The sequence below is a fragment of the Magnolia sinica genome, chromosome 5 (assembly GCF_029962835.1).
Source record: "Magnolia sinica isolate HGM2019 chromosome 5, MsV1, whole genome shotgun sequence".
Classification (NCBI taxonomy): domain Eukaryota; kingdom Viridiplantae; phylum Streptophyta; class Magnoliopsida; order Magnoliales; family Magnoliaceae; genus Magnolia; species Magnolia sinica.
Genome location: NC_080577.1, coordinates 16,597,902 through 16,742,080, shown reverse-complemented (window position 1 = coordinate 16,742,080; position 144,179 = coordinate 16,597,902). Strand labels below are relative to the sequence as shown.

General features: G+C 39.0%; 6 protein-coding genes across 8 annotated transcripts; 3 read left to right on the top strand and 3 right to left on the bottom strand.

Annotated features, from left to right (window-relative positions):
- Positions 1-17,066: 17,066 nt before the first annotated feature.
- Positions 17,067-22,105, top strand: LOC131247237 (uncharacterized). The gene is made up of 3 exons (XM_058247648.1): positions 17,067-17,122; positions 18,065-18,220; positions 21,820-22,105. Exons 1-3 carry the CDS (start codon positions 17,117-17,119, stop codon positions 22,093-22,095), a joined length of 438 nt encoding a protein of 145 aa, XP_058103631.1. The 5' UTR covers positions 17,067-17,116; the 3' UTR covers positions 22,096-22,105.
- An 8,237-nt stretch (positions 22,106-30,342) lies between these two features.
- LOC131245576 (large ribosomal subunit protein eL20) lies at positions 30,343-57,759 on the top strand. 2 transcript variants are annotated; one of them, XM_058245132.1, is made up of 6 exons: positions 30,343-30,668; positions 32,520-32,598; positions 36,928-37,042; positions 50,270-50,385; positions 50,660-50,723; positions 57,226-57,759. In XM_058245132.1, exons 1-6 carry the CDS (start codon positions 30,479-30,481, stop codon positions 57,565-57,567), a joined length of 906 nt encoding a protein of 301 aa, XP_058101115.1. In that variant the 5' UTR covers positions 30,343-30,478; the 3' UTR covers positions 57,568-57,759. The 2 variants fall into 2 exon arrangements, with proteins under 2 accessions (XP_058101115.1, XP_058101114.1); XM_058245131.1 differs by lacking the exons at positions 30,343-30,668; positions 32,520-32,598; positions 36,928-37,042 and adding an exon at positions 49,905-50,055.
- A 5,951-nt stretch (positions 57,760-63,710) lies between these two features.
- On the bottom strand, positions 63,711-87,614 carry LOC131245575 (protein VACUOLELESS1). The gene is made up of 15 exons (XM_058245130.1): positions 86,643-87,614; positions 85,514-85,804; positions 83,169-83,308; positions 81,662-81,767; positions 81,475-81,567; positions 73,544-73,633; positions 73,283-73,396; positions 72,993-73,100; positions 72,650-72,726; positions 72,420-72,474; positions 65,928-66,109; positions 64,905-65,034; positions 64,718-64,820; positions 64,174-64,271; positions 63,711-63,990 (listed from the first exon to the last, which is right to left on the bottom strand). Exons 1-15 carry the CDS (start codon positions 87,417-87,419, stop codon positions 63,826-63,828), a joined length of 2,529 nt encoding a protein of 842 aa, XP_058101113.1. The 5' UTR covers positions 87,420-87,614; the 3' UTR covers positions 63,711-63,825.
- A 17,235-nt stretch (positions 87,615-104,849) lies between these two features.
- LOC131247236 (uncharacterized protein At2g29880-like) lies at positions 104,850-107,402 on the bottom strand. Of its 2 annotated transcripts, none has more exons than XM_058247646.1 (2): positions 106,471-107,402; positions 104,850-105,261 (listed from the first exon to the last, which is right to left on the bottom strand). In XM_058247646.1, the coding sequence occupies exons 1-2, from the start codon at positions 106,513-106,515 to the stop codon at positions 104,872-104,874; spliced, it is 435 nt and encodes a 144-aa protein (XP_058103629.1). In that variant the 5' UTR covers positions 106,516-107,402; the 3' UTR covers positions 104,850-104,871. The 2 variants fall into 2 exon arrangements, with proteins under 2 accessions (XP_058103629.1, XP_058103630.1); XM_058247647.1 differs by lacking the exon at positions 104,850-105,261 and adding an exon at positions 105,621-106,387 and having other exon boundaries at positions 106,471-107,396.
- An 11,254-nt stretch (positions 107,403-118,656) lies between these two features.
- Positions 118,657-121,404, top strand: LOC131245574 (aspartic proteinase nepenthesin-2-like). Its single transcript, XM_058245129.1, has one exon. It carries the CDS (start codon positions 119,317-119,319, stop codon positions 120,946-120,948), a length of 1,632 nt encoding a protein of 543 aa, XP_058101112.1. The 5' UTR covers positions 118,657-119,316; the 3' UTR covers positions 120,949-121,404.
- A 1,823-nt stretch (positions 121,405-123,227) lies between these two features.
- LOC131245573 (persulfide dioxygenase ETHE1 homolog, mitochondrial-like) lies at positions 123,228-140,616 on the bottom strand. The gene is made up of 9 exons (XM_058245128.1): positions 140,222-140,616; positions 135,509-135,637; positions 129,131-129,238; positions 128,109-128,243; positions 124,583-124,624; positions 124,409-124,468; positions 124,281-124,334; positions 123,652-123,676; positions 123,228-123,544 (listed from the first exon to the last, which is right to left on the bottom strand). Exons 1-9 carry the CDS (start codon positions 140,459-140,461, stop codon positions 123,459-123,461), a joined length of 879 nt encoding a protein of 292 aa, XP_058101111.1. The 5' UTR covers positions 140,462-140,616; the 3' UTR covers positions 123,228-123,458.
- Between the last annotated feature and the right edge of the window lie 3,563 nt (positions 140,617-144,179).

The window sequence follows — 144,179 nt, the reverse complement described above, 5'->3', positions numbered from 1 at the left end:
TGGGACCTATTGAACAGATGTTTCAAAAATGATAAATTCGTTTATTTTATTCCCTCCTCGATTTTGACAGTCTATTTCATGCCACTTAGATCAGCATTTTTTTAAAAAAAATTTTAATCATGGGTTGTCCCTTATATAAATGAAGGGTGTAGATCTCGGCCACGTCACGTCACTTAGCATTCTCGCGCGGAAGCGGATTGCGTACTGAGTAGCTCAGTACCATTAGCGCACTGAGTAAACCCTGTGGGGTCCACCGTTATTTTTTTATTTTATCCGCTCTGTTACTAAATTTTAACAGATAATTTTAAGCCTTGACCCCAAAATGGAAGGATATAAAAATCTCAAGTGGACCACACCACGGGAAAAAGTGAGTTTGAACCTCTACCATTGAAAAATTCACAGAGGCCACAAAAGTTTTGTATCAAGCTGATGTTTGTGTTTTCTCTTCATCCATGTCTTTTTTATATTAAGAACTGGTTGGATGATTGATAAACATCACTGTGAGTCCTATGAAGGTTTCAATGGTGGAAATCATTATTCCATATTGTTTGTGTGGTATGGTCCTCTCAAGCTTTGGATTGACTTAAAATTTTGGATCAACCCCTAAAATTAGTGGGGAAAAATGGATGGACAATGTGGATAAACCACATACATTCATGGTGGGCCCAACTAAGTTTACTTACTACAATAAAAGCGTACTCAATAACTCAATAGGCACACCTACGAGCCATGAGTTATCTAATACTATGGCGGAGTATCATGGTTGATATGCACATGTGTTATGGTTGATATGCACATGTGTTAACTGAGGGGAGACCAAAAATAACATTTTAATGGTTAAATATAGGGCTGAAAGTTTGGCGGGTTCAACCCGACGGACCCGTGACCGACCTAACATTAAGTTAGGCTTGGGCAAGATGTATCGGGTTTGGTCTTAGGCTTGGGTCATACAAACGCCGACCTGATAAAACTTGGGTTGGGCTCAGGTTGAGGTCTCGGGTTGCCCAATCTAACCCGAACCTAATCAATATATAAGTTCCTTATAAATTAATTATATTTGAGTGCAGATCATTTGTGTTAAACGCACGGGAAATTCCAATACTATCGGGTTTCATTGGTCCGGGTCATTTTCGATGACTCAAGCTAATAAGACACACCGGATTTCTCTCTTCCAAATAGATTGCTTGATACACAATACGACTTTTAAAGGAATAGTTATCGTATATTTTAGCTTGTTTGTTTAGAAAAAATGTTCTTTACAATAAATAACTACATATATAATTAATAAAATTATAGGTATCAAAAATAAAACTTATATTGAAAATATAATAGACTAATGTAATAATGAAAATATTAGCATATATCTACTTGACCAACCCATCCAACCTGACCGGAACCGCTTGGGTTGGGCTTGGGTTGAGAATTCCTAACCTAAGGTTGAGTTGGGTTGAGTTATGGTCGAGGTACAGGAACCTTGGGTTGGGCACCAACCCAACCCGCCCGACTTTCAGCCCTAGTTATATAGCTCCGGTACATCGGGAAATGGATCAGCTACTCACCCTACCACTAGGCAATGGCTAGTGGTCGGTGCTCTATGGGCCTCACCATGTTGTATTTGTTTCATCCATGCCATCCACCCATTCTTCTAGATCATTTTATGTTATTATGCCAAAAATGAGATTGATCCAAATCTCAAGTGGACCGCACAGTGTTGATTGAATACTCACTATTAAAACTTCTTGGGGCCAAAAAATTTTTGGACGAAGCTTATATATATATCCTCCAGGTCTTCATGACCTAATTAATTAGATGTCGTATAACCATTACACTGGGCCGAGGAGATTTATAATGGTGGTCATTCACTCACTACTGTTTTCCCATGGCGTGGTCCGGGTGATATTTAGATCAACCTAATTTTTGGGATCAAGCACTAAAATTATCTTTCAAAATGGATGGACGGCGTGGATAAAACACATACATCTTGGTAGTGTCCTCATAGCACCGACCACTAGCAACATGGTTAGTGGCAGCGCCACTAGCCAAACCGCGTCCAGTACATCATATCAATAACCACGCACAGAACCACTGTACGCATGGCATGCAGATTATTCACTCACAAAATCCACGTCATAAACAACTGATGAGGCAAAAAGCTCATCCATCAAGAATCCTCACTGTCCATCGAGGATGGGCCATGTAGTAAACAAGCTCATGGCTGTTGAATCCTCACCGTCCGTAAAGGGACAGGATTTGGAAATCTGTTTCACGTGGTTATGACGCGAATACGGAATATGATCCACCCTACACTGGCAGACAAAGGGTAAAGTGGTGTCGGCTTCGATACGTCTACATCGAACAGCTGAGATTTCGCATATTGTTTAAAAAGCAAACTGGTGAGTGATTTTATTGCAATGTGGCCCACCGGAAGAGTGAACTTTTCCAATTCCTTTTGCTGCTTCCAGACAGTGTCATTATCATCCGATCAACAGTCCATATTGCTGATCAGTGGGCCCCACATACAAAAGTAAATAAGCCACTCAATGGTTCGTATAAAATCTTATGTGCATTGTGTTGGTCAACAGCTCTATCGGACACAATGGATTTCAGTATCCATCATCACGTATCATTGTCCATTGAGGCAAAATCAAACTAATCAGTTGATCCCGATTACCACTATGCCAAATGACACAGATTAGATAATCCTAACCATCAATTTGGTTACCCATGAAATAGATGGTCAAGATCAATTAATAATTACAAACATGAACTATCAACTAGGATCGTCCATCCAATGGCCCATACATTCGATTGTTTGCGTTATATTTCCTGTGTCTCTCAAAAGTAGGGGTGTACATCGAGTCAAACCGAGTCGAGCCGGCCTATGCTCGAGTCGAACCGAATCGAGCTGGCCTCTGCTTGGCTCGATCCTCGAGCCTGACTGGCCAGCTCAGCTTGGTTCGATCAATAGCTCGGGTTGGCTCAAGCTGAGTTCGAGCCGAGTTCGCCATTGAGGCATTTCCACAAATACTTGGACTATCACCTTTAAAACCCATCTGTATGTGAAACAGAAGCAATAATTTTACAGGTATTTTATCAAACACTTTCTAAGCAACATAAAAACCAAGCAAAAAAAAGGAATTTGTTTCAAGTACATACCTTCCTTGCCACCGGCCACACTTCGTTGAGTCATTTTATCAAATACTTGGTGAGCAACATCAATGGCAAAGTAACCGAGTCACCGAACTGGTACGATCCGAGTTCTATTCAAGCTGAATTTGAGCTGGATTCGATTTGAGTCAAATCGAGCTCGACTCGAACTCATTTTCGAGCTCAAAAAATCAACTTGAACTTAGCTTCAAACCGAGTTGGGGCCTGCTCGAACTCATTTTCGAGCTTAAAAAATCAACTCGACTCGGCTCGAACTCAGCTTCAACCAAGTTGAATCAAGCTATTTTGAGTCTTGTCGAGCAAGCTAACCGAGCTAGCTTGGTTTGTGTACACCCCTACTCAAAAGGATGCTCTAGATGATAGAAACATAGTTCTCTTTCAATTTATGAAGGGGAATGAATTAGCTTTCTTTCAAACGCGCTAAAAGGTTTATTACTAATCGAGCCATCACTTTCATAGGGCCAAGCTCGCTGGGAGTTGCAGGGTGGGAGTGCTCCCTTACTTCGAGCCCAAAGGGCAATTTCATTATTTTATATGGAATTTTGACTTAAATCTTAGTTTGTTCAGGTAATATATATTATGTCGTGAGAGAATGAGAGTTGTTATTGTATTGAGAGTTGTTTCTTTGTTTTTTTGACTTTGAGAATAATGGATTAATGTGAATCTGTGGACGTACCAAAAGGGAACTACGTTAACCTCTATATTGTAGTTTGCCTTTTTTCTATTTTCTTTTGATTCTGATATTATCATGTATGTGGTCGATAAGGAATCTTTCTCTTAACGTGGATGTTGGATCCATAAGGGCAGCGGTTTGCACTCATGTGAGTGAGCCTTTTGAGGTTTTTGTTGGTGTAATTAAGAAGGGTGTTATATCTAACCAGAGTCACTATTAGTTAACTAATTTCATCCTACAATCGACTAGACGCTGTAGAAACTTTAGGATAGAGAATCCGAAAGTTCTCTGCCATAAAACGATTCATTAATATGCGATTGAAGATTTTGAGTAAGAGACCACAGTTACAAAGAGAGAAGGGTTAGGCACCTACTCTGACCACACAGGATCAAACGAACTTATGAAGGATCAGGGTTAGTTCTCGCGTATTAATATGCAAAGTGTGTGTTATGCCCTATTAGATGTAGTGCCTGTGAGAAGTTATAGCCTAGACTAGATAAATGTGCATTAACTCTCTCACTTGCCAAAGCGATAGCCAACTGGTTAAAGTTTCTGATGTACAAGATCAATTAACTCGACAAGCCATAAGGCATATGTTTAAACAGGTTGGGTGTTGAGTGCTATGTATGCAAAACTGAGTATATGATGTTATGTCTTCAATGATAAGTGCGTGTAATGCAATGTTAGATATAATGCCTACAACAAGCTGTAGCCTAGGCTGAATAAATTTGTGTTAACTCTCCCACTTGTTAAAGCAATAACCAACTAGTCCAAGTTTTTTATAGTAAATTTTGATTAACTCAGCAAGCTACAAAACATATATTTGAACTAATTGGGTGTGCAGTGTTATGAATGTGATGCTATGATAGGATAAGTAAGAGGTTTAAGAAGGGAATAAGTGTTCCATGATGCTTATGCAGAGATGGATATAGCTTATTAAAAGTTAGATGGTAGGATGAACAGTAGTATTGTAAGGATTAGGTCAAGTGGCTTGGATTAGGTCTTGGGCGGCTCAAGATGCTAGGGATCTGGCCGGGTTGGGCTAGACTTAGGTTGGACTCTTTCCCGCTACTCTCACTCTCCTTGGGGGAGGGATGTGATGGTTTAGGGGAGGGGGGTTCCTTCTTAAATGGAGGGGTTTTAGAAATGAGGTGTGTTGAAATAAGAAAGGAATGGGCCATTTATAGTTGTCAAACCCGATTTTCTTATAATTCTTGATAAGTTCAGGGTTTGAAGAGGGTTGTATGGCTTGGTTTTGAGGTTGTCACATGCTAAGACCCCAATGATTGGATTGGGTGGCATAGATCATAATTTTGGTGTAACGGAGGGGTATCAGAGTCTTTTCAGCTTTTCATATGATCAAACCTTGCACTAGAGAACCTCATATGCATTGCACCTCTCCCTGTCAAGGTAGGAGAGCTACCGGGAGAACCTTATATGCCTCTCCCTATCAAGGTAGCTAGGAGAGCCACCAAGAGAACCTTATATGTGTTGTACCCCTACATGTGTGGATGCTCTGCTTTCTATGGTGTTGGGTTGCTGGTGCTCTGAATTTTGAATCGGCTTTGGGTATATGGGCTTGGTTTTGGGTAGGTTTTGGATTTGATTTGACTGGTGAGTTGATTAGTATTGTCATGTAGTTGGGTCTTGACTCGATTATAAGGTTTTGGTTTAGGTTTGGTTAGGGTTAATTGGGTTGGCTAGATTGAGTTTAGCTGGGATTTAGTGTTAGGCTTGGGTTAGGTGGAGTTGACTGGATTGAGTTTAGCTGGGATTTAGGGTTACATTTAGGTTTTAGTGAAGTTGACTCAGTCCAACTTAATTAGCTTATCGGCTTAAGGCGGGGTGTCCACACCAACACATGGTTCAAATTGCGTAGACTCAAATCAATTTTCAACTAAGCCGGGTCAACTCAACTCAACTCATCGTATCAACTAGGTTGGGTCAATAAGGCAGCTTTACTGGATATTTAATAGGGAATTTTACAAAAAAAAAAAAAAAAAAAACCCACCAAATTAACATGAAATTTACATTCCGGTACCTTTTTAAAAATGTTTTAAAAAAACTACCACATCAATTAATATAATTATCATTCCAAGACCTTCCATTACATTTACTTAACAGCCCATTGACTGAGCATAAGAGCAAACAGGTTAGGTACTTGGATGGGTCCCACCGCTGTATTTATGTATAATCACCCTTAAATCACCCCCACGGTATGGAGGTGGTTAAATATCTTGAGATTTCAAGACATCTTGGAAAACAGAATGCACCGTGAAAAATAAATAAATTATATTGTATAATTGGATAAATGGATAAATATAAAACAATAAACACCGAAGGTATGGAGCTACTTAAAATGATTAATTCTTTTGGTGGAGGTTACCTGTTCAACTGCCACTTACCTCCTTTTATATTTTATTCATAAAATAGCACTCGATCTGCTAAGTGCCAAACATATCATAACATTTATTTAAAGGAGTTGAGAAAATATTAGTATTGTGCTCAACCAATTTACAGTCTACTATTTGCTCAACTACATTGAAAGTTTGTGATCTTATCTAAAACTTGTATCCAAATTAATTCAATCCTTTTATCAATTATTTATGGCCATCCGCCCTTGTTTCAATTTCCATACTAACCAAGCGACGGACCATAAGATCTCAATGGTCAGAATTATCATCAAGTGCAATTAAAATATTTTAATAGTTATAACAAATGCCTGACTATTGAAAACATTTGTAAAACTATTTAAAACCTTTTTTTATTGTCAAGGCTAGCAAGCAAATCAAGTGGTCTAATACAGCAGATCTCAACTATAAGAATATCCCTTGATAACTTATAGATCCCTTGTTGGATTAAATAAACGTCAATTGTATTCTTATGCATATACCTAACTATACTCATATGTACTGCAAGTGATTCTACACGACAAGCCAAAGCACATTACACTAGGAGCATGAACTTCCCATATGTCCCTAGGTCTAAAGATTTATCAAAGTTAGTACATATACAAGTTGATTTGGACCAAGTATATAGATCTCTCAATTTAGAGACTTGGAGTAATCCTCTAATACAAGTATTCAACAGGTCTGATAGTAATATCTCATATTTATGGACTACTCACATTCTAGCATGTAGTAAAGTAATAAAATTGACCCATCGTCGAGCCTAATAGTAAAGACCTTCCATCCTCACTTATTATCAGCCTTCTCATACAAGATAACTATACAAGCATAATCACATGTTAGTGGCCATGGACTAACAAAATATTGAGATTTATGGAGCACAAATCTTTTTTGACTAATGGTCATTGTGCCTAAACTCAAGGTCGCCCAAAGACAATAGAAGAGATTACTTCCTTTTAACTCATGTTTTCAAATATGTTTAAAATAAATCCACAAATTAATTATGGCAACAATAACATGTCCACGCAGAACCCATGGTAAATTATCGATGGTCAAGATATATGTGTGTGTGTGTGTGTGTGTGTGTGTGTGTATAGAGAGAGAGAGAGAGTCATGCTCCCCTGCGCACCTTTGCACACGTGTCATGGGTGTCTAATCGAACGGTCCATGTGATGCGGAATCCCATGAAACCCCATGTGAAAAATTTTCACCCTGATCTAAAATTTTGGTGGGCCATAGCAAAGAGAAATGCAAATCAAGGGAGGAAACTGTTTTCATTTTTCATGGGCCATCAAAGTTTTAGATCAAAGTAAAACTTGGGCCCGGGGGGTTTCATGAGATGCTGCTTCACATGAACAATTCAGATTTTGGATCCACATCACGTAGGATGGGTTCTCAAAAAAGTTCGTACATAGTACGTACGAACCAGTTTGCAAATAAGTGTTTCCATATATATATATATATATATATATATATATAGGAAAAGGTACTATACACTCGACCGCTGGCAGCACATTATTAGTCGGATGGTAAAAATTTTAAACAACGGGAGATTTTATAGGGAAACTGGAGAAACAAAACTAGTGTTATGTGGACCCCACCATAATGTATATTTTCTATCCATGCCGTCCATCCATTTTGAAATATAATTTAAGGGATTTATACCAAAAATAAGTTATATCTGAATCTCAGATGGACCACATCATGATAAAACAATTGTTGAATTTCTACCGTTACAAACTCTTAGGGCACACTGTAATGGTTATGTAGGGAAAAATAAGTTTTTATTGAATTTTTACCATCCAACCTATTCATAAGGTCATGTAGACGTGGATAAAGTGAAAACACAAATATCAGCTTGATCTGAAACTTCTCCAGCTCGTAAGAAGCTTTTAATGGTGGACGTTCAATCCCCACCTTGTGGTCCACTTATGCCTTAGACCTGTCTCATTTTTTAGTTCATATATTAAAATGATCTGAGAAAATCGTTGAACGGCATGGATATAAAACACTTACATCACGTTGGGCCCCACAGAGCCCTGCCCAGACGAATTACCGTCCAGGAGGTGGTAGGACGCAATCCGCGTTCTAATGGAAGCAGATTGGGATTGGCTAGTGTACCTCACACCAGCCATATAACTGCTGTAGGTACGTGTCGTGCGAGATAAGCACTGACGCTCCTCCAGCTCCGAGTTGTACGAACGGTTTAAAGGAGATCAAAGTTACATGGGCCCACACTAATGTATTTATTATATCTACACAGTTCATCTATTTTTAAAGATCATTTTAGAGCATTATTCAAAAAACGAATCATATCCAAAGATCATTTGGACCACACCACAAATAGCAACGGAGATAATGATTTTCACCGTTGAAAAATTTGTAGGGCCTACCATAACGTTTGTTTTCTATCCAATCTGTTCATAAGGTCAAAAGGACTGAAATGAAGATGAAAAAATATATTTCATATTGATCCAAAACTTCTGTGACCCAAAAAGGGTTTCAATGGTAGATGTACGGTTTGATATATATATATATATATATATATATATATATATATATATATAACACATACCTCATGATTAGACCAAAAAAACTTGCTAACGTCAATACAGCTGTATAATGAGGTACACCAGCCAATCTGTTTCCCCTTTTAATCTGGAAGTACATGTACGCACAATTGAGTAGCGAGTCGGCTATTGAAGCTACATCACCAAGTTCTATGAGCCCCACTATGATGTATGTGTTGTATCCACACTGTCCATCCATTTTGAAATATCATTTCAGGGCATGAGTCAAAGAATGAGGCAGATAAAAAGTGGACCCACCACAGAAAACAGTGGGGAGAGTGATTCCCACCATTGAAACTATCCCAAGGCCCACTATAATGGTTATTTGAAATTCAACCTGTTCAAAAGTTAAAAAAGACATGAAATAAGAGAAAACACAAATATCAGCTTGATCTAAAACTTTCGTGGCCTTTAGAAGTTTTCAATGGTGGGCCTCACTATCCCCACTATTTTCTATGTTGGGTACACTAGAGCTTTGGATTTAACTCATTCTTTGCATATTGCCCTAAAATGATCTCTCCAAATGGATGGAAGGTGTGGGTATAAAACATACATCATGGTGGGGCCCACGAAACTTGGTGAGGTCACTACAATAACATTTCTAGCTATTTTAGTATCTAATCCACGCTGTGTTTATTCAGTTTCCTATAAAATCTCCCCGAGCACTCGACCTTCTGGAAGGTATAATACGGCGGAGCGTATAGTCCCCCCCCCCCTCTCTCTCTCTCTCTCTCTCTCTCTCTCTCTCTCTCTCTCTCTCTCTCTATATATATATATATATATATATATATATATATGGGCAAGGTTTATGTTAGCTTCCCAGGGCCTATGACCTAAACACCAAGTCACTCTCAAAACCAAGTTTACCATTGATTCTACTAAATCGAGTTAATTAACTTGTTGAGTTTTAGTCCAAGTCGAGTTGACTGAGTCGCCAAGCAAATCAACGCATCTTTTTTAGTCCATACCAATTGCCATGACCGAGTTTCCCATTGATTCTAATGAGTCCGGTTAATAGATGATTTTCAGTTGATTTAGCAGGTTTTATAACTATGAGGAGAAATGACGAAAATCAACAAAATGGGAGATATGCAAAAGTTGAAATCACATGATAGATGAATGGGGTTTATAAGCGTAGTTGTTTTCTTTTTTATTTTTATTTTATTTTTATTATATATATATTTATTAGACCCATACACACCACAATGGGTATTGGAACTCATGACCTCAGTGTTGAAACTCTTGTGAGTCTGCCACTTTCCTTGTGAGTTGAGAGTTCAACAAAAAGAAAAAAAGAAAAATATTGTTCCATAAGTTGCATTAATCAAAACATAAAACATCTTCTAATTCTGTTAAAGATCATGAATTTGAGTAAATGGATCAACGTTGTCAACACCATCCTCAGATGGACCTGCCTGATCATTTTTGGCCTCATACCTTAAAATGATATGAGAAAAAGATTTACGGGTGGATAAATAGATATATCTTGGTGGTCCCACAAAGATCTGCTGTTCATGGCCTGAGACGGGCATCTGCTTCCATTAATAAAGGAGAGAGGGAATTGACGGAAGAGAAAATGAAATATTTGGAGAAGTTGTACACGTGTGATATATTTCAACTATGTACACCACATGTGTAAAAAATTCAGTCTATCAATTAGGTAGAGTATGATATAAAATATTATTTTTCTGTAATATAATCATAGATGTCCAAGTAAGGTCATGTAAAATGCTGCGGTGAGACTGTTTTAAATCTTACCTTCCACAGGTACATGGGCAGTGAATCAGGACCTTAACACCTAGTGCTTATCATGGATAAACTAAGGTTAAAGCTTTTCCCTAAAGCTGTGATATGAAGGTTTTATTGGTGTGGTTTCAGAGCCGTGGACCATTAAAAGCTAGGACACTAGATTCACAGTCCTGAATCACCATCTACCCGTCTATATTGACGCTAGGTAGTGTCGTGTCTATCATATCATTTACTATCTCATTTTAATAAACCCATCAAATTAAACTGTCCAAATTTTGGTGACCAGGCATTTATTGGACGATTAAAAATGAAAAATGTCCACTGATCCTTTTTCAAGAAACAACATGAATCAGAGGCGACTCAAAGAAGGGTGTAAAGAGGAACATCACCTTCCAATAATTGCCAGACTTTCTGAGTACATCATTTATAAGAAAAGGGAAAAAATCTAATTAAGCATCCTAATTCAACTAAATTAGAATTTACCCATAAATTTTACTAATTCAACTAAGTTAGAATTTACCGTCCAAATTAAAACTTATTAAAAATAGGAAGTTTTTTTTTTACTACAATTTTGAATTGAAAGAAAATATTTAACGATACTCGGATCAAAAGTTATGGTCAGCTCACACTTCAAACGATAATTTCTTCCTATCCAAATTGAATTTCTTTAAACCATACGTTACATCAGGACTTATATAGGATTGGACCAGATTTGACAATCTTTTAACAAGTGTAGATCTTCCTTGGCACGCTCCACATCAAGAGGTTAGGTAATTGCAACCAATCTAATCTTGAGAGTTAGTTTGTTTGAGTTAATATATGCCACGTGTTCAATTTCTTATTTCCAGCGTATCAAGCGTGATAGTTACACAGCCAGAGAATCATGTAACTCATGATCTGCAATGGGCCAAGCTCAGGCAAAATCAAGATTTTGAATCGGCCCAGCCCATAACTCCTGGCCCAAACAGTTTAAAATAAGCCAACCCAAGCCGGTCGTTGACAGCCCTCCTCTTCAAGATTTACAAGCAAGTGATGAGTGAGACATGCTAGAATACAATCTGCAATAGCATACATAGAGACTAAATTGGATCTCTCATCATCTTAACAGATTAAAAGATGAGCCTTACCATCTATAAAGGATACTTGACAATGAAATCTCTGCTTGGAATAGTTTTACACTTTAATTATTCGAACTTTTATATTGATTATGGAATGCATACTTGATAATTGCTTTATAGGCCACTAATTTCGAGGTCTTTGATTTTCTAATTTTGAAGATTTTTGAGGCAGTAACCTTTGACATTGTATTTTGTAGGCTCGACAGTTTAAATCAATCCACGACTGTCAGATTTATTATTGTTGCTTGAAACAACTTGGCCCCAACTACAAGCAGTGGGCTGATTAAGCGCACACCCAGCCTCACCCAAGACGATGAGGCCTTTAACTTAACGTGGGGCCTACCATGATATATTTATTCTATATGATAACGTCATCCATCAATTTTATTGGATCATTTTAGGGCATTAGGCGGGGAATGAAGCATATCCAAATCTCAGGTAGACCATACTATAGGAACTGTGGTGATTGAATGCCTCAAATTAAAAATTACGCAACCTTAATGTTTTCGTTATGTTTATTTTCCATCCAATTGATAAGGTCAGTTAAACCTGATTGAAGGTGAAAAACGAATATCAGCTTGATACAAAACTTGTGTGCTCCATAATATGTTTTTAATTGCCAATAACCACGGTTTCCTATGGTACAGTCCACCTGAGTATTGGATTTGCTTCATTTTTGGGCCAATGCCTTGTAATGATCTTAAGAAACAAATGGATGGCATGGTTATGGAATACATGCATCAAAGTGGCCCAACAATGCAACTAGTTGGAAAATGCTTCCCCATAGTAGGTATCTACATGGGTTATGTTGTACTCTAATCATTTCTGGAATAGTCAATCAGAGAATGACATGTTATTACATTGGTGCTGAGTTAGATGATACATATCATCTAATGACGATACACAACTAAGAAGTTCAAGATTCAGAAAGTGGTCAAGTAGAAAAGAACTGTCAGAGGGATGTGTGTCAAGGAGAGACGAAAGAAACCAAACGTCACAACAATTTAGCTAACATAATCGTTGAAATAAAGAAAGAAACATTTGGAGAGCGTGAAAGAATTTATAAATAGTAAAAAGATCAATAAAGTAAGATATCTCATACCAATCTAACAAACCAATCAAATTATCTTTATCTTTCCTTATAATAAGTACTTTATTTTTTGTTCAATTGCACTGGTATATGAAAGTCTTTTCATATGAAAGGCAGGAAGCAACCCATTATCAAAGTAAGAACCAAGCACTTTAAATATCGCCTAATCATCTTACAATTCCATTATGAGTGGCTGAATAGGCGACCAAAAGTTTTAGATTGTGTTAAAGCGGTGACAAAAGTTTTGGATTATGTTAATGTTTTTATAATTACAGTTCATCCTAGCAGGAATGACCTCATGAACCATATGAATGACATATATACTTCATGGTGGACCCAAGAAATTTTCAACCACAGGAATTCCCCCACTTACTGTTTATGGCCGTACGGCTCACATGAGTTTTAGATCTGCCTCCTTCTTGGGCCTACATTTTCAGATGACATGAAAAAAATAATAGACAAAGTGGATTTCTCACAAATACCATGATGTGCCCCACGTAGCTTGAAGTTCATGCGGATGGCTTTGCCGCATTCGGAAACGGAAGCGGGTTGGCTTCTGAACTAGACTGATGATACCTCACCACGTTCTTTGGGCCCCTCCATGATGTATGTGTTGTATCCACACCATCCATCCATTTGGAGAGATCATTTTTAAGGAGTGAGCAAAAGAACTAGGCAGATCCAAAGTTCAAGTGGACCCCACCACAGAAAACAGTGGGAGGTGACGGTCACCGTTGAAACCTTTCTCGGGCCGACCATGATGTTTATTTGAGATCCAACCTTTTTATAAATTAAAAAATTCATGGAGTAAGGTAAAACATAAATATTAGCTTGATCAAAAGCTTCTGTGGCCTAAAGAGGTTTTAATGGTAGGCGTTCAATCTTCATTGTTTTCTACGGTGGAGTGCACTTGAAATTTGGATCTTTCTCATTCTTTGGATTATGCCCTAAAATGATATCACGAAATGGATGGATGATGTGGATACAATACATACATCATTGTGGCGCCCATGGAAAATGGTGACGTCACTTGCAAGGGGAGCAAAGAAAACAAATGACTTGAAAATAACGTATACACTTATTTGGTGGAGTGCGTGCACTGGCAAACGGCGAGAGACGTCCGACGGAACTCGAGGAAAAGAGCGTTAATAGCAAGGGAACGTGCTCGAAATCGGACTGTGCACGGAGGTACTCAGTACACTCTTATCACACTGAGTAAACTCTGTTGGGCCCACCGTTAATGTATGTGATCTATCCACACCATCCAACCGTTTTCCCATCTTATTTTAGCAGTTGAGCCCAAAATTTAATCATACCCAAAGATCAGGTGGACCACACCATAGGAAACAGTTGAAATAATGATTTCCACTGTTAGGGCCCACAGTGATGTTTATTTCTCATCAAACCTGTTCATATGATCACACAGACACTGATGAAGAGAAAAAAAACCAAATACAAGCTTGATCCAACACTTCTTTGGCCCCCAAGAAATTTTCAACGGTAGATATTCAATTCACACTGTTTCCTGTGGTGTGGTCTACTTGAGGTTTATATATACTTCATTTTTGTGCTCAAGCCCTAAAATTATCTAGTAAAATGGAAGGATGGAGTGGATAAAATACATAAATCACGATAGACCCCACAGAATTTACTCATATGCTTAGGGCCCGTTTGGGAGCGTGGATTTGGAACCCTCTAGATTCGGAACCCCCGGGATTGGAAACCCTTGGATTTGCAATGCTCACGGTGTGTTTGGCACCATGGAGTGTGAATCAACTTTAATCCAAAAATACCTGTGCACGGAGGGTATCAATTTAATTACTAAATCAACTTTAATATCTCTAATTAGTGAGTCATGTAATTTTTGACACAATGGTTGTGATAAGCTCGCTGAAATATATGTTTTGCCCCAAAATAATGAAATTCCAAGTTGCAGATGGGCGACAAGCACAAGATCATATCTGACTGACTAACCAGTGATTTTTAACCATTGATTAATATAGACAATGTTTGGATGGTTCTGGACAATGTTTGAACATAACTGATTTACATGGGTTAGTGCGCAAGGATTCTGGGTAGTGCCAGTGCAATGTTTGTGAGAAATCCAACCCATCTATCCATTTTGCTAGATCATTTTAGTAAAATCGATCAAAAATAAGGTGGATCCAAAACTCAAATAGTCCACGCGAGAGGAAACAGTAGGAATTTAGTAACTACCGTTGAAACATTTACATGGCCACAAAAGTTTATTATCGGTCTAATTTTTTTGATGTTTTCACTTCATATAAGTGAAAATGACTTTATAAACGGTTTGGATGTCATATAAACATCAACGTGGAGCCAAGGAAGGTTTCAACAGTAGGAATTCCTTTCCCCACTGTTTCATCTCCCATGGCCCACTTGAGTCTTGGATCCTCCTAATTAATTTTCAGATGTCTTAAAATGAGTTCAAAAAACGGATGGACGGGTTGGATTTCTCACAAACATTTCAGTGGGCCCCACCCATAACCCTGCGCAGGAACCTCCTGCGAACGCTTTCACGGGAAATCCGCGTCCGACCAAAACTTGGAAATCCTGCGAACGTTTTCACAGGAAATCCGCGTAGCGTAACATACAGCATCTACCTCGGTCCTCGGTACCGTTCTGCGTTTGGAAAGTTCTGTGGGCCATACACTCTTTATCCATGCCATCCATCCATTTTACCAGCTCATTTTATCGCTTGATCAAAAGAATTAGGCCGATCAAATCTCAAGTGGACCCCACCATAGGAAAAAGTGGTGATAGAATGCTTACCATTAAAAATTCATAGGGCCCACGAAAGTTTTGTATCAAGCTGATATTTGTGTTTTCCCTTAAGTCAGTTCTGTTTGATAGTGTACGTTCAATCACCACTGTTTCCTTTAGTGTGGTCCACCTGAGATCTAGCTCTGCCTCCTTTTTAACCCAACTCTTAAAATGATCCGGAAAAAATGGATGAATGGCGTGAATAAGACACATACATTACAGTGGGCCCACTTTCCAACACTTTCCAACCCCGGCCAATAGTGTTGTGTATCCGGATCCCAAAACTGACCGGATTCTTCTACAATTCCTGTCTTACGCAGTGTTAGCTATGTGGTGAATTACGTTTAATATGAAAAATCCACTCCGTCCATCAAGTGGGAACATTTTATTTAGACCGTATCTACAGAAGTTAAAAGCGATTAACGGTTTTGATGAAAGATATACACATGGTAGCCCCACACAAAAGCAGCATCCCGTCCAAAATGGTGGAGCCACAGACCTTTTGTGTCTTAGGCAACAAAGTAGAAAGTTAAAAAAGAAACAGAACAACCAACTATTTATATTCAATAGAAGAGATGGAAACCATACAGAGAGAGATGGAAAGCAAAGAAAGAGCTATTCTCAGCTCTTTGCCAGACGACGTTCTCTCCTCCATAATCTCCAATCTACCTCCCAAAGAAGCAGTGAGAACAAGCATCTTATCCCGAAGATGGACACATAGATGGTGGGTTTCCATCACTTCACTCAGCATCGATCGAGACATTTCTGCGACATCTGACTCTAAGTGGATTGAAAATATGAATAAATGGATGGACATTATCGAAAAAATCCTCAGATGCTGTCAAGGATCGATCCGAGACTGCCAGATTGAATGTTGTCTGCCGAGGCATGTAGTCCCCAACTATGAGCAATGGCCTCTGATCGGTGATGTGATGGAAAGGTTGGTATTCAGCTATGAGCGGTGGGCTGAGATTCTGACACGTGGTGGGATCGAAAGGTTGGTGTTTCGGGGTAATGGACGAGATAAGGTGCCTTCTAGCATTCTCAAGTGCGATTCCATGAGATTCTTGCAACTGGGCCACTGCTAGTTAGAGCCCAAATTCTCATTTGATGGTTGTAGATATTTAAAGGTTTTGATGCTTGTGAGTATAAATCTTTCAGGCCATCCAATCCACCATGCCATCTCGAGATGTGTGCACTTGGAGAAGTTGCATTTGGTACATTGCTATGGTATAGAAGATCTCACCATCCATGCACAAAATCTCAAGTATTTATACATATGGCTGGGCTCGGCCGATAAGGTGACCATAGACATCGATGGTCCAAATCTCACTGCCATGGTTCTGCAGGCGGAGGGGGAGGTGAAGCGCTTTTGTGTCCGAGCTCCCAATCTACAGTCCTCTTATGTCAACATGTCCAGGACTTGGACTGATGAAATGCTAATGATAGCAGATCGGATTTCGTTAATAGCATACTCCGTTCAAGAAAAGATGAATATATTAATTGAATTGTGCATCCCATCAAACGTAAATATTCTTGCATTGCGAGGCAATTCGATGGAGGTACATATAATAGATTAGTGCATTCACCATTCAACCATACACATACACACACACACACACACAATCTATGCATCTTTGTAATCCTAATCACACGTCCTGTAAAACTCTATAAATTTCAATTTCTAGTGTATTTGTGCTAATCTCTGTTTTCTTGTTAGTCTACAACTTCTATTGTGTCACTGCATTCCCCTTGTTCATTTGTTAATATTTAAAATCCAAATAAACTATTTAAAATCGGCAATCAAAAAGAAAATAAAAGATAGAGTTGAGTCTAGGCGTGACATGAATCATTTAGGCTTGAAATTGAATTTGCTCCCCTTGATATCATCCCAAGTGCAATAAGTCTTAAGATCAATTGACCTCGAGGATACAACAACTATAATCCGGTCCCAAAACTTTGTAAAGCATAAAAGGAATAGAGATTTTTGTTCATGGCCGCGAGTACCGATATACAAAACCGTGCGGGTACACCCACAGCCTAACCTGTCGTGCATGCACTCAAACTAACTCGGTTTGGTGCCCGCGCATGTGTGACCAATGGCATATATTATAGCTATTAACATAGCCCCCACAGGACCAAATTCATATGCCCCTTGAATAGGACTCAAGCCCCAATGTAAAAGGCCTATCTTTTATATATATATATATATATATATATATATATATATATATATATATATATATATATATATTCTTAGTCAAATCCAATGTGAGACTGAACCCACATCTCAAAAGCAACAAAATTTTCAAATTTGAAGATAAACCGAAATATTTAAAGTTCTTTATTTTTTAATATAAATTTTGAAACAAAATATAACATTTTACTAACCTCTGTTCTTTTCTATTATGTTACTTTATTCCTCTTGTTCATTTGTTAATATTTAGAATCCAATCATGTGAATTTAATCTCTCTTAACCATGTTTTTTTTTGTTTTCCCATAGGTTTTGGCAGCAAATAATTTGTCACGGTCCCTTCCAACTCCATTCAATATGCTAAGAAAATTAGCCATCCAAGTAAATTTGAAATATCAAAGGCAAGCCTACGTTGTCATGCTACTACTCAAAAGATGCCCTTACCTGCAGGAATTGTATGTCGCGGTGAGTCCATTTCATGTGTAGTTGCTTTTGAAGAAAGCTAATTAGTGCAAGCTCTCAATTCTATTTTTGAAGTTGAGCCAATAGACACGAGCTAACCCATATAACAAAAATATTATAATGTGGCTGATAATGAAGTAACTTTCTTGATAAAATAAAATCGGACTTTTAGCTAAACGTTGTTCTTCCTTTTCTCTATTACAATATGTTTGGATAAGCTTAGATTAGTTCTTATAGACATACACACAACTACATGGTATAAGAGGCTGGAGGATATGTATCCATAGTTGTATGCATATCTACAAGATATTAATCTAAGCTTTTAATACTCTATTCTAACTAAATTGGCCCTTAAAGAAAGGGTAAATTGCCAAAATCCCATTTTACACAAGATTGCTAGATTGATTTTAAGGTAGGGTACATTCACCCATGGACTGATGTTATTTTAAGCTAGGATGCAGCTCCCACAAATGCATTTATTTCTAATTCTAACCTTTCTCCTCTTGCCACTAATCGATCTCAACATCCTCATTACTAGAGCTGGGCATCGGACGAAGTCGAATCGGATTGGGTCCAACTCGACCATGTCCATGTTTTACATGAACTGACCCGAACTCGGATAGATCCGGGACCGAGTCTGGGCCATCTTACCCGATCCGACCCTATCACATGCTTCCCTAGACCGATCCGAGTCCGACTCAGTCAGGAAAACCTAGTCGGATCGGATTAGGCAAGGTTCGGATCTTTCATTTCCTTCAACGGTGTAGAAATCATTATTATCAGTGTTTCGTATGGTGTGATCTACTTGATTATTAAATTTCCTTAAAATTTAGTATCAACCTCTAAAATGATATGAAAAACTGATGAACGGTGCGGATAAACCAAAAAAATTCAAGATGGACCCACATAATTTACTCAGCAGGATAAAAACGTAAAGGTATACAGCGGAAGCGGATTGCATACTGAGTAACTCAATACCCTTAGCGTACTGAGTAAACTCTTTGGGGTCCACAATTATTTATTTATTTTATCAACTCCGTTCATCCATGTTAACAGATAAATCTAGGGTTTGAGACCAAAAATTAAGTATATCCAAAGCTCAAGTGGACCACACCACATGAAACAATTTTATTGAACCTCTACCATTGAAAAATTCTTAGAGGCCACGAAAGTTTTGGATCAAGCTGATGTTTGTGTTTTATCTTCATGTATGTCTTTGTGATCATATTAACAGCTTTGATGAAAAATAAACATTACTATGGGCCCTAGGAAGGTTCAACGGTGGAAATCATTATTCCACACTCTTTCCTGTGGCATGGTCCACTTGAGTTTTGGATTTACTTCAATTTTGGGATCAACGCCTGAAATTATCCGAAAAAATGGATGGACGGTGTGGATAAACCACATACATTCACAGTGGTCCCAACTGAGTTTACTCAGTACGATAAAAGCGTTACTCAGTACGCAATCCGATTTCGTATGTAGCTTCTTAGATAAGTTTTACACCAAATATGTAGCTTCTTGAAGAAGTTTTACAGGTCTTTAGCTAGCACCATAGCTAACCTATATAGCTGCCTTAGCACGTGTCATGCGAGACAGCACTGATGCTCCTCGATCTTTGAGTTGTGAGAACGGTTCAAAGGAGATCAAAGTTACATCTTACATGGGCCCATAGTAATGTTTTTATTATATTTACACTGTTCATCTAATTTTAGAGATCATTTTAGAGCATTATGCAAAAAAAAGAAAAAATCATATCCAAAGATCATCTGGACCACACTATAAATAGAAGTAGAGATATTGATTTTCACCATTAAAAAAATTTGTAGAACCTACTATATCGTTTATTTTACATCCAATCTATTTATAAGGTCACAAGTAACTGTATGAATAGGAAAAATAAATTTCAAGAGGAAAAACAAATTTCATATTGATCCAAAACCTCTATGACCCTAAAAAGGGTTTCAATGGTAGACGTTCAATCTCCCACTAGTTTTTGAAGTGTGGTCCAGTTGATGGTTAGATCTGTCTTATTTTTTGTTTCAAGCTTTAAAATGAGCTCGCCAAATGGATGGATGGTTTGGATATAACACTTACCTCGTGATCAGACCCGCTACACCAGCCGACCCGCTTCGTACACCGGCAATCTGCTTCCTTCAACTTGACAACAACCTGTAAACAGTTGCACGCCGACTATTCTTCAGCCGCGACTCTCTCTCTTTCCCTCTCTCTTTCGTACACACCTATACCTCATTTCTCAGATTTATTTCTCTCCAACAGACATTTCCAAAGTGATCGTGTCCTCATGACTCCGTTCGTTTCGAGGCCGTGAACAGGTGATCAGAAGCATCTCCAGAGTGATCGGAGCTGTTGGACAGATGGCCACAATCCATTAATGATGGGCACTCGTAAATATTCCAGCATCTGTGGCATCCAATCTGGATCGTTGCTGTATTCTGGACTCACCATGGTTGTAGACTACGTATCAAAAGGGTTACAAGAATCTTCTGTCTGGAGAAATTTTTTGGAGCATTCCCTATCCGCGAGGGTTACCATTGGATCAACGATCGGATCATCTAAGTCCATACAAATGCCGCTGATGGATACATCACAGTACATCTAGCTAGCCTTCTTCTTGCCTTCTTCTTCAACGGAAATAGAGAGACAGATATATATATCTATATATATATATATATATATATATATATATATAGAGAGAGAGAGAGAGAGAGAGAGATAGAAGATATAATTGAGAGATAGAGAGAAATAGAGATATAGAGTTGGGCGGGATTTTTTGGCGCTGAACGAAAAGACTAGGCGGCGAATGAGCGAAACTTGTAGTTAGAAATATATTTACATCTCGGGTCCGGTCGGGTCGGGTCCGGTCGGTTCGGACCATTTCGGTTCGAGTTTTCGGATCGGTTCTATCCGGATACACCTCTGCCTGAACCTGATCCGAAAAACGATCGGATCTGTAAGGACAGACTCGATCAAGCCTGATCTAGGCCGTCGGTTCTGTTCGAAACGGGTCGGATTCGCCGGATTGGGTCAGATCTGCCCACCTCTACTCATTACAACTATCTCATCCTATGAGCAAGTTGTTATTTAACTATCCAACATTCACTCTATGTAAAGCACACATGGTTTATAGTTATCATCATTGTCATCATCTAAGCCTTATCTCAACTAATTGGGTCAGCTACATGAACCTTTTATGCCTTTCTCCTTTATTAAGGACATCAAATCTTATAGCTTTTTTATAATAAAAAATCTTTTAAGTTGAGTGGTACATAACAATGTCATTTTATTCATATTCATGACAAATGTTATGACATAAGTTGGATACCGATTGCAAACTTAATGCAATCCTCTTTTACCTGAGCTTCGAACCGACAATGAGAGCACAAGACTCTCATAGGTGCAATGTAATATTAAACTATTGCATAAGTTGATTACCATCAAGCGTTATCTAATAGTCTAGCACATATGTTGACCACAATCAACAACGATCATGATATGTTTTTATTGAAGCTATTAAATAAGTTAATAATATGTAGGTTTTATAACCTGTTACTCATAATGTTCTTCTTGCTTCTCCTTAGCTCCATGGCATGGATACACATTATTTGGAAGAACCCTATCCTGAATATTCGGACATTGACGAGCCCTTTTGCTGTCTAGACGCATGCTTGGAGGAAGTATGGTTGAGCAATTTCATGGGTTTTGATTGCGAGGTGGAGTTTGCAAAATTTATCATAGCAAATGCTGGAGTGCTCAAGAGAATAACTATTCTAGGGAATGTCCGTGACGATCTCAAAGCTGCCTTAGAATCAATACAAAAGGCTTCTTCATATGCATGTATAAATTTTAAATTTTGACATTTGGAAAGTAGTAGATTTGAATTACAAAACCATGGGCCATTAATATGAATGAGGAAGGGGTGTATTACAAAATTCCCACTTTGCTACACAAGCACCTTCTTTTATCAGTATATATTAGGGATGAAAGTCGGGCTGGTTGGGTTGGGTCAGGTCGGGTCAGGTTGGTGCTCAACCCTAGCCCAACCCAAGGTTCCTATACCTCAACCCTAACCCAACCCAACCCAACCTCGGGTTGGGAATTCTCAACCTAAGCCCAACCCAAGCAGGCTCAGTTGGGTTGGCCGGGTTGGTCCGGTAGATATATGCTAATATTTTCATTATTACATTAGTCTATTATATTTTCAATACATGTCTTATTTTTTATACCTATAATTTTATTAATTATATATATAGTTATTTTTTGTAAAGAAGTTCATTTTTCCGAAGCAAACAAGCTAAAATATAGGAAATTAATCCTTTAAAAGTCGTATTGTGTATCAAGCAATCTATTTGGTAGAGAGAAATCTGGCTAGCTTGAGTCATCGGAAATGATGTAGACCAATGAAACCCGACGACATTGGAATTTCCTATGCCTTCAACACAGATGATCCACGCTCAATTATAATTAATTTATAAGGAACTTATATTTTGATCGGGTTCGGGTTGGGTCGGGCAACCCGAGACCTTAACACGAGTCAAACCCAAGTTTTATCGGGTTGGTGTTTGTATGGCCCAAGCCTAAGACCAAACCTGATACATCCTGCCCAAGCCCAACCCAATGTCGGGTCAATCACGGGTTAGTCAAGTTAAGCCCGCCCAACTTTCAGCCCGCGTGTGTGTGTGTGTGTGTGTGTGTGTGTGTGTATGTATCCATGTTTCCAATTCTGATAATCTTGACTATCAGACGAGTGGTCTATAGGCCCTTTCTTTTCAGAACAGAAAAGGCGTGAATACCGTACTTCAACACATGATAGTATCGTTGATAGATGTCTTAAATCTGTAAAATCAACAGTCTATCTATAAGATTACTATCCTAAATCCGTCCATGTGCTTCCAAAGTCCCCCAACACATACAAGTTCGGTGTAAATTCCATGACGGTGGCCCACAGAGGATCATGATGACCATAAAAGAGTCCATCTTGGACTGCAGTTGACCTAGATCTAAGAACTTGTAAAATGGAGTGGTGGGACTATTTTCATTCTTACCGTCCACGTGGTAGATAGACAGGGAGTCATGACCCTACATCTAGTCGTTATCACGGATGAACTAAGGTTAAAACTTTTCCCTGAAGCTGGAACAGAATGGTTTCATTGGTGTGGTTTTAGAAATGTGACCATCTAAAGCTGGGACACTAGTTTGACGGTCCTGATTCATTGTCAACCCTCCCCCGTTGACAGGGTAGCGAGGATTCTATCGTATCATTTCCTATCTCCATTTCAATAAACCCCAAGATTTCTATATTGAGAAAAAAATGGATAATATGCAGACACTTAGAAATTACTTTAGAGATTAACCAAGTGAGATACAATTAGTGAAATTAAACCATCCAAATTTTGGAAATTTCCAGAAACAACACCAATCAGATGTTAGGAACTTGCAACCAATTTGATGTTGGGATTGTACTTAGATACAGTGGGATTCACTATCTAATCGGTTTATTTGAGTTAGTATATGCCACGTGTTCAATTTGCTAGCTCTAGCATATCAAGTGTGATAAACAACCAGAGAATCATATGACTCAGGCTATCAATGGTCAGGATTGGGCCTGGCAAAATCAAGATTTTGAATAGGCCTAACATGTTCTGAACAGTTTAAAATCCTGTCCAAGCCAAGGCCCGGTCCATTGACAGTCCTGATATTAACTCCTCTTTGAGATTTACAAGCAACTGATGTGGGATGCGTGCCAATAGCATAGGGATGGACTAAAGCTATTGGATTTCTGATCATATTTGGATAAAAACCATTTAAAAGATGGGCCACGTCCTCAATAGGGGATACTAATTAACAATGAAACTCTTCGCTTGGAATAGTTTAGCACTTTAATTATCCAAACTTTTATATAGATTATGGACCCTTCCCTTGACGGTTGCTTTATAGCCATTGTTTTCAAGGTCTTTGATTTTCTAATTTTAAGATTTTTTAGTCAATCTATTCATGCGATGGATTTGATGGAAGCTAGTTGATGGAAGCAACTATTATTTAGCACATAACAGAAAAGCTCTACAGTTTTTCATTTGAAATTGTGCGATTTTCCTTATGATTAGATGGTATGATTGTGGATGAATTGTGGAGAGATAAATTAAAGATAAAAGCTACGGCTCATGCTAATGAGTGATGAGGAACTAAGATGAAATACAATAAAAATATAAGTGTCTAGGAGAGATGGAGATAAGCAGCAGCTTGATACTAGATTTTTCTTGTTTTGACAAGAGAAGCCCTGAACTCTTCATTTCTTCTCTTATTTATAAACTTTATAGATGGTTACTGGAGAGTTGATTGTGTAACAATTTCTCCACGTCTTTATTCTGGTACGGTGCAAATTCCACTGCAGTGGCCCACAGAGGATCATGTTGAACCACAGAAGGGTCTATCATGAACTGCGATTGACCCAGATCAAACAATCATAGATGCCACTTATTAAGAGCCTGTAAAATGGAGTGGTAAGACTGTTTTCAATCTTACCGTCCATGTAGCACATAAACAGTGAGTCAGGACCGTATGTCTACTACTTATCATGGATGGACCAAGGTTAAAAATTTTCCCTAAAAACGGTTCCAAATGGGTGTGGATTAGGTGAGGCAGGGTAGCAGCTTAGTGGGTGAGGCCCTGACCATGGGACCCACCTCGATGCATATGTTGCACATCCATGCCATCCCTCCCTTTTGGCCCTTTTGGCATGTCATTTGAATTAATATGTTTCTTTTTCAATTTCTCAGCACCTGCATATGAGGCGTGCTACACAATCAAAATCATGTAACTCAGCTATCAATGGGCTTGACTTGGACCAAGCAAAATCAACATTTGATTAGGCCCACATTACCTGAATAATTTAAAATTCCTAGCCAAAGCCAACTAGGGCCTAGCCCTGGCCCTTTGGATCAAGTTAATATCTGTGTTTTCCTTTTATATTATAACACCACCTATCCCTGGAATGATATAGATTAGTTTGATAGGTGTATGGGAAGATATTTACTGGCTCACAGCGCCCTTTCAGAATTTTCTATTCATTTTGGTAGGATTGGAATGGTGGAAGCCGAAACTTAAAAGGATCCAATCTGCAATGAATGTTGATATCCTTTTTATTCTATATTTGGGTATGACACACAGGTTTTTAAAAAAAATGCATTTTTTCGTGTTCTAGTCTCATTATGCCTCATGTCCTTCTCGAAGGAGTATAAAAATTGAGAAGGAAGCCTCCCATGGCAAGGGCATTACTCTTTCGGAGGTCTTTTCTTTTCTTTGTGCACAGAAAGAAACAGAACAACAGTCACAAGGTCTAATGCAGGTTGAATGAGATTAGCATAGGTGAGTTTTCAGCCGTGGTTGTCATTATCTCTCTTATTTTGTGTTGTGTAGTTTACTTAAATATTTTGGGCTCATGACCTAAATTAAGTTAAAATAAGCTGGCAAGGCAGATCCACAACGTGCATAAAACACATGTATGGTAGGCCCCATAAAAATGGTGCCACCGGGAACATCCCCAGCAGTGAGTGCTGCAGGCAATCCATCACCCATGAAGAAAGCTAATTGCAGGTTCCAAGGTACAATCGTTCCATAAAATCTCTATTGCATCGATCCATGATCGATATCATTGAAGGTTCAATTGAACATTCATCGATGCATCAGAAAAAGTGCCCAGATAGGTTAGGGACCAACAGGAGAAAATCCAGAAAATCTCGATGGGATTGAGCGCTATTCGATGCCATCGAATGTGAGATCAAACCGACTGTCGATGGCATCGACAGGCCCTGTATCTGACTTGATTGAAGACATCAAATACAACATTAAACTAGCTTTTTTATTTTGTAGATGCCTTGATATAAGTTTAAGCTCTTCACCTAATATCATCACTTGTACTTGCCTCTGCAATCACATATTTACCCATCAAGGCAGCAACAGGACCAAGCACCCATCAATGAATTTCTATCCATCAGCCCATCTCAAATCAAAGATCTGTGAACCCAACCTGAATGGAATTCAAGAGACTGCCCACTGCCCTTAAATTTTCAGTAAATGGATCAGAATCATTTAACTATGATCAATGGGCCACCAGACTAACCAATAGTCGGATTAGTTCTTGTCCCCTAATTTTAAACTGAAGTAGCCACTTCCGTTCCTAGCATGTGAATAGATGAACAGCAGATATTGAATTTTTTAGTTGGTTTGGTCCATCAATGCTACATTCTGGTTCCGCCTTTGGTAATGTATGCCTTTCACCTAGTAGGCTTTGTAATAGGTAAAATGAAGCTAAATAAATGTATGATATAGATGAGCCAAGTAACCAGACTTGATGACTATTCGTTGTTGCTATGTAACAAGGTATAAAAAATATCATGATTCTATTATGCTTATTGTAAGTCAATAAGCTTGACTTAATCATAGAAGGATCGCCGGCCTTAATCGATGCCTCCGGTGCATTCTCTTGTTCTCCATTAATTGCAGTTATTCAGCAACTCACAAGAGATGAAGCAGGATTGACCAGATTTTTGTATTAGCAAGCCTCATTTTGATATAGAGCATACCCTGGTGTACAACGTATGGCATAGTCAAGTCGTTGCTTCTAAATGGACAATATCATCTAATGGCCGACATCTTACGAGAGCCCATCAGACTGTTTGGACCCTTTGATCTCTGGGGCATCTCTCATCACCTAAAATTAGTTACAATATGCATACATAACATACAAGTAATTTAAATGAAACTGTCGAACTCTTTGGTACCCTTTTAGATGTATCATAAGTCAAGGAAAAATATTGAACTTATTATTTCATTATCTCAATATCACATCTGGGGCATTTTCATGAGCCGACCAATATTTGAACTTATTCAATTATCCGACAATCGTGCCAGGGGCATTTATTAGGTTATTAAAATTGAAAACTACCCAAGACCTTATTTCAACGAACAAGTGTCCGGGATATGATTATGTGATAGCAATAACTCAGTGACAGTGGTTTCCACAATTTAGCCGGCTTAATTCAAGTTAATGCATGCCACATGTACCACTACTAAGTGCCTGCGTATCAACAGTCACACAAAGCCAGAGTATCAATACTCCCGGCGGTAAGTATGGGATTAGGAAAATTTTCTCCCGGGGACTGAAGGCGATCTACGGGCTGTGCGATATAAATGCGAAGGCTATACACGAGCTCACATGCGGTATGGATTCTTGGGTTCATCAGGCGCACCCCCTTCATTTGAGATGGTCGGTGTAAGAGGTCGGCAGGTGGGCCATGTGTATTATGAGTAAAATTGCCAAAATAAACCAGGCTGCCACCCCGTTGTAGGACCTGCTCGATATTTGGATGATGGCACTTGCACCGGGAGACACGTTTGGTGGACGTCCCTGATTTCTTAGAGGTGTGCCATTCAACAAGTTTCCTTGGCGCGGTTTGGGTGGACCACCAGATCCACCAAGGTCGGTGGATCCCTAACTGTGAGGCCTACTGTGATGTATGTGCCTTACATGTACACCGTCCATCCATTTTGACAGCTCATTTTATGTATTGATCCCAAAAATGCAGCAATCCAAATCTTAAGTGGATCGTACCACAGGAAACAGTTGTGATTGAATCCCCACCATTAAAAAATTTATGAGGGACACTGGAATGTATATTTGCCATCATTACCACTGTTTCCTTTATTATGGTCCTCATGAGATTTGGATATGCTTCAGTTTTTTTGCATAATGCTCTAAAATTAGTTTTAAAAAAGGATGTACAGCGTGGATAAAAAACACATACATCAAGGTGGCCCCACAGTCAGGGATCCCACCCACCTGGGGTGGATCTACTGAAGCCGCGCCCAAGTTTCCTGGCCCGAATATTAGGGGTGCACATCGAACCTGTAGAACCATGGAACCGGACCAGAACTGACCAAATGGTCCAGTTTCGTGTAGTTTTAGAGTGTATCGGTTCCAATTCCAAAAATCAAAGAACCGATTCTATCGGTTCGGTTCTTAGTTTGGGGGTATGTAGAACTGAATTGAACCATGAGCCCATCCGTAGAACCGAACTGTGGAAATGAACCTGGAACCGAACTTGGAAACAAACCAAGAACCCTTTGATTGTTTCCATATTTGACTCGTGATTGATTTATGGTTTACAATACACCATTTTATTGTTTCCATAAATGTATTTTTACACACCTTATACAATATCTAAACCATTCATCAAAATGGATCACAGCACGAATGAACATGGGCTAGATTATAAAATAAAACATACAATTGGGCTAAATTATAAAGAGCCTAGAACTACGGAACTGAATTGGAATCGAACTAATTTTCTAGGGTGTTAATGGTCCAGTTCCGGTTCCGGTTCCAAATATTCTAAACTCGTTAGGAACCGTTCAGTTCCGGTTTTACCCTAGAACCAGACTAAACCGACCCGTGTGCACCCGTACCAAATATCAAATCGGCCCACAAAGAAGTGGTTCTGCTTGCTTGAGTAAATGGAATTCAAAAGGACCAAAGGCCTATATGAAGATTGGATTGGCCTGATTCTTAAATCAATGTACTTCACCTGGGCTCAACTGAAAGCTCCCCATCTTTAGAAATTAAATTGCATGCCGAGTAACTCAGTAAGCTTTTATCGTATTAAGTAAACTCAGTTGGGACCATCGTGAATGTATGTGGTTTATCCATGCCATCCATCCGTTTTTGCAGCTTATATTTTAAAGGTTAAGCTAAATTTTGAAGCATATCCAAAGCTCAAGTGGATCACACATGAAACATTTGAAATGATGATTTCCACCATTGAAACTTCCTAGGGCTGACAATGATGTTTATTTTTCATTTAACTTGTTCATAAGATTATAAAGACATGGATTAAAGGAAGACACAAATAGTAGCTTGATTGAAACTTTTTTAGCCCCGATAAGCTTTCAATGGTGGACATTCAATTGACGCTGTTTTTTAGTAAGCTTTGTTTTTGGGCTCAAGCCCAAAAATTATCTAGTAAATTCGAGGGACAGAGTAGATAAAATGAAATCGGATTGCCTACCAAGTTACATAAGTACACTTTTGCTGAATAAAATTAGTAAGGCTTATTCTAAATGCACGTGGGTTATTCACGCAGTCCATTCGTTTTTTCAGCTCATTTTAGTGGTTCGGTTGGAAATTGAATCATGGCCAAAGCTCTAACCCGACCATACCGAAGGAGTGGGAATAATGACTACCACGGTTGAAACCCTTGCTAGGGCCATATTGAAGTTTATTTGTCATCGAACCTGTTCATAAGATCCGACAAGCATGCGTGAAGGGAAAACACAAATAATATCTTGATACAAAACTTACGTATCCCCAGAGAAATTTTCAACACTAGAGATGGAATGAGTGGATAAACTGTGTAAATCACGGTGGACCCCACAGTTTACTCCGAAAGCGCAATCCGGTTCCGGATAAAATACGTAAATAACGGTGGGCCCCACAGAGTAACTCAGTACGAAAACACCGGGAATGGATTGGCTACTCCCCCTGACGCCAGCCCCGTGGCTGATGGTCGGTGATCTGTGGGCCCCACCATGATGTATGTATTTCATCTATTCTGTTCATCCATTTTTAAAGATTATTTTAGGGGTTAATCCCAAAAATGAGAGGGATATAAATCTCAGGTGGACCACACCACAGGAAAACAATAGTGATTGGATATCCATCATTTAAATCCTACTAAGGTCCACTGTACTGTTTATTTTACATCCAATCTGTTTATTAGGTCATAAAGACCTAGATTAAGGGAAAAAACAAAGATCAGATTCATTCAATACTTTTATGGGCCCCAAAAAGTTTTTAAAAGTTTTTAATGGTTGAAGTTCATTCAAAACTGTTTCCTATAATGTGGTCCACTTGAGATTGGAATATAAGTCATTTTTTTTATAAGACCATAAAATGATCTATAAAAATAGATGGACAGAATTGATGAAACACATACATCATGTTGGGGCCCACAGAGCACCGACCATCAGCCATTGGCTGGTGGCAGGGGGAGTAGCCAATCCGTTTCCGAAAACACCCTGCGAGTTGGTCTACCGACTACCATCCCCAATTAATAAATAAATCGCAGAGCTGAGAGTCAAAGCGCTAGTCTTAAAAACGTCGACGAGAGAGACGATCGCATAATAGATCGCCGTAGAAAATCCTAGCGAAAGAAGGAAAAAAAAACCCATCGATCTCGGAAAAAGATGAGTGAGGAAGAAGGGAAAAGCCGAGGAATCGGCAGCGATCCTCAGCACCACCACTACGGAACGTTTCAAGGCCCGCCGCCAAGCTATCCTCAGCCAGCGATCGGATTCCCTCAGCCGATTCCTCCGCCCGGAGCTGTCGCATCCGCTCCTCCTTACCATTATCATCAAGGATATCAAGCTGTTCCAGGTATCGAATATTTCTTTGCTTCAATCTCCACCGTTCGTTGATGGAACCTCTCTCCGAATGCTTCGTTTCGTTTTTTGAATCGAATCTCGACTCAATTGAGTCGCCTCGGATTAGTAACTTGGGCGAGTCAGGTCACGTGTTCGTGAAGAGGGAAAACGCGGAAAAAGTTTCCATGATCGATTATAGTTTTCTGAATTTTTCCAATTGACAGAAATTCCCCTCTATGTAAGACCATCATCTGCAGGGAACTTACGATTTATGGGGGCAGTTTAGTAAATTCGGAAAAGTTGAGGGGTGTGTGTGTGGCGATCTATAGAAAAGAAAGGAGGCTAGGGCATTTGGGCCAGTACAGGAAATTCAGTTTGCTTTCACTAATGTGATGAAATTGTATTGTGATCAGGACTGTTGATTCGGTGGCCCACCATGTGTATGGTTCATATGTAGAAATTGCAGTGATCAGATAAATCAGACCATCAGTTGTTGTGAGTTTTGCCTGCTGGATGTGGACTGCTGTGCTGTTTCATACGAACCATCGTTTTTTTTTTTCAGGTCACTGATCAATTCAGATGACTACCACAGTCGCATCCCTTTGATTCTTAGCATATGGTCTGTCGACATGGTGTACCACTAAATCAATGTCCCTGATCACGACATGGTTGTGCCATATGTACGATAGAGATGTTCTAGTAAATTCATCATGGAACTCTATGATGTGTGTGCGGCGAAGCAGCATTCCACTTCAACAATCTGTAAAAAGGAAACGAAAGGCACTTGAGGAATGTTAATTGCACATGTTTTTGCAGACAGTTCCTGTGGGAACACATGGAAATGTGTACAGAATCCTGACCACTCATCCAATTGACCTTGCATGTGGGCCGTGGCCCAAAAATAGGTCTGTTTGGTGATATCAAGTAGTTTTAGTTTTCTGTTATCATAGTTCCCATGGGGATACAGAATTCGAACCACTCATTCAGTGGACCTCATATATGGGCTGTGGCCCAGAAATAGGCCTGTTGGGTTATATCAAGTTGTTGTTGTTGTTGTTCTTTCTCCCCATCTATGTATTTACAGAAACCTTTAAGAAAACATATTGTGTGGAAAAGATTGAAATACCTGAAAAGGTATGATTCTCTTCTTTTCTTAGTTAGGCAAAGATCAAAGCACGGTTATTTCCACTTTTTCTTTTTCTTTTTTGTGAAATGGGTGAAGAGGTAGATTTGAATCTCCCTGAATCGGTACACATTTTTAAGTAGAAAATTGGAAAACCATCAGTGAGTCAGTGACATATTAAGAACAAGGGCTAGACTTTTATGGTTGGTTTCACAACATTTAAAATGCTGGTGCCTCTTCAACCGTACAAATGGCAAATCCAGACCATCCAAATTGCTGGCCCAACTGTGAATGGAGCACACCCCAAGAATTATACTAAGAAGATGATGGTAACCATCTAATTTTTCCCTTCCAATTTGGACAACTCACTATTTTTCTTTTAATCATGCATTTGATTGCTGGGAATTATATGGTTAGGATTTTTTGAACGGTGTGATTTTAGAGATATGCTCCATCCACAATATGACCCACAGTTTGGATGGTCTAGATGGCTGCATTGGTATGACGGTACCACATGTGAGGAGGATGAGTCACCACCATTTCAAAAATTGCGGTGAACTATCATAGGAGTCTAGCCCTGAGAACATTGGTCCTGTTTTCTCATGTTGACAAATCCATGGGTCCTTCAATTGTTTAATTGATATGAAGGGTTGCTTTGTTAGATGTATGTTGTTAGTTTCACTACAATTGTGTATTGTCTTTAAAAAAAATGTGTATTTTATCACTCTGATGGTGTCCTAGGTTATGCGGCAGTTGCTGAAGGAAGACCTGTAAGAGAGCGTCGCCTTCCCTGCTGTGGTATTGGTCTTGGCTGGTTTCTGTAAGTTTACTGTATCTTATTCATAATATATCACACAGTGCTTGGCCAAGAGTCCCTTTGGTTCCCTCGGGTTTTTCAGTTTGTCAAAGTGGGAGTTTGGTTCAATAACCCAAATCACTAATGCAATTGGACTCGGGATGTTCCATGCACCTAAAGTGTCCATGGTTCAATAACCCAAATCACTAATGTGATTGGACTCGGGATGTTCCACGCACCTAAAGTGTCCAAAATGGGGAATTCGACTGTGGCTGCACTTGTACAAACTGGAAACTCAAGCTTACTACATGAGCTCTTGGGCTGAGCATCTCTAATTTCTATTTATTTCGTTCTTGCCCTAACTGTTCACTTATGCTATATTTATGAGCTCTTGGGCCTAGCATCATCTACTTTATCTCTATTTCATTCTTGCTCTAAATGTTCACTCATGCTATATTAACCTTTTTAATTTTCAGTCACATTTTATTGATTTTACATGTACTTTTACAGGATTCTCTCTCTTTTCGGATGTTAATTACAAGTTCATTTTAAAAGGACTCTCTTTCTCTTTTTAGATGTTAATTACGGGTTCATTTTTGAACTGTAAGAGTAGAAAACAACTGCTGCACATTTTTATTATGTTTAAGATTTTGGTCAAAACCAGTAAATATATAGCTTTATATTTTGAATGCCAATTATCTGTACAATTCATCATCATCATCATCATCTAAGCGTTATCCCAACTGATTGGGGTTGGCCACATGATTCATTTTCTGCCATTCCACCACAAGGGCCGTAACTTCAATTAGGTCATAGGTCACCAAGTCTTTTCTTACTATGACCACCCATGTCTTTTTAGGTGTTTCCCTTGCCCTTTTAGAGCCGCCAATTGCTACCAACTCACTCTTAACTAGTGTAGTTCTTGGTCTCTGTTACACTTGATCAAACTATCTAGGGTTCCAGTCCTTGCCCGAGTGGTAGACTCTGAGGAGTTTCAACATGAGGTCTTGGGTTGGAAACCCATAGGTGGTGAAATCCCACTACGGCGTGCGTGGGTGTGTGGTGGGTGCGTGTGTAGAGAGAGAGAGAGAGAGAGAGAGAGAGAGAGAACTATCTAAGTCTATTTTCCCTCATCTTATTGCTTATTGGTTCTATTCCCAAATTCACTTGAATGCATGCATTTATAATTCTATCCTTCCTCGTCTTGCCTCTCATTCAGCTCAACATGCTCATTTTGACTACACTCATCCTATGAACATGCTACTCCTTAATTGCCCAACATTTTGCCCCATCAAGCATAGCTAGCCTTGTTGCCATTCTATAAAATTTTCCTTTCAATTTGTGTGGTACACAACAATCACATAAAACTCCAGAGGCACATCTCCATTTTTTCCACCCTGCTTGAATTCTATGCACAACATCGTTCTCAATCTCTCCACTCATGAATAATCAACCCAATATATCAAAATTCAAAATGGTCATTTTCCAGAACTTCTTGGTCAACTATCTTAACTAATTCCTCATTATCACTCCTATTATTACTATAATTGTACTCCTCTATTTTAGTCCTACTAATTTTAAATCCTTTAGATTATAAAACAACGTCAATAAATCTAGCTTTGTGTTTACACTATCACTCATCTTATCAATCAAACCATGTCATCTGCAAACAACATGCATCATGGGATCTCTTCCTGTAAATACCTCGTTAACTCATCCATAACCAATGCTAAAAGGTATGAGCTTAATGCCAACCCTTGGTGCAAGCCTATGCTAATTAGGAACTCACTTCTCTTTTCACTATTGGTCCTCACATTTCTTACTGCTACCTCGTACATATCCTAAATAATGTTAATATATGATCTGGAAACTCCTTTCTTTCCCAGCAACTAGTGGATTAACTCTATAAAGACCCAATAGTAGGCTTTCTCTAAGTCAATAAAAACCATTTGAAGATCAATTATCATAAGCTTCCTCCTCTCCTTATATTTCTCTATCAATTATCTAAGTAGGAAAATAGCTTCATTGGTAGAACTCCCTGGCATGCCAAACTGACTTTCTAATACATTCATTTCATGCCTTAGTCTTTGCTCAATCACTCTTTACCAAAGTTTTTCATAGGTTTAATCCCACGATAGTTAGCACAACTATCTCCTTTATTCTTATAAATTGGTACCACGGTATTTTTCCTCCATTCGTCTGCCATTTTCTTCGATGTTATAATGTTGTAGGACAACTTCGTCAGCCAAAATAACGCAGTATCTCCCATATACTTCCAAACCTCCCTTGGTATACCATCTTGTTGAGGGCCTTTCTTGTTTTCATCTTTCTTTAAACTTCTTTCACGTCAAATATCCTATTCCTATGAAAGTACATATGGATTTTGATGTCATTTGAGTTTATGGTTTTTTCTATCCTTATACTCTTAGAGTCAAGTTCTGAAATAGCTTCTCCACCTTTCATTGGTCTCATTGTCCTTGACTAGTACCCTTTGGTCATTGCTCCTAATGCATTGAACATGATCTGGGTCCCTACTCTTCTTCTTTTTCATTTTTGTAAATTCTTCACACCTTCTCCTGTCCCTAATGTACCATAAAGATCATCATAAGCCTTAAGTTTAGCCTCACTAAGTACTTTTTTATTAATCTTTTTGGCATTTCTATATTGTTTAATATTTTCATTGTTTCTAGTCCCTTGCTAGGCTTTGAAATATGAATGTTTCTCATTAATTGCTTTTTGTACATTAGCATTCTACCACTAAGTTTCCTTGTATGATTGGCTTTTCCCTCTAAGTACTTCTAAAAAATCTTTTGCCACTTTCATATGCACTTAGCCATTTCGTTTGACATAATGTTTACTTCTTCCTCGATATTCCACTTTCCTTTTTCCATTAATTTATTTCTGAACACGATGCCTTCTGTCCTTTTAAATTCCATCCCCTAGTTTTTAGACAGCCATTAATTTCATTCCCTTTCTTCTATCGCCTAATGTAAACATCCATAACCATTAAACTTTATTGCGTGGTCAAACCCTCTCCAAGTATCACCTTGCAATCCTTAACAACACTAAGGTCATGGGTTCAAGTGCCCATGTGGGGTGTGTGTGTGTGTGTGTGTGTGTGTGAGGAAAAAATACTTTTAAAAATAAAGAAATGTATTTGGCTTGTATATGGTCCACTTTTGAAAGTGTTATTATATGTTTCTCTCTTTTTATAGTATGTATTTGCTAGAGGTAGATTTTCTGCACTAGTGAAATCAATGATAGCTTCCCTAACGCCATTTCTTCTTCCAAAATCATATCCTCCATATACCGTCTCATATCCTCTACCTTCTTTTCCTGCATGACCATTTAAGTCTCCTCCTACAAATATCCTCCTCTCCATTCGTAATTTCTTGCATTAGTCCATCGATTTCCTCCACTATCTCTTGATTCTATCCTCTAACCCTACCTATGTCGTATATGGACTTAACATTGATTATATCCTCTCCTAACACAAGTTTTGTTAATAAAATCCTATCACTTGCTCTCTTAACATCTACAACTTTATCCTCTAAATCTTTAGCTACCGTTGTCCCCACCCATTTATATTATTGTTCTTTGTTATATGCTAAAGCTTATATCCATCAGTTTCTCTAGTTTTGGCCCATTTCCACAGGGTATCCTGAACACAAGCTATGTTAACTCTCCTTCATATCCACCAACTCGATATTTTTACTTGTCAATGTTCCTGTATTCCATGTGGCAAGACGAAACATATTCTCCTGGACTTAGCTTCTTTACCCACATGCATCCAGAATGGTGTGGGAACCCTTGCCTACTTCTCACAACAATCAGGTGATATTGTGGCACATTGCTTCCGGGAGACGCCCTAGCCAAACCTTGCCCATTTCTCACTTGTCGATGGTAATCAACCTATGTATAACACTTGATCATAATCACTCTATGTAATAGTCTACCACATTGCGCCTGTGGGAGTTCTATGCTCTCATTGCCAGTCCCTAGCCCAAATAAAGGAGGGTTGCGTTAGTTGGCAGCCAGCATCAAGCTGATGCTGTAACTTCCAGCATGAATCTAAACAATATGACATCCGGACAATTCAGATACAAATTAAATGGTTTGAAATGTAACATATAACAAAGATGAATACCCTTACTGCTCTTCATTTTCTCAATCAATCTTGTCTATGTTTCTTCTTTTTCCTTTTCTATTTTTGATTCTGTATGTTCTTTATAAATATATATATATATATATATATATATATATATATATATATATATATATATATATATATATATATATATATATATATCAAGTTGAATGGCTGGTAATAACATATTGGTTTTGTTTTGTAAGGTTCATCATTGGTTTCTTTCTTGCTGCTATACCGTGGTATGTCGGAGCTTTAATTATCCTTTGCTCCAGAGTAGATTACCGAGAGAAACCAGGGTTTGTTGCATGCACAATCGCTGTAAGTATTCATACCTCCTCTGCAATTCTGTGCAAACTTGCTGAAACATGTGTTTGTATTATCTTTGTTTGTTTGGCTTTCCAGTTTTCCGAGTCAGGTGCAATCAATCACAGCCACCTGCCTGCAGTTGTAACTTTTGAATTGCAGACCTGGTTATACCATTTCGTATGGCCTTGGGCAATTCATTCAGCTCCTCGATCTTTTATGCCTGTGTTTTCAAAGCAGACACGTATGTTCCATGCATTTGTTCGTCTCATGGAAACTTAATCACTTTGACTACATTCATTGCTTCTACATTATTCCATACTAGGTCTGGACTGCCGACAACCCTCACTAGCTTTCACTGAAGAGTGGAGCTCTAGATTGAGATTGCGATCTCTCTCTTGAGAACTGCTGATTCTTCAAGCTGTTAGGACATTGGTCTCCATCCTCTTGCTTCCGTTGCTTGAGATCCTGTAGGCCCATAAAAGTTCCCCAGCACTATTTTTGACTCTCGAGTGATTCTCTGGATACTAATGTTTAATTTTCACTACAACAATATACCGTTTGTTATTGATAAAAGAAGCAATAAGTTATTTCTAGGTACAAGGATCTTACCATGGCAGTTCTGAAAAACCCAATGCGTCATAGAGTACTTTAGGTCTGCATTTGAGTGAACATGTGAATTGAATTGGAAGCATTAATTTCAATCTAGAAAAGGTCTAGATTAATAGGTTTCCTAATGAGTATGTAGTCATCAAATTGCAATTATGTTCCTTTCAAGTCTGATTTGAAGGTAATGTTATTGTAAGGAAGGAAATTATAATTTGGTTATGTCCACTTTATATAATCATTGCAATTCAGTTTAAATTGTGCATCCAAATGCACCCTAAGTGAGGACTCATAAAACAAAACATTCTTAATGGTTAGTGGAGACCAACTTTCTAATGAAGGATTTCTCGAATGGTCCTGGCTCCACATTTGAAGATGTCCCCTCGTATTTTCATTCATTTTGTGGCCATAGTTTACTTCTCCCTGCTTGCCTGTTGCACAATTGGGCTGAAGAGAGAGGATGTAAGGGTAATCAGACTAGATGACTGATGCATTAGGAGTAACCCAAGTCGACATGGTCTTAGGGCATTCATTGAGAATGCTCACTTTTCTACGGTTTACGTCCTCCATGCTAATATTGGAAGTTCATTCTCCATAGATATCCATATCGTAGCTGTTAGAATTGCCAAGAATTGCAGTTTGGCAAAGAAGCAGGGACAATAACAAAAAGTATAAAATAAAATAGAAACTTTTCTCTGCTCAGCATAGGTAGGAAATAAGCTATTGCAAAATGTCAGGGAACCACAAGACTGCAAGCAATAGAAGCTCCCAACTGTATGACGTAAGCTTGTAAATATAATCTTTACCTACTTCTGATGCTTGGGAACAAGGGCTTCCTGGTAGGTTTTTGGGAACGACCATGCTGTATGCCTGTCTCCATGTTCTTAAAAGAACTCTGTTCTTAAGATGCAGTTAGATATGGATGGCAGTAATTTGGTGGTATATATCCCTTTCTTCATATCAGTTCCCTAGTAGGGGGGTTCGAGCCCATACCTCAACAGTAGATGGGGTGTGTTTCAGCAGTGAGTTCTTGGGTTCGAGCCCAGCTTACCTACAAAAGAAAAAGTTCCCTGGAGGGTAATCAGTGGATTTCCATTGGAGAGGAAAATGGACCATATGAGCAGAAACCTACTGATATAATTGTAGTTGGATTGGACAATGAAATGCCAATGGGTGGAGAATTTCATGAAAATCTGTCAAGGGTGATGCAGTTGAGAAAGAGCTTGCTTCAGACAGCCTGACAAATTGAGAAACGAGACCCCTCTCAAAAAGAAAGAAAAATGACACGGGGAAGGGCGTGAAAGAAACAGACGGACACGGCCTGCTACGGGGTCAGTTGACCCTGGATCAAAAGTTACGGCTGATTTACAGTCCACACTCTGAACAGCAATTTCTCCGTATCCGGAATGAACTTCAATCCAAACATGCCTAGGCCCAATTATGTCATGCCCTACGTAGGACTGGGTCCGGATCGGACGGACTGCTTCCACTTCCATTCGGGTTTCTTTTGGTCCAGCTATACCAAGAATGCGTCTACAGCCCGCTCTACATCAAAAACAAAAAAATAAATAAAAATAAAAACACACAAAAACAACCTGAGAAACCAGGTGAGCTACAGGGTGGGAGAGGATGGAAAGGTTCCAAATACTGTTACTTGCAGTTCTCAGAAAAGCTTTCACTTACAACTGCATTTTAGTCTCAGAAAATACATCATTTAGAGGGTGGAACCCAATCAGCCTAAAATGTGTCACGTTCCAATCAATGGACTGTGTGATCTACCTAGTGGGCCCTGCATTTAAAAGTGTTATTTAGGCCTTATGTTTTGTCACTAGAACAGTTTTTGTTGTCCAAAAGCCTGTTTCTAATACACATTGAGGGCCGAAACCATGTTTCTGCCTCTTCTATAGGAAAAATAATATTTAGGACATACTTTATAGCATCATGGCTATATACAATAGAATTCGCAATTGGCATCTCTTGAAAATATCACCAATTTCTTAGGGGGCAGATACATTTTATATAAAGAATCCTACTTATGGTTGAATCCTCATGTAAATGTGTTAATAGGATGATCCTAAGGTCTCATGTAAAATATTGTGTTGCCAGCTCTTTTGTATGAAACGAATCCTTCTTATGGTTGGTTTTGTATATGAAAGGTTAACCACATGCTATTTCCACGCAAGAGATGTACGGGGCTGTCTTTGTAGCTTACCAACCCACCTAGTTCTTATCAATGATTGAAGAAATGAAGGGGATCCATATCCCAAGTCTTAAATGAAATGAATGGATTGGAGTCAGCAGAGAAAAGAAGAAAAGAAAAGAAAAGAAAAAAGACTAACTAAAGCACAAGTGAGGAATCATCGAAATTCTAAAAAATGTCTTAGCAACAATACCTATGGCCTCCCTGACAACTTTTAAACATTGTTGCGACCACTCGGTAGACCACAGTCCACCAATTGGAATGCACAGCTATTTCAGAATTGCACTGTCTGAAAAGGAGTTAATTCACTCTTCTGCCCTCGTTACCATAGGAAAACTTACTTATGCAGTTGGCACCTCCCCAACACCTTCCATAACATGTAGATTTGGTGAAGGTTGTCTTGAGTGCCTTGGACAAATGTACTTGTGCAAACCATGAGATCCACAATGCTTGTTGGTTTTAGTTTGATCCATTACTAATAACTTCTTTGTTCCGTACTTGTTATATTCTAGTCCCTTTTCCCCTTCTATTATTTTTCCTTCTATATATTATAACAGTAGGTGATGTTATCAATGCTTCATCAACCGCTTCGGTAGTAGGAAATTGTGAATTTTCATATTCTATGTCCCAGCTTTGATACAATCTCACTTATAAAATGAACAAAGAAAATCACTTATTGGTCCTGGCATCTTCAAATAACCTCAAGCTTTTTTTCCTTTTTTTTTTAAAAAAAAAAAACACGTAATGATAATGTTGCCGGTTTTGGTATGTTGAAGCATCTACATGAAATAAACAGGCACCTAAGATAAAGTTTCCGAGATTTCCATGTTGCTGAGTTTCTCATTAAGTGCCAATTTTAGCACTATCAATGGGTACCCAGATCCGTGCATAAAAGTATCCAACCAGTTTAACCAGATCTTGATAAGAATTTCATGCCGGATTAATAATTGGGTTGGATTCGGGTCCACAGACTTAAGTTCTGATTAGAAATCAGGGTCAATGTCGGGTATGAGAATATATAATTTTTTTTCACTTTTATCTTTTATTTAATTATATTATTAGATAATAACATATGGAAGACATGTTTCTGGTGTGGATCTAAATCCCAATCCATGCCCAAACCTGTCCAATGATAGACCCGGTTCCATATCTAAAACCCTATTTCAGATCTTAGTTCTTGCTTAAAATTAGATCCAGCGGCACTAGACGAGATACACTAACCTGATCATACTTAGATCTGGTACTTCATATATGGTACCTATATCTGATGCAGGACAATTAACCACTTACTCTAAAAGCTTGAATTGATAGAGCATGGCGAATCAATCCCTTTATCTCGTAGCCCAGGCCCCACATCCCATGGGTTAGGTGACGCAGGGATGAACGTGATGAGGTCGATCACCGTCTTCCTCAAGGATAACTACTCCGAATCCACGGAACTTCTCTGGACTCCTCACAGAGACTTCTCGAATCCACGAGGAAAAGAAATAGAAATAATTTTAAGATATATGAAAAGAAACTTCTTGATTGATTGATAGCTGAAATAAATAAACCTACAGCCCTCTAATAGGGATACCAAGACTTCGAATAAGTTTAGGAATTAAACTATAACTAAAACTCCTTAAAATTTGTTTACTATTTATAGTAAGTGTACTATGTGGCTTAACCACGTTATTCTCCTAATTTTTCTAAACACTTTCCATGTTGGACACAACTCCTAAAGCCCAACAGATGAAGAGTTATAATCAAACTAAAACTTACTGAAAGTAGTAAAAACAGAAATAAACATGGATTTTGACCATTGATAGGATGAAATCTTACAAATTTGGTGTGGGAAACCCGGCATAGCCAAGTTGGTTGGCTAAAGTAGCTCGTCCTACCCCAAAATCATATATGATACGTCGAGTAACTGATTCCGGTTTGCGAGATATGCCTGTTTTAAGGTTCTGACGGTCTTAATGATTTTTGCCTTTGATTGGGCCTTCTCTGATCCATCTTGGACATGAAAGTGTCCGCGGCCCGCTCTACATCATTAGGACCTCAGCCGAATCCCTCTCGTGGGCCCTACTTCACATGGGTTACACTTCACACGAGCCGTCTACCCCAAGTGTGCCCCTGCATCCCACAAGCAGCGCCACTCGAGCCCAGTGTGAAAATGCCCCTGCATTAATATATGTAACTGATAGGACCCAATCTGATTCCCTTAAAACTAGTATCCACCTGACCCTGACCCATTTACACTCAAATGAGTTATCCTCCCTTTCCATGTTGAATTCCCTCATGAAGCTCATTGAAATGCAGCGATAATAATGCATGGTGAATTCTGCTCTGTATGGAATGTATTAATTTAATCAATTATTGTTTGGATTGCATAAATTTATTTGGGTTCTTTCTTCTTCCATTTGCTATAGTCTTTGAATGATTCCAATGCCATATTGTTTGCCCATGAGCAGGCTGTTCTTGTTGCCGTTGCAATCATTCTTGGGGTGACAAAGGGGGCTCACGAATGGTGATTGGAAGCAGCAGGTTACAGAGATTGCTGAAAGGGATGTAAATTCAATACTTGAATTCTGAAAATAATTGGGGTATTTATTCAAATTCTGAACTGGTGGCTTGTATTTGTTTGGACTATCTTGTGTAATTTGTTAAAGTGATATGGGAATTCTTCTTCTTTTCTTCGTTTTTTGGAAGATAACGAGATTCATTAGAAACTAAGGGGCTGTTTGGGTGAGGAATTTGGGGCAAGAATTTTTTAAATCCATGGATTTCAAATCTCCGCTGTTTGTTTTTGTTGGGGATGTGCCAAATCCACTGATTTCCCAAAGCCTCACCTCCATAAATCCTTGTAATTGGGGCGAATGCAAATCTTCACAAGAACTAAAGACGTGCAGCTGATACACTTTTTAAAAGCAAAAATAGTAATATATTTGTAATAAATGCTCTGCCATTACAATAAAAGCTTCTTAAAAATCAATTGATTTGTATTTTGTAGTTTGATTCCTAGATTTCGAAGTTGGGAATTTGCCAAATCTAAACCCAATGCAAATCGTTGAATTTGACAAGTTAATGGATTTACCAAATTCACATTCACATTTCCTTGATCTCGAACAGGCTAAGCAAAAGGGGAAAGAGTTCAAGGTACAAAGATGGGACATGAAAACCCGGGAGATGCCAAACAGAGCATTAGTTGATTAGAATAGCTGGTTGAAGGGGTAAATGAAATGTTTAATCCTCCTGCTAAAACTAAAGTTTAGACTCTAGGGATGACCATTAGCCCCAGTGACTATCAGCTAACAGATCTGTCAATCACCTACATGACAGACTGGTGTCTGAGCTAACACCCTATTTGGCACCTTGGAATTGGGTGTAATAGGAGGTAAGTGAAGGTGAATGCACCAAAATGATATATTTGGTGCTGTGGATTTGGAAGTAAATGAAAACACTTTAGTGTGTTTTGATATCCCTTTATATTGCCATAAATTGGAGGTAAGTGGTGTGAAATGACTTTTTTCCTGCCCTTTTTAAAGATAGGAGAGTCTCATGAGTAATAAAGGCATCATTAGGCTATTAATCTGTTGTACACTTCGTATATTGATTATACCCCCAAAACAATCCAATTATCAGATGCATAACCCAAAAAAAAAAATGTAGGTAAGTTGCTAATTTGTGCTCCTTATGTTTGTGGCCGACCCACGGCTCAGAATTTTTTCATTTTTAGTGAGAGTTTAGATTTCAATAGGCTTGCTACAATTATTCTACCAAATATCATATATCTACATCAATTTGAAATATTATGGCTGATTTCATTAATCAAGTTCAAGTTATTGTGAATATATTGAAGAATTCCATTGCATTCAAACCTGAGGCATTCGACATAATTTTTACTCCCCAAATGCCAACTACTGTTTAGACTACCTATGGATTTGCACGTTCTTTTTGGATTTTTGATCCATCTTCGTTTGAGCAGTGCCCAGAAAGTGCACTCGCCTCACACACGTGGAAATGAGCGCCCAGAAAGTGCACTCGCCTCGCACACGTGGAAATGAGCGCCCAGAAAGTGCACTCGCGTCACACACGTGGAAATGAGGAACACCCGTGCAAGATTAGAGGAGCTTATCAGGCAATAGCAATCAGATTGACATGGTCATCAGGTGGGCCGGACAGAATGCTTAAGAGAAGTTGATTAACAGTTCGAATTCTGCTTGCACACAGCCCTGCAGATGGTCAGATTGGCTGTGGGAACCTCCTGATGAGCGGGACTGTCTTCCTTGGCTGGTGCATTTCAATGTGACCCTCAAGCGACTACTTTCTTTCTTTTCCCTTTTTGATTTATTTCACTCCGTCTGCAATTGTGAGGGGTCCTACCTAATGGGGGCAAATACAGCCGAGATTATTGAAAATCTCGCCAGAAATAGATGTAACGATATTGATACATTATTACGAGATTTTTTTAAATACGGGCGGCAGATTCTAAAGTACCACATTTTTATCGCGATATTTACTCAAAAATAGTAAAGCCTTGAAGAATTGTTATATAGATGCATTTCTAAATTTTAAATTTATCTATCAATTTAAGAGAATTATTTTTATTTTTTTATTTTTCAGCTAGATTTTTTAACTAACATCCTGGGAAAACCCTTAAATTTCGAAGACATCCAGAGAAATTTCAAGACCGCGAAATTGCCGGGAACCAGATATTAGGTATGTCACTATGATCCCACCGGACCAACTTCTGTGCCTTTTGCAATGTGGTCTGATCACCGTGTGGTCCATCTTTGAAAGGTTCCATTTTAAGGTGTGGAGATCTGGGCAAAATAAACATTTAAATGGAGTAGCAATGCACTGAATTATTCTTCTAGCCGATATGGATGGAATGCATACCTTCTTCCTTGCACCAATGTTCAGCACCTTGATGAGGACTAATGAGAGCCGTCCTGGGTTAATACTAAGGAGTTAGTATTGGTAAAAATCGTACTCACACTTGCAAGTATTCTCGACCGATCTTCCTTCAATGATATGCATTCGGTTGTTACATGGAGGCATAGACCCTTACGCAAGTCTTTAGAAGAGCAAATTAATAAATGACACATGTCCATGACTAAACATACTAATTAATGATGTGATGTTCCCAGCATGTTAATAAAAGATCCACCGAGAGAACGTTGTTTATCACACATTTGGTTATGATATACTTGGCAAGACTGTTTCTTACTATCCTTGTAAAATTTGAGATCTTTTCATAAACGTTCACAGAGTCTATAATATTCACGAATATTGATCCAAATATTTGAAATTTGGACTAATATCCAAGCAAATTTGACTATGGTTTAGACCCAAATCAAAAGAAAATAAACATCGGTCAAATCAGGTCTCAAGCTGTACAATAATTGGAATCAATATAATAGGAAAGCTTGATGACCCAATCTTATGGTCATGCTTCGATTTGGATCAAGAGTTTGGGAGATCAAGATCCGGTGAGTCATGTCCATCTATCGTCGCCCGCACTTCAAACTATCTAAGACCAAATATTCAAGTGCAAGAAGTGAGCCAGTGGATGAGTGGCCATGATTGATTTCGAGTTTGGGATCAGCCTTTGAGGTTCCTCGGATAGATTCCAAATCTAACTAGTGGGCCACAAAGATCTCTATAAAATGATCATCTATGAGAATAAAATCCTAGAAGCTAGCAATTTTAGATCAATCTAAGAGATTTTTATTTGGAATACATGTAGATAATGATTTAGGATCAACAAAGAAACTGACAAGGGTCTTGTCACATCGACAAGTTATCAAAGTTGCACGTGAAAAAAGCTCAATGCCTTATGCCAAACACATTAATCTACTTTTCAAATTATTGTTCTTTTACCTTAGCATAGTTTAGCTTAGTTCTAGCATAAATATCTACAACCTAGCAGCTCCCATTACAGTATCATGGAATGTATGTGAGAAATCCATTCCATCCATCCATTTTTCGAGCTCATTTTAGGACGTTCAACCAAAAATGAGGTGGATTAAAAACTCAAATGGGTCACACGAGGGAAAATAAGGAAAAGAAGTTCATATTGTTGAAACCTTCTTAGGCTCCACCTTGATGTTTATATGCTATTCAAACCGTTTATAAGGTCATTCCCAATTGGATGAAGTGAAAACACTTAAAATATAGTTTGATACAAAACTTTTATGGCCATAAAAATGCTTCAACGGTGCTCACTTCCTCTTGTATAGCACGCTTAAGTATTTGATAAACTTTAATTTTAGTCACATGTCCTTAAATGACCTCGCAAAAAGGATGGACAGGGTGGATTTCTCAAAAATATCTCGGTGGACTCCATCCAACATCAAAGCCTTTCGCAGGAAATCTGCATCCAGGTACTACTTATAGGGGTGTACATCGAGTCGAACCGAGTTGAGTTGGCCTCAGCTCGACTTGGCTCGGCCACTAGCTGACCTCAGCTCGAACTCGGCTCGACTCGGTCCTCGAGCCTGACTGGCCAGCTCGGCTCGATTCGGTCAACAGCTCAGCCAATTCGAGCCGAGTTCACCATTGCAACATTTTCACAAACACCTTAACTGCACTTTCAAAATCTCACTGTATTTGAGACAGCAACAATGATTTTACAGGTATTTTATCAAACACCTTATAAGCAACATAACAATCAAGAAAAAAAGGGTGTTGGTTTCATATACATACCTTCCTTGCCACCGGCCACACTTTTTTGAGTCATTTCATCAAACACTTGGTGAGCAACATCAATATCAAAGTAACCTAGTCACCGAACTGGTTCGATTCGAGTTTGGTTTGAGCTGGGTTTGATCCGAGTTAAGTCAAGCTGGGGCCAGCTTGAACTCGGCTCGAACTCATTTTTGAGCTCAAAAAATCAGCTCGACTCCACTCGAACTCAGCTTCGAACCGAGTTGAATTGAGCGAGCTAACCGAGCTATCTTGGTTCGTGTACTCCTCTAACTACTTAGACGAAAACAGATTGGCTAGTATACCACACACCCTATATAGCTAGTGTAGATACATATTGTGCGAAGAGGAGCACTGACGCTCATCGAGCTCCAAGTTGTACTAATGATTCAAAGGAGATAAAAGTTACATGGCCCCACAATAATGTATTTATTATATCCACGTTCTTCATCCATTTTTCGGTATCATTTTAGGGCATTATATAAAAATTAAATCATATACAAAGCTCAAATGGACCATGCCAAAAAAAAGCAGCACCGTTAAAAAATTCATAGGGCCTACCATAAGGTTTTTTTTCCATCTAATCTGTTAATAAGGGGTTTCAATGATAGACGTTTAATCCCTCACTGCTTTTTGTAGTGTGGTCCACTTGATCTTTAGATCTATCTTATTTTTCTGATCAAGCCTTTAAGACGAGTTCTCCCAATGGATGGACGGTTTGGATATAACACATACCTCGTGATGGCACCCACATAACTTGGTAACGTCAATACACCGGATATATTGGTACACCAGCCAATCCGCTTCCGTGCGGATTAACTACTGACAGGTTTGAGTTGAGAGATTCGCTACCGACGACCAAGTTATGTTGGCCACGATGATGTACACTGTGATGTAGGTGATTCATCTAAACCGTCCATTTTTTTGGAGATATAATTTTAGGCATAAGTTAAAGAAAGAGGCAGATCCAAATATGTAGTAGACCCCACCACAAAAAACAGTGGGGAAATTGATGCCTACCGTTGAAACCTTACTAAGGCTCACCATGATTTTTATTTGAAATCCAACCTGTTCACAAGTTAAAATAAATATGAAAGAAGTTAAAAAACAAATATCAGCTTAATCAAAAACTTTTGTGGCATATTTAAATTTTTAATTGTGGGCGTCACTCTCCTCACTGTTTTCTGTGGTGAGGTCCACTAGAGCTTTGGATTTGACTCATTCTTTGTATCTTTATCTAAAATTATCTTTCCAAATGGATGGACGGCGTGGATACAAAACATACATCATGATGGGCCCCGCAGAACTCGGTGACATCACTTCAGTGGCGAGTCTCGCTACTCAACCTGTCGGTATCCAATCTGCGTCCGGGAAACGGATTCGCTACTCGCCTGCCACCAGCCAATGGCCGGTGCTGGGTGCTATGCCGGCCTACAATGATCTATGTGTTTCATCCTGTCCATTTATGTTTCTAAATCATTTTATGGTATGAGATCAAAAATGAGTTATATACCAATCTCAAGTGGACCACATTTCAGAAAACGGTGTTGAATGAACATCGGCTATTGAAAACTTTTTGGGAGCCATAAAAGTTTTGGATCAAGCTGATCTTTCTTTTTTCCCATTCATCTTAGATTATATGACCTAATTAACAGATTGGATGTCAAATAAATAGTACTTTGGGCCTTAGGAGAATTTTAATGGTGGATATCCAATCGCTATTGTTTTCCTAAGGTGTGGTCCACTTGAGATTTATATTACTCTAATTTTTTGTATCAATACCGAAAATGATATTTAAAAATGGATGAATGGAATGGATGAAACACATACATCGTGGTGGGCTTAGAGAAGTGCCCCACATTAAAAGTTGGTGTGTGTACAATTGGGAGGGAGAAAATCTCTCCCGCAAAGGATAATTTTGGATTAAAAGGATAATAATCACATAGCGTATTCTTCCTTCCCTATAGGCTAGACTCCCATCATGGAAAAATTTTAATAAAATTTCTACATAAAGTACTCTAATAATGGAAAATTTTCAACTTGAACTGGTGGAGTGCTTTTTTTTCTTATGTGTTAACAAATGAAATATTTTCCAATATTCGTGTTAAATGCAAAAATTCAACGTTAACAAAAACATCCTAATTGAATTAGGTTTTCCTAACATATTATTCTATAAATATGTCATTTTAATTACATCTTGCTTTGCATGTGGACTGCTAGTTTCATTTTGTTCTCAAAATGTTTATCTCTTCCGGCATGTGTGACATGGACCCCAATCAGTAGTAAATGGGTTACGAACAGGAGTGGATTGAGTGGGGCCGGTCTCACTCAAGACTGTCCAACTCTTACTGTGGGGCTCACATTGATGTGTGCATTCTACAGCTACAATGTCATTCATTTTTTCATGTCATCTTAGGAGCTAGTTCAAAAATGAAATAGATCCAAATCTCAAGTACACCATATTATAGGAAACAACGGTAATGGGCCATTAGAAACTTCTTTGTGTGATCCAACAGTTTTGAATCCATCTAACATTTGTTTTTTCTATTCATCTATGTTTGTGTGATCTTGTGGACAAGTTAGATGGAAAATAAACATTATAGTAGTAGGCTGTACAAAGTTTTTAATGGTGGAGCATCCAATCACCACTATTTCCTATAGCATGGTCCACTTGAGATTTGGATCTGACTCTTTTTAGTGCTCATACTTAAAAAATAATTTGGAAAAATGGATGGACAGGGTCTATGTAGAATATATATGTCTAGGTGGGCCCACGGTAAGGGTGAGGCCAGGCTCCACCTAATCCGCTTAACATTCAAATGGGAAAATATAGATTTTATCAATTTTTGGGCCTACATGGGTAGCGCCCAAACAAACTTTGGGGCTTGTGTATATCGTGCTAGGACCATTCTAGGCAGGGGCCAGGCTCAGGCCTAGCTTAGCCCTTGACTTTCAGGCTCAGCCCAATCTGGCCCATTGGACACCCATGGCCTCAAGGCAGTTTGAGTTCATGTTACCTCAGTCCGCGACATAGGATCCAGCGTGCGTGGCCAACCACTGGGGCCCACATGCTGAGATGGCCCGGTAATTTGAACCGTCCATATTTTATTTACTACCTCAAATAAGCTTTTATCCTATGGTCACACTTCGGCGATGATTTTAGATTTTGATTTCTATGGTTGAATGCTAGCCATTGAAAATCTTGTTTTCATTGTTCTGAAATCATCTACACAGAGTGATGGTTGCAATCATATATTTTCTTATGATCGTCTAGAGAATAATTTTAATAAGATGGACGGTTCCGATCATCGGACCACACATCACGTGGACCCCATTGGGCGGCGACGTACGCTGGATTCTTAGTCGCGACAAAGGCGAAACAAAGTCATGCATTTTTAGGGTTTTGGTTTTCCCGCATCCACGCCTATAAAACTCTCTCAAGCCCTTCGCCGCTCTTCCTTCCATAGGGGAAAGATTTCTAGGGTTTCTGAGATCTATCATCCTCCCAACAACAGAAATGGTGTCCTTCAGGGTCAGTTTTTCCGATTTACCACCGTATCCTTCTCTCCATTTCTAGGGTTCTCGCCCAAACCAGATATTTCAAGATCGCTTCTATTATTACCGAAATGTCGCTTCGGTTCTTGTTTTTTTTCACTCTGTCGACTTCTAGGGTTCTTAAATCTTGCAATTTCAGGGCCTTGATCTGATCTTTTCGTTGTTATTTTTGCTTTTGATGTTGTATACAGTTCCATCAGTATCAGGTGGTTGGGAGAGCTCTCCCTTCGGCGACCGATGAGCATCCGAAGATTTACCGGATGAAACTGTGGGCCACGAATGAGGTTCGCGCGAAATCCAAGTTCTGGTACGGAATTTGAAACCCCAACGTTGAATTGTGTACTTTTATGTTGATTTAGGCTGCGTTTGGTTGCAGCAAATATCATGAAATTTCATGACGTTTCATAGTTAATCAGTCTAATTTGGTGGAAAATATCATTCAAGTTAGTGATATTTCTTGCCACCAAACGCTGTCTTATATTTATCCTCTTTTTTTTTTTTTTTTCGACGCTCGGACCCAGGGATTTGTAGCTAATGCCATTTTGGTAATACGTGATGGCTTCTGTGGTTCATTTGGGTAGGTACTTTCTGAGGAAACTCAAGAAGGTTAAAAAGAGTAATGGGCAAGTGCTTGCCATCAATGAGGTATGAATTACTTCCTCTTCTTGGATTATGAAATTTGATTCTTCTCTGATATGTGTTTTTTTCTTGAAATGTGTGTGCTTTGGGCATTTGTGTATTGCTTATGGTTAACATTACAGGCTTGTTGTTAGTAGTGATGGTCGGGTTTATTTTTAAATTATTTGTTTGATGATGTACCATTTGGATGTGCCTTGGATCGCCATTGGATAGTTTACAAATTGTGGAATGATGAATATCGGTTTAGCCATGTATTGATTTTTTTTATTTTTATTTTTTGAAGAAAATGCATAATGAAAGGCTGCATTTTGACAGGTTGCATCTGTGCTACTTCATGATGCATCCATACCATACACATCTATTAAAGTAACATTCAGGCCACACAAAATGGCTGATTAATCCAACTGTCTGGATTGTCTTGGTCATATGCCGGAATCAAATGTGTGGTGACAGATCTGGATCACATTAACAATCAAGTTAGATTGTGGCCTCATGTGATGAGTTAGACATTCTACAAGCTCATGGGGTCTGTCAATTGATTAGTTGTTGGAATTAGAGTTAGTTTATGACTAGCTCATCAAGACCCCATTTGTATTTTTAGAATTTATTTTGTGGGTGTCTGCGGGCATCAAACAATGTTGGGATGACACAAAATTGCTGTCATTTGAAAGCTTGTTAGGTTATGTTTCAAATGAGCCAAAATATTATGCTATTTTGATATCATTTAAGTGGTTTCTGTCTGATCGGAAGCCATGTATGTCAGGATCAGGGGACATTTTCGTCTTTTTAAATATATTTGGAATAGATAGGATTAAAAGCGTGGATGGTTAAGATTATATATATTACGATTTCCTTGCTTTGAAAAAGTTATACAAACATGCAAAGAATCAGGTTATGTCATATGTGAGCTTACCTTTGTTTCATGTGTTGTCTAGAGTAGAAGTGTGGAGGAATGTTGGGATTATTGGCATGGCAGATTGCAGTCTGTTAGATTTCAATGAATGTCTATGCACAATCATTTATATTTACTTATGTTGCATCCGTGAATGTATTTTATGGCTTGGCCTTCAAGGAAATAAAGGTGCACCGGAATTGAGATTCTTTATTCTTGATTTGGCTGTGTCATTTTTACTCGGACCTGATTTCATATTCAATATGGTGATGCGTGCTAAATACCTTTCTTTCAAAGTATTCATCTTATATTTTCTTTGTTTCTAGCTTGCTTTTATATGTTTCCTGGAAACTTTGAACATATGCTATTGCTATGCATCTAAAAAGAATGCAGCCAGGAAGTTGATAATTTTTTTCCCTTTAACTTTATTTTTTAACGTTGTTGAGCATTCATACTTTTACTGGGGGTCATGTTCAATCCATCAACAACAATGTCCGGTTGGTTGTACCTTTTGCTAGATCCTATTATTTTTCTGTATCTCTAGCACAACTTTGGTGGTGTGACATTTGTTTAATCTGGATGTTCCATTTTGTCTATTATATTTTTTCACTCTACTTTACAGCCTTACAGCCTTGTTTCCCATTGTAATTGCTGCCTTTGATACCAAATATTTGTATGTGCTCAACCAATCTGGCACGAGACCGATACTAGTACTTGGTATTATTTAGGACATTTGCCTGATATTTTTTAATTGAATCTTATTGTATTAGTTTTGGTTTTTCCTTCTCTCTTTTTCTCTTTTGCAACATGACATTTTTCATTACATTATTGTCCCCATATATGTATGGATGTAGATGCTATATAATCAATGCATGTTTAAACATTGCGAACATTAACAGTTTGATTGATGCTAAAACACCAATAAATAATATGTTGTTCGATAAAACTATGAATCACTAGCTCAGGTGGTTTTGGTAAAAAAACAAAAATATTTCAATGTAAATAGCATTACACGTATGGGGTGCTCTTATGCACATTTCTATCCTTAACCTTTTGAGATGTGTTCCTCTTCTTGGTACACCTATCCAATGTTGTCAAAATCGTTATCTTTTAACAAATTGTAAAAGAGGTTGAGTCATATCGAATCGCAAATCATACTGTAAATTGTAAGTTTTTTCTGATTATAAAAATATACATATAAAAACAAATGATAAGTAAATTAAAAAAGATTAAAAACTCATCAATTATCCATTTCCCATCAACATGTACCGAAAAAGTAATTCCTATCATGATATTATCAATTGAGAAAATGTATATGGTATACATATCATGATATTAAAGAATTCTTTTCTTTTTTCCTTTGTTTTCTTTTGTTGTCTTTTGAAAAATTTACCTTAAAGAACATAAAAGAGTCCTGAATAATTTTATTCTTTTGTACCTTTCTTAAGTGTGCAATCATGTTAGAAAAAATGGCAATCAATTCCATTGTGAATAGTATCTTGATTTCTTTGTTTTGGGTTTTTGAATATCAAAATCCCTAAATTTTCTCTTGCCTCTCTTTCAAAAGAAAAAAAGAGAGGATATATTTAATAGTGGAGGCCTTTTTAATGTTTTATGAGCAAAATGGTACAAAGAAGAAAGAAAAAAATTGAATAAAAACTATAAAATTTGATTTTAAGTAATTTTGGGCCCATTTATGTAATCTACAATTATCGTACGATTCATATGATTCGATATGATTATCATACGATTCAATGCTATTCCTACGATTATTTGGAATTTGCGATTTGGGTGTACGATTCAAATTGTACACCCATATGATACGATATGAATTGAATGGTACAATTTTGATAACACTAACCTATCCATATGAACATCCTTATTTGGGTATTCTAGGTCTTTTGTTTTCATGAACCAACTTTCTCAAGATTTTGTTTGATATGGGAAAATTTTGATATATGCCATAGAAATTCCACATTAAGTGATACACCTCAGTTACAAAAATGATACATGCCACTGCTTGTTGGTATGCCTTGCATTTACGCATTTGATCTTAACGTTTAATGCAAGTTGAGAAAAAAAAAAAACCAGTGCCCGCAGAACATATTCCAATGGTTGAAAGGTTGGGCTCCTGGCTTGGAGATTTTTGCGACATTGCTCTTCACTTGACTGTTTGGATTGTTGAACCATGGTTCGAGAGGGGGGGTGAATAGGACAATGCCAAATAAAACTTATAACAGCGGAATTAAAAAGAATATGATAGCCAAAGTAAATCACAATGCAGGAAAGTAAAACAGCCTCAAAATTTAGATCTTGAAAGGTTGATACAAATGTTGTTCTAAGGACAACCTTACACCAAAAACCAGAGTTTATGGTAGGACAACCTTATTTCTAGAAAGATCTTTGCATCAAATCTCAAACCGAAGAGGAATACAGAAATAAATGCAAACTGAATTAAAATAAATTGTAATCACAAATGTATTGTTCTAGGGACAGCCATCATAAAAATGGCAGGGCAACCTTGCTGGAATAACTTTTAAAGGAAATTGAATATCAAGTTGATAAAGGAATAACAGAAAATAAATTCTAAACTATTACAAAATTCTCACAATGCTTGAATTAAATGATTACAACATTCACCACCATACATACATCCCACAAAAGAATAATTAAAGATCAGAAGTATAAATCATTCAACCACAACACAAGGGATTATAGTGGTTCGCCTGTGTGTTCACCAACTGTTAAACAACAGCCACACAGAATGCTACTCCACTCCTAATATCCTCACACAGGGGATATTAGCGTTCACTAACAAAATAGGTTTTCCCAGGTTCACCCAAAACCTTTACAATTGTGTCTTTGTCTGTGGGCTTACACAATTAAAAAACTCCACTTCTGAGTTTTCCTGGCTCTCCTCAGATAACCAATACAACAAGATTTTTCTGGCAAATCTTGAAAGAAACCAAAACAGAAAGGAATTTACAATTAAATGTAAAATACCTGATTATCTCCTTCGTTGTAGCAGCCCGGTAGAACCAAATCAGAGTAGATGATTGAATGTCCAAGTTCAATGTCCAGTACTCAATTACAATGGTTCTAATTCTAATAGATTTTAAATTAAACCAAATAGGGCTTGCCTTAATTGATTTTGATTCCAAAGAAAGGGAATAACAATTCCTCTTATCAAATTAGATTGGAATAGCAGAAACAAAATCAATTAAATAAAGTTAAGGAAAGAGAATATTAAATAAGCACACTTAGCTTAGATGGAGCACAGAATTATCTCTCAGAAGTTCGACGAAGATTGGCTTGAATGGATTAATTCATTGGCCAACAAATTCTTGGGATGACATACCACACTTGACATTACCAATTTATAATTTCCAGAACATTCCAATGTTGGAACAGGCTATTTATTTAACCTAGGTGAATCAGACTTCGGGAAATAGTGTAGCATTTCAAATCCCTTGGATGCATCGTGTGTCAAGTTGGCTTTAATTGTATGTGCATTAATGAACTCTATTATTTTACTCAATATCTGCACATTATCTAAAGGAATGGTGCATGCATAATCTCAAGTGTATCTTGCAATATATGTCCTTGACCTGAAACTATTTATACTTGACACTTATTTGACATGAGGCCAACTGACTCCTGAAAGCAACACCATACCTTGTATCTATGTGAAGTGAACATGTGGGGTAATCTATAATGGAGAAATGCTACATGCAATGCACTTGGGAGGAAGGAGTTGATTTGCAGATTGTGAAAGAGGGGGAAGGGGAAGCAGTTGTTAAGAGTAGGTTGTTCTTTTGGTGTGCTGGATTCTTATAATAGTCCATTTTAAAAGTAGTGGTGACTCTTGAACTGGCATTGCATGGTTGTAGGCCAATCCAAATCTTCCAGATTGCTGACCTAATCGTGGATGGAGTATATCCTAAAACCTACACCAAGAGCATGATAATTGCCATATAATTTTGCCTTGTAATTTGGACCACCTACTATTTTACTTATAACGAGTCAGTTAATAAACATCAATTGGATGGTTGTTGTTGCTAGATCAGTTGATTTTAGAGATATGCTCCATCTATAATGCACCTAGAGTTTGGGTAATTGATGCATGTATATGGTACCTTTTTTAAGTTGTGGAATAGAGGGAATGGGAAATAGTTTGAAAAAATAGCTTTCTTTGGCGGAGAGATTGGCTTGGCATGTGATGGGGACATTAGAGGATCTACTTGTGTGTACCAGAGATGGAGGCGACCACCCACACTAGCGCAACTCTCTGTAGATGGTAGATGAGTTTCAGATGGGGCCCGCGGGGCCACTTTGAAGACCCCAATGGAACTTGAGAGAAAAAAAGAAGAAAAAAAGTCCATTGAAAAGGTGTAGTTCCTATTCTTTTAAAGTTTGCGAGAAAACCCTCCATTCCAATTGAATTGTGGAAGGGTACAAGCTTGATTGGTGGTGGAGTTCTCCAAAGTGTTTTTCTTCCTCTCTCTTCTCCAACAAGTTACACCATTTCACTTTTCTTCTTCTACTTCCCTTCCAACTCTAAACGCATTAAAACCCAACCAAATCCATGTCCTTTCTCTTTCCCCCTACCCATCCACACGTGAACACGCACATACCAAAACCCTACTTAATTCCTAATTCCCCAAATCTCAATCCCAAAACCCCAAAATCCCAACGAAGATTTGATTTTTAAAAAAAATGAATCCATTCCCCAAACCTGATTTGATTGGTGTCATTGCTTTCTCACGTGGTCGTTGCACTACCCACGCTAAATTCGAAGTCCCTACTTCCAAGTGGGCCACTCTCGTAATACTTTATATCTTCGTATGTGATAGCCTAGGCCCTTTCTTTGCATTGCTAATCTGAATTTTCTGAATTTATTATGTGCATATGATTGATTTTATATGTTGAATGCTGAAATCGATGCATCCCAGGTTAGTTTTACTCATCCTGCATCAAGATGGGATTCAGCCCTTTCTTTTACCTATAAAAACCCTTCTGATGTCCTTCAATAATGTTTAGTTCTAACACTACAGAAGATTAATGCTAAGTTCTAACAGCACAGAAGGCTAACTGTGTTGAAAGTTCTGTCCATTGCTGCTCCTCTTATATATAGAAAAGATGTCATAAGAAGCTCCTAAAACAGTGGAACTACTAACATATGAAGACTGTTAATAAGAACATTGATAATGGGCTTTAGGTAAAGCTTAGTGGCTGCATGATGTCAGCATGTAGAATGACTATAGATCTTTTTTTTCCCCCCACCCCATCTCAGTCCTCAGAGTATTATGAGTTCCATTAATGTAGTTTCCTTTTCTGTTACTTCTTTGTGCTACATCTATCCTAGAAGTTTTTAGATTTTTTATGTACTACCAAATTTATTATGAATGTCAATGTCTGGCGAAATCAAATCTTGTTGTCAGTGCTTTGTAGTTTTTTTCCAGAAATCTATGATGCCGATGATTTATATACTACTGAATTTATTATGACTGTCAGTGTCTGGTGAAATCAATTCTTATTTGAGTGCTTTGTAATTTTTTTTCCAGCAATATATGATGTGGCTGATTTTTATTTATTTTTAATGAATTTGAATTGCAGATTTTTGAGAGGAATCCTACCACTGTCGAGAACTATGGAATTTGGTTGCGGTACCAGAGCAGAACTGGTTACCACAATATGTACAAGGAATACCGGGACACCACTCTTAATGGTGCCGTTGAGCAGATGTATGACGAGATGGCTTCTCGCCATAGGGTAAGGTCTCCTTGCATTCAGATCATCAAGACAGCTACCATACCTGACACGCTTTGCAAGAGAGAGAATACCAAGCAATTTCATGATTCCAAAATCAAGTTCCCGTTGGTGTTCAAGAAGGTTAGGCCACCAACTAGGAAGCTTAAGACAACATTCAAGGCATCGAGGCCTAATTTGTTCATGTAATTCTGATCAATGATGTCTACGACTTTGTGTTGCCAGATCAGATTCGTTGAAACTATTAGAAAGTTGAGATGCTTCCAAGTTATTTGGGATTTTGGTCTCTATGGCATAAGCTTTTCTTTATTGGTTTTTATATTTTAGAAATTTTAAGTGTGGTTTAAGACATGATGGTGAAGGATATTAACTTGTTTTTTATTTTTTGTCTTGCTTGTTGTTGTTGGCCTCTTCTATATGTTAGCAGTCTATGACATTTTATTAGCATACATGCATGCTACTTCAGGAATTGTTGATCAATTTGGTTCTGGAAATTGATCTTTGCATTAATGCAATAGAAATAATGTACTAATTTAAGATGGCTTAAATGCTAAAATGTTGTTGATACAACAATGGCAACTTTGCCGAGGTTACCAGATTCTTTGTTGGTTTCCCTCTTTTTCCCTGTTGCCTAAATTACGATTGTCATGTCTTAGGCGCTGCATGTTGATTGATTTTTCTATTCTATCAACGAGCATCTTGCCATGAGCCAACATTTCTGTCTGAGCTTATGCTTATTGACATCAATTTGCTTGATTTGGCATCATTCTTTTCCCATGAATATATGACCCTCAATATTGTATTAATACATTAGAGGTTCAAAATTTGCATTAAAATAATAGAAATATCGTACTGATTTGGGTTGGTTTAAATGCTAAAATGCTGTTAATACAATGCATGTTGATTGATTTTTTCCATTCTATCAACGGGCATCTTTCCATGAGCCAACATTTCTGTCTGAGCTTATGCTTATTGACATCAATTTGCTTGATTTGGCATCATTCTTTTCCCATGAATATATGGCCCTCAATATTCTATTAATACATTAGATGTTCAAAATTTGCATTAAAATAATAGAAATATCGTACTGGTTTGAGTTGGTTTAAATGCTAAAATGCTGTTAATACAATGGCAGCTTTGCCGAGGCAACCAGTTTCTTCATTGGTTTTCCTCTTTTTCCCTGTTGCCTAAATTATAATTTTCATGTCTTTGGCGCTGCATGTAGGCTGATTTTCCATTCAGTCAACGAGCATCTTGCCATGAGCCAACATTTCTGAGTTTATGCTTATTGACATTAATTTGCTTGATTTTTGCATCATCCTTTTCCCCATTATTATATGACCCTCCTACTGATGAATATCTGTTATATACTTGAACTGATAGAGCTGGACACCGAGCCAAACTGAATTGAGCTTGGCTTGGTTTGGCCAGCAACCTACCTCAGCTCTGCCTGGCTCGGTCCTCGAACCATATTGGCCAGCTCGGATTGGTTCGGTCAGCAGCTTGGGCCAGCTCTAGCCAAGTTCAAGTTGATTTCTTTTTTCTTTCCATTTCAATGATTGGGTCTTGTTGTGTGGCCTTGATTTTCCATTTTCTGAAATGGGTAAGTTTTCTTTTTCAAGCTTGTTCTTTGTTTTTGGAGCTTGTATTGATTTCAATCTCCATTTAAATGATTGGGTTTTTGCATTTCTGAAATGGATTTTTGGGTTTTTCTTGGATTAGCTTTTTTTCATTTTTTAAAAGAAATTGATGTGAATTTGTTTCTATTATGTTGAAATGGGTTTTGGGTTTTGTTTTGTTGGGTTTGATGGGATTCTTCTGGTTTGTTAGGAAGGTAGGGCTTTTAGTAATTTGCATCTTGCATTTGAATGATTTTTGGGTGTTGAATTGATTTTTTTGGTTTTCTGAAAAAACAGGTCTTTTTTTTAGTTGTTTGCATTTCCTAGAATTCTAGCAGTCTGTATTACTTTTTTGGATGATTGGGTCTCGATGTGCTTTGATTTGTGAGAATTTGTTTTATAAATAGCAAAATGGGGATTGTGATTGTGTTATTCTATACCTGTTTCTCCAAGAAATCTAATGCCGTTTGAATGAATAATCTTGATTGTGATTTGGGTTTTGTTTACTTGTTTTGGATTGATGGCTTTCTTCAATATTTCCAAAAATCAAGGAATTGTTCATGATTTCCACTGTTTTACTACTAATGACCTCCATCCATTTCTTCTAGAACTTTTAGAAATTTAGTTAATTAAGCCTTCTTCCGTTTTAGTATCGAGTTTTTTGGTGAGCTGAATTTGCAGTTACTATGGACATGTTCCATGAATTTGGTTCTTTTTCATTGACTTCATAATTTTTTTGCTGATGGGTTTATATAGAATATCCAGAAGTTGTTTTTATTTTTAAATGGAGCTGAGTCGAGTTGAATTTGGGCCATTCCTTGAGTTGAGCTTGGGCCAGCTCGAGCTTGGCTCTAAATTCTTCTGAGCTAAAAAAATCAGCTCTGCTCGGCCTGAGTCCAGCTTTCGAGCCTAGCTGGGCGAGTTAACCGAACTAGCTCAGTTCGTGTCCAGCTCTACTTGATTATCGTAGCATTTTCCTCGCATCTTTTCTACTCTAGATGCTGAATTCATATGGCGTGATGCAAAACCCTTGAGGGCTCAACCTGTTTCAGTGGGTGAATTTGTTATGGTTTTTTTAGTCAGCTGACAATACGCATGTGTTTCTAGCTGAATGCAACTTGCAGAGCCCTACCTGTTTCATTTGGTGAATTGAACATTGTTTTTGTTGGTGCTGGCCCCATTTTGCATTTTTCTGTCTGTTTGGAATTTTTTTTAAATTGAATGGACAAAATTGATTACGGTTCGAAAAACATTTCTAGGAAAACTGGTGGAAATTTAGACTTTTATTATGTGTCTTCTCACCAATTTTTCCAATGAAATCAGTCCCGTCCTTTCAGCAGTAATGAGCCCCCACTTGGAAAAACAAATGGTTATGATTGACTATAATTCTAACAATGTCATAAAATTCAACTTGTTCAAGGTGAGATTCTCGTTGTATCATTCCATACCCTAGCATGATTAAAAGCATTCAAAAGATGAAGAAACTATGGTTGAGATCTGAAGTCACATAGGGCTATTTTTGAAAATTTTGAGAAAAATGTAAATTAATTTTTCAAAGGGCAAAGATAGTTAATTTTGCCCATGGGGCAAACTGATTTTCGCTTTTAAATTGCGACTTATGCAGGCCCTTCATGATTTTCAGTACTAGGAGCGTCCTAGTGCACCGTTAGGGATTAGGGCATGTATCTTTTCCGTGAATTTGTTTTTTTCTGTTTTTATCCTGTGTGGAAACGATTCTCTGGGGGAGAGGTGCAAACGTATCCTTATGGCTCTTCTTCCATTAAGTAGTGCAGGGTTGCATTGCTTTCTCACCGTTTTTTATTTCCTTGGGAATTTACACCTCAGAGCATTTCATTTTCTTGGTGCAACAGTTTTTTGGCTCTTGGTAGAAGGTATTTCTAATGTGGAATATATGCTTCTTCCACCAAAGAAACGTTTTATCCCAACTAATTAGTTTTTAGGGGTACGGGGCCCATGAGATTTCAGGAGGCATTAAAGACTTTCAAGATATAAGGGTGTACTTGTGTAGAATTTAAAAAATCTGCTTGCTTCTTAATTGGTTTCTTGAATTTATTCATGTGAACATACCAGCTTGGATTTTACCTGCTTCTTCCCCCACTCCTAATGGCATCCTTTCTTTTTCTTGGCTTAGAAAATCTCTTGCCGTAAGTAATTGAGACTTTTTCATCCACAACTTCCTTCCCAAGATGTTGATAACGGTTCCAAATGAGAAGCATGAACTTTTTTGGTTTATTGTTTTTAGGTTTTTAATGTCTAGCTGTTGAAATTTATACCCTCAATGCTAGTAGGACCAAATATTAAGAGTTTGGTTCATCAACGAGGTAACTCTTAACAACAATCTGAGAAATATTAGGAGACTTGCAATACTGCAAACCATCAACAACCATATTCATTTAGAAGGCATGAAGACTGGGCGAAACCAAATAAAAATCTTCCATGATGGTCCCAAAGAACACTCCACCCTTCGCTTATGCCTAATTTCCACGAGCTGCCCATTTCACGTTAATCTCTACAAAATCAAAACGAGGTGGGGCCATGCTTTCAAAAAACATGTTTTAGAGAAATTCCCAGACAAGAAAAATAGATTATGCATTAAGAGACCTTTCTGAATTTCTGACCTGCAAAAAAGAACTGTTGCCAAGCCATGGTAGAATTATTTGTTTCTTGCAATTCAACTCTCTCAAGAGTTTGAACCCTTAGGTCTAGGGTTTGAGTACACCTATTGTGTTATGTTATAAAAAAAATGGTACTGCCTATCATTGAGTAAAATTAATTCATATTCAAAGCCTCCATAAAAGCACGTGATAAAGATAGAGATATCCTTAATCTGGTTAAACATATGTTCAGCCGTTTCTATGCACGATGTAAGCTCATAGTGACTAGGACTGCCGGCCGTTGACAGTCTACAACAAGATGTATCCAGCATGCATGCAACCATCAAACTCTAAAACAAGATGTCCAGGGTTTTACAACCAGCACTCTCACCGAGTTTGCCAGGTGTACCAGACGTATCATGATGTGAGCTGCATAATAGCACTTCTGTTTTGAGAGTAATGCTAGGAGTGATTGTCGATCGGAAAAGAAAGAAAGAGTCGACATTAAAACTTGCAAGGGGGGCAAATAAAAATCACTGTGGGCTTCAGAATAGTTTTAGTGGTAGGTGTTCTCATTTGCTTGAGTTTTATATCAACATAAGCTTGTCATAATGTTAAAAATGAGCTGACAAAAATGATGAATAAAGTGAATTATCTCACAAACATCATGGTAGATCCAACAGCCTTTGGTGTTGTTGCTGTTTGCTTCCATAATCCGATTGCCTGACCACAGGAAGAAGTTTATAAGCAATAAACATGCCATCTTGTGTTTTCATATGATAGATGAAGCATCCCTCCAGCTGGATGATCCAAACTACCAGAAATCACTAATCTTCCTTGGGACTTCAACCTTTTGCGGCTACATAATTCCTAATGGTTGGCTAATATCGGGCAGACCTATCAGGATTTGGCCCATGTTTAAGATTGATGGTCATGCACACAAGCAGGGTTGATGTCTTTGTAATAAATATTGCAAAGATTTTTAAAATCCAGCTATAATAATATATCCTAATTATATCAAGTTTAAAAAAAATTCAAAAGCTCTTAAAATTTCGTGCTTTTCCTCACAAAATTATCCAGATATTCACAGATTGAGGTGCTTTTAGAGAGGAAATTACAAACATGCTCTCATCTAACTTTTCCTTTTAGTGAAAGTCAGAGATTTGTAGGCCCCACATGGTATGTGTGAAACATCCAAATCAACAAATGGGCTGCAATTGAATTTGGATGTTTTGAGATGCATATATTTCTTTTTATGGATTGGCCAATTCATGATTGGATGCTCCAGAACTTTGGTCCATCTAATAATAATGTCGGTTTCCCCACACACACCAGCTGATGGAGGGCCGGATCAAATTCACTTGCTTGCGGCATATCAATTTAGTGATCAGTCCGCTAGTTGCTTTGATCCCAGCCTCTGCTTCCCCACCCAGTACTTGAATTTTTCAGTAGAAATGCCTTCATGAGCTTATTCATTAAGGGACATTGAGTGCAATCTGTCTTTCTTTTGTTCCTTTCTTTCCGCCAGCAGACGATGAATGAACTGCTGCAATATTTATTTATTTGCATCAATGGATGGATGATCAACATGGGTCACCTTGTGGGCAAAACCTAGATGTTGAGCAACATCCGCCTTGCTTGTTCCAAACCTGCAGTACAACCACTAGCCATGCCTGAAACTGAAAAATCATTTCGCATGTTTCTCCTCAGGCCAGCTAGCTTAAGGCTCGACGATACACGGTATGAACTATGCCAGAGGCCTCTTTGCACACCTGGATGGGTGAAATGTGAATACAACCAACAGCTCGGGACCATTTCTGCACCAGATTCCAAACTATATAAAGAGCTTCCACAAAAAATTTCACTCCACTCAATTCTGACTTTACACAGCATATAAAAAGCGCTGATTTAATTACACAGATATCACATGCAGCTCTCTCCCCAGTCAACAATCAAGGCTACTGGGTCCCAACTCATGGCTTAGTGGTAGACTCACATGAGTTTCAACACTAAGATCATGGATTCAAGTAGCCATTGTGGTGTGTGTGGGTGTGAGAGTGTGTAGGGGGGTGGGGGGGGGGGGGGGGGGAAAGAAAAAGAAAAAGAAAAACAATCAAGGCTTCAGAAAAATCCAGGTATTATCCAACAGGAAGCAGATCAACCAGGACATGTCAAAATCACTACGAAAATGATAATAGAGAGGGAGGAAGAGACTACGAAACTCCTTGGAAGGATAGCCGATCTCGCAAGGTATCAAAAATGGATGTGGCTGCTGCATTTTGCGCAAAGGTTAGCTTCAAACGGCCAAGCAATTCACCGTCCTTCGCCTGAGATGCAGCATCTGCAGCCTCCTTGGCCATGCCGATACGAGCAAATGACTGTTCAAAACCCAAAACATTAGCTCTGGCAGAAAGCATGAGTTAGAACATGCGGGCAATTAGATCCACTCAGTACTGACTGCTTATGGTATCTGCTCAAAAGTGCAGTGAAAATCACATGAATGATATAGCAAGGCCAACAGACCCAATTTAATAATTGATCAGGCAATGAATAAATCATACCTCAGCTCTTTCCCGGGGGTCTGCAAGTTTGGGAATGTATTTGAGAGCCTCACCTTTCTCATCAGCATCAATGCACGCCTCCACAAAGGGCCTGTAGCCTGTTAGCATATAACACATGTACCAAGCTTAAAAATCCATCAGCAGTGCACAGTGTATCAATTTAAAGAAAATGGCAGCTCTGGAAGCATCCATAAAACAGAACTTTCAGCTTGTTGGTGCCTTTCTTTTAAACTCACATCATAAAAATCATTATTATTATCAACCATGATTTTAGACTCTTGATAAAATGGGAAATCATATTCTAGAGATAGTCTACCCAAATAATCAAACTGGTACATGGTGATTTCCGATATATTAAATGGCTATGCTATTTACACCCCATCTAGTTTAGTTGCTGCATACCAAAAAGTACTATTGTAGTACCAAAAGAGGGAAAAGGGTGTATATAAGTATATAACAAATAGTGGGTGTGTTAAATACTAAATTGTGGCCCTTTTATGAAATTGAAAATTTGTTTTTTGTTTTCTAGAAAGCATGAGTGTACCAATTGGCGGTCTCTTCTCCTTCGAAAATTTTTCTAGGGCATCCCAGTCTCTAATTGTAGCCAATGCAAATACTTTGAGCCAATACCATCTCTTCTCAGAAACCTGTAAAAGAAATTTGTTGGATAAGAACATTCAACAGAAGAGAATATTAATGATTAGAGTTCTAAAAGAAAGCATACAGCCGACCTTGAATTCTGCTCTCACTTTCATTGCAGCTCGATGATTGCCCAGTACAATACAGGTACGAATTGTATCACTGATACTTGAATCCACGAATATAGACTGTTTTGTACTCACTTCTAATTCATGCTGCAGCCTGTACCAAAAGCAGGGTAAGAGATCAAAACAGTAGGATCTGACACCTTTGAGACTCAAAACATTGTCCATCTATTTTAGTGGTAAGATATAACTTTTGCCTTTAATCAGCCTCTAGGTAATTGCACCCTTGAAAAGATCGGATAGTACTTGGGTTTTTTCCATTTGGAAGAGGGGTGGGGGGATTTTGGGATGCATGTAAAAAAGATTGGAATGTCTTTGGGTTTTTCGTGTTGGAGGGAGGGAAGGAGAAGGAAGCTGGAGAAACATTTTCAAATTTGATAAAATAGATTGACAGGAGATTCGAATTTACATGCCTTAAAGTACTCGCATGTTTTTCCCCATTTTCAATTTTTTTTTTTTTTTTTCTAATTGACTTTTCCATCAGGTATCAGGTTTAGGGACAAACTTAGATGTACCCCAAATTGTGGAGGTGACAGCTGTCCACCCACAATCTGGACTGGAATGAGATGAAAACAGCTCTTGGCCATTATCATTTAATTTTACAGATGAGACCATTTCCTGCCATCAACATTTTGAGGGATGTGCTAAAGACACTGTTTCCCTTAAACATGGATGCATAGATGATACTCTCTGCACTCTATGGTGCTCCAAAAAAATCCCGAAAATTTTTAATAGTACAGAATTTCTTATGTTCTAGAATTTGAACTAAGATAACTGAGAACAGGTTAGGACATTAATATGAGCATGATGTCTCTTCTATATGCAAAAAATCTCTGAAGGACTGCCAGAAATGGTGTCGTTATGTTATGATTGGGCATTGGAAACCACAAGGAGATGGTAGAGTATCTAAAACCATAATCAACTTTGAAAACCGTTACATGTTGGTGCATGTGAAGCCGATCTGTAATTCTTTTTTTCTTTTTCATTTACCTCAGCAATTTTGCATGTTCTTCAGCGGCCTTTGACTCAAATGCGTGTTCTTTGGTCTCTGAGAAAAGATGCTGAGCCTTCTCGATGAGTTTTATACGTGGACCCTGGAGTGCAGATCCCTTACTCGCCATTGGATTCTTTCCTAGTTCCCATGACTCTTTCCACAAAAGGAAAGCAACATCCTACAAAACCAAATAACCTTCGAATTTACAAGGCAAGAATGACAAAGATGAAGGGCGTCAGTGACTTCTGGACCTCACTACATTCCAAAAGATAGCCTTTCTCAAAACATGCAAAAAGAACCATCAAGCATGATGCCACCATTTCCACTTTAATTTCTTTTCTTTTCTTTATTAAATGTTTTATCATACAAGGGGATTTGCATCTAACAAGATATACAGGGAGTTGTGCGGCTTTCTATTGAACACTAGATCATATAAGTGCTTTGGGACACATAAAAACTTACATTTCAAGCAACTCAGCATTTTCATTAGTTAACTAAAGATGAGGGAAGCTAACTTACTACACCATGCCATGATTAAAATATGTCACATTCAATAAAATGAAACCTATTGCCACAATATGAGAATTAGCAAATGCATTCATGGTTTAAATTTTTGACGATATAGGCCAATATCTCGAGTTTGCACCTTGAGAAATGAAAACCCCATGTATATCATATTTTATAAGATATCAATGAATTATAACTGAAACCTGCTGATACACGGCAACATAATTTTTTTTTTTTAAAAACATGGCGATGATATCTGCAGTCTTTTAGTCATAAGTTTATAAGTTCACAATGTTATGATGAAAACTTGCAAAATTTTGCAAGTTTCAACTGAAACTACCTAAACCACCAAAAAAAAAAAAAACGAACAGGAAAAATATAGTCCCTTTATACACTAACAAACATTAAAAAAAATTAATTTTTTTAAAAAAAAAAAAAAAGAAAAAAAAAAAGTAGTTAGTGTTTTTAACAACGATTGAGCGGTTTCACTTCAAAACATGGATTTGGTGAAGAAATTTTGATTTCTGAGGTGGAAAACAAAAGAAACCGAGGAAGTCTGAATTTCTTCACTTTCTAGCCCTTTTTTATCGAAGAGGGTTTCTTCTCTTTAAAGATGTCATATAAGGAGACAAAAATCAATCTACAGATTGGACAACATCTTTCTTCTTCTTCTTCTTCTTAGCTTTTTTTAAAAAAAAAAACTAATTTATTTAGAACTCCATGTGGACTGGAGACCAAGGTGGTACTTATAGGACAATAATTTTTTACATAGATAATGCAAACTGGAGGGCATGCAAATGATCAAATAAAAAAAAAAAAGAAAGAAAGAAAGAGAGAAGCAAGGTCGTAGGAAAGAACCCCAACAATCCACTGGCCAAGTGCTACTGGTCACCAAAACCCCTCTCAAATCTCCTTCCAGACCAAGAACCAAAGAAAGAAAGCTGATTTTTATTCCAAATATCATCATCCGTCACATGTCCAAGCATAGCTTTATACAGGCTTAAAACCAAAGAAACCCTAAATAAAACAGAAAATGCCCTTAAATCAGGTCACCACTGTATGGATCTTATTTAAACTGGCCATAACTCACCCAAAACGGCATTAGAATAGCCTAATCTTGGGCTCATTTGAAACTAAACTCAATAGGCTGTAAAATAGGACCAATTTCATATCATTCTAACTTCATTTGATGCCCCAGGTGCACCGCATTGTAACTCCATGTGGATGGATATGACGACAAGTTTTTTTTTTTTTTCTTCCTTCTAGTTTTTTGTTGCTTTTTTTTTTTTTTTTTTGTGTGTGTGTGTGTGTTGCTTTTATTTATTTTATTTATATTTTTATTTTGAAAGGTAACACAACTTTTATTAAAGAATGCTGAAAGGCAAAAAATTACAAGAATAGGCCTACCTCTTCTAGACACCCACTATGCCAAAGGCAAAATTACAATCAACCCATTCTAAGATGGAGAATTTGGCCTCCATAAAGACCTCCACTTGTTCATGGGAATCCCGGAAGATTCTATTATTCCCTTTCCCTCATAGAGACCATAGGACCACTAGCTGCACTAGCCTCCAAACCACCATTCCTCTGCCCTCCACTCCTCCCCTATGCCACACTTGAAGAAGAGCTTCCACTGAGCTCGGCATCACCCAGTGCATCTTGAAAATAGGTAGGAATCTACCCCACACTGTCCGAGCCACCACACAGTGAATGAACAAGTGGTTCAAAACTTTGCATCCCTCATGCACACAATACAACAATTGGGAATCACCATTGCACGTTTTGCAAGTTATCAATAGTTGACACTTTGTTTCTCCCAGCAACCAATGCAAAAGCTATTTACCTTTGGAGGAGACCCATAGGACCACATGAGGGAGGTAGGGGCACACCTTATTTGAGGTGACCGAAAGCACCTTATAGAAGTACTTAACTGAGAAGCTGCCAGATTTAGATCTAGCCCACACCATGGAATCCCACACACCAGGTCGCAGTCTGCTATGATGAAGGTGCATCAACAATTAAGCGAACTCCTCCACTCGTGTGTAGTGTGTATTTGCGTGCCTCAACAGTCGAGTTAAGATGCCAGGATGCAAGCCTACCACTACCCCTATGGATACTACTAAGAAAATCAATCCTGATGATGGTGCGCTCCTCTCTGATCCACGGGTGTATCGTCGGTTGGTTATATGGAAATACATGTAATTGTGTGTGTGTTTATGTATGTTTTGTACTCCTGTGGAGCATTGTATCTTTCTTTCAAGTCAATATGTGTGTGTGTGTGTGAGTTAGTCAAGAGACTAACATACACAACACAAGTTACCCTATCCCCTCTCTCTCTCTCTCTCTCTCTCTCTCTCTCTCTCTCTCTCCCCTTTCTCTTCTACCTTTTCCTTACAAATTTCTTCTCCAATCTATTCCCACTTGGTATCAGAGCAATTGGTGGATCTAATCACAACCTACAACAGTGGGGTAAGTAGTCTTTTTGAAGCAGAAAAACATGGGATCTGGAAGATGGTGATTTTACAAAGAAAAATGGTGGCTTTTCTGCAATTTTTGGATAACTTTTTGTGGTGTTTCAGCGAAAATAGAGAAAAATCGGGAAAAAGTCCAATTTTCGATTTTCTTGCTGTGTTGTTTTTCTGAAGGTTTTTTGGGCAAATTTTCCACATGGAGCAAGTGTGGTTGATCATGTGCAATCACTAGAAACAAGAATCATTAAGTATCGTTAAGATTTGTGACTTTTTCTTTTGAGAAGTGGGGGTCGTCGACCCTTGTCTTTGAGTTCTTTGCTGGAATTTCTTTATCCCTTCACGTTATGATGTTATGGGGCTGTGAAATGCGATGTAGAATCATGTTGATGGTGATTGTGAAGTTGATGTTATTGTTCTGTGCCTAGAGGTACTGCGCACACAAACTGTTTGACGTAATGCTTGACTCAACTTGACATGAGAATTGTTGGAGCTTTCCTTTTCCGTTCATCATCTCTTCCTTTATTAGGCCATTGTTGCAAGTGGTGATTGTAATTCACTGAGTGTTGCACACGTCTTCACATGCAAATGTATGTGTATGTATTGTCTCAAGTGTTATGAGTGTAATTCGCTCATTTATTATGCAATGTTGCACATGTTTGTGAAAGAATTTTGTATGTGACTCGATGGTTGTCGAGTTTGGTTATGACCTTCTATTTGAAGAGAAGATTCAACGAATAAAGAAAGTTCAAGCTACATTCTTTAGACAACTAACAATAGAAGATCTCGTATCCTGCTATGTTGTGTTTGAGGGGGAGCAACGGTCCATGCTGATCATTATTATCTTTGTATGTATTTCAAGCTGGGCAATGATCAATATCCATGCTATGTTGCGTTTGAGGGGGAGCAACGGTCCATGCTGATCATTATCATCTTTGTATGTATTCCAAGCTGGGCAATGATCAATATCCATGCTCCAACTCGAGGGGGAGTGAAAATATATGTGATTGTGTGTGTGTGTGTTTTGTATCTTTCTTTCAAGTTAATATGTGTGTGTGTGTGTGTGTGTGTGTGTGAGTTAGTCAAGAGACTAACATACACAACACAAGTTGCCCTAGCCTCTCTCTCCCCTTTCTCTTCCACCTTTTTCCTAGAGATTTCTTCTCCAATCTATTCCCACTAGTTAGCCGACTTCTCTATCTAACTATTACCTGGCCGGATCTTTCTTATGTTGTGAGTGTTGTTAGTCAATTCATGTAGATTGCAGACCCCTCGTACCACCCATCTAATGGTAGTGTATCGTATTCTTCGGCATCTCAAGTCAGCCTCTGGTAAAGGTTTGCTTTTCAACAGCATAGTCATCTTCACATTTCTGGTTGTGCGCTTAAAGTTTACATGATCGCCGGTCTACATCCGAGTATTTTACATTTTTAGGTGGCAAGCTTGTCACCTGGAAGAGTAAGAAGCAACCCGTCATTGTGTGATCTTCGACCAAAGTGTAGTATAGGACGATGGCTCATACGACATGTGAAATTGTTTGGCTTCTAAACCTTTTACAAGAACTTGGCTATAATTTTTCGTGTCCTATTCCATTGTATTGAGATAATCAGGCTACCATTCTCACATTGCCAACAATCCAATATTTCATGAGCGCACAAAGCACATTGAGATTGGTTGTCATTTCATTCGGGAAAAAGTTGCTAACAAGGAAATTGCAACTTCCTTTGTTTGCTCCGGGGAGTAGTTGGTCGATGCTCTTACCAAGTCTCTCAATTGGGATGATTTTCTCCGTATCACTGGGAAGTTGGGCATGATCAACATCTATGCTCCAACTTAAGGGAGAGTACACAAATATTTATAGTAGTGTGTAGTGTGTATTTATGTGTGCATGTACGCAGTGTTATGTGCTCTTGAGGAGCATGTATATGTCCATTATAATAAAAGGTTCATTAAGGCTTGAAGTCCTAACACACAAGTGCTCTCTCAAAACTCTCCTCTCACACTCTTCCTTCTCTCTCTTCTCCTCCTTTCACTTCCTAAATCTACTCAACTCAATTGATGAAAATGCATCAATAGTCAAGCGAACTCCACTTCCTCAGCAAACCAATTCTTCTAGCAAGGGGGACACCAAGAACTCGATCCTCGAGAATCGTCGAAGCAACAAGCAACAAAGATGTTCAGATATGGGGCAGGGCTTGCTATCCTCAAGAACTCAGCTAGAAGAGGACGATCCCCTATCCAAGTATCTGTCTTCCCATTGCCACAAGCAAATTTAATCACCGCTTTGAATCTAGTCTTTACTCTACACACAGTCTTCCACAAACCAAAGGCCCTATAGGCTGACGAGTGTCTTTCACCCACCATTCGCCTTTGTTCGTTAAATCTTCTCTTCAAATAAGAGGTCATAACCAAACTCAAAAACTATCGAGTCACCAACCCATCATTCACATGCAAAATCCTCTCACAAACACGTGCAACATTACACAATGAATGAGTAAACTACACTCACAACAATTAAGATGATACACACACAATGGCATGTGAAGACGTGTGCAACACATGCAACACTGTGTAAGTGAATTAAACTCATAACTAACAACAATGGTCTTCACCGTAGGTTTGCTCCCTATAGGTGAGGGTTCGATTCCCCTCCTTGGCTTTAGAGGTAAGTTCTCACCCTTTAATGAGTTCCTTTCATTTATAATGAAGATCTATTAGTTATTTTGGATTTTTTACATTTTTTTCTTTTTAAAATGCCGGTTAGTGTGAAATATTTATAGGATAGGGATTGCAATGCAGTTTTTTTTTTTTTACTAAGTTGGTGTTTATATGGGTGGCTATACATTGTTTTCTATGGTGTAGCCTACTTGGGGCTCACTGTGGTTTGTGTATGGGTGGTTGTGCATTGTTTTCTATGGTGTGGCTCACTGAGGTGTGTGTATGGGTGGATGTGCATTGTTTTCAATGGTGTGGCTCAAGTAGGGTCAACTAAGGTGTGTGTGTATGGGTAGATGTCCATTGTTTATATTTTTTTGCTTTTTTTTTTTTTCCTTACTATATATTATATTTTTCCTATTTTTAAATTAAAAACAGAAGTATCGTGTAGCTTGCGCTACACGCTACAGAGGGTTGAACGCTACGCAACACGCTAGTGTTATTTAAAACACCGGTTTTAACATCTGAATTTTCACAAAAAAATTCACTATTTTCCTAAAGTTTCCCCAACTTTATCATTGGACTACAAAAGTTTGCACAATACAAATATTTCCGACAAAATTCCCATTCTCAAAGGTGCCAAACTTTGTGCAAAACAAATATTTAAAACCTCGAATGCATTTGGTACCATCAATCCAATGCTCATAGTATATCATAATTTATGCCCAGAACAGAAGCTGGACAAAGTTTCCACAGTAAAAAGGAAAAAAGAAAAGAAAAAGAAGAAGCTTTATGACTACACTACGATTTTGTAGAGGAGATCTATCAAAGCAAAAAAATAATAATAATAAAACCTACCTGAAGCTGGCCTGTTGAAAGAAAGAAGTCCTTCAGAAATTCGTGCTTGTAACACCTGCGAAAGCAGACCAAATAATAAATAGACATGCATGACAACTGTTAGATTCCTGAACATGGAAAGATTTGCGCTCTTTAAGGATAGTTCAAATTCAGTATTTGCATTTAAAACCAGATCATTCGGAAAGAAAATCAATCTAGAATGTGAGGATTAAAGCACAAGTATACATTACCGTGCATATGTTATAAATAAGTCACGGGCCAGAGGTCTTGCTTGTATCATCCCAAAAAACTCCAGGGGAGGGAGCTTCTGCATATGGGACCATATGTCAAACCAACAGATAATGCTTGAAAGTAATGTTCACTTGTGTAAGGTCCTTACTCATGCCTCAGTGGTAGGCTCACAAGAGTTTCAACACGAGGTCATGGGTTCGAGTACCCATTGTGGTGAAAAACCACCGTGGTGTGAGTGCGTGTAAAAAAACAAAAAAGAAGGTTCATTTATGCAGTGTATGGCTATGCTGATTGGTTCTGCAGTAAACAAGATAAACATGAAGTTTTCTGAAAGGATAATACCTTATGCCAGACATGAAAGAGAACAAGGTAAACAAGGTCCGTATCACCACTTTCAGTTGCCTTTGTCAAAGCAGTGTCTTCCTCTCCAATGCTCAACAAGAGAGGGACCTGATTTCAGAAAATATCACTTACTAATTTTCCATTACTTTCAACAAATTCTGCAGTTATCAAAAGGCAGCCAATGATTTTGTAACAATGGCATAACAAAGTAAAGACCCAAAGTAGGAACATGGAACAAGGGAAGTGTGTTTACTGCTAAACAATTTAATTGCAAGGGTTCAAGGAAATACCTGCTTGGAGGAATGTGATTCATATTCAACAAGCATAGCAGCTAATTTCCGTCTGCCACTGTTATCTGCATGAGCAGCAACTGCTGCATAAGATATGCCTTTGCACAATTTCAGCTGAAACTCAGAAATTGTTGTTTCAGAAGTTGTGGGAAGTAGTTTTCAACAAAAAAAGAAGAAGAAGAAGAAGAAGAAGAAGAAGAAAGAAAAGAAAAAACAGATCTCAGTCTCGGTAAATTGAAATTCGACAGAGGAAACACAAACCTTATCATGCAAGATTTCCAGGAGAGCAGCATCAGGAATGGATAATGAAGATGTAATCTTAGCACATGCCCAGTGCATTATAACTACCTCCTACACAAAACAAACATTAAGGAAAATTAAAGGAAGGGTACATGATGCAGGACCAATGCATGAACCAAATATTATGTGAAATCAAGTAGCAAAATTAAGGTAATCAACAAAAGAACATAAAACCTGCCATTATCATCACCGATATCAAGTAAACCATTAGAATATCATGCATAATCCTTGCCTAGGTTACTAACATCATAGTAGAAGATCATTAAACAAAGGAAACTAGGATCTAATGGATGTAGGGACATCCCAATTAGCATAGGGTAAAGCCTATTTCAAAATAACAGACCTAATATTACCTAGAGTAAAATTAGGGTTAGGAAAATAGGGGAAATCTAGGGTTTAGGGTTTATGGGATGAAATTGGATGAAGGGGTTGAAGGGTTTAGAACTTAGGATATGGGAATTAGGGTTTTGGGTAGAAGGGGTGTAAGGATTTTAGGGAATTGAAGAATGAAAGAAGTTAGGGTTTGGTAGTTTGGGAAAATAGGAAAATTTGGGATTTCTAAGTTTAGGGTAGGGTTTGGGACAATAGAGGAGAGATTAATTCTAGGGCAATGGGAAATCAAAAGAGTCAATGTGTCGCCGTACAGCCAACCCGCAGGGTTCATGGTACGGCCACACGTGGCTAGGTTGGATGGGTTTAGGTCTTTTAAAGTTTGGATTATTGATGGGTATGAGAAAGTTAGGTTTTAAAAAAGATGAAAATCTAATATGGGAGAATCAAAGAACTTTGGAGAAAATACATTGATGGATAATGAAATGGTGATGATGTGAGGATAGATGGAGACCTCACACATCCATTGATGAAGATTAGCCTCACACTAATCTCCCTTCCAAACCACACGGAAGTATTTTGAAATCTCATGAAGATGGAAGAAGAAGAAGAAAATAGCAAAAAACCTCATTTTTTTTTTCACAAAATCCAATGGGGAGGGTCACACGACCACTCCTTTTATAGCTCCGAGAAGTTTCAAAATTCCAAAAAATATCGTCTTATGAAATTTTAATAAAAATGGACCTAGTCTAAAGAAAATCTACTAAAATCACTCTTAAAAGGTGTCAAAACATAAAATAATCAAACTAAATCCTAAAATATGATAAGTCTAAAAAAATGATGTGGACGATCCACGATCTATGGCCCGATCATGTGACCCATAAGATTCAACGGCCCAATCGTCGCGTCCCTCCAATCCAACGGTCTAGATCACTCCATATAGCAGCCCATGTGCATCTTCCTAGCGTGAGGTCTTCCAAATACTTGCACATGCACATGGGGTCTTCAACACAATCACGAGTACTCACCAAGCCACAAGGAAATTGGTGCAGCCCACCTCCTCCTCTGATACATACACAAAGGTGTATGTGAAGTGATGTCCTCATCAACTCTCCTTGGTTGAGAAGGGTTCGCCTCTGTTGGACTAAAAATCCTGTAGTGCTCCAAAATGTCTAGATTCAAATGTTGTAACCCGTTCTCTGTAATCCAAGAACTGTCTTAAATCGGCCTATGCTTCCACTTGACGAGGAATTTCTGAAATCCCTCGTGGCGAGTGGAAATTGCTTGTGTATCTAGCATGTCTTCATTTTGTTCACTTCGAGCAGGCAAGGAAGGTAAATGTGGTAAAGGCTTGGATGATTGGTCAGGCAGGGGCCATGAGTTTGGGACTAGGTCATGGTCTGTGGGAGGGTCTATGGATGGATCAACAGGCAAAGTAGCAAGACCCTTTTATTGTACTAGATTTTCCACATTAAAAATAGAGCTAATTCCCATAGTGGGTGGAAGGTCTACTACATACACATTAGGACCCAGTTTCTGCAATATTTTGTATGGTCTTGCACTACGTGCTTGTAACTTTTTAACGGCCCCATGTGGGAACCGTTCAGGCCTCATATGAACTAGGGCTATACACAAACCAAGTTAACTTGGTTAGCTCGCTCGACTCGACTCAAAAAAGCTTGATTCGACTCAGTTCGAAATTGAGTTTGAGCTGAGTCGAGCTGATTTTTTGAGCTCAAAAAAATTCAAACTGAGTTCAAGCTTGCTCGAGCTCAACTCGACTCGAATCGAACCCCAACTCGAATCAAACTCGGATCGAACCGGTTCGGTGACTCGGTTACTTTTATATTGATGTTGCTCACCAAGTGTTTGATGAAATGACTCAACAAAGTGTCGGCTGGTGGCAAGGAAGGTATGTATATGAAACAAATACCCTTTTTTCTTGATTTTAATGTTGCCTACAAGGTGTTTGATAAAATACCTATAAACAACTGTTGTTGTTTTACATACAGTAAGAAATTGAAAGTGCACTCCATGTGTTTGTGAAAATGCCGCACAGGCTCGATCTTGGCTCAAACTCGGCTCGAACTGGCCCGAGCTGCTGACCGAACTGAGCAAAGCTGAGTTCGAGCTGGGGTCAGCTAGTGGCCGAGCCGAGCTATGCCAATCTCGACTCAGTTCGACTCATGTACACCTCTAATACGAACCATAACATAATCTCCTAATTGGAATTCATGAAACCTGTGATGAGAATCAACAAACACTTTATATTTTTCATTACTTAAGTTAATTCGCTTCTTGATCTCACTATGCAACTCATGTATGCAATGTTATCGAATCACATATGCGATCATGTGCAATCGCACAATCGCGCATGTGACCGCATATTTTTTTTGAAATATATATATATATATATATAATAGGGATATTTTTTATAAAAAAATGTAGAAAAATATAAGAAACTAAGGATAACTTTTCTAAGTTAATAAATAACTAATTTTACATATTTAAAATACATTTGAGAGAGAGAGAGAGAGAGAAAATCAATTAAACAATGAATTGAACATCAAGTCATCAACATTCAACAATATAGTTAACAAGAAATAACAAAAAAATCAACAAGCTATTTATTTATTATTGTAGAAAATCAACAAGCTATCTTCCTTAAACTTAAAAGTGCTTGAATCTTGATCTTCCAACTTCCAAGAGAGAGGCAATGTATGAGAGAGAGAGAGAGAGAGAGAGAGAGATTAAGATCACTTGGAAGTAGGAAATACAAGAGAGAGAGAGAGAGAGAGAGAGAGAGATTAAGACCACTTGTAATTAAGAAATGTAAGAGAAGAAGAGAGTAAGAGAGTTTTCGAGTGAGAATATTGCAAATGGAGGAGATTTGGAAGCCTTTTTATAGGCAAAATGTTGTTTATTTTTGCAAAATAAATAAATAAATAAAATTTTAATGTGCCATGGCCAATATGCGATTGCATGTGCCATGATCGCATATGCGATTTGCATATGGATATGCGCATATGCAGTCGCACATGACAACGCTGCATGTGACATGCAGTGTTTGAATTATCTCCAATATTATCTTTATCTATAGCTCAGCGATATCGATAACATTGGTAGTATCGGAAATTCCAAGTATTAGCAATGTATCGCCAATGTATCAGTATCGGTAACGTAATCGCCAATATTTTCAACTATATAAATTCTAGGTGTCGCTTGTATTGTCAATGCATCAATATCGCCAATGTATCACCAATATTTTCAACTATGTAATTCTAGGTAATGCTTTTATCATAAGTGTATCGACGATATTTCAATAGTATCGCCAACGTATTGATATCATCAAAATTTTGTTTATTAGAAAAAAAATTATTTCAAAATTTTTTCATGGGCACATGGTTGTATGTAGTTATCAATTTGTCATTGATAATATCGATAATATTTCAATATTATCGATATCGCAATATGCGCGATATTGAGACCACAATCTTTCGTTTTCTTTACAATCGAGAAATCATCATGTGTTGTTGATTTCTTGGTGAAATATCATGTGTTGTTGATATTTTGCAATATTAATGGATGTTTGGATGGACGGTTGGATGGTTAATTAGGCCGGATGGGATGGTTGGACTGATTTCTTACAACAACACATGCTTTTAAGGCGCCATTAAATGGAAACTTGTTATGTATGCATTCTTTTTGCAATTTTTTTTATTTGTAAATATGCAAATATGTACGTTTTAACATCTCCTAAAGTTTCGCTGAAAATTCCATTGTTTTCCCCATGTTTCCCCACATTTCCGGTTATCGACAATATTGATATTGTTTCCATATCCCTAGCTAGCGAAACTTGTAGCGATACCGATACTTCGAACACTGGCGACGTGCAAACTCATATGCTGACTCAAATAGCCTATGGAACACAAACATAAGTATGAGATCTACAGGTTTTCTAGGTTTGTAGCCATGCACAACCTCAAATGGACTCATGCCTATAGACCTATTAATGGAACTGTCATATGCCAACTCAACTATAGGAAAAATGGTATCCCAAGTTCGGACGTTATCACTCACAAGGCATCTAAGCATATTTCCAAGACTCCCATTGACAACCTCTATATGACCATCTATTTGAGGGTGATAGGCAGATGAAAATTGAAGCCTTGTACCCATCATGTGCCACAGTGTCTTCCAAAAATAGCTCATAATGCATACATCACGATTAGACACTATAGTCTAAAAAACTGATGTGGACGATCCACGATCAATGGCCCGATCATGTGATTCATGCGATCCAACAGCCCGATCGTCACGTCCCTCAATCCAGCGGTCTAGATCACTCCATATAGCAACCCATGTGCATCTTCCCAGTGTGGGGTTTTCCAGATGCTCGCACATGCACATGGGGTCTTCAACACGATCACGGGGACTCGCCTAGCCACAAGGAAATCAATGCAGCCCACCTCCTCTAATACGTACGTAAAGGTGTATGTGAGGTGATGTCCTCATCAGTACACTTATCTGTAAACCTATAGATGTAACAATTATTTGCAAACCGGTTAAAAGATATATTTCCATAATTTGAATTAGAGAAAGTGATTGTGCATCTTTAAGTAAGATATGGCCAAATATGTTCCTGCATAACGTCAATGAAAATTTTGCAATAATACTAAGCATGCACAACATTGGACATACATGAGAAGGTAAAACAATATAGCATGCCCACAAGAATGTGCACAGTTTTAAGAACCAGTTCTGATGGTAAAACAATTTTCCACTTAAACTACATATTAGTACCACATACCCAATATATATATATATATAGATATATATATATATATATATATATATATATATATATATATATATATATATATATATATATGACATAGACTCAGGGTTTGGAGACTTGTTGTTTGCTGAGGCAGTGGATCTCCTGAATAGATTGAGAATCATGGAGAGATACAACTTCAAGCAGATAGTGATCGAGGGGGACTCAAGAAATGTCATTGGGTGGGCTAGGGAGGGGCGAAATCCGTGGACATGATAGAAGAAATTCAAGAAATCAGTGTTAGATTGGGGGTTAACTTTCAGCACGTGCGCCTGTCCACAAATAATAGGGCAGATAGTATGGCAAAAGAGAGGAGCTTCGAGCAGTTCCTTTTGGATATCAGATAGGGTAGTAGACAGACGAGTAGGTTTTCTACTCTGTACAGGTGGGTACATCTTGTATTTTCAGTTCCTGATGTCTTTGGGTGTTTCTTTTGCTTCTTTTTATATAGAGCTCTTAGGGGTCGTTTGCATGCAAGTAATTTTTTTTAGTTGTAAACACATCACCTGAAAAGAGTTTCAGGTGTAAGCAGTTTACATGCTATTCCATTTGGCTTTTAAGTGGTAATTTGTTTACAGGTAAATAGATTGTGTGTTTGGCTAGCCTGTAAAGTGTTTAGGATAAATAATGTAGATATTCATACCAGTGTATCAAATAGCGTTCGTAGCGTAGCGTAGCGATTTCGTTGCGTAGCGTTCGAAATAGCGTTTTTCCCCTGTAGCGTGCGCTACAGGGGTCGTATCGTACGCTACGGATATGTAGGGTATAGCGCAGGTAGCGTACGCTACCTGTTTGGTTTTTTTTTTTTTGTTTTTTCAGTGCAGGAAACAGTGGTGAACTCACATCACAAGTTAAACTTAAGTTAAAAAACAAAAAACCTAATTCTAAATGGCTTTCACCCCCAAACCGCAGCAGCCGACGCAGCTGCTCTCCCCACCCTTCCATTTGGAGACCCAAAATCTTCTCACAGGGCCAATCCGACGCTGCCGACGTTGCTTTTCTCCCCACCCTTCAATGTTGTGGTCGAAAGTCAGTTGTCAGGCGCAAACCGACGCTACTGATGTTGCTCGTCTCCCCACTTTTCAATCATGAGTTGGAAAAACTACTTCCAGAGGCAAACCGATCGCTGTGTAGCTTCAATATTTATAGTTTTCAGCGATTCAATCTCATCTTGAAACAAAAATAGGTATGCTCATTTTTTTTTGAATTTTTTCAATGTACAATGAAAATAACTTGGTATTTTCAATTTTTTTCCTTATTTTTTTCCCTTTTAAAATGCTGATTACTGTCGGTTTGGTGTTCTTTATACTTTTTTCTTCTTTTTTTTCTGTGGTATGGCCCACGTGGGCCTCGCTGAAGTGTGTGAAGGGGTGGGATGTGCATTATTTTCTATGGTGTGGTACACGTGGAGCCCACTGAGGTGCGTGAATGGGTGGATTTGCATTATTTTCTATGGTGGGCCCACTATATATATATATATATATATATATATATACATTTAAAAATTAAAAAATAGAAGTATTATGTAGCTTACGCTACACGCTACGCTATTTCGCTACACGCTACAGAGGGTTGAACACTACGTAACACGCTACCGCTATTTAAAACATTGATTCATACCATAGAGCTTGGGCAGTGAACCTTCCAAAATCCACAAATCACACAAGGACTAGAATTTTTTTGGGGCCCTAAGAGAGCATTAAAGCATGCACACACCAAACAGATTGGATGCCTTCCAGTCATCACAATGAGCCCCAAATGCAATCTAGAAGTTTTTGATGATGGACGTCCCATCCTTCCCTTGTGTGGTCCATTTGATAATGGACGAGCTGTTTTTTTGGGCCACAGGAAAGCATCAAGGGAAGTACATGATGGATAGATTGGATGTACCATACACGTTATGGTGGGCCCCACATATCATGAGTGTATATTAACCATTGTGTTCTAACATGTATAACGCCTTCTTAGCTGTAACATGTAATCTAAAACATGGCTTTTTACCAGGTTTCAAACTACAGATAAAAGTTGTAATCTTTTTACAGCCTGTAAAGCCATAACAGACAAATACATGCATCCAAACAGCCTCTGTAATCATATTACCTGTAATCCCTTTACAACTTAAGGACTTTCAAGGCATCCAAACGACCCCTTTGTTTGTTTGTTTGTTTGTTTGTTTTGCTTTCTTGATAAAATGATCCAATTATGAAAAAAGTAAAAAAAAAAAAAAGGGATAGATAGTGTAGATTCTAGTAGACAACACAAAAAATAAAATAAAATAAAAGGTAATAAGTATCTAATGATTATTTCCAAGAGCACTAAAGGGTCTTGTTTAGATAACAAGTGGAGATCTCATATTCCTCTCACAATGGTCTCCTAGTTTCTTGTGCCATAGAATCCTAACTATGAAAATAATGATTACTTTTGCCATCCAAACAATCCTCTGTTCCCCACCTTCTTTCTTTTCCCACACTCCAAACAGGCCATTAGTAGCTAGCCTTTTCAAAATAACAGGAAAAACAAACAGGATATAGAACTTGAATATTATGTTATAGATTGATATCTCAGGCTTTAGAATCCAATGCAGCATGAGGAAAACATCCTATTAGCATCACCAGCATATTATGTACAAATGAACAGTCTATCCGAATGGAGCGCATCGTCCACAATCAATTATTGTAGAATACAATAGTGGCAGGCTACAAGCATACAATAAAAGCAAACTTACTTGATTCAAGCTGAGGTACTCAGAGATCCTAAGGGCCAGAAGGTGTTGGTGAGCATTAATCAAACGGCCAATCAGAACTGGTGCTGTAAGCAACTGCAACAAGCAGAAGGTGAAGTTACCAAAAAAAAAAACATAAATGGAGAATTTTTGTATTAAAAAATAATTAAATTCAGTGAGTATTGAATACCTTGTATTGCTGAATACTAAGAGGAATACCAATCTCATGATTGCGCACAGCATTTAACACTCGCAATGTTTTGCACGTTTCTTGAAAGCGATCCCGTTGGATCTGGCTGCCAAAGCCAACTGGGTATCATTACCGAAAGCAAAAATCAGACAAATTTTTGCATATTTATTTTTTCAAGAAACTTTTGTTAATGCAAGGGTACTCGAGAAAATGGAATTTGACAAGTGACATGGGATTCTGATATCATATGTAATAACGAGTTTGATCATAGATTTAGTAAAGAAAGTAAATGCTGAACTAATATACCTGAGATGATATTACAGTAACAAAATCAGTGAAATATGTGCTAATCTGATGTGGGATATCAAAAGTAAAAACAAAGAATATGGTCATAGTACACTGTAAAAAAAAGAAAGCCTATGCGGTCTGCAGAATGCAATGATCAAAGAATTTAGGAGAAGTTTCATACAGGGAAAAGGTAACAAAAAGCTATTTCTGCATAGCACAGAGGTCTGCATACGGGTAAATATGATTTAGTAATTTTTCTAGGAAAAAAAAAAAGGTTTTATGGCCAGATTCAGCACTATTTGAAATAAAACAGAAACACTTCTGTGGAAAGAAGAGAACCAGAGCAGTTTGGTTATAAGGAAGAAAACTTGTTTCCAGCAAAAATGTCGAAGAAAGCCACTTCTATAGGAAATTGGAATGTCCATTGAAATTGGAGAAAGAGATGGTATTTTTTATGAGATGTTCAATGTTTCAGAGAATTCTTGCCCCATTCCCTTGGATTATCTTTTACCTTTCAAAAAAAAAAAAAAACTTGGATTATCTTTGGAATCAGTCTTGCAAAGATTCAAAGTCCTTGGGCCTTGATATAGTAGTCAATTGCTCATGCAGTCTGTTGAAGATTAACAAGCACATATTCAATTTCATTGTTACACTTTGGGACAATTTTCACTGGATTATAAGCATAATTGTCAAGACTCCATGCTGGTATGAAACCCAAACAGCCTGGCCTAAATAGCAGCATTTTTCACTCCATTTCACTGATCCAACACGTTTTTCAATAGTCAGTTCTGGCAGCTTGCCATCATTTTTTTATGCAACTTGTGGACATTATGTCTAGTAACTTCCAATAGACCCACAAATTTTATATCTGAGCTAATGAGGTCACCCAGATGTTTTTTTCCCCCTTCAGTAAGGGATCCGTCTTTTTGCCTTTCTTTTCTTTTCTTTTCTTTTTTTCTCTTTTTTGTTTTTTTTTTTGAAAGGATATTCGGGTATACATCATTTCCACATAAAAAGGGGGGGAAAGGATATCCATCTTTTCTAGATCTAAATCATATCTTGTGGAACATCATACTAGTACATAAAATCCAGCAGGATCAAGATTAGTGCAAGAAGATGAGCTATATACATCAAGACACATGACGGAAGATAGGATGTCCAAGGTTATTAACATTCTTCCTATAGACGGATATTACCCAGACCACATAGGAAAACTAACCTGCAAAAAGCCTGGCCATAGCTTGCAGCTCTTAGTAGTGTCCTTTGGCGTGAAACGTCAAATTCATGACCTGCAGCATCAATACAAGCTTCAACTGCCTCAGGGAGGGAGGAGCGAATCAATCGCAAATTTTCATCTGCCTGTCAAACATAAGCAGATTCCACAGTTTCTCTCAGAATATATTAGAGGTATTTCATCATTCCATAAACTACTGTATTACTTTTAAGAAAGGCATTGGCGAAAGCAGACTTGTAGACAAATGGAAATTGTTCAATAACCTCTTCAAGATTGGAGAGGTCAAAAGAAAAGGAAGAACCAAATCCAAATCCAAGTCCAAGAAGAAAATACAATGGAATCCAGAATTTTTGCTCCAAGGGTAGCAATTTTCCATGAGGTCATTTTTTTTTTCCACAAGATTCACTTGTAAAGAGCCATGTATGATATCGCTATGACAGCCAATAAAGGTCCAATTAACATGAATATGAATCACAAAGTAATGAAACCATTCAAATATAGTAATATAATTTTTTTGATTAATGAGAAAGTAAAATAAATAGCTAGAGCATGTTTCTCATAAAGGTAAACATCTACATAATGTGTAGAACTATTGCATGTAAAGCTGCCAGGTAATAATTGCGGTATTACAATGATCTGATGCTGGCCAGATTCCAGAAAGAACCCCCACAAGGAATATAGGGACAGCAGTGTGAATATGGCAAGCCTTGTATTGACAATTTACCAATACTAGGGGAGACTGGAGAGGCTCCCACATGGAAAATGGACGACAGGAAGGTGGAGACTCCAGGCACACCTAATACAAGTGTAATGAGAAAGTTGAACCTTTTTTTTGTTGAAATGCTGAGAAAATTGTACCTTAACATGGCTTCTTTTTTTTCTGAACATAACATACAAAGTAAATAAATAAACAAATAAAAAGAACAGTTCTCATCACCACACAGGCAGTGCACCTTAATCGCAACCCCCCCAAAACTGACACTGAGGTCTAAAACATTCTATTATTCATCCCTAATCATACACCTCCATAAAACCAGAGAAAAATGTTATAATCAAAAGAGCTCTACCTAGGATTGTAAAAGGCTGAGGCTTCAGTCAGTTTCACCAAGATCTTTAAATGATTGGGGGCCGGCCCTATCTGAAGTTTGATTTTGCTCAGCCCAGGCCCAGCCCATTTACCACCCTAACTCTTATCCCTGCCATTTCCTCCAGCTCCTCCATCTCCCATAACCATGATAACAATAAAGCTCAATGTCATCTCCAACAAAGAGAAGTAGCACACGCCAATCTGAGCATAAATTTGAAAAGAAAGCAATGAAGTTTCGGTGCTTAGGAGGCATACCAAATCAGTTACGTAATGGCTATTGCGTAACAGAAACGGTCAAAACCATTACAAGCTATGGGGCTGAAACGGCCGTAACAGCTGTTATAGAAAAAAGGGGCCGTAAAGGCCCCAGAACGGCCTTGTAACGGTCCTGTAACAATTTTTTTAAAGAGCCGTAATGGCATGTACGGCCACCATTACTGTTATGGAACACCTTGATGCTTAGCCTACAAGGTTGATCAAGGTCCTAATGGTATGTACAATAATTAAGTGGATTCCCGGGACAAAAGGGGCAATAATTGCTTTCACTCCACAAACTCTAGAGGCTAAAACGTCAGTTTAGACTTTGGAGTGCTCACTGGGTGAACTTGTTACTTTTCTTTCCATATGGACATCCTCAAAGAAGTTACAAAATATATATATAAATATATATATATATATATAGTCATACAAGCCCCATCCACCCACCCACCCAAAACCATCAACACGCAGCAGCAAAAACAGAAAAAAGGGTAAATGTACTACCTAAAAAATCATAGGAGTATTAGAATCAAATGAAAATCATTAGACGATATTGATATCATGGATAAAACAACTTCACTAATTGACCTGAATCAGAAGATGGCACCCATAGAATGCATTGAGAAATCATTCTTTTATGGGGAGCATACGACAGACATGCCCATTCCACAATCTTCTTTTTCTTTATTTTCCTTTTTTAAGGATTTTTAAAGTTCTTTGAAAAGCCAAAGCTCCCCATGCCACAATCTTGAAAGGTATAATTCAGAGGAAGCATGCGAAACAAATTTTAACACCAAGATATTATTAATCGCTCAGAGCATTCAAATAACAAGTACATTTTCCTGAACACCACAAGCATTTTTGGATGAAAGTTAGATGGGACCATTTATATTGCTGGTTGGATGACCAAAACAGGTAATATGTAGAATACAAATCAAAAGAAAATGAATCATTTTCTCAGATATGTGCATCAAGAGAAACATACCTTGGCACTGCGCCTGTCAAAGTGATCTAAGGCATCATATAATAAAGCTGCAGGGAGCGTGCTTCCAATTTTAAAAATAGACACCGTGGAATCAGGAACCCGGTGTAGGAATTCCATACTTGCATTTGAAAGAATCCTTACTCCATCACACTCAGGAATGATAATTATTGGTTCATCATACAGATAGCGTACTGGATCACCATAAGGACCGACCATCAAAAGCATTTCATCCCAATAAAGTAGCACGCTATCCATTCCGCACCAAGCTAGCTGTTCAGGAGGTAGAGCCGACTGCACACAGAAGGGGCATCTATAAAAACATAAAATAAAATAATTTATAAGGCCCAGTTTGGTTGCCAATTAAAATTTATTTCGTCTCATTTTATTTAACAGTAATTACATGTTACAGATCATGTTATATATAAATTATGGGTTATCAAGATTATTTTTAATCCTTACCAAATCTCTAATGCATAATTACTGTTAAGTAGAATGAGATGAACTTATTTTTAAGTGGCAACCAAACAGGACCTAAATTTATAATTTCAATACTGTTCGAAAGCATCGTAAGCTTTGTGGATATGCATAGCATCCCCGAATTTTAGTTTGTACTAGCAGGCACCCATGGGTATGTGTTCCAGACGTTCATCTGGAGGGCCCCATTGTGGATGTAAGATGCCCAAAAATCTCCTAGATATAGGAATTAAAAATAATCTCCCAAATTGGATGATCCTAGCCAATAAATTGTAGGCATGCTTTGAATGTGGACAAATGCTGTATTCTTTTCCTAACCATCTATTTGCAGGGCACCAATTGAAGGGTTCAGATTGTCCCATCAAAGACACATTTGGGGAATAGTCCATCCTTGGTAGGACCCATCAGAAGAATGACCTAGATAGCAAAACCATGGGACCCACTTGTACAAACAGGAACCCAAAGAATAGTCTAATGCATATCCACCTGTTGACGATCATATAGTTTTATGTAGTATAAAAAGTTTACACTATAAAAATGCTTCCTTATTTCCTCCAATTTTCTAAGTTGAAATCCACTAACAGCACAAATATATTACACAATCAAAAGCAAAGAACCAAGAAATCAGTTATTCAAAATGGGAAAAGTAACCAACCTCGCAATTATACTCGAATATGATCTTTGAGAAGTCGGTGGTTATAACCAGAAGCCGTCCATCATGCGTAAAAGACGCAAGCAGCTTCCCATTCCTTGACACCGCCATCTTCTGCAATGGACCGATCCCTACCCCCGTTTGCTGCACCCCCTCCTCATCAACCACCAAAACATAGTCATTCACCGCAAGAAGCACTTCCACGTTCCCCGACATCGTGTACTGTGGCTCGATCACAGCGACACAAAGCGGGTACTCGTCCAGCCCAGGGTCCGCAAGCTTGCACGGCTTCGGATTCTTGAAATCGGGAACACAGAAGAGCTGACTCGATTCGGTCAGGCAGACCATCCCGTTGCCCCAGAACACGCACTCAACGACGTTCTGCTCGAAGCATTCCTTTCCCATGGAGATGTGGGGCTCTTGGAGCTCGGCATGGATGTTGTAGCGGTAGACGGTCCCGTCCTGGACAACGCAGATCAGGGCCTGATCGTCGGTCCAGGACATTCCAACGAGGCGGCCGCCGGGGCGATCCCACACGGCAGAGGAGAGGAGGACGCCGGCGGAATTGAAGATGTGGAGCTTGCGGCGGGCCGACTCGGCGTAGAGCTGGACGATCTTGGAGTCGTCGCGGATGGCAGCAATGGGGCCGGCGAATGGAGCGGGGGCCACGCGGTGGCGGGTGAGGTCCATGCGGGACCACTGCATCGAGTAGATCTCGGGCTTGCGGTAGTACCGGTTGTAGAGGAGCTGCCATTCTGCAGCGACTGATACAGCAGCCATTAGAGATTCTAGGATAGGGTTAGGGTTGGGGTTTTCTAATAGGAGCGAGGATTTGCCATTTCAACGAAAATGGATTCCGGATTTTGTTATATTGAGAGAGAATGAATGATCGCGTTCACAGAGGAGGACGGTTTGTTGCCGAAACGAGAAGGGACCGGAACGAATGAATGATCGGGCCTGCTTGGCCAGTGTTATTAAGCTGTATTAAATGGGAATGCATTACTAATCCTACTTTGAAATTAAAAAATGCATGTGTAAAAGAGTGTAAGATATGATTAAAATTAACTTTGTGGGCTTTCGGAAAAGAACTGTGTTAGAAAGTGTGAGATGAGATTACAAATCTCCATATTAAGTAATGTTAGGGGCCATTCCATGTTGTATGTGTATCATCCATTCTATCCATCCATTTTATCAGCTCATTCTACGGGCATTATGCTAACAATGAAGTAATCTAAATCTCAAGTGGACCATACCTTAAGAAACTATGGTACTTGAATGTCCACTATTAAAATCTTCCTAGGGCACACTGCCATGTTATTTTTCATCTAATTGATTGGACAAAGGAAAGACACAAGTATCAGTTTAATCCAAAAAAATCGGTCCCTTAAGATTTGGATTAATTCATTTTTGAGCTCATCCCTTAAAATGAGCCGGTGGATCGACAGAAGCGATGAAACACATGCCACGATGTTGGGCCCACATAGCTCTTCCAAGCACCGACCCGGGTTACCATCAAATCCGAATACGATTTTACACATACAACATGGCGGACTCCTTGTGTGGTACGCTACATATACTATTCACATATGCAGACGTGGGTAGTGGCCTAGCGGGACGACTTTATGTAAATGAGATCACCCCTTCCACAGTTACGCCACACGGCTTTCGATGTTCATCCCAAAGATCCGACGGATCAAAACTCAGGTGCACTATTGGGAAATGGCGTTAAGTCATGGCTTAAAACGCTGTATGGCCCACCTGAGTTTTGAGTTGGATGTAACGTTGGTGAGTCCTTCATTCTCTTTTGTATCTGACGAATGGATTCGATTGGATGTCACAACTAACGGTCAGTGTCCGTGTTCCGAATGTTTCTTGTGGTGCAACTTGAACTCGTATGCAGTAGTGACTCTTCGGATAGCGACATCCTACTAGTCGGTGCGAAGAAGCTTTGTGAGCCCCACCACCATGTGTGTTTTTGTAATGCTATGAGCCTATTATGCAACTCATTTTAAAGTATGAGTCCAAAAATGAGGTAGATATAAATAGACACCGTAGAAAACTTCCCAAAACTCATTGTAATGTTTATTTGCAGTCTAAAATGTTGATAAAGTCGTATAAATCTGGATGAAGGAAAACAGAAATACCAGCTTATCTAAAACTTTTATGACCCCGACAAGTTATTAGAGGGAGACATTCATTCCTATAATGTAATCTCCCCTCATTCTTGGATTCATACCTTAAAATGAGCCGTTAAAATGGATGGACTTCATGGATAAAACACCATCATGGTGGGGCCCATAGAGCTGTTACAACACTGACCTTGTATGACTGGGTCACTATCAAATCCAACAATCATCAATTATTTTTTGAAAGATTGGCAATTTTAGTTTTGGATTGCCCTCATTTATTTTTATTTGGGAGTTTGCCTGACTGAGGGGGTGTAGCTCATTCTGGTTTCCTATGCAGGGCTGGCTTAATAGTAGTTTTTTTTTTTTTTCCTAATAGTAGGAGTGTTTAAAAATTTAGAAAGCCAATACGAATTAATAGAAATATTTAAAAATATAGAAACTTGAAGAAAATAACTAATTAGGAAAAACATAGAAAACTTGAGAAACATTTAAAAAATAAAAAGTATAAATCCTGGTGAGTGGAATCTACGAGTGGATTGGATGGACCATCACAGTATCGTACCCATTGTGTGTTCTATATAGATTCAGAGGTTTCTAGAGAGTTGAGATACCTAACCAAAAGCTCTAGTGGCAGACTGAGTGAAGATACCTCGTTTCAACACTGAGGTTATGACATCGAATCCCTTGTGGGGGTGGCTAACAGTGAAGTGTGGACTGAGAGTAGCCGTGTACTAATAAGCTTTAAAAAATATATAAAATAAATAAATAAATAAAAAGAAAAAAAAAAGATACCTAAACAAAGAGACCTTAATGGATTCAAGCCTCGTCAGGTGAGGGCTGTGGAACCACAGAAATAAAAGGGCAATGTTTTCTTCTTCTCACAATTTCTTTTTCCTGCACCTTTGTTCTCGAATGCTTGTTTCCCACCTGACTAATTCGTGAGTTGAATCAATTGACCGGCTCGAAAACTCCTCGGCTGAGTTGTAAACTCAAAATCTGATTTCATTTGGCAAGTATTCATATGTAAGGATGGGAGTCACATTAGCATTGCTCTTACCTAGGGGTGCACATTTAACCGTTGGAACCGTGGAACTAGACCGGAACCGTTGGATCGGTCCGGTTTGGTCCGGTTCCAGGGTGTTAACGGTCCGGTTCCGGTTCCCAAATTTTGAAAACCGTTGATTACGGATCGGTTCCGGTTTAGGGTTATGTAGAACCGAACCAAACAGTTGATCCAAACTGTAGAACTGATCCGTGACAGGAACCGTGGATCCAAACCGTGGATCTAATGTTTTTAAAACAAAAAAAAAAAAAAAAAACCCTAAAGTTACCTAAGTGCACGCCCTACCCTCTCTCGCGCCGCACTCCCTGCTCCCTACCCTTTCTCTCGCCGCACTCCCTTTGCCATCTCTCTCTCTCTCTCTCTCTCTCTCTCTCTCTCTCTCGCCGTCCCGGTCCCAGGCACCGACACCCCCCTAGCCCGAAGGCCGTGCGGCTGCGGCGCGTCTGAGTTCTCTCTCTCTCTCTCTGACTTGGGTTTTCTCTAATCAGTTTGTGCAAATAGCCTCTTACATTAATCTTATTTTCTATTTTGTGCATCTCCTTTCTTGCAAATCAGTGTAAAAGCACTGAGATTATTCAAATGGGTTTTAGTTTAAGTTCTCCGAAAAAGAAAATAAAAGAAAAGAAAAAAAGATTGGGAAATGGTTTTTGGAAATGTTCCCACACATATCTTAATAAAGCCTTTTCTCAATAATCTTTCCAAGAAGATGGTGCCTGAGATGTTGTTTTCATTGTTCTGACAGCAAGTTCTTTCTTTCATGGCGGTAGCATAGACACATGTGCATTTCAAACCATTTCTTAAATGGTGGTGACTCCTCCAACACACCCATTACAAACATGTATGTCAAATCCAGACCGTCCAAATGATGGGGCACCATTGTAGATGGATCATTGACCAAAAATCATTACCCATTTTATATCATCCATTGATCTTTGACCAGCAACCTTTTTTAACCATCCATTAGCTAGATGGTCAGAATCATCCGATCAATGCGATAAAATCATTGGCCATGGTTTGCTCATTCCCGATCGACATGCACTATATGCTAACATGTCCGGTGGATGAGTCACCAACCATCTAAGATCATGTTCTTTGCTTTTGTTTGATTTTTCATGTTTATGTATGCAGGGTTTAGAAAGATTGTTGCAGATAGGTGAGAGTTTGCAAATGAATTCTTTAGGAAAGGAAAAAAACATTTGCTATGTGACATTCGCAGGAGAAAATCATCTCAAATCCCACCACAGCATCACCACCAGCACCATCATGAATCACCACCCTTGATCAGCTCAGGTGAAATGAACGGTTGGATTGAATCCCCACCCTTGATCAACTCAAGTATAGGATTTTCGTGCACTAGTCGTGAAGTCAACTGATGGGAAATTTCTATTTTTTTTTTTTCAAATCAACTAACTGGGCTGGATTTATAAAAGCCCAGAACCGTGGATCCGATCCGGGACTGAACTGTTCTTCAAGGTCCGGTTCTAGTTCGGTTCTAGGGTGCTAACTGTTCGGTTCCGGTTCCAATATTTGCAGAACCGTTAGGAACGGTTCAGTTCCAGTTTCACCCCAAAACCGGACCGAACCGACCCGTGTGCACCCCTACTCTTACCTAAATGTGACACATTCCATCTGTATTGCCATGAAGCTCCATTTTATAAAAAAAAATTTGACACCAAAAAACTGAAAGATTTGAAACTCAAATTAGCTATATTAAAGGAAACAATGTAGAATTATGCCTTAAAATGCTAAATTCACGTGTATGACCCACTCTTAAGTTTTAAAATAGTGTAAGTTTCGGTGCATTCATTCATCTTGAGAGGTCAATAGATGAATGGACTGTATGCTAGTTAAACATTGTAGTGAACCCCACACATAGGTAATAGTTTCTGACCTGAGTTTATGGGCTGGCTTGATTTTTGGGTTTTACAGTGAATACGAGGTAGTGGATGTGCTGGACTGGGTGGATCTCCTTATTGAATAGTGAATGCTCTTGGGGTTCTTAGTATGATGCTCCATGGATGCGGATTTCCTGATAAGGCCATGAAGTTCATGCTAGGTGGGGGCCCACTGTCATGTTTCTGAAAAATCCACCTCATATGTCTGTATTTTAGATCATTTTAGGATGCAAGACCAAAAAAATCAGGTAGATCCAAAACTCAAGTGGGCCGCACAAGAGGAAATAGTGGGGATTTAGTGACCATTGTTAAACCATTTGTGTGGCTACATAAGTTTCATATCACAGTGAGATCTCAACGAGGAGCCCAGTAAGATCTCAATGAGTAGGCAACTATTTTCCCATTTTCCCTCTCTTGTGGCTGCATTGAGTTTTGGATTCACCTGATTTTTGGTCTCGTATCCTAAAATGATTCGAAAATATGAATGGACGGTGTGAATTTTTCAGAAACATGACGAGGGCCCGCCTAGCATCCCAACACAAAACTCCTGCAAAAGGCTTTCTCAGGAAATCCATGTCTTTGCTCAATTAGCAGCTAGTACACTCGTCATATATTTGAACCCATTTGGACATGAAGTATCAATTGCCAAAAGAAATTGGACTTCATGATAAGATAACTGGGCAGCTTGGATAAACATGAAAAACTGTGGAATCCATGAAATCATTTCACTTCTCTGTAATAGTGGTTCCATGACACGAGATATAAAAGGTGACGATTGTTAAATAAAATTAGAATTTTCACTTGCATCTAAATAAAACTCTTATGAGTCGTTTGGCACCATGGATTTGGGAGGATTTAAGGGGATTTCAAATCCCTTATCTGTTTGGCACCAAAAAATAAGAGGGGATTTGAAATCCTAGGTGGAAGCTAGGATTATATCTAAAATCCTTCCAAGAGTCGTATGTGTATCATGTGTGTCATTAAGCTACTAATCTATTGGGCACATGGCCCACTGATAATATCCCAAAATAATTAGATTACCAACTGCATCACAAAAATTATTTTAATAGGATGATTTGTGCCATCCAAACATTGTCCATGTAAAATCAGCAGTTAAAAATTGTTGGTTAGTCACTCAAATGTTATCGTGTGCTTGTGGCCCATCTAATACTTAGAATTTCACCATTTTTGGTCAAAGTATATATTTCAATGGGCTCACTAGATTAACGGCCTGAGTCATGGAGACCATTATTAGCTGGGCCTACTTTCCATTTAAAAGCTAGGAAGGACGCTGAGTCATGGACGTATCATTTATGCTCTTTCAATGGGAGAGCCGAATGTCTTTTTCTCGTTGTTGTATCTGAATGTTGGGAATATTAGGTTGCTGATTGGCAAGACAAGAGCGTTCCTTAGATGGTTGCAGGCTGCCCCATCTTGACATGCTGTCCATATATTGGCTCAATACAGCGGCATTCCAATTCCCGCAAGTGGGACCATGGCTCAGATCCAGACCGTTGGTATGGTGCACCCCACAGTGGATGGACTATGCCCTAGAAAGTCTCCTCGACTCCACGGTCTTAACTTTCAATTTTGACATACAGAGACTACAAAGAAAGGAGGCACAACAACGGTCCAATTCAGCTGAGAAAAGGTCCTGATATTGGTCGCTTGGATCTCCCTATTAGGGAGGCGTGATAGGACCCTAAACAGCAAGTTGTATGGATCACCGAACCATTGCCCAATCTGACAAAAGTGGAGCCCATGTGGGGGCCAAGGCATATAAATCCTCCATCTGAACATCACTGTGTTTACATACATCAACAATACCACACCATGCTTGGCCTGAAAAGTTAGCATCACCCTTCAAGTTTTCAGTTTGCACAAGGGGAGCAAGTGGGTCCCACCAAAAACCAATTAATCTTATGGGCCCCACTAGACGGCCCATGCATAAATATTTGGCAAGATTGGAAGAATCATAACGCTTCAATAGACAATAAAAGAAAATACAACAACAGTTTACATTTAGAAAAGAAAAAGAAGAAGAAGAAGAAGAAAGCATAACGCCAAACAACTTAGGATCTTCATTTTTTGGTGTGTGGGAAATCCTTCGTTGGCCCACTATATCACCATGGCCCCCTTGTAAAAATTGAAAACCCAAACGATGCTTCAACCATCCATGCTCCAATACAAATGCATCATCCTATATATCTTATCTGAATTAATTAGGCTCAGCTACACGGATAAGTCGATCATGGCCATGGTTTCATTGGTGAGAGAACAAAACTCCCTATGTATTATTATTCCAATGCAAACGCCAGCATCGAAATTGGCAATGAGAGTGAGTTTATGTTGAGGCCCTTAAACCAATGGTAAATTGGGCTCAAAATGATTTTTGGAGGTGTTTTCTTCATGGCTCAACATAATTTAGCATTTATCATGCCCTGGCCCAAAAATCACACTAGTTTGTTCGTTAAGGGGTCCAATAACATATATATATATATATATATATATATATATATATATATATATATATATATATATATATATATATATATATATATATATATATATATATTCTCTCCCTTTTTTTTCCCTTAAACATGTGTGGCCCATCTGATGAGAGTGGACTAGAGTGATTGCTAAAGCAGGGATGTTCATGGTGGACAACAAACTGATGAATGGCCTGAATTTCATACATGCCTGCTCTTTTGGCATGTGGAGCCATGAAGAGAGCAAGTTCACTGGTAGCGCTAATACCAAACTGAAGCTTCCCATTTGAAGCTTTATAAATATTGTGAAATCTCATGATATTTGGTGCAACCAAATACACAATAATTTATATCACATTACACAGTTAAAATATAATAATAATAATTAAAAATAAAAATAAAATAAATGGTCGGATTTCCCCAAAAAAAAATCATTTCAGCATTCCGGTACAGCCATCGAAACTTCTAGCCAGCTCTTGCAACAGGCATGTGAGATTCACTCGCAGATAGTGTTTTTTTTTGGGTTAGGACTAGACAGAGGTTCGTCCAAGCCTGGCATGCATAGTAAAACCCAATCCATGATTGGACAAAATAAAGGCCCGTGCCCGGCCCAGGTCCGATTCCGGCCTGACCCTAAGCCTGGTCACCTTCTTTTGTGCACGATCTGAACTGTTCATTTAACATGCCCAATCATGCACCGTATTGACAAAACCAACCTTTGAAATCGTAAATGGGCCCGGAAGGGTAAGGTTTGGGCCGGGCTGAGGGGTTCTTATACACAATCTGACCCCAGCCTGATTATAAAGGGGCATAAATTTTAGCCGGAATCCAGTCCTCGGGTCAACTATTTGAGCCCAAGCCCGGCCCAAAATCCAGACGGATCCGGACCATTGACAGCCCTATCTACAGAGATAGAATGCAAAGTTACCGTGTAGCCTGGCAGCTCAGCGTAGATATGATCACTTACAATTTGTCTGTTAACACATAACGTTTTTACTTACATGTCATTTCAGTGGAACATCCGAGCCGTTAAAGGGTAGACGAATATCGAAACAATCCACTCGTCAGGTAGGCCACACGCATACATGGCGTTAGACTATGGATTGTACATTGATTTCAACATTATAGACCTGATGAATGGACCGTCATGGTTTTTTTTTTTTTTTTTTTCAGGCACAGTGAGAAATCACGTTCTCAGGAACTTATAGGGATATTTAAAAATTTGAAGTTCTCTACAATATCAAGGGAAATCTCGCTAAAATACTCATATAATAAATAAATAAATAATTAGTTAAAATTCTAATAACTTTTACATTAGTACATAAAAGGAAAAAAAAAAACGCACAAAACTTTGAGATGTCTTCAAAATCTAGTGGTATTACTCGTTTGGTTTATTTCTCATGAAAATATCATGAGATTTTAAAAATCCGTGAGATATTTGTCACACTGCTGGTAGGTGATATTGATGATCTCTGCATGGGGTTGTTTGATGTCTTAAATCTGGAAATTAATACGTCTCCCAATGCCATTGAAGAGACTCCGACATCATTGAAAAAATTCGAAAAATTCATATTTTGTTGATGAAATGTTTTGGCATTTTCTCGATGCCATCGATAGTCTGTCAAGGCCATCGAAGTCCCATTGAGCGTTTATGCATAATTGCGTAAGTGTAAAACTTATTTTTGATTTCGATTGTGATTTTCATGGAGGTTATATATATGAGTGTAATCGGAATGTGGGAGGATATTAAGAGGTCTTTCTAATTCATTTTAGGATTTCAAGAGCATAGCTTGGCTTGTAAGAGAGATTCGAGACTTGTTTGGATCAGGTAATCTCAATATCTTATAATTTTCTAATTTAATAGTGCATTAATATTGTTTTGTGCCATGGTTTTTTTTATAAGAAATTTTCTATATAAAATTCGGTTTGTTTGTGTTTGAACTTAATTGTGTAATTGCAGTACTTTGCTTAATTCATCTTCATGTGCTTCCATAGTTCCCCAACACATGGACTACGTCATTGTAGACCTAATGAATGGACCTACTTGGATATTGGATTTTGGGGCCAATATATATATAATCAATTATGGATGTATGATTGCCAATGGACCTGCGGGGGAGAAATGAATAGCGAAGAGTGCCAGTAATTGGTTATGCACCCTTTGATGCATAAATTAGGTTTATAAAGTTAGATCAATGAGTAGACAGTGAGTTTTGAGCTTACCTTAGTTTGTTTGGGGTAGTTGTATTTTGAGGGCTCTTGGCGGTTTTGAAACCGTCATGTTTTAATGGAATATGCTGAGGAGTTCTCTATTTTGGGTAGTAAACTGTTCTTAAAAGTATTGTCGGGCTCACCTTGGTCGGCGTGATCTTCGGCTTGAGATTAAATTAGGCCCTTTGTCCGGATCTAATGTGTAATTCCCTCTGAGTAACTCATACCGTCTTGCCAATGGTCAGTCGGGTAAGATCAGAATGCAGGAGAGCTCGGATATTGAGTTCCTTGTCTTACGGGTCCTTCGCCTGTGTTGTAGGTGTTCTTAGTGATACGAATCATCTCCCACTAAGCTCTGTCCTTGGACAGCTCAGATCAGGGGCTCATCTCTTTGTCGGAAGAGTTGCTCATTCGCTCTCCAAACCTTGAGCTATTCGGTTTGGATATCCATCCTGGGCCTTTGATCACCTCAGTTAGGAACTATTAGTTAATCAATCGTTCTTCCCATGTAAGGGACCAGTTCAATTTTCCCCACAACAAATGGCCAATATAGGCAATCGTTCCATCCTCTAAGGAGATAACCTATATTTGAATTAACAATTCCTGTCGTCTCTATGATCCCTTGTATTGCAAAAATTTCAGCATCCTTCCATCCACATTGTATTTGAACTTTCCGTGGAGGAGAATTTTGGGCTGTGTGTTGAGAATGGGCCCAACTATCGATTGATTGGGCCAGATCAACCGATTGTTAGGCCTATTGTGGGCAAAAGCTGTACCACAAACCTCCTCACTTGGACAATTCCAACATTTCAATTCAGGTACTACGTGTAGACAGACAGTTGAGAAGAAATACACAGGTGCATGTGTACACACACACCATCAGCTGCCTCTCTCATTGGGACACTGCCTGTTGAGCCCGTACGCGAATGGTCTATGAGTAACTCACGTACTATATAGTGTGGTGAATAAACTCCGCAAGGCCTACCATGATGTATGTGTTTTATCCCCGTTGTCTGCGTGGCTTTATGAACAGGTGGGATGACAAATAAACATCACTGCGGGCGCTCAAAGGTTTCAACGTTGGAATCATTATCCCCACTGTTTTCTATGGTGTGATCCATTTAAGCTTTGCAAAAGCTTCGATTTTGGTCTCAGGCCCTAAAATAATCTGGAAAAGCAGATGAACGGCGTGGATAATACACATACATAACGGTGAGCCCCACAGCATGGTAAGTTACTCACTGCACAATCCCCCTCCTGATTTTGAACCGGTTAGACCGGGCTCCCTTGGCGTGGCCTATTCAATATATTGATTTTTCCTGACCTGGGCTTGGCCCGTCTCCCTGTCTCTCTCCTTTGGGCTAGTGAATCTGGTCCATTAAAACCTGGCCAGACGATACAATTAACAGAGGCCGGTTGACAGCCCTAATTAATATGCATAGAAAACACACCCTCGTCGGACCCAACATACAGCCCCTTTTCAAGGGTGCATGTTTCACGTCCATGGGACCGTATTTCCCGCGGAGGAATTAGGTGTCCTGAATGGCCGTTTGCGCGCATAAATGTGATAGGTAGTGCATTTATTCAAAAGTTAAAATTGATTTGCGGTAAATACTTAAAACAACAACTTCTCCTATCTAAAATAAATTTTTACGAACCAGACATGCCTAAGGTCTAATTAGGTCCCTATATAAAATGAATTTTTTCAAACCATGCCTAGGCCCAATTACATCAGTCCCTACGTGGGACTAGGCTTGGTTCTGATGAACTAATTCTATTTTAGTTTCAACTATAATAAAAATGCATATGGGCCCACTCTACATCAATTACTACATTGCAATTAATTCAATATATGTGTCGCTCTCGTACTATTTTTTATTTGATTAATATTCTAATAAAAAAGAAAAATCTATTTTTCTTAAAAGTACACATGGTGTAAGAAACAAACTCACAGCCTCCGTGAGATGAAATGCCTTATTAATTTTAACTCTTAAATATTAGTTGCTTTTTAATCCATTTTGGGTCTCCCGCAGTACGTGGGAGACGGACTCCCTCCCGTGATTGGATAATTCATCCTGCGTCTCCCTCCCGCACTACGCGGGAGACGGACTCCCTCTCGTGGCGGGATCATTCATCCTACGTCTCCCGCACGCAGGAGTTGATTCTACGGTAGTATAGACACATGTGAATAGTGTCTTGTTACGCGGATTGCGTCTTACTGGCCCACCGTGATGTAAGTGTTTTATCCACGCCGTTCATCGATTTTCTCAGATCATTTTAAGTTGTGATCATAAAAATTAAGCAGGTCTACAACTCCAGTGGACCACACCAAAGGAAGCTGCAGTGATAATGACACTCACCGTTGAAACCTTTCTAAGGGCCACCGTGATGTTTTTTTACCATCCAACCTATTCATAAGGTCATGTAGACGTGGATGAAGTAAAAAAAAAAATCAGGTTTATCCGAAACTTCTCCAGCTCCCAAGAAGTTTTTAACGATGGACGTTCAATCGCCACTTTGTGGTCCATTTAAGTCATTTTCCTGTCTCATTTTTACTCTTCTACATTAAAGTGATCTGATAAAAATGATGAACGGTGTGGATAAAACACTTACATCACGATGGGCCCCACAGATCCATGCCCTGACGGATTACCGTCCGGGCGTGGGTAGGACGCAATCCGCGTCCGTCCTCCTGATGCATCCAATCCGTACAGGCAATCTCTTCGGTTGCTTGATCAGCATCCAGCCCGTATAGGTAGTGCCCATGGTTGGTTGATCAGCCTTCTGGCGATGGAGGATAATAAAAAAACTCTTCTAGATTGGAAAATCTCAGCTGTCCATTATTTGGCCCTTCTTCTAAATCAATGCTATATTATCTATTAGTCGTCTATTTATTGCCCACTAATTCTGCGGTCAGGAACTCGGTGGAATCCCTCGTCAATGTCAGGGCCTGTTATAACAATGTTGGACCAGTGAGACATACTATCCACCGTTGTGATGTAACCAACACCATACCTCACATACGAAATTAATGAGAATCCACCCAAGTCTCCCAGGCATGCTTCATTTCAACGGTAGCGAAGACTACAACTACGACCCTACGGTCTGATGGAATACGTGGGAGACTTGAACCATTGAATCTGGGTCATCCTCCAATTATCCAGACCTTGTATGTAATAAGTCTCACTTTGTACAGTGGATATGCAACTAATAAAAGCTCCCAGTTTGATTAGTTCAACCTTTGATAATTTGGCTCTTTTGCTATGATTATGGTCACATAACCATTGCATAACAAAGGGTTGAAATATTCAATCCAATAGTTTTTTTTTTTTTTCCTTTTCTTTTTATGTATGTTATTGCAGTACTTCATATGTATTCTAGCAAACCTCCTACAACCCTTCCACCATCCAATGGCCCTAGTGTTTTGAATTTATTAAATAATAGTGTGTAACACTCGTGTGGGCTGACTAAATGGCTAATGGATCCAAAGTGATAATGGGATATAAAATTGAAATATTAGTGCAAGTTAGAGCCAATAGTTTGCCTTGATTATTTAATGGGTTAGGCTTTAGCATCTCTCAAAACAAATCTCACCTCACCAGACTTTCAGCCAATTCTTGTATGGGTTTGACTAACTTGAAATGTGTTTCACCGGATACTAATCTGGGCCTTGACCTGGTCTAAGCTTACCTAACCCTACTCTTTTCCTTCATTTCTCTCTCATTTTCCCTGTCCCCTAAGCACTCTATAGGCGTTGCACTTGCCATGTCTCCTAGCATATATGAACTTAAGATAGAGAAAAAATGTGTAGAAAGTCAAAATGGTTTTAACTGTAGGCAACTTATTTTCATTTTCTTTGATGATGTGGCTCACTCAAGTTTTAAATAGATCTGTTTTTTATTACGTGTATTTCAATAAATGTATAAAAGTTTGAAAAAAATTAATGTTTCGGTTTGGTTTTTATCTTTTTATACTTTTATTTTATCCTATATCAAGTAAAATGAGAGAAGAAAATTGGCTTATATGTCTTTGTCCAACATATATACTTGTCAAGTATGTTGAAATATAATCGTTCTCATATGCATGTGCAGGCGTTCAACCCGTGAAAAACCTGGCCCACAAACCTTTAACTGAGAGTGCACTCTTGCGTATGCTTGCAAGCAATTAAATTGACTTCTAATATTTTTGTACTGCGGTTAAAATGATTTATGAAGTGGATGTCATTCAGTTTTCTTTATTGCAAGGCTCCCAAGTACTACTGTCGGAGTGGGTTGCATAAAAAAAAAGAAGAGGAGACACTGCAAGTATGCTACTCAAACACAGGCGGAAGAGCACACTCATCTCATTTTCCACATAATTACACCCCTTCTCATGACTAGCTTCATAGGTAAAATTAGAAAAACACTTAAAATAATTTTACCAATCTGTATTATCAATGCATGATTATTATTATTTAAAAAAAAAATTAAAATCCATCATATCTAAGTTGTCTATAAATGAAATTGCATACTTCGATCTATTCTTAAAATTTTCTCAATTTTCATCTAAAATGGCATGAAATGACGTGCCTTGGGGTATATTTGATTTTAGTCTACACAAGTACTTGAAAAACCCATAATAATTCTTGGACTTGATCTGGACATGAGTGAAGCTTGATGTTAGAATTCTCCCAACCCAATTGGTTAAATAAATGGATTAGCTTATTTTAATGGTTCCGGTCTTAGGCCAAAATAAAAACCCAAGTGAGAAACCAATATAGGTCTAAAATTCCCTTGGATCCAACTCAACTGACCCCAACCTTTTCTGCACTATGTACCACATCATCCATGGCATATGTGCCAGGTGATCTGAACTAGAAATTCATTTAGTCATTATCACAAATTGCTTTCAGACATGACAAATATTGATTGGACAACTAAACATTTAAAAAAATGATGGATATATGGGAACACCACTAGAAATCCAATCAATGATTTTGTATGCTATCTTTTACATGGTTGGGATTATCCTGTCACTGAATTGATGGCCCACATGCCAAGCCATGCAACAAATGGACAATTTAGATCGTACATAAAAGTGGAATATCATGACATGTCGTGTTAGGGAGAGCTTCGTGGTGGGCTCAAATAGCTGGACTGGCTGTATATAATATACAAATGACACGTCAGCAATCATGTGTTTGTTGGACTAAGCGGTCCAAATCAGTACCAAAATCTCATATTGAATTTTTCATCTTTTCAGGTAACGACTATTCTTTTTGATTACATAAATACTCCTTAAACCATGTGGAAGTTATATCCATTTCCATCTTTTGCACTCATTGTCAACAAAGGGAAGTTATTTGATACTCTGGCTGAGTGTGACGGTTGATAAGCAGGCAATCTTAAATCCAAAATTGTTGGAGTCCATGTATATAGGTCATTAGCCAAAGAGCAGATTGGTTTAACAATCCTACCTCTAATGATAGGACTCCCTTAATAAATCCAGACCAAATGTTAAAAGATGGACTACTTAGATAATCAAATTAAATAAATTTTATTTTATTAATAATCCATCTAAATTGGGGCCCACAATTTGGAGGGTTCAATTTGAGCGCTTTTTATGACAAGGGTGTTCTTAGTACCTGTGCATTAACAATCACACTCATCAGAGTATTAAAATGTTTGTGATGGAATAACAATGCTCTTTTCTTTTTGTTCGGCAACAAATGCTTGTTTCTTTGTTGAGAATAAAAGGGGCTGGTTCGATGGTTTGAATTTACAAAATATTCAACTGCCACGACATATATAAAGTATGGTGACAGTTAACCACCACTATGGAAGTCGTGGATAGTTATCCACCGTACACATGGCAAATATATACAGAAATCTGGACCACTAAAATTGCGGTTGAACAATACTATGAAGCATAAACCAGAATATCACACCGATTGAGTGGTCCTAATCATAAGGAAGCCCATCAAATGGACGATTAAAAATAAATTTGGCAAAATCTCGGATTAAACAAAAGAAAACAGATGGCCAAGACCAGCTAAATCGAATTAATGTAATTTTCAGGATATCCTCCATCACAATAGAGGACATGAGTATAGACAGTCTGGATTACCATTCACGTGGGCCCACTCGTAAAATGGATGGGACAAATCGTGGTGAACTATCATCGAAATCTCACACAAGGCCTTTATCATCTTTGCTTCCTACAAAGAAAAAAGAAGAAGAAGAAGATAGAATAAGAAAATCTTTGAATTTTGTGCAACGGTCTGCAACCGGTTGCTTAGACCGGGTCAAGACTCCAAATACTATGTATTACGTGAGAATCAAGACAAATGATCAGGCACGACAGATGGTAACCGTACAATTTGTTCCATGTGGACAGCCCACCATCGGTATCCGTGTGGATACAGATTCTTTGCCGTCCATCCGATATATGGTGCAGACATTCTTTCGAGTAGAAAGTCCTAGCCATTCAATTGGTGGGCCCGAGGAACAGATGGTTAAAACAAAATGTGGATTTCAAACTAGAATATTGCCTAGAAAGTAGAAATGGGATCAGGAAGACCGAATCAGGGAATAGAGATATGCAGGACTGATTCCTTTTCTGTACTGACCCCTCCAGTACCGACTTGGGTGCTGTAAAATCTCTATGGGACCCATCATCATATATGGGTTTTATCCACTCCGTCCATCCATTTTTCCACATCATTTTAGGGCATTAGTAAAAAAAATGAGGCAGATTTGAATCTCAGGTGGATCATGAAGTGGCGATTTAACGGCCACCATTAAAAACTTCGTTGGGCCCACTTTAATGTTTATTTTTTTATCCAATCTGTTGATTAGGTCACGGAGACTTTGATGAAGGGAAAACACAGATATCAACTTGATCTAAAATTTATGTGGCCCCCGGGAAGTTTTTAATTGTGGGTGTTCACCAATGTTTCTTGTGGTGTGGTCCACCAAGGATTTGGATCTACTTTATTTTTGGTTTATACCCCGGATGAGCTGGCAAAATGAACGGACGGCACGGATAAAACACATACATCATGGTGGGCCTATAGAGCTTCTCCAGCACAGACCGCCGTACTAGAGTCACTACCGAATCTGAGTCCAGACAGGACATGGACTTCCATATATTGTGTTTGGATACATCGGCAAAGGTGTCCATAGTGTTGACATTGTGTCTGGATGATATACGTGCGTGAAATCTGGGCCCTATAATAAGGGAGCGGAATAGGTGAGACCCGACCTCATCCAAGACGGTGCGGCACTTACCGTGGGCCCACCTTGATGTATGTATTATGCATCTACACCGTCCATCCCTTTTCCCATGTCATTTTATGTTATGCTTTTGAAAATGAAGAAGATTCAGATTCAGGTGGACCATACCATGGGAAAGCGTGGCGATTGACTATTAATAGCTCACAAAAGTTTTGGATGAAGCTGATATTTATTTTTTCCCTTCAACCATGCTTACGTGGCATTATTAACATATTAGATGGATAAATAAATACCTAGGAAACGGTAAGGTATGCCCTAAGGGCCCATTTGGCCGGGCGGATTGGAAGTTAAATTCCGGGATTTTTGCTGGGCGTGCCAAACAGACTAGGTGATCTCGAATATAGCAATCCCATGGATCTTGAGACAATCCACTGACAACACCATCATTACCTTAGGGCGTGTTTGGCCGGACCGATCCCATGGGATTAGGAGGTATGGGATCGGTTTTATGGCAGAGTCAGTGGATGGTCGGGCATCCATTGGGATTTTCATATCCCAATACCAAAAGATCTGCCTGTTTGGATTGCAACTGCCATCTTGGGATCACGTCAGAGATAGTGTTTAGATTGACATGGGATTGGATTTGAATCCAACTGATCCCATGGGAAGCACGTTTGGAGCTTCGAGTTTTACCGTACGGGATTGGAGAATGCAAGCGCTGACTAGGAACGATGCGCTGACCCAAATTGCATTGCCTACCATACCCAATCCAAACCGTCCGCTAGTAGTGGCCGGTTCTCTGTGGGACCCACAACAGCCTCCTGTGTCATCCGAACCCTCCATATGGGGTTTTGTATCATCCAAACCGTCCACAACGATGTCGATGGGGTTAAAAGCAGTATATGACCCGCACCTTGTTGCGTGCGTACACTGGTTTACATGACATCTCATTTTCGTCTTCTGGGTCACGCCATAATGCACCAGAATTCTGTTTTGTTGCAACCCGGTCTTCATCTTAGCCATACACAACATGCTCTGATTCCCTTTATGCATACGTGTGGATTTTTACACGTGTGGATGTTTACGGAATCAGATCCACTTGGGGCGTTCTGATATCAGGTAATAATGTATGACCTACTATGACTATACTATCTCATGAAATCATCCAAATTTAAAGAGCTGTTCAAAGTATTAGTGTCACACAAAACATACCCAAGAATTGATAATTTAATCATAATATACAATGCGAAAAAACAACCATTACTCCAATCAAGAGTTCCAATAATCTGTCTGCGACTGAAGGGGGGAGATCATCAGTAGACGTGAGCCTCAACATAGTGGCCCGGGATGTCCGGTGGATAGACAGCATAGCCGAATGATGGACATCAACTGCGTCCACTGATCTTCCCACTTCTCCCGAGCGAGCGCCACATCCATGTGTTGGCGGTGCAGTTGCCAGACTGAAAAAACTGTCCCAGTATGCTGTTGCATCTCTCCAATTCTCAAACGCTCGATGGCGGCTCCCATTGTATCCCTCAACCTCGACTCGCGCATCATCCCATGTAAGATAAATACCTGGTCGACGGCCAACCAGGACAACATAGTATTTTTCCTTCACCATCTGCAAAAAGAGGTCCAGTATCGTAATGAATAGCAAGAAATTAAAACTCATATGTTTGTACATGTATACACAGAGATAAAGCAGTGACATCCACGTTACAATGAAAAGTACACAATCTATTAAAACTATTTGTAGACGAAAATATGGGAGCATATCTTCTCTTCTTACGATGTGTGTGGTCTAGTTATACAACAAAAGCAAATACATAAGAGTTAGATTAAATAATTACATATCAAGTAGAACGAGCCATCCTGGTTCCAAGGCTAGTGTATACCAGTGGCCCTAGAAGATATGTGGAAATCAAAATTATAAGCAATATAAAGAAGATATGTGGAAGTTATTACATGCCCAAAAAAAAAAAATAAAAATCTGTGAATAACTTAAACCATCCAAAATAAAAGAGTTTCTTCTGCCAACTGTTCTCCACCTGAATTACCATATGAACGGTACCCAACGTTCAAAGGTTTTAAACCCTAAAGATCAGCAACCATCAAACAGAACCACCACCGTCATTACCCTTCAAATCGTCCAGAGTTTTCTTAAGCCAATCAACGCAACGATCCAGCCGTAGGGCAACAAAAAAGGAGGCAAGCTTCTCGTCTTTATTCAAGAGCTGACCAACCTCAATAAATTCAGCATTGGTTAGCCCCTGAACCTCTTCCAGTATGTTTAAGACACACCGCGTTTGGTTGGCATCCTTTTCAACAAAGAAGTTACGCATTGCCTCTACGACACTCGTGAGAGATAAGCCTACAACATTACATGGTCAAGCAGGTCATATCCTTTTTGTTGTTGCACTTCCACCATGACTATTATCAGAATCGGTTCTACGAGTGGGTGTGTCCTGAAATGGCCTATTTTCCCTTGTTTGACTGTCCGTTGATCGGCCATATATGCCAGGTGATTCATCGATGTTTTCCTCAGATAGGTCCACGGTAGCATCTGTATCATCGTCCAGCTCTCTCCACGAATCATTCAGGTCTCTATAAACACGAGACGCAGATGCCGCAATGTTCTGACTTCCTTGCGCATATTTGCCCATCGCCTGGTCTGACCTGACAATCACCGATAAATCATCCATCCGTTTAATTCGCTTGCCACGCAACCTCTCTGCTCGCGGATGAGACTATACACATAATAATTTCGAATATCAGTAAATGTCAGTTGAAATTAAAATTTGTATACAACCAAAACAACAATATAGGTTACCTTTAAATATTCCTCCCAAACCTCGTCTGGGGCCATCACCACCATGCGCTCACTGTCCTAACCGAAATCGCTTGCAGCCAGCATGTCCTTTATATCACCGTACTCCCTCTTATGATACCTCAATCTATTTTGAATATTTTGCCAGGTAAGAAGTATCTGTGTACGTCTATGGACCGCGCCGGTGGCCACTTGATATGCTTCTCGTTTGAAGCCATTATCTCCCTTTCTATCTAGCGCAATTTGCTCAATCAAGGTGTCAAACAAAACTTGATCCATAGTTCCAGTCCATTTGATCTTCGTAGCGCGATAGGATGGCTCTGCCAGAGATATTACGGACTTCTCACGTGGTGAGGTACGTGTCGGTAGAACTGGGCTACGCAACGGCGATTGCGTTGGAGTAGGAGTAGATCCACTCAAATTGGCCGACATATCACCTATGTGCAGATGGGAAGGCAGTTACACAAAGAGAATAATGCAGAATACAGTATGTGTCAATTATATTGTTTAGCCGAATGAAGGAAAATGTACAGGAATAAACAGTTGTTGATGTATGTAGCAAAATTTGGGAGCTTCGGTGTACAAAGTGCAAAAAATCCTACTTCGAAGTTGTACAAAAATCATTAAGCATCTATTACTTTAGTTATGCAGTATGTCATGATTATCATAATTACCAAGTAGAATTATCGAATCCTACTATTGTTTTGAGCGTCTTCCCACATGCGCTTCGCGATCCTATCACGAGTTCTGATCTAGTCCTCGTTCGCTCGTTGAGTGACTTGGACTAGCCATTGCCTTTCATCAATTGTCGATACCTCATTTGGGGTAGGTATAGCCTCGTCATCACCCACTAGTACACCTATGTCACGCAAGTCTTGGTCTGATCCATCTTCACTCCGTATGAAATTATCTAGCACACAGCAAGCAACGACAATTTTAACCTATGTATCAAAGGGGTATTGCATAGCCGTCTTTAAAATTGAAGATATTCTCTTCATCACACCGAAATAGCGCTCAATTACATTTCGTAATTGCGCATGTCGATAGTTAAACAATTCTTTCACATTCATGGGTGATCTCTCGCTACGATATTCCTGCAGATGGTATCGAACTCCACGATAAGGAGTTATGAACCCTGGTGAATGAGCGTAACCTGCGTCTACGATGAAGTACTTTCCTACACAATAATAGGAATGATTCTTTCAGTCTTGCACTGAGACAAATTATATGCACCAATCAACATTTAAATGATACTGAATATTATTTACCGTGGGGCACTATAAGTGGATCGTTTGATCGCGTCAGGGCATTGTGTAGGACCTGTGCATCCGATGCTGAACCTTCCCATCCAGCTAACACATACAATATTGACATATCAAAGGAACAAGCAGCAAGTACATTCTGCGACAAGATACCCTTTCGGTTACGAAAGCTTGCATGTTCTGATGCTGCTATGTGTGCCGGAATGTGTCCCATCGATCGCACCCATGCAATCCTATAGTGGCAGAGGTCTCGAGCCTATAGGATTAGTATCATATTATATCTTTATTTACGTGTAGATTAATAAATGATCAGTTGGTCTAAAATGATACCTGAAAATAACTGGACCAATGTGTATTTTCTTGAATCTCAATCGGCGTTTGTGCGCCTGCCTGCTTAACATATTCAGGGTACAGGGAAACAATCGCATCTAAAACTCGGTGAAAGTAACGACTTATAGTTTCACCAGATCGACAGAATCTGTGTCCTATCACACGATTTCAGACATTGTGGCCAACTGTATGCAAGAAGTACAAAAGTTATTCCTCCAAACTAACGTTACGTGTATCGTGTAGGGTCGTCTTATCACGCACTACTTCACATAGGTGGAAAAATGCGTCTTGCTTCATCCTAAGTTGGGTAATGCAATCCCTATCATTACTCCGAATAATTGAATTAATAAATCTGGCACGCGCATCATCCCCTATCTGAGCCGGTTCTTTAAACATATAGTGTCGACAGTATTCCCCAACAGCTACTACACATGCAGCTGTTGCAAGAATGACAATGGAATCAGCCATCTCTTCGTCGTCTTCATCATCCATCACCTGTCAACCACATACGTATACAGGTGGAAATCGAGGATTTTATAAAATCGTCAACCTCTCAATTAAAGTGTTACAAAAATCGAGTTGATAAACACGTTCCATGCAGAATAATAACCGAATTGTTCTGCACTGACCATCCCATTTGCCATTTATAGCTGAAAAGTGTGCTCAATGTGTCCAACAGGATGGAAATCCTCTTAAAGTCTTACTCAATGATGTAAATAGAACTCTCTTCCTATACGATATATCCTAAACAAGTTTTAAAAAGAAGAAAACATCGACCTATAACAACAAGAATCATAAAATTATGATATTTATGCAAGGAATTATAAGATGGTCATGTGCATGGCAACTGTAAACTCCCGACTGAGCGTTCAAAGAGCACCACCAAATCATGTACTCTGTTTTTGAAAACCCAATGGTGGTATGCCGGTGAATTTCACAAACTGTAAGCAATTTCAGAGATGTATGCACATGAATATCACATATTGCCATGCACATGTTCAAACTAGCAGTATCCACAACAATTGGGTTGTGATAAAACATATCGAAATTGTCAGTTGCAGCTATATAGACGCAATGTCGCTATAGGGGAATGCCTCCTGTAATATGAAAAACTCAAGCATGAAAGAGGAAACGTATTTAGTGCTTAAACCAGTTGACCATGACAATTGAACTGATTGTCAAGCAAGAGCATCCACCAAATGAGTTGAATCTGCATAATTTTTCAACTCATGCCGTGAAATTATCTAACCTGAAACAGATCTCGTTTTATAGTTGTGACACGGACATAGGGAGTGCGCTGCAAGTTTTTTACCTATGGCTAGTTGAATCATTATTTTGGTTCTATACAAAGAGATGTCCATTTACAAGAAATGCATATCCTACAGCCATTTCTTCCTTCGGTGTTCAATTTGGTGCAGCACTAGTTTTGAATTAATGGTGCAGTAGTAGGGAATTCTTAAAACTATTTTGTATGAAAAAGTAACCCAAATGTTGGGAGTATTTGTAGATATGCATATACAGTTATTTCGCAATATTCAAAATAAAACAGTATGAACTATATGCTTGAAATACAAAAATCCTACTAAGAGCAACGTGTGAATGTGTGGTATACAGAATGGGTCTTACTTTGGAGGACAAATGCTTCTAAATCTATATTGAGACTGTCTTTTATGGCTTGGGTGGCTTTTATAGGCAAACCAAAAACGTGAAATATGATGCTCTAGTTTAGAATTATTTTGATTGGCACTTGCTTCTTCTGTGCATCTTCTATTGAAACTGTCCCAGATGGACATACAGATTTTAATTTTCTTAATGTTTTTCTTCTTTTCGGCTTTATAAATGAACCTATTTTAACATGAGTTGGTGACCTGGCTTCTTCTCTCCCATTGAGCATCTCAAGCTATCTCAAGCCTATTCTCATGTTCATGAAGGTCCATATTCAGCCAACAAAGGTCTATATCCAACCATCTTCTTTATGATTCCACATGCTTTTGATTCCAATAACAGTACAAAAACACAACGGAACATGTGGTACCAACATGGACTGAAGAAAGATATATCAAAATCATATCAATTCAAAATAATAGGCAACAAAGATGAACAAAGATTGAGTATTCCATATTATCACAGCTACATGCCCTGAGCCATCCAGAAATATGCACTATTGCACACTAGGCAATCATGTACAATAAGTGATCATAGTAATGAGGTGCAATAAATGTTCATAACATTTTCAAAGTATAAGCCAGGTCCTAAAACTGGCTCCCAATCTTAATCCATGCATCAAATATGTTACTTGTGCTGATCATAGATATCAGGTATGGGAACTTCTTCACCCACTGACATGAAAATGAAGAAAAGAGGACGAAAGACATTTTTATTTTGAAATTTCAACATTTCCAAGAACAATAGAAAGAAACACCTTTCATACTTTCATAATCTGATAAAATAGTAACATTCTGGAAAAAATTCTGGGTCACACCATCTGCCAAAACAGATACAATAAAGCAGAGATGAAAACACCCTGGTGATGCTAGGTAATGAAGTAGCGAGTGTTCATCATGTGGATGCATGTGGATAGTTAAGAGTAGTATGACATGACCATCCACATTGCAAAACATTAACTGTTCGACAGATTTTCTTAAGCCAATCAACACCCAGAAAAAAAAAAATTCAAGTACTACGCAATCCATAGAGGGAGATCACAGAAACAGTCAACATACACAGAGTACAACAGCCTAACGTAGACATTACAGGTGTACCTGCAAACGATGTTTCTAAAATTCTGGATATGTGAAATTCAGATACAAAATTTCAGCAAATTATTTTATACTTAAGGATTTCTTGGATTTGAAAGGTAGAAAGTAGTGAGGAGTAAAACCGTAACCATCCATATCATGCAACGTTCACTACTACTACACGGGATCAAACAATTCATAAATCAATTAAAAGATAAATGAAATGTGAATCTGAAATAGTGATTCCATATTTCATAATTTATCCACTGCCTGAAAGTGCATCCCTCACATGGGAAACTGCTATCGAAGTCAGTATTCTCAGCTACTTGAAAAATGACGGCACATCCTCACTGTACAACTAGGGATTGTTATACTGAGATGTAGGACACCCGCAATCAAATTGGAAATGCTAAGCCATGAAAATAAGAAAACCTTGCTCAGATCGATTTCAACCAGTCGGTATAGATAAATGGTGATGGTAAAAGGGAACAACCATCATTTCATTTTCACCATAGTAAGAAAAAACAGAAGAACAAAGTGTAGATCCAAACAGAAAACGCCCGCAACGGACAATTCCTAAAGCAGGAGACAAATTGGGGAAAAATCAAGGCAAGGAAGAGTGTACATGACGCAAGAACGGCGGTCCGTAGCCAGAGACCGGAGTTTACCTTCTCTGCGTAGGGCGATGATGGGAGCTCGACATGCCGTATCCATGGCTAAATAGCCGCTGATGGATGTCACTGACCGATGCCATACCATCGATTGATCATCTCTGCTGGTACGGTCCTGATGGTGAGAAGGGATGAAGTAGGTGCGGCGCCGTTTCCTCTCTCCGTACTTGCATAAATCCATCTGTAGACAGCAGGGCGAAATCCCGCGAGATTTGTTGCTGGGCTCGAGGAGAGGAGGTGGGATGGGATATCTCGTCCATATCCAACCGTACATGATGACCGATCCCAGGGGATAGGTTTGAAATGCGGATCCTGTGCGAAAGCAAACGCGCGCGTGGAATGGGCACGCGAGATCGCGCGATCCCATCCATCGTAAGCCGTGCTACTGTGTCTGCCCAAACACGCCCTTAAAATCCATGCTATCCACCCTACTACCATTCAATCCCTTCCAATCCACCCGGCCAAACGGGCCCTTAGAAGTTTTTAATGTTAGAGTGTACAATTACCACTGTTTCTCAAAGTATGGTCCACCTGAGATTTGGATCTTCTTTAGTTTTAGTATCATGACATAGAATGATCTCATAAAACGGATGCACAGTGTGAATATAAAATAAATACATTAAGGTGTCCCCACGGTAACCCGCCGCAAGGGCCGCACCGTTTTGGGTGAGGCCTGGTTCTCACCGAATCCGCTCCCCTGTAATCGGATCCTAAAACGTAGAGATGCTATCCGTCGCGTCTGCCGGACGCGGATTGCGTCCCACACCCGCCCGTCTCAAGCCCCGAAGGGGCAGTTCTGTGGGCGGGCCCACCGTGATGTATCTGTTTATCTAAGCCGTTCATCCCTTTTTTCAGATCATTTTAAGGCATAAACACGAAAATGAGTTAGATCCACCGCTCAAGTTGACCACACCAACTAATAAGCTTGGTTGCATTAAATGCTCAAACCATTAAATGTCAGCTGCATTAAATGCAAGAGTAGTCTTTGGTGTGGTCCATTTGAGCGTCGGATCTGCCTCATTTTTGTCCTAATTACTTAAAATGATAAGTGAAAAGAGATGGACGGTTTGGATAAACCGATACATCACGGTGGGACCGCCCACAGAACTGCCCGTTCGGGGCTAGAGACGGGCGGGGGTAGGACGCAATCCGCGTCCGCGTCCGCCCCGGTATAGTTGCCCTGGACAGTTGCATTCCAGCCTCCCGCCGACACCAGAATATACTTTTCTACAGCATTGCATCTGCACGTGCCTATGCAACAAGCATGCCAGATCAAGGCCGTTCATCAGGAGCCCAAAAGTCCTGCCACTCTGGTCATGGGAGCGGATTAGCTGTTACCCGGGTAAAAGCTTAGTGGGTATTATCCTAACCGTATGGGACCCTCCTTGATATGTTTTCTGTATATCCACGCCGTTCATATGTTTTTTTCATCTCATTTTAGGACGCTATCCCAAACCTTAGGAAGATCCAAGTCTTAGGTGGACCATACCACCAGAAAAAGTAATAAATGATTCTTAAAAACAATTTGCTGGCCACAAAAGTTTTGGATCAATCTGATCTTTGTAATTTCCCTTCACCTGGATCTTCCAAGTTAGATTGCAAATAGGCATTAAGAAAACCTTACGATGGGCTATTTGAAAAATTTTAATGGGGAGGCATTCAATCACTCCTGGTTCCTTATGGTGTGGTCCACCTGAGACTTTGATCCATGTAACTTTTGTCATACCATCTTAAAATGGGATGGAGAAACGGATGGAAGGCGTAGATATACAAAACATTATCAAGGTGACCCCACGTTATGGTTAAGCCCGCCAAGGTGTTTCCCGGGCATCACCTAATCGGAAGCGGATTGGCTGGTGGTACGTGTCGTGCGAGGACGAGCGCTGACTCTCCTCTTCTCCAAGTTGTACAAACGGTTCAAAGTTACACGGCTCTAAAATGATGTATTTATTATATCCACACCGTTCATCCATTTTTTGACATCATTATAAAGCATTATCCATTATAAAGCATTATCCAAAAAATGATTCATACCAAAAGCTCAAATGGAATACACCATAAATAGCAGCAGGATAATGATTTTCACTGTTAAAACAGTAGGAACCAACACAATATTTGTTTTCTATCCAATTTATTCATAAGGTCACAAAGACATGGATGAATAGTAAAAACAAATATCATATTAATCCAAAACTTATATTACCCTCGAAATGGTTTCAATAGTAGACGTTAAATCCTTCACTGCCTTTTGAAGTGTGGTCCACTTGATGTTTAGATCTTATTATTTTTTGGTACAATTATTAATACAAGCTCGTTAAATGGATGGACTGTTTGGGTAAACTTGCTGACGTCAACACACGAGCTTCCTACCTAATCGGTTCCTTCCAGTCGTTCGGTAGACACGATAACCAAAGGTCAAAGTTTATTTCAAACCTACACGCATTGCCCATTCAGCAGGTGTGCCGGCCTAAGTATTAGGCGAGCACTGCGGACTCGGATTCGGTAGTCACCCCTCATGTATTCATGTGGTACTGGTCGGTGCTCCGTGGGCTCCATCATGATGTATGTCTTTTATCCACGCCGTCCATATATGTTTTCAGCTCCCTTTAGGGAAATAGCTAAAAAAAAGAGGCAGATCCAAATCTCAGGTGGACCACAACTCAGGAAACAGTAACGATTTAATACCACCATTAGAGACTTCGTAAGGTCCACTGTAATTTTTATTTGCCTCAACCTGTTGACTCACATCACAAAGACATGTTTGAAGTGAAAACACAAATGTCAGCTTGATCGAAAAATTTTGTGGGCCCCAAGAAGTCTTTAATGGTGAGCATTTAATCACCATTTTTTTTCCTGTGGTGTGATCCACATAAAATTTGTATCTGCTTCATTTCTCAGCTCATGACCTAAAATGAGCTGGAAAAATGGATGGATGGAGTGGATAAAACACTTACATCATAGTGGGGCCCACAGAGCTTTTCCAGCACCGACCGGTACCAACCTCGCTACTGGAGGGGTTGCCACCAAATCCGAGTCAGTGACTAGGACCAGCGTTCTTCATTTATTGATGGGCCATGCCGTAGGCCCAATATAAAAGGCGTGTCCTCTTTTCCCATGGTTCCCCTATCATATACTCGAGTCCAAGGCCTAAAAGATCCCCATGTCTTTCGACGTTGTTTTCTACACCTGAGTTATTTGATACTCTGGAGAGTGTGATTGTTGATACGCAGGCACAAAAAACTGTACGAGTACACTGCCCATTTTGGGGTGTCCGCTGTGGCTTGGTCAACTATTCTATCCTTTGATAATTAGACAAGCAGCCTTTGACTATTCTTCATGTGGGCCATCCGTAAAATATCCACCAATCAGATGGTCAGGAGATCAATTCATTGTAATTCTCTGTTTTAGCAGTTGTGCGGTTTAATTTAAGGTACGCGTGTGTCACTAGTGCAAGTTTTCAGTACCTGCGTATCAACCATCACACCCTGCGCATTTGGCACACATGCAATCGTTTATTTGTCCTTACCAAAAATAAAAATCATTCATCTGTTACCGACTTCTTTGAGAAATTGACAATCGCGAACCCTACGGTTTAGCCGCAGGCTTTTCTCAAAACTAAACCATTCTGTAGGGATGTACTAGTACGTAAATTGCTTGACTTATTACTACGGATTATAACCGTAGCTATTGCATACATGAAATTCCGCAAGCAAGAACGAATTCCACTCGGCCAAACCTATGATTACGGATTATAACCGAAGTACTGGAAGGCAAGCGCGACGGTAATTTCGTTTGTGAAGGATATTTTCATCTGCAAATAGTACGCCCGAACAGAATGATTTAGCCTGGGAAAGTAGAGTTTGGGAGCGTGTAGAAAAGAGGGTAGGTAAAAGGAGGGATTAACGGTAGTCAAATTTCTCGACTTCTTATGATTTTACCTTATGGAAATATATATAAGCCTGCATTGCTATTTTTACATTGTAACTGTAGCTGTTGAATCCACGCCATGTTTCAATGATCCAAACCGTCAATAAGATATGCCTCGCGCAGATTGGAATTTTTGAACCTTTGGTCAGTTGACTCCTTTTGTCTGAACATGGACTGTCGGTTTAACCGTTGGTTTATGGGCCACTTGTAAGATCTCTCTCTTTCTCTACATCTCTGGAATATCATACATCCATCGTAAAGCCCATCACATAAACGGTTCGGATCATTGCAAAGGGACCACACAGATCAAGGGCTACAATCCGGACGTAAAAAATAGCAACGCACTGCAATGTAGCAGACCTTTTTCCAGGAACCGAGGGCGGCACAGCCTTCTGAATTTTGAAAAAAACAGCACTGAAAAGAGTTAAAAAGGAGCTCCCTGCAGAGTATGAAACTGCGGGACACGGATTGCCCGCTGACTGCGTCAGTTGCCAGGTGGCTATTGACAGCGCTCCATGGGGAAACGGATTGGCTACTCCCCCTGACACAGCCAATGGCTGGTGGTCGGTGCTCTGTAGGCCCCACCATGATGTATTTGTTTCATCCATGCCGTCGATATATTTTTAAAGATCATTTTAACTCATGAGACCAAAGATGAGATATATCTCAATCTCAAGTGGACCACATTAGAGGAAACAGTTTTGAATGAGTATAGACCATTCAAAAAATTTTGGGGGCCAGAAAAGTTTTGGATCAAGCTGATTTTTGTTTTTTCCCTTCATCTGAGCCTGTATGACCTAATCAACAGATTGGATGTCAAATAAATAGTACAGTAGGCCTTAGGAGAATTTTAATGGTGGATATCCAATAACTATTGTTTTCATGTGGTGTGGTCCACCTGAGATTTATATATCTCTCAATTTTGGGATCAAACACCAAAATGATCTTTAAAAATGGACGAACGGAATGGATGAAATACATACATCATGGTGGGGCCCACAGAGAGCCGACCACTAGCCACAGGGCTGGTGACAGGGGGAGTAGCCAATCCGTTTCCGCCCCATGGGCCTCATTGTGATGTATATGTCCTATCTATGCCATCCATCCATTTTTCCAAACTATTTTATTCATGAAATCAAAATGACGCAAATATAAGTCTGATATGGACCACACCACAATAAAGAGTGGTGATTGAACACACACCATTAAAAACTTCTTAAAGCTCACAAATGTTTTAGATTAAGCTGAAATTGGTGTTTTCTCTTCTTCCAGATATGCGTGACCTAATCAACACGTTGGATGACAAATAAACATTACTGTGAGACTTAGAAAGTTTTTAATGGTGGGCATTCAATCGACATTATTTTCTTGTGCTGTGATCTACTAGAGATTTGGAAGTCACTCATTTTTCCGATCATGCTCTATAATGATCCAGAAAAATAGATGGACGGCTTAATACAAAGATACCATGCGAGGCCACAGAGCATTGTCAGTAGCGAGGTGGCTACTGACACTTTCAGTACGCAATCCGCGTCCGATACCGCGCCCCTGGGAAATTGTCCTCGTCCATGCAATTACTAAAAACACTTCGATGCTCTGGGAGAGTTTGATAGATGATGCGCCGGCAATTATAAATGACTTAGAAATTGCATGCTCGTGTTACAATTAATTCAAAATTAAACTGTGAAAATTGTGGGTCCCAATTTAGATGTATCATGAACTAAAAATTGCTCTTATTTGAATAGCTGATTTGGGATTGTGATACAATCTAATTCAACGGTCCTCTTTCAACAAACAAGAGGTCCACAAATCAGAGGTTAGGATTTCTAGAACAACCTGATTTGGGATTGTGGACAATTAAGTGTGTTTCATGTGAGCATGTGAGCTAGTGCATGCCCTGCCTACATGAGTCAAGTGGTTTTATTTATTTATAGTCTCTTCCACAATTTCCGCGGTAGGCTAGTACTATTTCCCAGCGCCTGCTCAACGGATTTCAGCACTTTTATTCCGAATATTCCAAGGCCTTTACGGGCACAAGGCCCCATGCGTTGCTGCATGGTCACCGCCCGCCAACCTGCCCAATCCGACATTGCTATGCTTGCCTAGCCGGGGAAATTCCATACATCCCCATCGTCCATTTGGTGGGTGCCTACCAGATGGACTATGCACTGGATATGAACTACCCTCGACTCGAGGCAGTTGGACTCTTGGCTTATTTCCTAGCACCGTCGTCTTTTGCTTAATTCATTTATGCGTGACTTTTTAAGTGACAGCTCCATAGGGAGAATCGAAGAAACAGAAACACGCTGTGTCAGTCGCATATCTCACTTTCGCTGACCGAGAATCACGTGGGTGGAACTTTCCTAAGATCCACCCTTCCATGAGGAACCCAAAAAACCATGATGTTCCAACACTCAAGTGGGCCACACCATAAGAAACAGTTGGATGAGACGGTTTCCATTAGTTTTGTGTAGGGCTCACCGTGGTGTTTAAATGTCATCCAAATCCATTCATCTCATGTACCTCATTAGGATAAAATTCCAAAACTCACGTGGGCCATACCATATGAATTTAGAAGTTTTAGGTATACTTCTACATAGTGGCCCACCTGGTTATTGAATCAACCTCATGTTTAGGACAAGGCCATAAGAGGGGTGGTGTACCTGATGTACCGGGTGGATTTCATGTACGTCAATTCGTTTCCCCGTGTTCAATAACATAACTCAAATGGTTACTTAGGCGAGGTGCACGAGCGTTTTCCAAATAAACATAAATGGAGAAGAATAACTGAGACCTTAATAAATTTCTTGGAAACTGCGCAACCGTATTTCAGATTAGACTATACAAATTAAATTATAAATTCCAGTTTAGATTATCATGGAGCAAAATCAACCCTTATATAATTATACGGGATTGGTGGACATTTATTGGATGGTAAAAAATGAAAAATATCCCACGTGTCCTATTTCAACAAACAAGTGTTCATGAATCAGATGATAAGATGGGACGGTCACCTAAAAAATGAGATAAACTAACTCATTTTTAGAGACAGAGCTAATAGTGTTAACATGATGTATTAGAAATAAGATCTCTAATATAGAATTTGTGACTAGTTGGTGAGTGTGAAGCAAAATCACTTGTCTGTTATCCCGTTTCAAGTCAAAGTTCCTCGCGTTTATTTTCCCTTTTTTACCAACTTCCAACCGACTTTATAGATTTCCCTTACAGACACCTACATTTGTTTCTGCACATTCTTTACTGCATTCAAATTCAACCAACGGAGGACGTCAAAGACAGGGAAATTCAATCTGTAATTAGAAATTCAAAGGAAGCAGCAAGGAAGATAGCCCAACATGACCTGGTAAACAGAGCAAACACGCGCCCCCACCCATCTTACCATCGCCTATTTTCTACGGACTCCGTTCCCACATAAACCTAACATTTAAATCCATCCTTTAAATATGCTTCCTCCTTCCTCTCCCTTTCCTCTGCAACTGCTGCTTTTTTATTTTCTCCTTTCTCGGTATTATCATCTATTCCCCGTCCGTATCCCCACCTACATATCCTTCACTTGCTTCTTTCAGTCTTTCTCTATCTGGATTTGAGATTGATTATACCCAGCTCTGAAAACGGAGAGAGATTCTTCTTTTCTTCAGTTTCCTCTCATCCAGTTTCTGAAAATTTTCGTAGATTCTGGAAACAGAGAAATATTCTTCTGCGGCAAAAGATAATTTATTGACTCTGTTCTGTTTCAAGCCTTGAAACCATATAGATGGATCCTTCTTTTCTTCACTTTCCTCTCCAGCAATTCAATTTTCCTCCCTTTCTGTTCTTCCTCTTGCTCTCTGACTAATGACCTTTTCTCATTCTGTGTTTTAAGCGCCAAAAACAAAAAGGCTTGAAGCAAGACAAACAGATTCCATGATTTTCATCCTTGCTCTCCTGTTCTTCTTCCACACTCTCAATGCCGCTGCAGTTCATAACAAAAGTGAGGGATCCAACGGCTCCACACTTCCTGGAATTGAATTCCCAGACCAGCCAAATTTCATTTCTGCCACTTCTTTGGCAGAAGATGGGTGTCAAACCAGGACGACAACAAGCCGCTTGCCTGAATCATCAGAAGCGAGAGAACCTGATGAACGTAAGCTGGGTGGACCACCCAAACCAGCGCTGAAGCTTCACCTGAAGAATGGGCGTATGGATCTAAGAACCAGAGAAAATAAAAAGGAGTCTCAGATGGCTTACATCCACAGAGACCAGACGAGAATCCAGACCCTCCACAGAAGGATCGCAGAGAAGAAGAACCAAAACACCGTATCAAGGACAACCAATCGGAGGCAACGGTCAACTGCATCAACTGCCCGGCGACTGAAATCTGGAGTTGATGACAAGGAAGGTGGGCCCACCAGCCAAATGGTGGCAACGCTGAGATCCGGTGTCAGCCTTGGATCAGTTGAGTACCTGATGGATGTTTTCTTGGGAACACCGCCCAAACATTTCTCTATGATCGTTGATACAGGTAGCGATCTCAATTGGATCCAGTGCCTTCCCTGCCATGATTGCTTCCCACAACATGACCCTCTGTACAATCCTGAAGATTCATCGTCCTTCCACAATGTCAGCTGCCACGATCCTCGTTGCAAGATGGTATCTTCACCAGACCACTCTCGGCCATGCAAGTTAGAAAACCAGACCTGCGAATACTTCTACTGGTACGGTGATAGCTCCAACACCACTGGAGACTTTGCGTTGGAGACCTTCACAGTCAACCTCACAACACCCGCAGGGGAATCAGAGCTCCAGCAGGTGGAGAACATCATGTTTGGCTGTGGACACTGGAACCGTGGTCACTTCAACGGCGCTTCTGGCCTTCTTGGACTTGGGCGTGGCCCACTCTCCTTTTCCTCTCAGCTCCAGTCGCTGTATGGACATGTTTTCTCTTACTGTCTGGTGGACTGGAATAGCGATGCCAACGTTAGCAGCAAGTTGATATTCGGCGAAGACAAGAGTCTCATGAGCCATCCGAATTTGAATTTTACTTCCTTTGTGGAAGGAAAGGAGAACCCTTTCAATACTTATTACTATCTTCAGATACAAGCGATTGTGGTTGGAGGAGAGATCTTGGACATTCCAGCTAAGACATGGAATTTCTCACCAGAGGGAACTGGAGGGATGATTATTGATTCTGGCACGACACTTGGTTATTTTGCCAATCCAGCATACCGGATAATTAGGGAGGCGTTTAGAAAGAAGGTGAGCTATCCGCTCTTAGAAGGTATTCCGATGTTGGATACTTGTTTTAATGTGTCAGGGGTGAAGAAGGTGGACATGCCAGAATTCACGATTCTGTTTGGAGATGGTGCAGTGTGGAACTTCCCAATGGAGAATTGTTTTATACCGATGGATCCTGATGTAGTCTGTTTGGCAATCTCGGAGACTCCACATTCACTTTTCTCAATACTGGGGAACTACCAGCAGCAGAATTTCCACATTTTGTACGACACAAAGAAGTCTAGATTGGGATTTGCACCGATGAGGTGTGCTGATGTGTAGCATCGTCTGCAGGGATAGGGCAAGGATGGCATCGTGCTGGAGATGTGGGCTACCATGTAGGATTCAGATAACACGTCATAGACTCAACATTTCTTGAGTGGGTCTCCAAGTGGTAAGACACTGATATATTATAACATGGCGTCAATGTAGGATGTTAAAGCATACGATGGATTATGGGGGGAGAGTTGTAAAGCAGCTTAGTTTTTGGGACCATGTTTTAAGGGTTTTTTTTTTTTTTTTTTTTAAAATTCAGTTCATTACCTCTAACGGAAATAGGCAAGAGACATTAATATAAACATTTTTGTTTCTTGCCTAAGTTTTGTGGGTTTGGATTTGTAAATAAGGATTATACTTTGTTGCACGAAAAGTAAAAGTAGGACTGTGTTCAGTTGTATGGAAAATGATTTCCTTGATTGGAGAACTTTCAGTAACTTCACTTCTTTTATGAAAAGCAAGTTGAAGGATACAAATACAAAATCTGTTAATGCAATCCACTCCTTCCTTTGCAAGAGAATCGGAATAAAATTGCCCTCCTAAGTTCTGACTCGGAGAAAACTAATGGTCATGGATTGGCATGGTATCCTAAGATCGTTTAATGCAAAGGTATCACATCATTTGTTGTCTGTATTTTCTCTCAACACAAGTCCATCACCTCATCAAAAATCATCAAAAGCTAAATCAGCCCTTGATATTTCACCAAATTTAGTTGCGATCTGGTGGAGCGTAACCATTCTTCCTTATTTTCAGCCAATTTCCTAAATTAGAACTTCTGAACATAGAATTATAGATTTCACTGATTCTAATTTTTCCTTAATTTAATTCAATCAATGGTATCAATGACAAGGTACGGGTAACACAACATTAACACAACTTCATCTGCTTTTGAGTTTCTTTCATAGGATTAACTTACTGATATGAAATCTGCGGAACAAAAAGTTGCACTGATAGTAGAAATCATGCCTACTGAAATCTCACAAGGACTGATCTGGTGGGATTTTTTAGTGATATGAAATCAACAAACATAAATAGCTCTACACAACACAGGAGGTGTATTCAAAATTTTGTCAAGATTGATGAGATTCAGGGGCACTATTGGAACTTTTATTAACTAATTTGACAAAGGATCTTAGGAGCACAGCGGAGGGAAAGGGAAACCATTTTCAGTTCAGTGAATGGTAAATGCACGAGGCAATTTAATGTGGGGCATTTTCAAACCAGACTCGAGTGGGGTGGCCCGTGGGATGTAGGGGCATACTCGGGGTCGGCGGACCATGTGAAGCAGGCCTCACCCGTGTGAAGCAAGTGGCTCATGTGAAGCAGAACCCATGCGAAGCGGGGCCCATGAGGGGAGTTTTGCCAAGGTTCTAATCCATGGGATGTGGGGCCTAGGCTATGAGATAAAGGGATTAATTCATCATGATCTATCAGTTCGAGCTTTTAGAGCAAGTGGTTGATTGTCCTGCATCAAATAGTATCAGAGTGGGAAGGTCTCATGCTCGAGAGTCTGCTTGTTCACATTCTTGCTAATAGAGTAATGCATTCGGTTATTATCCTTGTTTCCATTAGCTAGATTTCTATTAAAACATGATCAACAAGTCACCTTGTGACTGGGCTGACACTCTTCTTTCTCCGTAATGAATACTGATAGTTCATTAGTATACTGTCTTGAACTATAGTACAATGTTTCTTTCTTTTTCTTTTCCTTTTACTTTTTAATTGTAGGAATTAGATCTAAGATGATTCCAAATAGAAAAACTTCAATCACTTCAATTTATTTGAAAGAGAAGAAAAAGAGAGGTAATATCTATCCCTAAATATTAATCCAAATTTCCCATGAATCTCAGTGACCAAGTATCATACTGTTCAAGGAAACAGATACGTATGATCATTATTGTTATATATCTTATTCTATATTAGTGTAGAGGATAGTATCAACTATAAATTCCAGCTTTCATGTACTGATCTGCTTATCGCAAAATCATTTAGTAATAAAAAAATATATTTTTTTGGTAGGGAATTATGCAATATATTCCCCAACTATTATCAACATCAATTGAGTTGATGTCTGGCTGTTCATTTTTTTATTTTTTATTTTGGCAGCAAATGCGGTTGTGACAGTCTAGTCCCCTAAAAATTGGAACTACTAGCTAAAAAGAATAGGTCAAACTCAGAAGATCCATCTAAGGAGCACTGCATCCTAACCATGATTGAAATTCACATATCAACACTACCTATTCATCATTGTTTGCAAGTAGGCACCGATTGACAGTCAAAACAAGTGACGAGAACTGCAGAGTGGGCAACCTTGCGAAAGGATACATGAGGGTTACAACTTACAACATCATGCTCAAATTTATTTTTAGAAACAAATAAGCTTTCAAACATAGGGTACAAGTTCTAGCAATAACCCATCCCATGACCAGCAAGATCCAAGTATACACAACCCCTGCCTTCTTATTAAGTACATTTCAAGGACTTGACCTGCAAACATTGACCACCTAGAAGCTCAGTTACTTTCCGGTCAGATCTTGCAACCCACAAATCATATTTGCTGGCACGGCTACATCCATCATCTTCGGATATGGTAAATTCAAATCTATGAAGTATATATCAAAAGTTAGAGGCTGTAGATGCAAGATGAAGTGAAATTCAAATATTATAATTCTGTTTAATATCAAGTCAACAATGCAACAGTGTACTCACTTTCCATGATTGTCTTGAATGATTCCTGCAGAAGGAATTCCAAGATGGGAACAATTAGAAAGACATCAGATTGGATTATTAAAAGGCAAAACAACAGTTTGATAGAGAAAGGTGTCTCACTTTGACAGATAAACCATACCTATCCACTTTATCATAAAAAGGCTAGGTACCTTTTGGTGGCAATTGTTCGTGTTAAAATAGCAAAATTTGTTCCATGAGAAAATACATTCAACAGATCTTACTTTAGAAGTCCAACAATGTGGTAAAGGGGCACCTTTCATATTTTCAGGTAATTGAGATAATATCTACCGGAAACTGATCTAGTTTTCTATTAAATGGCCAAAACACTAGCAATTTTTTGTATCATAAATTGGCGCAAACAAAGAGGGCACATTGTATTCACATACCGTCTATTTTTGCATCGTTTTGGAAATTCGGAAGAATTTTTGCTTATTTACAAGTCTCATGCAAACAGACCGCTCAGAAGAATTACATCATGATCGTCTTTGAAAAACGTGTGATTTTCCTTGCATTTAATAATTCATTGATACTTTTCATTCTTCTAAAATGATTCTGTGCACAAAGAAAATTCATAAAGATGAAGAATTGCTACTCGTTCAGATATTCACCTCATCTTTTGTCAGACGAGGATTGTAGAGAATCTCCTCCCCCACAGTACTAACCTGCAACCCACCCAAAGTGGTTTCAGCAGCTGGTAAAGATAATCAAGGATCAAGAGGTGTTAGAGGTTTCTTACGGTGAAGCCTTTGTAGTCATGAGCAGGATAAACCAACGTATCCTTTGGCAATGTGAATATCTGTTGAGCATAGTAAACAAGAATCAAGAAATGGTTGGCGCAAGGGTACAGGATGGAAATGTGTGCTTTCTCAGGGAACGAATAAATATGACTTTTTGAATCTTATGTCCTTGCCTGAGAATGCACCGATTTGTAGAGCTCATCTGAACTTCCCCCCTGCACAAGGAAACAAAAAGAAGGATCCGAACAATGCCATTTTAGCTCCTCTGCTCAAAGAAAATGATAGATAGACAGTTAATCGAACTATGATATTCCCATTACCTTCTAAAAAGGAGTAGATCGACACAGTTACACTCACCGACATATTGACATGAGACTAAAATATCCATTCTACTGGACACTAAAGTAAAAGGAATTATCAGGGGTATCTGATTCCATACATATGGGGCCCATGAATTGAAGATCTAGACAATTGATTTGATGGAGCTCACCATGCATGGGGGTTGGCCTGAAAATCCCCAGGCTGGAAGGTATTAGCCCTTATCTTTGGCCTTTTCCATTCACTGTGTTACCATACTGTCGTGACTGTGTGTCTCTAGGCCACTGATCGAAGGCTAGGATCTTCCAAATCTAGCAGACTTTGAGGCATCTGCCCTCTACTGTGGTGCAGATCGGATCGATGGTCTGGATCACCAAGTCGTGAGCTCCCACATGTACAGAATTGGGTGTCTAACTGTACTTTGGCCATCCTTCAAAAATAATAATAAAATCTCAGAACCCAACAATACATCCTAAATTGTTATTCAGGGATCAAATTCCCATTCACCATTACAAACATGAATGCAAACAACATTAACTAACATAGACATAGACCAGTTTATATATCTCTAAAAAAAGTCCCCATTTTATAAATTAATGATTCAAACATAGACTGCTTTATCAGGGTAACAGAGAGATGAATGCCATCAGGCCCTATTGCCAGAGATGACTTGATATAGTCCATGCATCTTGTTCTCTATTTCATGATTGGATGCTCAAAGACTGGCTCAACTTGTTGACTGAGTATGAATGAGCTATGTTGAAACACATAGGAGCTCCCACAAGTCAATCTAAGGTGACTCAATAAGGAGGCTGTAATGATCTAGTTCTGCAGAAAAATCAAAGGGTTCCACCAGAGGTTTGCAAAGCAGTTTCAGTGTACCTTCTTGGCCACCAGCAATATGAGGTTGCATTGCCCGAGTATCAGGCTGTTTTGGGCCAATATCGGCCAATACAGCCACATCGTTTATGGGAGATACCGGAACATACGAGTGATATGTTTTTTTTTTTTTTTCAGATGATACCTCAAAACATGGTTCCACCCAATGGCCTCTTCTTGGTCAGGATGTCCATATCCACTGCATATTTTTCCTGAATACCATCCTTTCGTCAGAACTCTATATTTGATTCCCAGAGTACAATTTTACTAAATCCCTTCAAGTAAATTTTCTGCAAAGATGAACATTCAAAAGGGGATTTTAATAGTTATCATCCTGAGAGTGTCCAACATATAGTCCATTGTAGCTCAGTGAGACCTTGCTTTTGGTCATTGTTTTCATGAGCTTCTTGGACCATGCCTCCAGCAGTTCCCTAGATTCACAAATTGCTTTCCTTAACCTACAGAATGTCTGACTTTTACATGCTAACTGGTGTGATCTTTACTAGAAGAAGCAACATCTGTTTCATGGTTTTACATCATCATCTTAACCTTCTCCACCAATTCATGGTTTGCTTTTAAAAGGTAGATTGTGAAAGTTCCACGATCGATAGCCCACCAGACATTAATCTTCCTTTATCAAGGATCTTGGAAAACGGAGATGGCGGAGGCTCACAAAGTTTTTGGCTTTACAGTCTGCTACAGTAACAGAAAGCATTTATCGATATCTAGCCTTTTTATCTTTTTCTACTTTTTTTTTGTCCTCTGCATGTTTCCTTAACTTTTCAGCACTTAAATTATTTTCAATGATTCTGTACAGATTAGCCAAGTTCCTCATCAAATCAGCCAAGTATCAAGGGAGGCGCTCAACTGGGTAGCATGCCTGGCCATTAGGCCCATCCAACTTTTTCTGGGCTTGGGCCTGCTCATCAGGACCATGGATCAGGCCAGGGCTTGGGCTCCCCATAGTGTATATGCATAAATACAAGTGTAACACATCCAGTTGTACTGAAAGTGAACCTCTGTGCATTTTAGACACGTAAATAATCCAATCGCTAATCTGGACTGACTAGGTCCAGGTCTCTCTTCATGGAGCACACCAATTGGAGGATCCTCTCAATCTGAACATTGGCCTTCTTCCCTTTCTCTTTATAGGTCTTTAGATGGGGAATCCGTAGTTCTACAAATCGCTGTCTTGACTCAGAACAAGGCCGAGTCAACTCAACTTGGCAAGATTTCAAGCTGATATGGTACGGAATTCACTCCTCAGTTTGACTCGGTCCCGACTCAGAAGACTCTTTGAGTCGGTTTGCTGAGCGGTCAACTTGATGCAACTCGCAGTGTCTCAGGTCAAGGCCCTTGCTTGGTCAAAGCCTGGTCAAATTGTTATCTTATAAAGGTTATTAGGATAGAAGGGAGGGTTTAAAAAACCATGACCTCTACTGTGAAACCAAGGGACTACCAGTGCATAACATGTTCAATTGGTTGTTTTTTAGCTATTTTATATTACTTACATTTGTAACAGCAGCAAGTCTTTAGGTATCATTGTGAGAAAGGTTCTTTTGCTGATCAGGGAATGGGTTTCCTAGCCCTTGGGGGGGTTGGGTTTGTCATGTCTTCTGTTTCTTCTTTTGTTTTTGTTGTTGTCTTCTGCCTTTTAGCTTTTCAATAAATTGTTGATTAAAAAAAGAAAACAACTATATTAATATCTATTAACTCGTACATAAAAAATCAAGTTGAGTTGAGTCAAGTAGAGACTCGGCCAAGTCTTCGAGTCAACCCAAACTGGGCGAACATCGAGTTGAATCGAATCTTCAGGTTTTAAAACTATGGTTGAATCATTGGCCTTCTAGAGCTTGCATTAACTCTACATGTATTTAGGTTTTGACTCAATACTTTTAACAAGGTATATAAAATCAAAGCTTTAACAAACTTTATGAGCACGTCCTTAAATGTCAACCAGAGCAAGTCAACTCCCTAACAAACATGCATATTTCAGATAAAGATGGCACCAGTCCTATCAGTTTTTTGGCACAGACTAGTCACACACAAAAAATAAAATAAAAAATGTATGCATTTGACTGAGTTGCATGGTTTCACATGGAGAGAAAACAATTAGAGCCTGTTTGTTTCGCTAATTACCCCGGTAATGTAAAGGAAATATGTCATCACTACAATTCTACCACTGCCAAACCAAACACTAGAATCATTGGTCAAATGCAGATGTATTCAGGAGACAGGTACAGGAATTTGCAATCATTGAACTTTTTCTTTCCATTACGGTGAAAATCTCGAATTCGAACAGCGACATCTGTGTACATTGGGGATGATTTGACATTAAAGTAATGTAAAAATGTTATCATTATGATTTTACTCTTAATAAACCAAACACGAGAATTGGCACTCAAATGCAAATTTCAGGAGACAAGTAATTTGTAATCATTGCACATTTCCCTTAGATTATTGTGGTAATTAATGAAAGAAACAGGCCCTTGGTCACCATACCTGAAAGTCTGTCCTTCCACAACCACGTATTAGTAAGGCATCCCCGGTGAAAGCCATCCTCGGCTGAGGCTGATCAGGTCCATCTCCAGTTACAAAAGTAACACAACCCAATGTATGTCCAGGAGTGGAGCGGACCTGCAAAGCACACGGCTCAAAAAAATTATGAAAGTAAAAAAGACAACACGCCATATTATTGTTTCAGCATCCGATAAACACAGTTTTTAAAATATTATTGAGCAAATATGCAGGAGGATTGTGTTACCAAGTATATAGTTTGACATGAGATTGATTGTAAACTTTTGCTTCAATAAATATATTTGTAGAAGTTGATGTATTAGTTTCTTTAAACACCTAACGTAAAAAACCACTGCATTGTAACACATGATCATTGTTGCCATGCAAAACCAATAAAAACACTAACACCACCCTATTTTAATACATTCTATTCGGGCGATGAAAGCAATCCCAAAGAATTCTTCAACTTGCCCATTTGAATGACGTTACATCATAAATCGATGCAAGTATTCATTAACAGAAGGCAGAAAAGGCTTTCATACAAGATGATGTACTAGCAGTGCATCAAAGATGCAGTGCAGTCATCGATTCTCCCGAGAGGCCACAATTACCGCGAGCAAACATATTAATGACGAGGAACTAGCAGTAATAGTTTCAAAAACCAACTCCAAAATTTCAGGAAATTATTGAAAATGCAACAGAAAGCTAAAATTTATGAAAATAATCCTGGTGTTTCCAGGTTATCAGAAATACCTTTATATGAAGAAGGACATCACCCCTGGTGGAAACAATTTCTAATATAACCTTAGTTTGATAAAATTGACAAAATATTGGTTTGCAGAAACCCAAAATTATGCCTATACCTGAAGAGAAAATTTCCCACGACTCTTTAGAGAATTTATGGAAAAACAGAGAACAATAATTGATCAAGAACAAGGATATTTGGCATAAAGCACATTGAATTTATCACATAGAAAAAATGAATAGGTAAAGAATCTGCAGCCTACCTCCAGAAAAAGATTACCAAACCATATTTTATCACCAGCTTCAACTAGAATGTCTGCTTTTGAATTGCTTGCTTTTGAAATGATAGATTTCACACCCAGAATCCTTCCCTGCATTAAACAGTTCCTTCAATTCATGAAACTGCAGCTGTACTGTGCAAAAAAGGGGCCGGCGAAGTATAAGACATCCAGAGTGAATGCAGTGAGGCTTTCATGCATACACTCTTTATATTTTGTTTAACCTGCGGTTATCAGGAAACTTTTCTGAAATGATAGTTTTATGTCCGTCATAAGAAGTCGTGCCCAGGATGTAACGCCTGTAAATTTTGAAGTTTTTGTTTTTTCTTTTTGAATTTGAGAGAGAGAGAGAGAGAGAGAGAGAGAGAGAGAGAGAGAGAGAGAGAGAGAGAGAGAGAGAGACGCGACTAACTAATCTCCCCTTGTTTTTCTTTATGTAATGTAACATTGATCTGTGTGATGGACGGCTTAGATTAGCCATCCGTCCATTGTACACAACCAAGTAGGAAGGCCCGATTCGCTACGGAATAGTCTTAAGCTTTCGGCAGAATTGTTTCTTACACAAGGATCTGGGTGATTTAATCCTTATTCCTAGAATTGACTCAATTTGGTTATTAAATTTTGATAATGGAAGTTACGATTATTTGAGCAATATAATGAATGGACCAGATTGGCAGTACGTTCATTGCATTGTGAGATTTGGAACATCTTATAAAGGAAACCCAATTTCCTGTGCAAGTGTTTTTGCTACTTAGGCGCAAAGGATCGGGATGGGCCATCGGGATGTGTGGTTAGATCCACACCATTCATCCAATTTCTAGGGTCAAAACATGCAAGAACACAAATATCAGGCTGATCAGATCATTAGGTGGGCCACATTGATCTGATTTATATACTAGATCTAATATGTATTGTTGATCGTGCTGAATCACCAGACGTGTGAGATTCAATTTGATCTAGTTGGTTTATCCGATTGCTGAGTGTAGACTACAGTAACATCCAGATTTCTAGATCAATCCGACCATCTGGTGGGCCACATTGATCGGACAGTGACTATTACTCAAAATTATGTATTCTAAATAAAAGGAGCAATGGATGATTCAGATTGAGTCGATCAGCGGTTGTCTCTTTTGATTGAACAAGAGAAGACTGATGAATGGTTTGGATCCGTCCATCAAGCCTAATTGGACCTTTAATCATTAAATTTGAGGAATCCCCAATTTCCCATTTCAATCTGTAAAAAACAGATCGAATCTGACTTCTGTCGATTCGACCTTCGATTGGAATTGATTTGATCGACAAAGTCGAAAACTGTCCAGAGACTAAAAGTACGATTTTCTGATTTTATTGATTCAATAAATAGGTGGTCGATTTGATCACCAAGCCATTGATTGGAATCGATTCGATAGACAGTACTGTCGATCTGATTGACAGACCACTAATATTTGGATTCATAAGCTTAGTGTACATACAATTTCACATACTTTTGACCATTAATTGCACAAGTGGTCAGCCACTTTGATATGATCAAGTGGGCCCCAAATAAACCTATAATGCTTACAACTCCGTATTAAGACTTGCGTCCGAAGGGATTCAATGGATCAGCATTCGATCCTTCATGTGGACCCCACTGTGGGAACTTGATCAATCCAAGGTGGGCCCTACCGTATGAATTAATATAATTAGTAAATGATTTTGTTATATAATTGTAATAGGGATCTCCAATTTGATCCAATCCAAGCATTTTGTGGAATCATTTTCACTGAATCCAAGTGAGTGATTCCAACGTGTTTCCTTCCATTAAAATTAAAATAGATTGATTATTATTTGTCTAATTGGTTGTGATTAATTGTTTGGTGATTGATTTAGTCTTAAAGTTAATATGCCAATGTATGTCACATGCTGATTTGTTAATACATGTCCACACGAATAGATGCTTGACTTTCTATGTTTTGGAAAACTGAATTCCATTTGTATATACACTGGAAAATATGTTGTATCATGAACCATATAAGAATGAGGGAGCATAATCATCCTCCCTTTCACAGCATATGCATAGTCAATCCTGGGAGATCTCCCTGGAAGAAATGTTGATCTTGGTAGAATTGTTATCAAATGTAGGCCACGCCCATGCCTACCGAAAGGTGGAAGCCAATCGAAGTGGTGGATGCGGGTTGATGATTATCCAACCCAAGCAGATGGACGATCATCCCATCTGACACATTCATACCATTGTGCATTCTAGGAGGGTACCGCTGAGCCCGAGAACGATCCATGTGAGACGTGACCCTATTTGACGGAAGAGGAATTGGCCGCTTTGGACTGTTCCTACTTATCCATTTTTATCGCATTTGTTAGGATTAGTTTGATTGATGTGTTGGATTGTTGATGTTGATATTAATTAAATATGATTCTATTTATTGACCTAATTTAGATACTTAAATAAGACTCCAAATGGGTGGGTTGAAATTTAAATAGATAAAATGGAAAGATTGATGGTTTCGGTTATGTAGAATATTCATGTGTTTGTATGGAATCTAGAATTCACAATTAACAAATGTCAGACCTATAATTCTGTGTAAATATAATGAATGGATTTTGTACACTTAGTGTATAAGTCACGACGCAGGTTTGTGATGTGCACTCGACACCTGAAATTCGGGTCGTGACACAGGATGGGTACAAAAACCCATTCCTATGGTAAACCATTTTCAAAAAAGTGAAACCTACCGTGGCTATTTGAATATTGTTAATGTGCACCTATTGCCAAGGTTTTCCAAAACGGTAACGGTGGCCGTAACAACCATCACCATTATTGTTATGATACGGATTGTAATGGCCGTTATGACCCCCACATCGGTCGTTACAACCCTTTTTTTTTTTTGAAAAAATGGTTACGAGACCGTTATAGGGCCTTTATGGCCTGTTTTTTCTATAATGGCTGTTACAGCCGTTTCGACCCGGTAATGTGTAACGGTTATGACCGTTACCGTTACGTAACGGTTGTTACGACTTTTACATAACTGATTTTGAACACCTTGCTTGTTGCCTGCGATGTACACTAGTTCTAGTGCACCTACGACATACCATTTAAGGATTAAATTTAGATTTCTTAATCTCTGTAATTCTCCTCCTACAACTAGTTTTCTTCTGCTTATAAACCTTTTTCTTTATAAATAAAGGATTAAGGAGAGAGGGGACAAAGAACGTGAGGAGGGGGAGAGTTTTTTGTTTTTTTTACTTAATCTTCCTCTCCCCATAATGCTTAATTTATAAAGAAAAGCTTTATAAGGAGAAGAGAACTAATTGCAATAGAAGACTAACATAGATTAGGAAGTCTAAACCTAATTTAAATATAATCCTTAAATGGAACACCGTAGGTGCACATGAATCTGTGCACATCAATTTGTGCTCACAGCCTTATAGTTATAGGATTTCACTGCAAAAGTTAAATATAAAGTTAGGTGTAGCAAGATTGAATTATCAATTCTTTTTGTGCACCATGGACTCAAATTGAGGAGGTAGGCGCTTCGTTTCAAGGTGTTAAATGATTCCTAGTTGACTTTTGCATTCTCTTTCGTGTAGGGGGATTCACATAATGTTGTCGGTGGCTTAGATGTGCAAAAGATATCATCATCATCATCTAAGCATTATCCCAATTAATTGGGATCGGGTAGATGAATCTTGTTCAGCCAATCCACTCTATAAAGGGCTAGACCATAGGTCATCAAGTCTTTTCTTACTACCTCCATCCATGTCCTTTCGGGCCTTTCCCTTGCCCTTTTAGAGCCTTCAACTTGTACCACCCCACTCCTAACCAGCACGATTCTTGATCTTCGTTGTACATAACCAAACCATTAAAGTCTACTTTCCCTCATCTTATTACCTATTGGTGCTACTCCTAAGTTCGCTCGAACGCATTCATTTCTAATTCTGTCCTTACTTGTCTTGCCACTCATCCATCTCAATATCCTCAATTCATCTGCATTCATCCTATGAACATGTTATTTTAATTGCCCAACATTCTGTTCCATAAAGCATGGCTGGTTTGATAGCTATCCTAAAAAAATTCCCTTTCAATTAGAGTGGTACATGGCGATCACATAAAAATCCAGAGGCCAATCTTCATTTCTTCCACCCAACTTGAATTCTATGGGAAACATCCTTCTTAGTCTCTCTACTCTCATGAATTATTTGACCCAAGATATCGGAAGTGGTCATTTTGGGAAACTTCTTGATCAACAATCTTAACAAATTCCTTGTTTTCACTCCCATTGACACGCAAAAGATATCCTTGGAGATTAAAAAGTATCATATAGGAGAGTTTAATCTATCTTGGTCATTGTCTATATCCTTTCATAGAGAAGAAGTCCGAGGTGGATGCATTAATGAAGGGGAGGATTCAGCAGGTCAGAATCATTAATCAGTACTCAATTCCTCATTTAATCCCATTCCTTGCTTCAGTTTGTAAATTTTCTCTTATCAATTATCATATGAACAAATCCTGTTGTGGATGAAGAGAAAAAAAAGGGGTCAAATATCAAGCAGACACATGGAGGCATTGTGGCTTTTGTTCTATAACAACCAAGGTGTTCCGTAACAGTTACGGTGGGCGTAACGACCACCATCGTTACCTTTACGATACGGGGCATAATGGTTGTTACTGCCCCGTAAGGTCTCTCTTTTTTATTTTTTTATTTATTGAAAAACCCCCGAAAAACCTGTATTGGCCCTGTAATGTTGATTAAAAAGTATGAAAAACATATGTGTCCCGTAATAGACCACTATGGGTCTATTATGGCCTTTATAAGGGACGTAATGTGTCGTTAATGCCAATTATGGGTCATTTTTTTCCATAACGGCTGTTACGGTTATTACGACCCTATAACGTGTAACAGTTGCCACTATTACCTTTATGTAACGGCCTTTACGGCACATCATGATAACAACAAAGTACACTAAAAATATCGGGGAAAGAAAAACTTGACGTGACTCAATCAGATTTCATCTAGACTCTGAAGAACTAGATATGATCATGACTCAGTCTAAACTCTAGACTCATACAAAGTTCAGACGACTAGACTCAACAGAACTTGAAAAAACTCAATGAAACTTGACAAAACTTGACGACTCACCAAGACTATTTTATATTTCAATGTTTCAAATATCAAATATAAATGAATATTGGTGTTCAAGACCCTAAAAAGCTTGGCTGAATTACTCAACTCCACTCAACAGGCCTTCGAGCTGAGTCAAGTTTTTTAATTTTTAAACCTTGCAACACGATGTGCTCTATATTCCACTTTCTATTCCAAAATTCTATGTAATTTATGATGTTATTAAGTTGTGCAGTTGTGCAGTTATGCTAGTATATTAATTATTGATCTTAGTTCATATCTTTCACGATAATGTTTTACATTTAGTAATTCCAGTCTTCTAATTAAAACTCTTGATTATTCATTAGAATTGGATTTTAATATGTCGTAGTCATCGTCATCATTACATGTTTTTGGATTAAGAGTTCAGATTTACTCATTCGACTTGGACTTTAATCATCATCATCTGAACCTTTCTCCAAGCAATTTGAGGTTGGATTTTAAATGGTACATTGGTAAAATTTTCAATTGGCTGCTTGCTGAACATCAACCTTACTCTTTTTTGTGGCCTTTGGAACCAATCATGGTGGAGGTTCACATTGACAACAATCACATGCTTGTATGGTGATTAATTACACGTGCAATTATTTTTTTCTTGCAAAAAGAAGCATGTGTGGTCTTATGGCGCCCCTCTGAAAGTTGTGGCATTTGTATGGCTAGTGAGTAGGAAAGATTTCTGATTGTTGATAACCTTCAGAAGTGGGGAATGATCTTACCCAATGTTTGCTTAATGTGTGGTGATAATATTGAATCGGTTAATCACTTGTTTCTCTATAGCCCCTTTGCTCTTAAGATGTGGAATGGCTTTCTCAACACTTTTGAGGTGTATTGAGTAATGCTGAATTCGGGTAAGGGAGTTTTGTGATGGCTTGACATGGTGTGGAGGTTGGGAAGAATAAGAAGATTATGTGGCGTTTGTGTTTGATCGGAAGGGCTTTGGGCAATCTGGGAGATGCTTCTGCAACATCAGTCACAGGGTAGAATGGGAAACAGTGAAGGCCAAGTGTTTTGCTTTGAAATGGGGTATGTGCAATGGGTGAGGAAAGTGGATGGTGTCTGACAATGTAATCCTGCACGCGGGGATGTTGTACCCATACACATAGCCACTTCCCAGTTCTAGTAACTATATTTTAAACAAATGCAAAAATCAAGATTTTCTCAGAATGACAATAATTAAAAAATAGCATAAAATGAGAAAGTCACTCACCTTTATCAGGCCTGTCCCAGTGACATGATCAGCATGGACATGTGTATTTATAGCATAAATGAGCTGCAGCCCTAGATCTTTAATAAGAGAAAGGTCTCTCTCCACTGACTTGTCTACTGGGTCAACCAACTATACAAAAAAATTTATTCACTTAGTCAATGTATGGTCTAATGATCAATAATGAAAGAACCATCAAGCTCATGAGAGTACATGGTATTTATTACATTAAAATCCCAGAAACATTCGAAACATGATTAGTAGTAGTAACACACAAATCAAGTTGGTAAAGAAAGGGATCTATATATTGGTGCGAAAATAGCCAGCAATAAGCAAGAAATAAACAAGATGTGATCTTCGTTTGACAACAATCTACTCATAATTGTTGATAATGGTTCTACGTAGTCATGTTATGACAAGAACTTGATACATACATTCTTCAACAAATAAAACCATGATGGCCATATCAGGTACCAGGCAGTTATAAAGTTCAACCTTTTTTTTTTTTTGGTAGATAGGCATAACAGGCCTGAACCAGAGGCCTCAATGTTGAAATGCATCTTATTTGGCATTGGGCCACAGGTCGAACCCATCTAAGGTTGCTTATTCTCAATGGGCTCATAAACAAACTATGAACCAAACCACAATCCATAAACAAGGTAAAAATGCTGCCAAACAGAAGACTGTAGATTTATTTCTAGTTTGTGCAGCAAAAGAAAGGAATGACACACTTAGTCCAGCCTAAACCTTGCAAGAGCTAAGAGTCTAGAGTTAAACCTCAGGACCATTTTCATCTCATTGCGTCTTGCGTAGTGAATCACAAAAGCAATAGGAAAACCACTAATCAATAATTGGTTCAATTGTGAATGGAAATAGTTGACTTCGATCCACAAGCATGACTCCTAATAAGAAGGTGTACCAAATCGGTTACGTATCGGCTGTTAAAGCTGATATGTAACGGTAACGGCCGAGTCTGTTATGTGATACGGGAGTCGAAACGGTGACCCCCTAGTTTTTTGCTCGGATCGGCCGTTATGGGGGCCATAACGGCCGTTACTACCCCATAACGGTCAGGGCATAATAATGATAAACGCGTTTTTTTTTTTTTTTGTGCTTTTTAAGTTGCAAAATTTCTAATTTTTTGGCACTTTTCTTTTCCAAATTATTTCCTAAACTATTCCACTACAAATTCTGACCACTCTTAGCTTGAATTTGATGATCAAAACAAGTTATTTCAAGAATTTTGTTGAATCGAAGCTCCGTGGGCCATTTTTTGGAAAATCTTCAAAAATATGTATTTATACTTTAAAAAAAAAAAAAAAAATCTTTGTTGTTATGGTTGAATATGATACATTATTCAAATTAGAACATATGATGTGCATTTTACAGATTATGCAACTGATTTATATTTATTTATTTATTATATTTTTAATTTTCGGACTATTTTCGATCAATTTCTTAAAATTAGCAAACACCTACATATATGAGATATTTTGATATTAAATTTATTTTAATATATCAATCATTAGTATTAGATAGTTAGAAAATTAAATTTATGAGTTTTGCAGTCAATTCCAAACTACACCATACACATATTTGCATATTTAGGAAGCAAATAATTGTTAAAAAGATAAATATATAATAATTTTCCTTTTAATGGGGGCCTAAAAGGATGTATCGCTGACTCAAGAAAACATCGGGGAAACATGGGGAAACTTGTTGAATTTCTCAACGATACCTTAGTAAAATGCTAAAATACACATATTAGCATATTTAGGAGTCTAAAGATAGCAAAAAAGATGCATACGCAATGAGTTTCTCTTAATGGGAACCTAAAAGCATGTATCGTTGACTCAAAATAACAATGGGGAAAATGGTGGATCCATCCAACCATCCATCCATGCATGCACATCCATACGTACAAACACATGCATGATCCATCCATCCATGCATGCATACATACAGATAATGACACATACATATATAGCGTTCTGTTAGATATGAACGGATTTGATAAATACTGATAACTCTCAGATGGAGTATTAGATCGGAAAGATCCATTGGTTAATGAACTATTGGTTCTAAGCCATCTCTGGCGATGAATCAACAATTCGAAGTGCTTTTCTTGAATATTCTTGATGAACCAACATTTATATATAGATGTGGGAGGATTTGTTTGGGAAGTAATAAACCCTTTGACATCTCTTCATCTGCAAAGAATTCTTGACGTGAAAACACTGAGACAAAGGGCTGATCTTTGAATAGGAAAAAGAATGGATCTGCAGGGTCCTAAACGAATTGGCTTATTCGAAAAAGCCTTGTTCTTTGGAAGATCTATACGCACATGCATGATCCACCCATCCATCCCTCCATGCATACACACGTGCATGCATCCATCCATCCAACCATCCATCCATGCATGGATACATATACACCCATACATGCATGGATTTCATCATACAACCATGTACCCATAAAAAATTGAAATGATTTTTTTTTTTTTTTAATAAATAGATTTTCGGCAATGTCCATACATTGGCGATATAAGTGACATTTGAAATTTATGTAGTCGAAAATATCGCAATACATTGGCATTGGTATCATTGATACATTGCTGATACTTTACGATATATAGGCAATATATAACCGATACCGGGCATTATCGATACTTTGCTCATTTATCAGTATCATTAAGCTAGCAATACCGATAATATTGTTGATACTCTGAACAATGCTCCTGATACTCCATGGGTGAAAATGTTCTAGGCTTGAGGTTGGTTTCGTGTTCATCTCATTAGTTGCAAGCATGGTCGGAACACAAAAACTTGACCCGACTTGAAAGTCCCATCAAGTCAAGTTCGAAAACTAGGGTGAAAACTCAACTTGGCTCAAAAGTAAAACTTGATGAACTAATAATTATACAAATATAAAAAATTGTATTATGAAGTGCACAAATTAATAAAGATAAGGCAAGTTAATAGCCTGGAAACTCCATAACAAATGGACTTGATTACTTTGAGTTTTTTACTCAACTTGATGCGACTCAAAAATAAATAGAAAAAAGTTGATGACAATAAGTATCGTGTCGAGTCGATTCAAAATCCAATTGAGTCTCTATTAGATTGAGCCTAAAAAATAAAGAATCTAATCAACCTCTTAAAGAAGAGTCTAATTGATTGAGTATCTAGTTGACTCAACAAGTTTTTAAACTATTGTTAGATGAAAGAAAGAATTCAAGAGAAATCAATGAAATGATTTCAATCGTTAAAAACCTTGAGAGATTTCTGCAAAGAAATTTCAACCATACCTCAATATATTATTTTCAAGTTGACTCACTAATGAAGGGAAGAAACAACTAAACGAAGAAGAAGAAAAACAAATCATCGAACTTCTGCAAAACTAATCGACAGAAGACAGATTCCAAATGAAATAGTCCATTACTGGAAAGAAAGAAAGAACCACTGATTGCGATGATGAAATGCTACCGGGATCAAACATTTATACCAAGACAGATCAAAATGCGACAGCTATCTGAGCAGGGAGAGATTGGAGAGGTGAAACAGGTCTGATAGATATGGCCAAGCATTAGGTGGTCCAGCTCCATGGCTCAGTGGCAGACAAACTCTGTTTCAACACAGAGATCAGGGGATCGAGTGCCATGTGGTGTGGGTGTGTGAGTGAGTGTGCGTGGTGTGGGTGTGTAAAAACAGGCGTTAGGCGGGACTAAACCTAAGCATGACCTGAGCCATAAATCAGGCCATTCCACTCATCAAGTGGGTCACACTCAGATGAGGAAAATGAATGGTTAGAATGAAAATCACCAGCGGTCAATATTCAACATGTCCCACCTGATGAGTGGCCCAGCATCCTCACACAGAGTGCCACCTGGAACGTGGCTTGAATCTCACACATGTGCCATGTTGGCACGTCTGCCATGATTGACCTCTTACATCTCTCCTCATGTCAACAGTTTTAGCATTTCTCGAACATATAATTAATAGGAATTTTATGATCCTTGGCCCAATAATATGAATAGCACCTTCAGGCCTCACACACACACAAGTGGAGCCCCTGTTTGGTGATCTGAGTTGTTGCTCTGATGGGCCACTCAGCAGATTCTCCATGCACATAAAGTCTCCCAGATTGGAAAATTGCACATAAAGTCTCCCAGATTGGAAAATCCCAGCCCTCCAATCTTTGGCCTTTTGCATTGAAGGCGGACCACTACTACATTTTCCTTAACATTCTATCTGCAAGCCGCCAACCAAAGACTTAAATGGTAAATTCTGAGGTTATGGTCCATCCACTGTGGGGCCAACCAGATCAACGGTTTCAACTAATGAACCACGGGCTCCACTCACGTGTATTGAAGGCCGAAGCATAGAAAGCATCTTAGAAGGTGCAATTCTTCTAAAAGTAGCCATCATTGCATTAATCATCAAAACAAACATATAATCATCAAACTCCTCCATAAAAATCAACCAACAAGAGCGACAGAAAACTGAAATCTACTCCCAAATTAAACGATTCCATGCAAATAACATAATAATCAATAGAAACCATTGAGAAAGCATAAAGAGCTTTAAAAAATCCAAGAACTGTCAAATCGACTCAAATAAGCTACTGCATTGACGGAAATAGAACCCACAAAAAATCACAGAATAGATTCAAATTGCAGATTTCACGATTTGAAAAGAAAAAAACAAAAACCCTAACCAGAGCGGGTTTCTCAGGATGACCGAGATCGGCGAGCAGATATGTGTAGGTCGACGATTCCTTCTCAAAGAGCTGGCGGAAGAGAAGCTTCGACGTCTCCGGAGCCGTGCTGTAAGCTCCCATTTGAGATCGGATCTTCGTATTCGAGAAGGATAAAGGGGGAAAATCTAGGGTTTTCCTAGAGGAGTAGCAGCGGGAAAGAGGAATGAGACGGAGAGGAAGGAGATGGAAACGGAACATCTGCTTTAAATGATGGAAGAAAGGGACTCTTTATAGGGCTCGATTTTTTAATTTAATTTAATTTAATTTAATTCTTTTTAAAATTTTGGCGGCATTGAGAGTTTCGTCACCTGAAGATCATCGCCGCTGCGGCTGTTACATGCGACGATGGTTTTTCGCTTCATGTCTGCGGGCGGGGCGGGGATAACTGAATTTTTTTTCTTGGAATGACCAAAATATCCCTGATTTGTTTCGCAATGGCTAAGATGCCTAAGTCTGCTGTCCGGGGATTATAGAATCTGACGCCCCCATGTTTCTGTGATCCCGAACGTCTATATTAAGGAAAGCATATTGTATTGATGACTGATGAGAATGGATTCTAGATCAAACAATTTTAGGCCTTTGATCTGTGTCCAATGACATGAACGGTTATGGTGAAAAAAAGACGAGGATCCATGGTCAGAATCTTAGATGGGATGGGTCGGTAAACACTGGGAACATCGCGTTAGTTACCTGTCGGGTTTACTTTCACTGACGAGGACGAAACGACGTAACGTGCTTGAAACCCACGCCGTCCTTTGTTGGGCGTTGATCACGAAAATTAGGATGATTGAACACTCAGGTGGGCCATCTTAGCTCTACAAAATTCTAATTTTTGGGTAATTCTTTCATCCCAATGAGTCACAACAGATGAATGGATCGGATGGCATTAAAAAATAATAATAATGATGGGAATTCCATCCCATCTGTTTTCTGGGTGTGGCCTCTTTGGGCGCTGGATGAGATTTTTCGGTTCAATGTTAAAATCAGACAGAGCACCTGATGTACGGGGTGGATCGCCTGAGAGTTGGAAACGGATTGGCTACTCTCCCTAACACCAGCCCCGGAGCTGGTGGTCGGTGCTCTGTGGGCCCATCATGATGTATATGTTTCATCCATTTTCGTTCATATGTTTTTCTAGATCAATTTATGGTAATATGCAAAAAAATGAGGTATATCCCAGTCTCAAGTGGACCACATTACACGAATAAGTGTTGAATGAACTTCGACTGTTAAAAACTTTTTGGGGCCATAAAAGTATTGGATCAAGTTGATATTTTTTTTTCTCTCTTCATCTGGGTGTTTTTGACCTAATCAACGGATTGGATGTCAAATAAACAGTACAGCGAGCCTTAGGAGGATTTAAATGATGGATATTCAATCACTATTGTTTTCCTGTGGTGTGATCCACTTGAGATTTATATCCCTCCCATTTTTAGTATAAAGACATAAAATGATATTTAAAAATGGATGAAAGGAATGGATGAAACACATACATCATGGTAGGCCCACAGAGCACCGACCACCAGCTCCGGGGCTGGTGTCAGGGGGAGTAGCCCATCCGTTTCCCTGAGAGTTAGGCCACGTGGCTCTCGATTGGCGAAAGTGACTCGGGTGGGTGGCTAGCGCGAGTTGCCTTAACGCAGCTCGGATGGGTATTGCTCCCATCATATCAACGGACCGGATGTCAGTGTGCACGACTACGTGTGCGTCGGAGATACAACGAGACGTGAGGAAACGACTAGTGTCAGTGGGGGAACGGATTGGCTAATCCCCTGACACCAGCCAATGGCTGATGGTCGGTGTTATGTGGGCCCCACCATGTTGTATGTGTTTCATCCATGCCATCCATCTATTTTTACCGATCATTTTAAGATATGATTCCAAAAACGAGGTATATCCAAATCTCAAGTGAACCACATTACAAGAAACAGTGTTGAATGAGGGTCGACCATTAAAAACATTTTGGGGCCATAAAAGTTTTGGATCAAGCTGCTCTTTGTTTTTTCTCTTCATCTGGGCCTGTATGACCTAATCAACAGATTGGATATCAAATAAACAGTATAGTGGGCCTTAGGAGGATTTTAATGGTTGATATCCAATCACTATTATTTTCATGTGGTGTGGTCCACCTGAGATTTATATCCCTCTCATTTTTTGGATCAAGCAATAAAATGATCTGTAAAAATGGATGAACGGAATGGATGAAACATATACATCATGGTGGGGCTCACAGAGCACCGAACACCACCACGGAACTGGTGTCAGGGCGAGTAGCCAATCCGTTTCCTGTCAGGGGATTCCCGGTGTGGGGCCCACCATGATGTATGTGATTACAACCATCCCGTCCATCCATTTTGACAGCCTCATTTCAGTGAATGATCTAAAAATGAAGCAACTCAAATTTCAGGTGCACCGTACACAGAAAAACAGCGGTGATTCAATATCCACCGTTAAAAACATCGTGCCGGAATGTTATTTTCCATCTAACCTGTTGATAATGTCAAAAAGACCTGGATTAAGGGATAATATAAATCTAATCTTGATCCAAAACTTTTGTGGCCAACAAAATGTTTTTAATAATCAATCACCACTGTTTCACGTAGTTTGGTTCATCTGATATTTGGATCTGTTTCGTTTCTTTGGATGTAACCTAACATGAGTTTTCAAAACTCATGGACGGTTTGGATGTAAGGAAAACACATCAGGGTGGGCCCCACAGTGAAGGATCCACCATGCTTCGCCCAGCAAAGGCCGCTTTTCTCTCGCCGCCTGTACCGAGCTCCGAACAGGCTGGGGCTTTGAGTGCCCAGTCAGATGTATGTATCTATCAACACTGTCCATCTTCTTTTCTGTGTCATTTTATGATACCAGCTTTAAAATGAGTCAGAACCAAGCTTCAAATGGACCACAAAGTGGGATTAAACGTCCACCATTGAAAACTTATTGAGAGCTGCAGAAGTTTTGGATCAAGCCAATATTTGTGTTTTGCTTTCATCTGTGTCTACGTGACCTTACGAACAAGTTCCAAATAAACATAACGGTGGACCCTAAGAACATTTCAACTGTGGGTTTCGTTATCACCACTGGTTCCTGTGGTGTGGTCCACTTGAGCCTAAGGTATGCCTCATCTTTTAGATTGTTTACTGGAATGATATGACAAAATGGATGAATGGTGGTGATTAACCCGTACATCACCATGGCACCCTCAAAGGCCTAGCCTTTTCAAAGCTCGGTATCAGCGAATAGGGCTGTACATCGAGCTGGGTTGAGTTGAGGTGTGTCAAGCTTGACTTGAGTGGTTCATGCTCTTCTTGAGTTTGAGCTTATCATTGGAGCTTGGCTTGTTTATCAAAAATTTCAAGTCGAGCTCGGAGCGAGTTAGTGAATCGAGATGAGGTGAGCTTACTTCGAGTCGAGTCGAGTCTGCTCCGGACCCGATCCGACCCGACCCGCACTTGACTCAACTCAGCAACCCAACCCACAAATCAAACATTCAATTGATAATGTGTGTGTGTGTGTGTATATTAGATAAAGTCATTAAGGGTACCTTATTGTTGGTGTAGAGAGAAAGAGAGGATAGCTTGAGCAAGTGGAGGCCATATGGCGGAGACAAGTTAGGCAGACGTTGAGTCAAGTAAGAGAGAGAGAGAGAGAGAGAGCATTGAGTTAGGTAAGAAAGGGAAATGATAAGAAATGGTAAGAAGCATTGAGTTAAGTGTATTTTTAAAAATTTTTAAATATAATAATATATATACGGGTCCATCCAAGCTTAGCTTTGAGCCAAGCTGTGTTCAAGTTGACTCGAGTCATGCTCTACCATATTCAAACTCAACATGTTTTCAAAACGCACTGAGTCATACAAAGCTTGGCTCACCTTAAGTGGTCATTCGAGCCGAGGCATGTCGAACTAGATCTG

Excerpts from the sequence above, each read along its gene's own strand:
- LOC131247237 (XM_058247648.1), top strand. Across the intron at positions 18,221-21,819 it reads TGCAGGAATTGTATGTCGCG|CTCCATGGCATGGATACACA; the intron begins GTGAGTCCATTT and ends GCTTCTCCTTAG.
- LOC131245576 (XM_058245132.1), top strand. The coding sequence starts at position 30,479 with ATGAGTGAGGAAGAAGGGAAAAGCCGAGGAATCGGCAGCGATCCTCAG. Across the intron at positions 32,599-36,927 it reads ATTGGTCTTGGCTGGTTTCT|GTTCATCATTGGTTTCTTTC; the intron begins GTAAGTTTACTG and ends TTGTTTTGTAAG. Across the intron at positions 50,386-50,659 it reads CGCGCGAAATCCAAGTTCTG|GTACTTTCTGAGGAAACTCA; the intron begins GTACGGAATTTG and ends TCATTTGGGTAG.
- LOC131245575 (XM_058245130.1), bottom strand. The coding sequence starts at position 87,419 with ATGGCTGCTGTATCAGTCGCTGCAGAATGGCAGCTCCTCTACAACCGG. Across the intron at positions 81,568-81,661 it reads TTAGTATTCAGCAATACAAG|TTGCTTACAGCACCAGTTCT; the intron begins GTATTCAATACT and ends TGCTTGTTGCAG. Across the intron at positions 73,101-73,282 it reads AATCACATTCCTCCAAGCAG|GTCCCTCTCTTGTTGAGCAT; the intron begins GTATTTCCTTGA and ends TTCTGAAATCAG.
- LOC131247236 (XM_058247646.1), bottom strand. The coding sequence starts at position 106,515 with ATGGTGGTGATGGCCCCAGACGAGGTTTGGGAGGAATATTTAAAG. Across the intron at positions 105,262-106,470 it reads TTTGGGAGGAATATTTAAAG|ATGGTGAAGGAAAAATACTA; the intron begins GTAACCTATATT and ends CTCTTTTTGCAG.
- LOC131245574 (XM_058245129.1), top strand. The coding sequence starts at position 119,317 with ATGATTTTCATCCTTGCTCTCCTGTTCTTCTTCCACACTCTCAATGCC.
- LOC131245573 (XM_058245128.1), bottom strand. The coding sequence starts at position 140,461 with ATGTTCCGTTTCCATCTCCTTCCTCTCCGTCTCATTCCTCTTTCCCGC. Across the intron at positions 128,244-129,130 it reads TTGGTAATCTTTTTCTGGAG|GTCCGCTCCACTCCTGGACA; the intron begins GTAGGCTGCAGA and ends TGTGCTTTGCAG. Across the intron at positions 123,545-123,651 it reads ATTCAAGACAATCATGGAAA|ATTTGAATTTACCATATCCG; the intron begins GTGAGTACACTG and ends TATACTTCATAG.